Source organism: Plecotus auritus (assembly GCF_963455305.1).
Source record: "Plecotus auritus genome assembly, chromosome: 12".
NCBI classification, from domain to species: Eukaryota; Metazoa; Chordata; class Mammalia; order Chiroptera; family Vespertilionidae; genus Plecotus; species Plecotus auritus.
In genome coordinates, this window is record NC_137778.1 from 18,176,602 (window position 1) to 18,298,497 (window position 121,896).

Below are 121,896 nucleotides of genomic sequence, written 5' to 3' on the forward strand. Positions count from 1 at the left end.
GCAGACAAGTAATCGTTTTATTACTGTGCGATTAGCGCTATAAGAAGGGGAGATGTGCCAAGGTGCAATGTGAGTTCATAGGTGGGACAGCCTATCCAGTCTTGGCTGGTCAGGGAAGGCTGCCTGGAGGAAGTGAGCTCTACACTGAGGTCTGGAGAATGAGTAGAAATTAAGCAAGTGAAGGGTGCTTCAGCCAGTGCTCAGAGCATGTCCAAAGAGCATCATGTACTAGAGAAGGGGGAGGTTCAGGGAGGCTGAGGAGGAACATGAGGGATGAGATTGCCAGGGCCAGACCTTACATCATAGCACAGACACACAGGAAAGAACCTTGGAAACCCACTGCAATTCAGTTAATAGTCTTCTCTTAAATTTCCAGGAAATGCAAAGGGAAAAAACAAGATTCATTTTGTTATGGCAAAAACCAATTTATGTAAAAATCTGGGAAACAGCTATATAATGACACTTTTCCACTTTTTTAAAAAAAAAAAGGATTTATTTTATTATGGCAAAAAAGACTTTTATGGAAAAATCTGAGAAACAGCTGACAAATTGACATTTTCCCACTTGGAAGAAACACACAGGAAGCAGTCTACATTCTAAAAACTTTTCAATTCATTACAAGTGCCCTAATCCCTCAGGAACCTGGGTTTCGTTCTTTTTTTAAAATATATTTTTATTGATTTCAGAGAGAGGAATGGAAAGGGAGAGAGAAAGAGATAGAAAATCAATGATGAGAGAGAATTATAGATCGGCTGCCTCCTGCACACCCACACTGGGGATCAAGCCTGCAACCCCAGGCATGTGCCCTGACTGGGAATCAGACCGTGACTTCCTGGTTCATGGGTCAACATTCAACTATTGCGCCACACCTGCCGGGCTGGGTTTCATTCTTTACACCACTTCAAATATAACACATTAAAAAAATGACCGTGGTTCTGTGGCATCTTTGAGGATTTTTAAAATCCATATTTAACTTCCTTCTCTGATGCAGACCCTGAAAAAGTCAGGCTAGTTACAAGGCATGTCTAAATTAATGTCTCTTCAGGTGAGAGCTCATCACATTTCCTAAATTTAATAAGATCAATAAGAATTGGTGCAACATGAAGAGCTTACCCAGAAATTTCTATATTCTGGTCGATTAATGAAACTAATTTCTCAGTAGGCAATCTGGTACCGTTAAAAAATGCATGTAACTGAAGGATTTTTCTCTTTCATGTATATTTAACTTGCAAACTGGATATCCACAAATTTGTTCCAGAGAGAGTAAAACAATAAAAGTTTTATGATTCGGGAGACCTTAAATCATTTAAGACACTATAATAAGTTTTGAAGAAAGAGGTTTAGAAATTGACAACACCTCCTTAACAGCAAAGAAAATGTGAGTACTTTGCAGAGAGAAGAAAACTCTTCCCTAATTTCCCTATTTAACTAACATAAAGGAAATCCCTCCCTAAAATGCAATCATTCTATTTTTCATAAGACAAAAGTCATACACAGAAACGCCAGTCTCGATGCCATGGTTGGACTCACAATGAACCATGGTCTTTATCCACATAGAACTAAGCACAAAGCAAAATAGGTTAACCTCTCCCTCTCTGTAACACTGTAGTTTTTCAATCTCCCATCATTAATGGAACAGAATATTCCTTGGGTCTGAACCACCAGGAACCTAAGTGAAGGGCGGGTAGAGCTGAGAATTCTACACCCGCTTCAACATATTTGAGACCTCTTTGAGAAAGAAAGGAAATCAGCGAGGAGATCCGATGTCTCTGTTCTAAGTCGTCTGAGGTACCACCTCCTTTCTTATTGTCCTAGTTCTCTATCACCCCAGCTTCCACCACCACTTTTTACTGCTATTTGGAAACATCAGTTTGGCAGAAAGAGCCATGAGAGGCACATGTGATTTTGACATTCATTCATCCAACACTTGTCGATGTCTGAGGGCAGGAACAACCCATTTAAGAGCCTGGGTTGCTACTGTGTACACAGATTCAAATCACTCATCTCTTAAGTCTGCAAGTATAAAAGTACCCTGTGGTGGGCGAAGTGACAAATGAGTGTTAGGAGGATGTGCCAGGGTTCAGGGTGATGGGAGAGAAGTTATCTATAATGGAGCAGTTGGGAGAGGCCTTGAAATAAATAAATATTTACTCATCACCCACCATGTGCCATGTATATAAATTCTGTGAGGCGGGTATTACTGGTCCCATTTTAAAGATTAGAAAACAGATTCACCAAAAAGACAAGAGGTCTTCCTTAGGTGGTTAAGCAACCCAAGCCAAGATTTGGACCTAGGCCCTCAAGTCTAGCACTCCTTCCATTACTCTAGTCCACTTCCTGGTAGTGGGAAGGTGATGACTTTCTCTTGGGGGGTAGGTAGGAGGATATTGAGAAGAGAGAAGCATTGAGGAGGGAGAAGGGTGTCTCAGGCCTTTTTCACCGTAAGGATTTGGTAGAATACACAGTTTTTCTTTCACATTTTTCTCTCTAGTAAGACATTAGAGATGATTGGGAAGGAAAACATTTCACTTGGCAATTCTGTTCTTGAGGGCACCAATTTTGGAGAAGTGTGGCTGAGGGGGCTTACTCTCAGGGGTAGGAACCTTTAGATAACAACTTTACGACTGTGTCTTCAGTTCTTGGGAAGTCCAGTTCACTAGAACCTTGTAAAATTTCATCACTTTCTCATTGTACTTCACTCCAGTCTCCTTCAGGCAGTAGGAAACATTATAGAAGAAGGGGGAAGTGATGTTACAACCCCACTGCTCTGTTCGTTCTGTTTGTTTTTTCTTTGAAGTAGTCTCTGGGCATCACAGGTTAAGTGAGGCATCAAGTTCTCAATCTGCTATGCATTGCAATACCTAACAATTTCCAATGACCACTGGCTGGCTAGCCCATGGAATTATATTGTGTAACTTTCATCCATCAGATATCAAGTTTTGGCCCTGCCAGTGTGGCTCAGTGGTTGAGTGTCGACCCATGCAGCAAGAGGTTGCTGGTTCTATTCCTGCTCAGTGCATGGGGACCATGCAGGAGGTAGCCAATCCATTTCTCTCTCTCTCTCCTTTCCTCTCTCTCTAAAAATCAATAGAAACTTTAAAAAACACGCACACAGATATCAAGTTTTGGATGTGTATATAAGAAAAGATCTCTTTCTGGAATGAAATGTAGACACTGTGCCACATGTTACGCACTTTTGTTTATATATTTGCTTTTAATGTTCGCACTAAAAACTCAGCTTACTCTGAAGTCTGCTTATGCTATGCCTTGCTATTCTTACAATCAAGTTGATTTTTTAAATGTTGTTTTTGGATGAAGGCTTTTGGAAAACTTAGGTTGCTCATTGGAATTCAAGAGCTGACTATACAGTTGATGGCCACATAGTCCAAAGAAGTAGCAAATCTGAAGGTCATATAATGTCACAGGAAGAATGTTTGAATAACATGAGAAGTTCTCATTCCTAAGAAATTGCTGAAAGAGAAAGAAACTACGAGGGGATTTTGGTTGTTACAAGAGGACGCTAAAGTTGTTCTCAAAATTTTTAGCTGTTGACTTTAGAAAACGAGCAAAAGGTCATTAGTAAAACAGCTTGGCTAATGTAATAGCCAGTAAGGATAATGCAGGATAAAAAAAGAATTCTGATTTTATAATCTCTGGATTAAAAAAAAAAGTAATATCTGAACAGTTTGCCTGTTCTGATGCAAAGTCTGTATTGAAGTCTTACCAGAAAAATGGAAGATTCTCTCTGAAAGGAAAACAATTTTTTAGAGGCATCAAGTTCTCAATCCGTTATGCACTGCAATACCTAACAATTTCCAATGACCCATTTTCATGGACGTTTTAAGATTTTCCCCTGGGTTCTTATGCCTTTTATGACACTACCATTTTCTTGTTTCTGCTCTTAAGACTACACTAATGTAACCTAAAAATATTTCCAAACGCCAAAAGAAAGGAGGAGAAAAAAATTGAGAGAATAGCAGCAGTGACTGCAAGGTATGAGAGCAATAGATGAAATAGACAAGTCAGTCACTCAGAAAATAAGAACTAGTGGATTGGAGGAGGCAAAGCATTGCTTTACAAAGTCATAGAATGGCTAGTTTTCAATAGACAAATGGCATCCAGAAAATGTAGACAGTTTATAAAAAATAATGTAATGTGGCATCAAAGTTTTAAAATGTAAATAAGCTACCAATTTAATACTAACGTTAGAGTAAGACTTGAAAATTGTGTGAATGGCTAAGCAGCAATATTTAACTAGATTAACTTACCATAATTAGGATGGCAAATAAATAAGAGAGGTGACTAATATCTGGAATGAAATGGAGCATGTTGCTATGCCTGGAAAAGTCTCTTGTATCTGTAGTGGTTTTCAAACTTATTTTATGCTTTAAAATTAAAAACAATTTTCAATCACAGTTGACATTCAATATTATATCAGTTTCAGGTGTACAGCATAGTTGTTATGACATGTATAGAAATTACAAACTGATCCCTCCAGTAAGTCTAGTACCCACCTGACACCATATATAGTTATTACAATAGTACTGACTACATTCCTTATGCTGTACTTTACATCCCTATGACTATTTTGTAACTACCAATGTGCATTTATTAATCCTTTCACCTTTTTCACCCAGCCCTCCAACACCCCCACATCTGGCAACTATCAGTCTTTTATCTGTACCTGAGTCTGTCTCTATTTTGATTGTTCTTATTTGTGTGTGTGTGTGTGTGTGTGTGTGTGTGTGTTTTCAGATTTCACATGTAAATGAAATCACGTGGTATTTTTCTTTCTCTGTCTGACTTATTTCACTTAGCATAATGCCCTCTAGCTTATTAAGATTTCATTTCTTATGCCCAAGTAATATTATATATACCACATCTTTATTATCCAATCAACTATTAGACACTTAGTTTGCTTCCATATCTTGGCTATTGTATATGAAATGTCCTTCTTTGTTTCTTGTCATAGCCTTTGTTTTAAAGTCTATTTTGTCTGATATAAGTATTGTTACCCCAGCTTTTCATTTCCATTTGCATGAAATACCTTTTTCTACCCCTTTACTTTCTTTTTTAAAGTTTCATTATTATTTTATTGTTGAAAGTATTAAAGATGTCCTCTTCTTTTCCCCCACTGACTTCCTCCACCCCCTCCCCCTGAGGCCTTCATCACACTATTGTCTGTGTCCCTGGGTTATGCATATATGCATATAAGCTCTTTGGTTAATCTCTTCCCATCCCACCCCCTCCACCTACTGGCCTTCTTTCTGAGATTCATCGGTCTGTTCCATGCTTCTATGTCCCCGGTCCTTTTTTTTTTTTTTTTAATCAGTTTATTTTGTTTATTAGATTTCACATATGAGTGAGATCATATGATACTTGTCTTTTTTTGACTGGCTTATTTTGCTTTGCTTAATACTCTCCGGGTCCCTCCATGCTATTTTAAAGGGTAAGAGAGCCTTCTTTTTTATAGCTGTATAATATTCCATTGTGTAAATGTACCACAGCTTTTTTATCCACTCATCTACTGATGGGCACTTGGGCTGTTTCCAAATCTTAGCTATTGTAAGTTGTGCTGCTACGAACATTGGGGTGCATATATTCTTTCTGATTGGTGTTTCGGGATTCTTAGGATTATATTCCTAGAAGCAGGATCATAGGGTCAAATGCAGTTCCATTTTTAATTTTTTGAGGAAACTACATACTGCTTTCCTTACTGGCTGCACCATCTGCATTCCTACCAGCAACACACTAGGGTTCCCTTTTCTCCACATCCTCGCCAGTTTTTGTGGTTTGTTGATTTTTTTGATGGTAGCCATTCTGACAGGTGTGAGGTGATACCTCATTGTCGTTTTAATTTGCATCTCTCTGATGATTAGTGACTTGGAGCATTTTTTTCATATGCCTCTTGGCCATCTGTATGTCCTCTTTGGAGTAGTGTCTATTTAGGCCCCTTCCCTGCTTTTTAATTGGATTGCTTGTCTTACTTTTGTTAAGTTGTATGAGTTCTTTATATATTTTGGAAATTAACCCCTTACCAGATGTATCATTGGAAAATATGTTCCCCCATACAGTGGACTCCCTTTTCATTTTGTTGATACTTTTTTTTTTAAATATATATATATTTTTATTGATTTCAGAGAAGGAGAGAGATAGAAACATCAATGATGAGAAAGAACCATTGATCGGCTGCCTCCTGCATGCCCCCTACTGGGGATTGAGCCCACAACCCAGGCATATGCCCTTGATTGGAATTGAACCCGGGACCCTTTAATCTGCTGGCCAACGCTCTATCCACTGAGCCAAACCAGCTAGGGCCATTGATACTTTCAATGAGTGTCTTTCCATGTGAGTGTCTTATAGGTAGCATGTGTGAGTTTTGTTTTCTTCTCTATTCAACCACCCAACATGCTTTGATTGGAACATTTAATCCATTTATATTTACAGTGATCCCTGATATATGTGTAGTTATTGCCATTTTATTATTCATATTTTTCTTTTCTTTTTTTCTTGTTCTTCAAGAAGTCCCTTCAACATTTGGTGGTGATAAACTAATTTAGCATTTTCTTGTTTGGGAATGTAGTACTTTTCAAACTTTAGTGTGGGTACAAGATGTTGGGATGTGCCCAGCCAGTCTGGCTAAGTGGCTGAGTCAACCTATGAACCAGGAGGTCAGGGCACATGAATCCCTGTCATGGCACATGCCCAGGTTTTGGGCTTGATCCCCACTGTGGGGCGTGCAGGAGGCAGCCGATCAATGACTCTCTCTCATCATTGATGTTTCTCTCTCTCTCTCTCTCCCTTTCCCTTCTTCTCTAAAATGAATTTAAAAAAATTTTTTTAAAGAAGTTGGGATGCTTGGCAAAATGTAGATTTAGGGTTTGTCAATCTTGACATTATTGCCACTTTACCTGGGAACATTTTTTGTTGGGCAGACTGCCGTGTGCATTGTAGGATGTTTAGCAGCATTACACATCTACTAGATACCAGTACCACCTTTGCCCCCAAGATTGTGAAATGTCCCCAAGGGGCAAAAAGCAACCTCCTCCCCCCACACCCCACTTTGAAAACCGCTTGTCTTAGGATGAAGCCTAGAGACCTTCATTTCTAAAAAGAACATCTCTATGATTTTGACAAATGTCGTCAGTGGGTCAATCTTGAGAAACACTGAACTAAAGTTTTATGAGTTGAATTATGTCCCCTCTAAAATTCATATTAAGGTCTAACCCCCTACCCCCAAATATCTCCAAATGTGACCTTATTTGGAAATAGAGTTATTATAAATTTACAAGATGAGGCCATACTGGGTTAGAATATGATTGGTGTCCTTATAAAAAGGGAAAGCTTGGACAAAGGCACACAGGGCAAATGCCATGCAAAGTTTGGAGCTGTGCTGCCATAAGCCAAGGAACTATCAGAAGCCCGGAGAAAGGCCTGGAACAGAACCTTCCCTAGCACCGACCGAGAGAGCATAGCCTGGCATACACCTTGACCTCGTACTTCTAGCCTCCAGGACTGTGATACAATACATTTCTGTTGTTTAAACCAGTCAGTCTGTGGTACTTTGTTACAACAGCCCTAGCAAATTAATACATGAAGGATAAAATACAGGTCAGAGTTTAGAACTGGGCAACATTGGAAGCAGGATCAGAGAGGAAAATGGAAAGACTGCAAATTGGCACCAATTCCTTATTTATCTTTCTTAGTGCCTGACACAAAACAGTGGATCGTTTTTATTTTTATTAAGCACTCTCTAAATATATGCTGTCTAAATTAAATATGAAGAGCAAAATCTCATAACTTGTTACTTTATAAGGTTGAAATTACCTACCATGTTCCATTTTCAAGTTTTCATCTGGATTACATAGTAACTGGTTTAACTCTGGAGTTGCCTGGAAGACAAATGGAATGTATAAATTATGCCATTATTCATAGAGAATGTAGTATGTGACATTCCATGAAAGGCAAAGATGCACTGACTGATCACACTGTGGCTTTAAGGGAAGTGTTGGCTGTGTCAGGTCACAAAAGGCACTATTTAGAGTACAGCAAGTGGGACCATGTGTCCAGCAGGCCACACAGTCATGTGCTTACCCCAAGCAGCCAATTCATACTCTCTCACGGGAAGTATGAAGCCCATGACACTAGAAGGACGTAAAAGTACTCTAGCAGTTTCATTTGCAATAAAAGTGAATATTGCTGTCGGTTATTAAAAAGCAAGAGCCCAGTGGCAAATATCAGTCTTTTTCTCCTTAAGAAAGAAGAATCATTCCAATAGATATCTTAGTTCCTGTTTCCTCCCACAATTGCACTGGGGGGGAGGGGAAAGGGGGCGGAAGAAAAGGAAACAAGTCTTGCCTGGAGATTTCAGAATAAAACATTGTAAAAAGGTTCTGTTGCAGATGAAGGGCTGCAACACTTGTTTTTCCTGCTTCTATGAGCATAAACTAAATAGTTTATATATATATATTTTATAATTTCTTTATTGATTAAGGTATTACATATGTGTCCTTATTCCCCCATTACCCCCCACCTCCCATTCATGCCCCCACCCCCCTGTGGTCTGTGTCCATTGATTAGGCTTACATGCATGCATATAAGTCCTTTGGTTGATCTCTCCCCCTTACCCCCACTGTCCCCTACCTTCCCTGATGTTTGACGTTCTGATTGATGTTTCTCTGTCTCTGGATTTTTGTTCATCAGTTTATGTTGTTCATTATATTCCACAAATGAGTGAGATCATGTGATATTTATCTTTCTCTGCTTGGCTTATTTCACTTAGCATAATGCTCTCCAACTAAATAGTTTATATTAAAGAATGGTAGGAAGCATTGACAAAGAGCTCCTAGAACTGTCTACAAATTCAGCTGAGTGATCAAATACAAACGAGGGTAGGCTTAGGTCCCTTGAATGCCCTTGGGAAACAGGGATAAGCTAACAGCACGTTAACCTGGAAGCCTGTGCCAAACCCTAAACAAGTTCACCGCACCAAGTCCCCTCGCCTTCCTGGGAAGCCCTCCAGCCCTTCGGAGGCACAGAAAGTTGCTCTGAGGGCCCTGTATACATCCCGCCCCCGCCCCTGCACAGGCTCGCCTCCTGGGGCAAGGCGGTGGGCTGGATAATTAAGTTTGGCATCCGGTCTAAAAGGCCCCAGAAGATTAGGATAGGGACTACCCATTCTCAAGACTATTTTCTAGCTCCAAAAGCGGGCACGACCAGCAAAGAATTGATTCAGTGCCTTGGAGAGGAGAGCTGTGCTCAGACAAAACACTAATCAGGCCGGGGGCTTAGGGTGGGGACGAGAAGTAGAAGTAAACAGGTTATTATAGTAACACTAACATATTTATGGTGCCTTTTCGGGCCTTTCCAATAGTTCTAAGTTACTGAATCTTCGCACCCCTTCCCTCAACGTGCCTCTTTCTCCTCACCATCGCCATGCCTCCTCGCGGCACACCACTACCCTCCAACAAAGGGAAGGGCCGAAGGCGACTACACCCGGACGCTAAGGCGCAGGGCGACCAGCTCTGGTCAAGGGCAGTTGCCTGGATGTACCTGGACATCTAATCTCCCCCCTCTATCTCTCTGGCGACTGCGCTCCTGGTGGGAACAGAACAGGTGAAGGAGGCTGGAGGGAACCAGTTCTGGGGCAGTCCTAAAGGGCGAATGAGGGTGAGGGTGCGGGGCGAGGGAAGGAGGGACCAGGGCGCAGTAAGCGAACGGAGGCGCGCCCAGAGCAAGGTCTCTCTCACAGGGATCACCTTGCGCTGACCTACTTGAGCGGCGCTGGAAAGAACCAGAGAACGCGAGCGAGAGGAAGGGCGAGGTGGGCGGGGCCGCGAGCGGCATCTCTCTGGTGCTCGCCTGTGATTCGCGGACAGATTCGAGCCCGAGCGTCCGCGAAGCGTGGGCGGCGGCGGCGCACGTGGTGACGTGCGAGGGGGGTGAGGCGCGCGCGAGCGGCGGCGGCGGCGGCAGTGTCTCCGGGACGCGCGTGGAGGTCGGTCTCTCGGAACTGCTGGGCGCAGTTTCTCCGCCTGCTGCTTCCGCGCGGCCGTGCCTGCCAGCGAGCGAGTCCCCGCGAGCCCTCGGCGGCGCTCCCCTCTCCCGGCAACCCCCGTGGGCCGACCGCTTCCCCCCTCCGCGGCCTCGAGGCGCTTTCCGTTGGGCCTGTACCCGCCCGCTTCCAGCTGCTCCCCGTCGAAGCTCCAGAGATGAGTTTTTCCATCTCTTCAGAGATGAACCAGGTAGAAAGCACTGTTCCCGCCCACGGCGGAGGAGGGAGAGGGCGCGGCCGGCATCGGAGCTGGGGGATGGCTCGGGCGGCCGCGGAGAGGATGGGAGGCGCGGAGCGGTGTCCCGATACCATGGGTGGGGGAGGAACCCCCAGCCGCCGCCGCCCTCTGAGGACGAGAGGCTGGCGCCGCGCGGCCCCACGCTCCGGGCGCTGCCGTGGTTGCTGGGTGGCGTTGGCGGCCGCGGGCGGGTACCCGCAGCCTCGGAGAGCGCTGGATCAGGGGGAGCTGGGCGGGAGGGACTTGGGGGCCTGGGTCCAGGCGCCACGGGGCAGGGATGACCTGCCTTCCGGAGGGAGGACGCGGGAATCTCCGTTCCCGCTGTCAGAACCGATGCCTGGTGTGTGGGTCAGTCCGGGTCTGGACTCTCCAACAAGAGATGTCCCAGGACCCGGCGCGTGTGGGCGGGGAGTCGAGCCCGGCCCGCATCGCTGCCCCGGGGCTAGAGTGAGGTGGCATCGCGTCCCCGATCGCCGTGGGCCGCGGGGTCCTTTGTTTCCGCTCCACGTTGCCCGCTTTTCTTGCCAAGCGCGGGGAGAGGGGGGCGGGAAGAGGGAGGGAGCGGCTATCCTGACGTGTTGGCGCTGAATGACTGCGGGGCCGGCCAATCCCGGGCGGGGGTGTGCAGCGCCAGGCGCCTTGCCTCCCCGCCTGCGGATGGGCGCCCGCCCCGCGGCGCGCGGATCGAGGCCTGGGGCTGCAGGGCTAGCCAGTCACTGGGGCGCTCGCCACTTTCTCCCTCCCCCCCCCCCCCCCCCCCCCCGCCCCAAGGAATCGGTGGAGAGGGTTGCTCTTTTTCCAGCCTTGTACACATCTTGTCTTTGCTTATAAGCGCTCAGGAAGGTTATCCGGCAGTATCGGATTGAGAGATGAACGTAGGGAAACTTGAACCACAAATACTTTAGAAATAGATTTACTTTTCTCCAGTACGTCGTACACAGATCTTTGTGGGAAGACAGCTGACATTTGAAAACGATAGCAAGTAGAAATCAGATGCCTAAAGGGCGCAGTTTTGCTTCCTGAAGCCTGGTGGTGATGGGGGACTAGGACACCCTGGCCTCAAGCTGTTCTTTGAGGACTTGTGTGTGGTGGATCGTCCGCCTAGTAGTAAAGATCAACTCTGGAAGCCTGGTACGACTCGAAACAGTTGAACATGTACAGCATGGACCAGACGGTATTTTCTTTTAATAATTGTAGCTCTGGCGGTTGGTTAAAGGATAACAGAATACTAATGCAGTTCCTAGGCATCGTCCTGCTGAAATTTCTGGCTTAAAGATGCCAAGGAGCAGTTAGTTGTATTTGTACACCTGGAGATGAGGCAAACACTGACTATTTAGAATGCGATTGGGAAGAGTATCATTTATTGTCCCCTAGCAGGGTGCTTATCAAATGTCTATAACTTGGTAGCTGGAGTTTTGTAAAACGGACTAGTGCCACTGACCAAAAAGAGACCCAGAATGGGTTTCCTTTGTATTTTCCTAATGGAGTACATCTCTGGTTAATAGATATCAATTTCTTAGTTTATCATACTATTTTTCCTACCCCCCCCCCCAAGCCAAAACATTCCAGGTTTTATTTAGCTTTAAATTGGTGGGGTTTTGGCCACTTAATTTGGGGTGGGATTTTGCATTCCTTGCTTGAAAGATATTTCAAGTGGCAATTGAATGTGGTTTTGCAAGTAAGTGTTTTTTAATGAAAAAGTTTTCTTGTTAAGGAAATGTCTTAAATCTTTGTCACTAACATCAAGTACCACTAAAAATAATTTCATTGACTTTTCAACAGTATGGCTGTATAGTCAAATCTGAAGGAATTCTTTTTTATTTAATATATTTTATTGATTTTTTTTTTTAACAGAGGAAGGGAGAGGGATAGAGAGTTAGAAACATCGATAAATGAGAAACATTGATCAGCAGCCTCCTGCACACCCCTGAACCAAACCCGGGACCCTTCAGTCCACAGGCTGACGCTCTATCCACTGAGCCAAACCAGTTAGGGCCTGAAGGAATTCTTAAAAGTTGGGGGTCCTCCGACCTTTTTGTGCTAGAGTATAAATGGAGGAATTATGAATAAGGGAGTGATTTCTGGGTATTTGTTGTTGTTGTTGTTAGAACCACAGAAAATACATGCTTAGTCTCACTTATTAATTTCAGTTACCACCTTGTAAACGATTTCTGAACCTATACCTGTATCAGTATTCTCACACTTGTGGTATCAACCCTAATGCTCAGCAGGTACCTCAGCATTATAATGTCCCAAAGCAAATTCCTCTCCTCCTCCTTTCCTCACTTTCAGCATGCAGCAAACTAAAATGAATGTTAAACCTTTTGGAATTCTAATTTGGATATTGATTTCGATAATGATGCCACATATCCACGCTAAAATATCCTTACTGCCTTAGGATAGCATGGGTATATATCTATACTTCATTTTCCTGCAGACTGTCCACACATTTCTGCTAGTGTCCTATGCTTAACTTGCTAAAATCCTCTTATGGCCTCCAGCATTATTTAAACCTAGCATTCATTTCTCGCATTTCTTCTCCTGCGAACTGCAACCTATTGAACAGAAATAGCTACAGTTTCTGGAATGTGTGTGCTGTCATACATTTTTCCTTTTTTTGTTTGTTTGAGCTGTCTTCTCTGATTGGTTTATCTGTCTGGTTGGTCTGCATAGTGTTCAAGGCTGAGGAATAGAGTTAACTTTATTGTGTCATGAGCACCCCATTCCAGATTGTGCCTGCCATATGCTTGGTGCCATGAATGTTTGTGGGATGAAAGAAATACAGAACAATAAGGTTAAAAATATGGAGCCAAGTGGGTCTGTCTGGTGACTTTTGATATGGATGTATGGTGATAGTTCCATAGATAACACTGGGAATCTATAACTTCGGGCTTTAAAAAGATTCATTCATTGGTTTTTTATATTATTATAAAGTTCTTTAAAAATGGAGTTGGTTCCTATTCTATGTGAGTTGACTGCCCTCAGAGGATTGCCTTGAAGCTTAAATGTTTGTGATTTGCTTTAGTTTTAAGGACGCTTTGAAAGTTTGATAAGGTTTTATCTTGCTCTTCTTACTGAAGGCCTGAGAAAAATGGAGGCAGGAGGAGAGGGGGAGGCAATATTGTGCCTACCTTTTTTAAACTCTTTGATAAGACCTGTTGAATTGTATTTCAGTTAAGCTAATCTTTTTGGGGGGCTGTGGTAACATGTGAATTTCTGGATGTTACTTAAAGAAGTTTAATTACTCATTTATGAGTCTTCTCCCTTTTCTTGAACTGGCCATATTAAGGAACTGAAGTATATTTACCAGAATATACTGTATTTGACCCCGGTTTTTAATTTTAAAAGTGGATTAGTCAAATGTATATTTTAAATATATGTCAGACAAAAGTCAAACTTTTATACTTTACAGAAACTCTGGGATGGTGGGACTTTTGGTTTGGCTTTTCAAAGGAAAAAAGTTCTCCCTACTTTTTTATGCCACTGATTTTTGAGCTTGAGTCTCATAGAGCAAAATTCATAGTTTAGAACTCTCAATTTGCTCAGTCTTTAGTGAAAGTGAATGTGAATTTTGAAAGACATGCTTTGCTATTAACCCCTTAACTTGAGGGTGGGTGAGAGTAGGGACATATATGAGGACAGCAGTTGAATCAAGTAAGTTGGCTACATTAACTTAAATGTTAAGTGGACTTGGACTAGCTTTTAAAATCAAGTAAGGCTGTACTTACGAGTAGACATTAAAGTGATGAGGTTCATATTAAGACCTTGATGTACTAGAAAATCAAGTACTAAATGTAGTGGGACTCACTTTATTGCAAAACTAATAATACTGTACAAATTTATATTCCAAGAGTTGCTCCAAAAATTCTCTAATGTGTTCTCCCAAAAGGACTGAAGTGATTTTAATCATCTGATTTTGTTTTTAAAAATAAATTTAAAGTAGAACTTCCAATTTATTAAATATAAGTAGGTGCCATTTTATTCTTAAAGACTAGTTTACAAATAGTGAATAAAATTTGTCAAAGTTTAAAATATTTATAAACCTCTGTATATAATGTTTTTGGTTTTTCAATGGGCACATTTTAATCATATCAACAGAATTTGCATGGCAGTTCCCCTTCCACCCTTGTTTTAAGAACAGCTTATGAAATTGAAGTAAGGAGTTACCAACTATGTGTGTAGATTGGCTCCTATTTACAAAAATTTTCTTAATTTGAGCTGCCTTGGCAAAAAATGTTGGACAGTGTAAGAAATAGTGTGTTTTCTATATGTATAGAGAATTGTGTATCACTTGGAAAACATTTATTTTATTAGACCTGGTTTCTTAAGAAAAGCTGAACTAACTAATCTAGATGAAAGTGTAGAGCAGAGGAAATCAATATTACACAACAGCCCTAACTGAGTCAGAAGAATACTCAGGTTTCTGTGAAATAAGACCTAAGTTACACAGTTAGGTCATGTGGGATCTCACTCTCTCTCAGATCATATATGTGTTGAATGTAACACAAAAGGTTTGTTGAATTAGAACTGGACCAGACTTTAGTGATTATTTACCTTAACATAATTGCTAGATTTAGAATTGTAGGTTTGATTAATGTATAAGGAAAGTTTGGGTAATCTTAAGATGTCTTGTTTAAAAAATTATCCACATCTTTCAAGTAATTTCTTAGTTCTGGTTTTCCGAATTAGTAGTGTAATAGCAGTTCAAGTGAATCTTTATATTTCAGTTTCTAGTTAAGTTGTTTTGGTAGAGGCTCTGCCTTCAAGGAACCTTGAATCAAGAAAGATAAGCAGGCATACAGAAACACAACCCAGAACAGGCCAGCTGGAAGATGAAAATACTTTTTAGAGAGGGTTCAGTATGTGGAGAAACTACTTCTTACCTGGGGGGGATTTGAAGGGGCTCTCTGGAACTAAAATTTCATCTGGCAGAGGTTGGATTAAGGGTATTCCAAGAAGGTACAGAGGCTAGAAAGTACAGAGCACACTTGGGGGAACAGTATATCTGGTTTGACTGTAACATTGTGTACATATCTGGGAATGATGCCCAAGTTGCTTGCTGGCTGGTGAAAACAGAAAGATCACTTGTTTCTATGTTAAAAGGTTGTGTTTTTTTTTTAAATTAACCAGAGTAGTTGCTGATTAAATGAAAAATGTTTGTAAATAGTCCCATTAAGTTAGTTATTTTCTCTCTGTGCCATTTATGTCCAAATCTCTTCAAGATCACAACTTACTTTGTGTGATGTAATCTACCTAGAACAATGACATTCTGAATATCTAAAATTTTTCATTGTTGCAGATTATGACGCATGATTATCACAGAAGAAATTCATGTCTATAGCTTTTAAGGACTTGATTACATCATTTCCAAGCCTGATAGTTTTGGAATCACCATTAGAGCTTAAGACACCTCTGCCTTCACTTCAACCACCTATCTTCATACCTCAACGAAGTGCTGAGTTTTAACACTCCTTTGTCCTTGAATTATTTAAGACATCCCAGAAATACATTTCTTACCAGTATAGTAGGTAAGTGAATATTCATGCCCAATGCAGCATTAAGACACCTTGTTTTTCTGAACACTGTACCAAGTATACTAAAAGCCTTCCATAAGTTTTATAAGGTGAAGCCAGTAATTGCTTGTAGTAAAAACACATTTTCCTATTTTTTCTTTCTATTTTGAATTTGAATAAGTTGCTTCAAACTCAATCTCCTATTTCTGCGTTTTTAAAAAATTGATTTTTAGAGAGAGGGAGAGAAACATGGATGTAAGAGTGAAACATCGAGCAGCTGCCTCTTGCAGGCCCCCTACCAGGGTTTGAGCCTACAACCTGGGCATGTACCCTGACTGGAATACAACTGAGCCAGGGCCTATTACTGCTTTTTAATGATACATCTTGTATAGTCCATTAGTCAGTTCACAAGAAAAGGTGAAGTGGAAACTTTAAAAGAACAGAAGTTTCTATCATGTATTCCTGTAAGTGATTTAGGATATATGAAACCTGCATAAAGAACTGAATTTAAATTCATCTAAATATCAGTTTTTCTCATTTGTGGGTAAAGGAATGACAGCAGTTGAAAACCTACACATGAGGACCAACTTACAGCTATCCAAGCTTTTAGTTTGCTTGTGGAATGGGTTTGGATAGGGCTGGGTTTACATTTCTTTTCCTTTACAATGACTGTGTTAATAGACATGGAAATGGCCAAAATTGCTGAGATACCCAGTACTGTATGAATCCTTAAAAAGATGACCGAAGCGTAGTAGTACAAAGACCTGGACATACAGTGCCAGTGTTTTTTCAGTAATGCTTTTGTATGATAAAATTTTTGTTGTTGATAGGATGGAATTTGAAAATAAAGATAACTGTATTACTTTTTTTAAAAAAATATATTTTATTGATATTTCACAGAGAGGAAGGGAGAGGGATAGAGAGTTAGAAACATCGATGAGAGAGAAACATCGATCAGCTGCCTCCTGCACACCTCCCACTGAGGATGTGCCCGCAATCAAGGTACATGCCCTTGACCGGAATCGAACCCGGGACCTTTCAGTCCGCAGGCCGACGCTCTATCCACTGAGCCAAACCGGTTTCGGCAAGATAACTGTATTACTTTTTAAAATATAAAAATCACCGTTCACAAGTAAAATAACCATTTCTTTTTTTTCCCTTCAGCCAAATTTATAAGAAAAAATGATTCCCAACGGATATTTAATGTTTGAAGATGAAAATTTCATTGAGTCTTCTGTTGCCAAATTAAATGCCCTGAGGAAAAGTGGCCAGTTCTGTGATGTTCGACTTCAGGTAGTTAAAACTTAATTGGAAACTTACAGAATTGGTCTTCATTACTAAAAGCCGTAAGATCTTGGATTTACTTATTTTCTCATTCATAGGAGGCATTTAATGAAATAACTTTTAAAAAGAATGATTAGAAAGACATAGTCGACAAAGTTTCTGATTTTAATTCCTCATAATTTCAGGTCTGCGGCCATGAGATGTTAGCACACAGAGCGGTCCTGGCTTGCTGCAGTCCCTATTTATTTGAAATTTTCAATAGTGACAGTGATCCTCATAGAGTTTCTCATGTTAAGTTCGATGATCTCAATCCAGAAGCTGTTGAAGTCTTGTTGAATTATGCCTACACTGCACAGTAAGTTTTTTTAAGTCATTCACATAATCAGGAATGTCATCAGGAAAATTCATGTTTCTCTAGATCAGGGGGTGGGGAACGTCCGGCCTGCAGGCTGCATAAGGCCCACAAAATCATTTGGTCTGGCCCTGCCAACGCAATAGAGGTGAGTTAATTAAAAGTTTGACCAAATATAGCAGGCTAATTTTTAAGTTGATAATTTTGTATGGCCCACATGTGATGTCATAAATATCCAAATGGCCCTTGGCAGAAAAAAGGTTCCCTACCCCTGCTCTAGGTTTAAATTCATCTGTTTTAAGGCCTTGGTATGTGAAATGATAAAGACCTTTTTTTTTTTTTTTTTTTTTTTAATAGGTTGAAAGCTGATAAGGAATTAGTAAAAGATGTTTATTCTGCAGCCAAAAAGCTGAAGATGGACCGAGTAAAGCAGGTAGAGTACCACAAGTAATCCACAAAAGCTACTGTTGTCAGGGAGTCTTATTATTAGAATCCATATCTTGTTATTTGTTAGCCTCAAGAACTTTGAGAGTCTCTTTTTTTCGCTACAGAACTGAATATGCTATTTTAACTGCAGGTGTAATAATGTAGCAAGGTCATACTGCCTCTCGGATAATATGGGCTAAAATCTTGTTTTTCCAACAGTCTTCTCTGGCAGGGTATCTGTTAGTCTCTGATAGCATGAATTAAAATATTGTTTTTTTCAAATTATTCACATAACCTTAATTCTTTGCTCATTTGTTTTTAAAAAAAATATTGGCATTACGTTCTAACCAGTGGAGCTACTCAGTTGGAGCAATTCTTTGATCTTTTACTCTTCTTGGTTTTTTAAAAGTATTACTTCTAGTATTGAACACCATTGAGAAGTGCTTAATAATTCATATAAGGAAAAGCATTTAATCCTCTACGGTGGGGGTCAGTAAACTGCAACCCTCCCAACAGCTGCCTGTTTTTATCAAGTTTTATTTGGAACATAGCTTTCATTTTCATATGATGTATGGCCACTTTCCACCTATAGTGACAGTTGAGTAGAAGTAACAGAGGCAGTAGGCCCACAACCCTAAAATACCTATCAGACCCTGGCCCCTCCTCTATAGCACTTCTCTGCTTAAGAATCCTTCCCTGGCTTATAGCACATATCCCTCAGTTACCACTAGGTTTTCCCTAAGTAGCTGTTTTTCCAAAAGTATTCCCTAATTATCTTTTGCTCCAGTCAAACTAAATTGCAACATCTACCCTACTTGCTATTTGCATTCTACACCATCATCTATCCTGAAGAGCCGAATTCAGATATTGCATTCATGAAGCCTTATCTCATTATTCTAGTTGAAAATTGTACTTGTCTTAACATTTCATATGCATTATCATAGCATTTCAGTTTAGTGCTGTTTTTCTTACCTAGTTTACACATTTGTATGGCATTCTTTGCTGTTCATTAACTTGTTCTATTATGGCAGTGATTTTTTATTTTCTTTATATCTTTACATAATGCTTATTCATTGAGTATGAAATGCCTGTTAAATAAAATGTACGTAAATACTAGCACTGCTATCTGTTTTCCAAGGTTTGTGGTGATTACTTACTGTCTAGAATGGATGTTACCAGCTGCATCTCCTACCGGAACTTTGCAAGTTGTATGGGAGACTCCCGTTTGTTGAATAAGGTTGATGCTTATATTCAAGAGCATTTGTTACAAATTTCTGAAGAGGAAGAGTTTCTTAAACTTCCACGGCTAAAGGTAAGGAGTAAAACCTACAAAGAGATATATACTACTTAGCTATCTTTGTCTATGTTTCAAGAAAGTGAGTGTAGGTTATGAAAAAGACAGTACATTGAAATGATAGTTATTTTTCCCAGTGTAATGATTTTCTGCCAATCAGTTTGTTTTACTTTCTTTGTTTTCTTGACTACTTAATTCTAATTCACAAGTTAGAGTAAACGCATGGAATGCAGTGGGGCATCTTTATTGACAGCTTTATTATGAAATTGAGAATTGAGCTGAAAATTGGAGGGTGAACACTGATCCATGTGTTACTGTTGTGTGTTTTTTCCAAATCCAGTTGGAGGTAATGCTTGAAGATAATGTTTGCTTGCCCAGCAATGGCAAATTGTATACAAAGGTAATCAACTGGGTGCAGCGTAGCATCTGGGAGAATGGAGACAGTCTGGAAGAGCTGATGGAAGAGGTTAGTTTTAAAGTAAATGGGATTCAACAATTCTTAAAAATTATTTTGCTATAACATGAAGGATTCCCTTTCACTTTTATTTTATAACCATGACCCTAAAGAATTTAAATTTTGCTATAGGTACCCCTAAGCTGAGAAACAGGGGGGGTGTCCAGGTGAGCTGAATGAACTGTTCAGTTTGGTCTTCTGCTTTTCTTTTTTTTTTTTTTTTAAATTTCTTTGCTTATTATGTGTTATTAACTTTCTTTAAAGTAGCATGTAATTTGCTTTAGAAATGGGAGGTGGTACACTGAAATTTTCTGTAGATTCTTAATTTTTCTTCACAGGTTTTTGCTTTAAAATTGACAAGTAGGTAAAAGCTTCTAATGGTTGTTCCTCCCCGTTGATTTATCTCCCCATAGGTTTATTAACAAAACTAGGATACCCAAGACTGAAGAAACAAGAAGAAACCTCAAGTGTATTGACACGTAAAGAAGCAGCAGTCCTGCCCCAGTTCTCCTAAGAAAAATCCGCTGTGGGCAGAGAACGATGATGATTTAATGGTGTTTACTCCTTTACAGGATTCTTATCTTTAAAGCTTTGTGTTTTTCAATGGTGTTGTTCATACATAGTCACTCAACTTTGGCGTTTAAAAACCACGCAAGAAAAAAAATTAATGGAAAAATAGTGGGAATTAAAATAGGCAGATGGAACAGTGGAGTGACTTTGAGTTTATCCCTCCACTTAAGTCTTTCAGGTTCACTAATGGCTTACCAAATCTGTTAGACCTTTAAAAATACTGTTATCATTACATTCTGAAAAGGCTAACAGGCAATCTTTAAGTTAATGGTTTTCCACTGGAAAGTCAGATGCAGTCGCCATGTATTTGCATCTGTTAAAGGAAAGTACTCTACAGCTTGTTTGAATTTTTGAATTTGTTTTTCTTGACATTGCCTACAGGACAGAAATATGTTTATGCAAATTAGACCACTTATCCTCAGAGGTGTAAACCATATTCAGTATTTTATTGTAAATATGTACACTCTTTAAGACCGTATATATTGTACTAGTGCTTTTTTTCTTAATGCTATATAATAGAAGCTATGAAAAAAAAAATGAAGATTTCTTTCATGCCAATCAAGCTAAGGACTCTTCAGCCAGGATTAGAAGATTCTGTATTTTTTTTTATTTTTAAAATTTTTACAACCATGACATGTATTTTCTTTGCTTCGGGATCCTGCCAGAGTAAGATGTCAAGAAGCTCAAGAAGAACACTGGAGGTTACCTTGAGGCGGTTGTGTGATCTGCGGACTAGAGGTGTAGCCATGGAGACAGTAGCCACATGGGTGTTCTGTTGCTGTTTTGCAGGTTCAAACCTTGTACTACTCAGCTGATCACAAGCTGCTTGATGGGAACCTACTAGATGGACAGGCTGAGGTGTTTGGCAGTGATGATGACCACATTCAGTTTGTGCAGGTACACATTGCACATCTGAGGTAACCTCAGGTTGAAATTTGATTAGAGCATTTTATAGTATACTGAAATTTTCCTTTAATAAAGGAAAGTGGAAGAATTCATTGGTATGACTGGATAGAAACATTTTTGGGAGAAAACAAGCAAACCTTCGAGTTACTACCATTTTTACCACATAAAAAAAGAATTCAATTAACAAATTGGGAAACCCCATTTAGAATTTTTCTCAATAGCATTTAAAAATAGAAAAATTGCAAATAAGATGAAGCAATGTAGAAGTTATTTGGTTAGAAAAATAGTTGTTTGCAACAGGAATGACTATTAAGTAGACCCAATTTTTAAAAAAAATCTCAGATGTAAACTTTTTTAGTTTATGGACAAGTAACAGAGAAACTTGCACAAATCCCAAGTGTCACATAGTAATGAACTCACAAGTTTAAATACTGCTCGGGTCAAGAAGAGAAGATTTCTAGTGCTCTGGGAGTCTTCCTCTTGTCCCTTCTGGATCACTACTCTACACTACCCCCAAAGGAAACCACTCTCCTAACTTCTGAAACAACAGGCTGGTTGGCCTGTGTTTGATGTTTACATACCTATACTATGTATTCCTCTTTTGGCCTTCAGCTCAACATTGTATTTATGAGGGATAAAACACAAAGTAGGCAGAGTTGACCCAGTTTAAGGGGTCTTCTCCTTTAACGATTAGAAGACAAATGATAGATCCAGGTATAACCTGTATGGTGGTGATGTCAGGTGTTCTGTGTTAATAATGGCTGAATATCTTTATTTTCACAATAAGTTTTTGGGTGTGAAGTTAACATTTTCCAAAAGTACTCTTTGAATAAACAAAGGTTGAATGCCTGTGTGGCAGGCCCTGTGTTAGATATGGGGACATAAAAATGTGTAAGAGATGGTTTCTACATGTAGGACCTTATAGGAGTAGGTAAAATAATACAGACGTGTAAGACTTACCTACTTTAAAGTATAAAGGCAGGGCTTAGTGGAGTCAAGAGGAGAGAAACTGGGGAAATTTCACAAAAGAGGCAGCATTGGAGCAGTCAGGATTAAAAGAGTTTGCATAGCAGATAGAAGTGTGTCAGATAGCAAAGAGTATCCAAGGATGATACACTTGGAATTGCGGGTCACAAGACTGGAGATGTAGGTAAATGTCACCTGTATGGGGCTTATATTTTATCCTACAAGTAGTGGGGAACTTTCAGAGAATTTTAGACAAGGAAGTAACATGATATGAACAGATGTATTTCACAACAGTAGAGGGGTGGGTTAAATTATGGTATTTCTATAGACCAAAGATCTGTGTATTAATGTTTTTAGACAAATGTTTAACTATCAGGTGGTAGCCTGTAGATTGTGGGATTCCAGCTGATTTGTGTTTTTTTGTGACTTTACAAAATGATTGCATTAAACCTTTATTTTTATAACCAGGTACAGAAGGTAGATTAGAGCTCATGAGACCAATTTGTATAGGCACAAAGGAAAAAGGATGGACTCTAGACATTTATGGTTAGAAAGGTTGAGACTGTAGTTCTTAATGATTGTTCAGATTAGGAAAATTAAGAAAATTTGAGAGTGAGCGGGATTCTGACATGACTCTTTAGGAGGTAGTGCCGTGAATTGAGATCATGAAGGGACACACTAGGCTTCAGGAATAGGAACAGAAGTTGAGTAGCAGCCATTAGGAAGGTAGCACAATCAGAATCACATAGTGTGGTAAAGGCTGGTTAACCCAGGAGGAGGAATTTTGAAGGAGGACCAAAGTGTCTGCTGTGGAAGTCATGAAAGAGAAGGTCAGGAGTACCTCTCCTACATAGTTTTAGGAAACTACTTACTAGTAACCTTGAGTGGATATAATTTCCAGAGTATTAAAGTTAAGAAACCCTTAGCTTGAGAGGCTGAAAAGGAAGCAATTCCCAGAGGCCACCTCTTGGGCAGACAGAGGCAAAGAAAGCATGGGCCAGTGAGTGGGCTGGGTGGTAAAAGTAGATGCGGGAAAGTCTGAGATAGGAGGAATTATGTTTGGAAATGTTCCAGAAGGAACATAAAGGTGTTAACCAGCATTTCTGTATAAGGCATGTTGGTTCTAGAACACCAGCCGTCTTCATTGTTACTGTGCTTTCTCTCACATTGGTTTTCTCTCCATACATTACCTCCATACATTAGAACAGTTTTCTCACTGTGATAAAAGCTCTTAATGTGAGCAAGGTCAATTTGTGATACTTTGGATCCCTTCTTCCAAGGTTGGGTGGGGTTTTATGTGCCTTGTAATTCTAGTAGCAGAGGGCAGTTTGTCATAGCAGAAAGAGTGGCTTTATACTTAGAATTCCTAATCTTTATTTTAGTTGTTATTGCCTTAGGCCAGTGGTCGGCAAACTCATTAGTCAACAGAGCCAAATATCAACAGTACAATGATTGAAATTTCTTTTGAGAGCCAAAAACCGACTTCTGCGCATGGGCCATGAAGTTTCAATTGCACTGTACGTGCGCGCCCACACGTGGTATTTTGTGGAAGAGCCACACTCAAGGGGCCACCTCAAGAGCTGCATGTGGCTCACGAGCCGCAGTTTGCCGACCACTGCCTTAGGCAATGATCTTTTCTTTAAATTTCAGTATTTTTATCTATAAAATGGGTAGGTAGTATTGCCCTCACTGGATTAAAAGCGATGATGTGAAAAAGTGCCTAATAATACCTAGGTATATAATAATTGTCTATATGGAATTTAATAACCATTTACATGGTACATTTTCTACCCTTTCTCAAAATAGTCTACATATGCTGTAACCACACTTGCTGTAGGGCACAGACCAAACTTCAATAGTTTTTTCACAGTTTTAAGTAGCTCCACAATCTTTTTCTATTGTTACATGGCTTTTTGCTTCCACTAGAAATAGCAATTTCCATTAAAAATTTTACGTGTCATGAGACTCTGACCCTGGGAACCAAAATAAGTGGATAGGCAGACTTGGCCAGGCACTGAAGGTATAGGTGGTACCTGTTCACTTGGCAGCTCCTCTCAGGGTAGTTAGTGTTGACTCTTCCAAGTCTCTATGATCATGTCGTTTGAAGTGTCATAGGCTAAAGCAGTGGTCGGCAAACTCAATCAACAGAGCGGCAAACCATGGCTTGTGAGCCGCAGTATGCCGACCACTGGGCTAAAGTAACTGGAAGAAAATCATCAAAGGGAACTCACACATGAGAACACAGTGTAATTCTCTTACTATCATTTGAAAATTTGCAACTTTTCCCATTTCTCCCTCCTTTAGTGTTCCTTGGTATTCTACTTTAGTGAATGGTTGGCTCTTTCAGTATTGTTTCATTTCTGATTACTATTTTTTATGTTTTGATGTAGTCTTATTTGTCTGGAAAACGCTCTATAATACCTATAAGGTAGTCCTAAAGAAATATACTATTAGGTGTTTCTTGTATTTACCACTTCTTTTCCTGTAAAATACTTTCAGGGAGACTGGATGGATATTATTTATGTCTGCTCACTTTTGCTGGCATTGTGTGAACATACCAGTACATATGATTTATTTAGGTGTGACAGTTTCATGAAGACAGTGGGTTAATGTATTCTCAGTTAATTCATGCCATTTTAAATTTATAACTTCTTCTGTACTTAAGAATAAAGAGTATGTGAGTTTATTTGGGTTATGGGGTGGAGGACTTCCTTTTTTTCCCTCCGTTAAGGAATTGATACTTGACCCACAATATATTTCTTAATTGTTTGAATTTAGCTTTTCCTAACAAGGCAATCTGTGAAGTGTAGTTGTTATTAAGTGATGGAAACATGCCTGTAATTTGTGCCAGTTGGAAATGTTGGTCTGTGTTAAATTTAGGCATGCTATATCTGTCATGCATAGGTGAAGGATCCTAAGTGTTTTTTCAGTGTTGTGAAATAGCTCAGCAACACCAGGTACACCAGGTATAGTCTTTGGCTAGGTTTCTGTAGCTGCCTTTTGATTTTGCAGAAAAAGCCACCACGTGAGAATGGCCATAAGCCGATAAGTAGCAGTTCCACTGGATGTCTCCCTTCTCCAAATGCCCCGGTACAAAGCCCTAAGCACGAGTGGAAAATCATTGCTTCAGAAAAGACTTCAAGTAAGTGCATTATACTTACTATAGTGTCTAAAATGTAGTTATTATTAAGGAGTGGAACCATTTTTTTAGTACTTTCAAATTGAGGAAAAAACTCAGAAGCAACTAAGTTTGGAATACAATAGCAGCTTGTTCCTGTCTGGAATCTGGAGTCTGATTCAGGATTGCATAGTAGCCAAATCCTATATAATTAAAGGGTAATACGCAAATTGGCCTTAACAGCGGAACGACCGGTCACTATGATGCGCACTGACCACCAGGGGGGCAGATGCTCAACGTAGGAGCTGCCCCCTGGTGGTCAGTGTGCTTCCACAGAGGAAGTGCCGCTCAGCTAGAAGCCAGCTCATGGCTGGCCAGTGTAGCGGAGGTGGCAGGAACCTCTCCCGCCTCCACAGTAGTGCTAAGAATATCTGATTATTGGAGATTGGGCCTAAGCCAGCAGGTGGACATCCCCCGAGGGCTCCCGGGCTGCCAGAGGGATGTCTGACTGCCAGCTTAGGCCCGATTCCCCAGGGAGCAGGCCTAAGCCGTCAATCGGACACCCCCGAAGGGTCCCAGACTGCGAGAGGGCGCAGGCTGGGCTGAGGGACTCCCCTGGCTGCACAAATTTTCATGCACCGGGCCTCTAGTGTAATAATAATTGCATCTTAAACATTTAATTCTTGTGCTTTAACAGATAACACTTACTTGTGCCTGGCTATGCTGGATGGTGTATTCTGTGTCATTTTCCTTCACGGGCGAAACAGCCCACAGAGCTCACCAACAAGTACTCCAAAACTAACTAAAAGTTTAAGCTTTGAGATGCAGCCTGATGAGCTGATAGAAAAGCCCATGTCGCCTATGCATTATGCACGGTCTGGCCTGGGGACGGCGGAGATGAACGGCAAACTCATAGCTGCAGGTAAGAGCAAGGAGGGTGATTTCTTATCGGGAACCTCCAACCAGCCAAACCTCCAGTGGGGGTTTTACACCTTGTGACATGGAAATTTTGGAAGAGGGTTTAATACGCCTTCTTCCTTGGCACTCCACTTTACCACACTGTAAGACAACAGAGAAATAATACTGTTGTAATGTCTAACCTTTGACATAGTAGTCTGTGTCTGATTCTTAAAAAACACTATAAAGTGGGTAAATTGTTCTCTCCTAACTTTCAGAGCAACACCAAGCCATTTAGTCATAATGATACTGTTGTTATTTATAAGCCCTTAAATAAGAAACATGAACTACTGGGGCCTTATAAGTTTGTGGATAAAAATTATTTTTCTCACTGTGCAAATTACTTTTAAGCCATTCTGGACCAGAAACCCTCATCTGGTTTAATACTGTAAATGTAAATCTTTATGGTTCTTTTACCAGGGGGCTATAACAGAGAGGAATGTCTTCGAACAGTTGAATGCTACGATCCACATACAGATCACTGGTCCTTCCTTGCTCCCATGAGAACACCAAGAGCCCGATTTCAAATGGCTGTACTGATGGTCAGTGCATTATGTTTCAGGGAGAAGCAATCCATATTTGGCTTTTTCTCATAACTTGAGAATGGCAGAAATGCTAATCTCTCTCTTTTGGTTTAGGGCCAGCTCTATGTGGTTGGTGGATCAAATGGCCACTCAGATGACCTGAGTTGTGGAGAGATGTATGATCCAAACATAGATGACTGGATTCCTGTTCCAGAATTGAGAACTAACCGCTGTAATGCAGGTAATAACACTTTTCTACTAAGATAGTCAGTGTTTAAATGTGACAATTTATCAATGTGTAACCTTATTTTATACTCACATAGGAGTGTGTGCTCTGAATGGGAAATTATACATCCTTGGTGGCTCTGATCCATATGGTCAGAAAGGACTGAAAAATTGTGAAGTTTTTGATCCTGTAACAAAATCATGGACAAGCTGTGCTCCTCTAAACATTCGTAAGTTCACTTTTCCCCCTTAAAGTTTTTTTTTTTTTTTTTCCTAAAAAGACCTCTGAATCAATAGTAGGTGTAGTACACACTTAAAGAGTTTTGGGAGATAGAATAATAATTTTGGTTTGACTTGATTTTATAGGTAGACACCAGTCTGCAGTCTGTGAGCTTGGTGGTTATTTGTACATAATTGGAGGTGCAGAGTCTTGGAATTGCCTGAGCACCGTAGAACGTTACAATCCTGAAAATAACACCTGGACTTTAATTGCACCCATGAATGTGGCTCGGCGAGGAGCTGGGGTAGCTGTTCTGGATGGTGAGTGTTAGGGTTTGGAGAGGTGAGGAATAGGTAACAGCAAAAGTCTGTTTTAAAATTCTAAGAGAATGTCAGTGATAACCATATGCTTGTATAATTAAGAATTCAGAAGCTGCCATCTTTCTGATGCAGTGGGGATTGGTGATTTCTTTTTTAGAAATGCCTTTATCAGAAACTCAGTACTTAATGTAAATACATAATGTAAATATATCAATTCATTAATCTTTTGATAAGTTCACTGAGTTAAGTTGTAAGTCATTTTCTTTCATAAACCATACTCAAAATGCATCATTTTGGAGTTAAGAGTTTACTTCAGAGCAAGAATTTTAAAGTATTTGATTTGCAAATCATCTAGATCTAGTTATTTTTCTAATTGTCTACTTGATAACTAATTGGAAGTAAAACTTCTAGACTATTTTTAAGACGTCTTTCCAAAGCATTAAACTTTAAGTTTTTATACAAACACAGCTTTCTTTTCACATGCAGTATATTCACATACAATTATTATAATGAATTTTACGTTGTTTTTGGAACAAAAGCCAGAATATTAATAAGCTTGTGCCTCAGCTGGTGAAAAGTATGGTCTGTAGCCTCTAGCTTACTATGAGTCTTCTCAATTATTTTACAAGTACAGCAAGCCCTCCAATATTGTTTCTTTAAAACATGGATGAGATGCCATAGGAACTCAACTCTTGTTTATAGTCTATGGCAGGGGTGGGCAAACTTTTTGACTCGAGGGCCACAATGGGTTCTTAAACTGGACCGGAGGGCCGGAACAAAAGCATGGATGGAGTGTTTGTGTGAACTAATATAAATTCAAAGTAAAGGAGCGGAGGGGAGAGCAAGAGAACCGGATAGAACAGCCGGATCCGGCCCGCGGGCCGTAGTTTGCCCATGGCTGGTCTATGGTAAAATTAGTTTTGTTAAATGTCTTTCACTTAAAGTCCTAAAACCTATTGACAACATTAAGTGAGGACTTAATTGTATATGGGTGCAGGTAGGAATGATCAATTTGAAAATCCGTAATTAAAAATTTTTTAAGTAACAATTTAATGCTAACATTTTGTTTGAAAATGTTAACTCTCTGCATGTATATTTGAAAAGTCATAAGTCATAACTCTCAACTGTGTTTCCAAGAAGACATTTCTTTACCAAAATCATTTTATATAATCGGAAAGGGTTCAGTTTTCTGAAATCTGCTTTTCAAATTTTAGTTGTTACACACTAGACCAGTGGTTGGCAAACCGCGGCTCGCAAGCCACATGCATCTCGTGAGCCGTGGTTTGCTGCTCTGTTGACTTTAGTCTAGTTTGCCGACCATGGCACTAGACTAAAACAAAAGTTCCAGTGCACAGAACTATTCTGGTTTGCCACGTACTAGCTGTGTCTTTTGGCAAGTTGTCCAACTTCTTTGTGCCTTGTTTCATCTGTGAAATGGCAATAATAGCAACTACCACATAGAATCGTTGTGAGAATGGCACTTTAGTTAGATGTTGCCCTCCCCTTAAATTGCCTAAGTTCCATGTGCAGGTGTTTTTTATTGATTTTATTCTATTTATATCCCCCACCTCTAGAGAGTGCTTCTCACCCTAGTGCAGTGGTTGGCAAACTCATTAGTCAACAGAGCCAAATATCAACAGTACAACGATTGAAATTTCTTTTGAGAGCCAAATTTTTTAAACTTAAACTTCTAACTCCACTTCTTCAAAATAGACTCGCCCAGGCCGTGGTATTTTGTGGAAGAGGCACACTCAAGGGGCCAAAGAGCCGCATGTGGCTCGCGAGCCACAGTTTGATGACCACTGCCCTAGTGGGTATCCTATATAATAAAAGCCTAATATGCTAAGTGTCTGGTTGTCCATTCAGCCAAACAAAGCATAATATGCTAATGATGTGCTAAGGCTGCTCAACCACTCGCTATGATCACCAGGGGGCAGACTCTCCTACCGGTGGGTTAGCTTGCTGCTGGGGTCCAGCCGATGCAAGATGGGCCAGACATGCCCTTGAGCCCTTCTGCGATCCCTCCCCAGCTGGCCAACCTCCTGTGTCCCTCCTCGCCCTGATCATGCACCAGTGGGGTCCCTCAGCCTGGCTTGCGCCCTCATGCAATCCAGGACCCCTCAGGGGATGTTGGAGAGCCGGTTTCGGCCCGATCCCACAGGCCAGGCTAAGGGACCCCATGGGTGCACGAATTCATGCACCGGGCTTCTAGTTTAATAAATATTTCTGACAGAATGAAGAGGCATTTCTAAAAACACTGATTTTAGCAGATTTTAGGGTTCTCTCTTTATCTAGACTTATTTATCTCATTTCTCTTTTAGGAAAACTATTTGTAGGTGGCGGCTTTGATGGTTCTCACGCCATCAGCTGTGTGGAGATGTATGATCCAACTAGAAATGAATGGAAGATGATCGGAAACATGACTTCAGCAAGGAGCAATGCTGGGATTGCAGCTGTAGGGAACACCATTTATGCAGTGGGAGGATTTGATGGCAATGAGTTTCTGAATACCGTGGAAGTCTATAACCTTGAGTCAAATGAGTGGAGCCCCTATACAAAGATTTTTCAGTTTTAACAAATTTAAGATTCTTTCAAACTAACAGGCTTAGTGATGTAATTGTGTTTAGTAGAGGTACATTTGTGAATAAGGAGGGTGGGTGGGTCTAGAGGTTGTTAACAGCAACACAAAGCTTTTGCATATTGCATATTATTAAACATGCTGTACATACTTTTTGTGTTATTGGGAAAGGAATGCAAAGTTGAAGATCTGTTTTGTGTATTTTTAGGACTACTTTGGTTATTTTACTTTTTGGAAGTTGTTACTGTAAAAAATAAACCAAGAATTGATTGGGCACATCATTTGAAGAAGTCCCCTCTCCTCCACATTTGTTTTGCCAATTTGCACATTAAATGACTTTCCTTAAATGTGTATTAGGGCAAGAGGGGGTAGGGTATTAAGATCTAGGCATTTGGGTTTTTTAAGGGCCCTTTTTCAATAACTGGAACCCTCTATAACAAAAGATACTTATTTAACTAGATGGCAATTCATTTTTTTTTATTAAAAGAAAGCTGACATGCCTACCAAGATTAATCTTGTGTGATTGCCTTATATGACTTTTTATATCCTCAGCAAAGTGTTTTACCTGTTGAAGTAGAATGTGGCACAAATTACTGAAGCAGAGGGAGGTGTTTGTTTTACAAACCAGAATGCAAAGTTCAAAGCTTTTGCCTCAGCCACAATAATTTCTTTGAGAATGAAGTACCAATGTTTATTTGAATGGAGCTGCTGAACAGTAACATAGCTGTAATTTTTATTTGAAACACTGATTTTAAATAATTACTTTTTGAGGGTATTTCATATAGCAAGCCACTTAATATATAACAGTAAAGAACAGTGATGTATTTTATCTTATAAGTAATCCCTGTTTTTATCATTAACTAAATAATCCCAAATGGCAGCCCTTGATTTGTGAAAACAATTAATTTAAATTGTATTGCATTTATGAATGCAGCACTTATTAGAACTATGTTTTTGTTCAGTTTTTCTATTCATATGGATAAATATTGGTTGGGTGACTTGGTATCTAGTATGTAATGCTATACATGTAACTTACGGTGCCAAAATTAGCACATCCAATTGCCTGCTGCTGATACAAACACATTAAAAGTACTTTGCAGGACATCTTTGCACCATGGGATTAATATCCAAATGTTGTTTGAGTACTCATTCATTACTGAAAGTCCTGGGGAACCTTCTTTTTTCCAATAGCAATGAAAGTATTTGGAAAAAAATATTCACCTGTCATCTTACATCTGAAATAAGGATTGATGTAAGGTTTTAAGGTTTCTTCTCTCAGAGAAACCAAACACTACATTAAGCTAGTGTTTTCTAAACCAAAAGGGGCACACAGGAATCTAATGAGCCAGCTGGGACAAGATGACTATCCAGTGGTAGCTATTCTGGGTTAGGAAGAAAATGAGGTATTTTCTGCACATTTCACTGGCACTTTGACACTTTCCCTGTATCATCCATCACACAGAAACCATCAGGAAAGGAAGTCAGTTCATTTCACCTGGTGGCTAGTTCCTGACTATTGTTGGTTGTTCTGAACTAAAATTAGGTTGGCAAATTTGAGCCTAATATGATAACTCCTTTTTTTAATGACTGTGTATGTTCTATTTAACACAGGAAAATTAAGCAGCAAAATCCTTGAAATTCTCAGTTCCTAAGTAACACTTAAATGCAAATAATATGTGAGACTACTTTGGGTCAAAGTTTTCCTCTATTTCCATTGATGCCAAATAGGTATTCTGGTGGCTAAAATATATTTTTTTAAGTATGTTTTGAATATAAGAAGCTTCCAATTCATTTTTTTAAAAGTATGGGTTTTTGTGTGATTTAGAAATAATATTGATAACCACGTTGCAGTTCATTGTCATAATGCATAAAATATTCTAGGTCCCTAAAACAGTAGCAAAACTATAAATTACCTGTTTGAATTAACAAAACAGTTGGTTATACCTTGTATACCTCAGGCATGATTTTTTTGGTATGACTTTTGAAGAGTTTTGATTTTTGGCTTGTATGCCATAAAAGCTTTACCATTACTCAACATGTTTTAGAATTTCTTACATAATCATTTTTGAGGAGAAGTCCCTGGGTTTGGGAACATGATATAGTGCTAGAATCCTTGCTTAATACCTATAATCTCTCTGGGCCTCAGAATTCTTAAAGTTGAAGTACGCAAAAGAGGAAGTACAATTTAGGATATTTTTGCAACTCCAGAGTTACCTTTAGAAAACTATGAGTCACAGCCCAGCCAGGGTGGCTCAGTGGTTGAGCGTTGACCTATGAACCAGGAGGTCACAGTTCGATTCCTGGTCAGGGCACATGCCCAGGTTGCAGGCTCGGTCCCCAGTAAGGGGCGTGCTGGGGGCAGCCGATCATTGATTCTCTCTCATCATTGATGTTTCTCTCTCCCTCTCTGAAATCAATAAAAATATATTTTAAAAAAAGAAACGTATGAGTCACAGAAAACTATAGTGTCAGGCATTTATTTGTCAGTCACAGAAAACTATAGTGTCAGGCATTTATCCTTACTGTTCCAGAAAAGGATTTGAAGAGTCTTTTTACTGAGACATAAGATACAAGGTAAATTAACTGGGTGTAAAAGAGAACAAAAAGCAAGGAAACACCAACATATGAATCTTAAATAATAAGGCCAAGCCACAAATTTGGTCCCATAAACAGGAGACTTGTTAAATAAATCATGAGAAAGGATATCCTTCCATTTGCTACAACATGGATGGACCTTGAGCACATTATGTTAAGCAAGACAGGTCAGAGAAAGACAAACGTTGTATGATAGCACTTACATGTGGAATCTAAAAAAGTTTAACTTGTAGAAACCAGTAAAATGGTGATTAACAGGAGGTTGCGGAGGAGTGGAGTAAGAGTGATGTTATGTTTGAGCATACAAATTTGGCAACAAGAAGTTAAATAAGCCATAAAGATCTAATGTACAGTATAACAAATATAGATAATATAAATTATGCAATGTGATAAATATAACTACACAGCAATCATTACAATATATAAATATCAACATAATACTGTACCTTAAACTTACACATTTACATATCAAATTTACTCTGAAAATCAAAGAACGTTAAGTAGGTTAAAAAAATGTGAAGCACCAATATCCTTCATAATAAATCCTTTCTGAAGACTCTTAAAGTGATACATTGATCAACAAGCAGAGTTTATAGAGAGGGATATACGCATGCATGTCACAGATTCTTGAACTTAATAGCACATGGCCAACAAAACATTTAAACTTCACTATTAGTAGCTTAATCACTTATTGGAGGTTAAGAATGAGAAGCAAAAGCTCAATTATCAAACTGGGTATGTACAAGGTTGGTATCTTGTGATAACAGGAGAATCTAAAAAGGACATACATTTGAACAGGTGGCTAAGGGAGTGATAAAATTTTAGCCTTTTGAAGAAAACAACACAGGATACCAAACTTGAATGAAAATGAAACTTGTGAAATATCCAGCAATTTAAGAATGGGGTTGCTATATTAATTAGAAGGCATCTATCAAAGGCTACTTGCAAGTCATGAAAAGATCCATCTTCTTCTACATTAAGCTAGTGTTTTCTAAACCAAAAGTGGTATCAAGTCTTGAAAGGCACAGGCTTGAAAAAAACAAAACAAACCTGATAAAGGATTTGAATCCAGAACTCTCAAAACAATTTTTAAATGGGCAAAAGATTTGAGTTGACACTTCAAAGAAGATAAATGGGTTCCAATAAGAACATGAAATTATGCTTACTATTATAAATCATTAGGAAAATATAAAAAGCAAAATGTCACATTAAAACTGAATAATACCAAATTCTGGTTAGGATGCAGAGTAACTGGAACTCGTATTATTGGACAAATCAGAAAATGTAAGGTCACTTTGGAAAACAGTTTGGCTGTTTCTTAGAGAAATACCCTATGACAGTAATCCCATTCCTAGGTATTTATCCAAGTGCAAGGAAACCATGTTCACACAGAAACCTGTGTGAATATAGCAGCTTGATTCACAACTGCCAACTAAAACTGAAATATTCTTCCAACTAAGTGAATGAATTCCATTCATACAATAGGATACTACTCGGAAATAAAAAGAATTGAAGTACTAATAACACATGGATGGATTGCAGAAGGATGCTAAATGAAAAGGCAGCCTCAAACAGGTCTATATAGCATTCTGGAAAAGTCTAGTGCAAAGTGGTGCCAGGAACTTTGATAGAATAATCCTCATGGATGCTTCTCATGAAGTTATCCCCAGCTCCTCACTACAGCATAGCCAAGGGCATAAAGCAGGCAGCCCTTACCCTGGTGTGACTTTCCCCATCAGTCCACTTTGGTTCATGGCATGCATATGATGGCTTCTGCTCAAAATATAGTAGCCATACAAATTAAAGAATAGAGATTTTAAAACCTGAAGTTGCTCTTCTAAAGATCTGATAATTCAAAAGCAACCAAGTAAGTTGCTTTGTTAAAAATAAAGAGAAAAAGAGAAAAAAAGAAGAAAAAAAGGTTTTTCAAAGAAAAAAAAATAAAGATCTGATAATTCTTCATCAAAATAAATGTCTGAAAGCAACCTTGAAGATTCAATGCAATCTTTATCAAAATACGAATGGCATTCTCAGAACTAAAATAATTCTAAAATGGCTATAGAATCACAAAAGACCTGAAATAGCCAAAACAATTTTTTTTAACTATATATTTTTATTGAGGAAGCGGGAGAGAGAGTGAGATGGGAGCATCAATCGGGGCTGACTTGCACGACCCCCACTGGGGATGAGCCCACAACCCAGGCCTGTGTCCTGACCTGGAATTGAACTGTGACCTGGTTCATAGGTCGATGCTCAATAACTAAGCAACACTGGCTGGGCAACCAAAACAACGTTAAACAAGAACAAAGTTGGAGGTACCACAATCCCTGATTTCAGACCATAAAATTATTTTCGTTGCTGCTTTATAACTGTAATTTTGCTACTGTTACGAATTGTAATGTAAATATCTGTGTTTTCCGATGGTCTTAGGCTCTACAGCAGGGGTTCTCAACCTGTGGGTCGCGAAGAAAATAATTTTATGGTTGGGGGTCATCACAACATGAGGAACTGTATTAAAGGGTCGCGGCATCAGAAAGGTTGAGAACCACTGGACTACAACAAAACCACAGTAATCAAAACAGCATGGTACTGGGACAAAAAGACACTTAGATCAGTGGAGCAGAACAGCCCAGAAATAAACTTGCTTATATGGTCAATTAATCTATGACAAAGGAGGTAAGAATATACAATGAAGAAACAACAGCCTCTTCAAAAAGTGCTGGGAAAACTGGACAGATAGATGCAAAAGAAAAAAAGGAACTGGACCATTTTTTTACACCATATACAAAAACTAAAACTGTATTAAAGACTCAAAGTAAGACCTGAGTCCATTAAGCTCCTAGAAGCTAACACAGGTAGTAAACTGACATCAGCCTCTCTAATTTCTTTATGTATATGTTCCTCAAGCAAGGGAAACAAAAGCAAAAATAAACAAATGGAATATTACTCAGAAATAAAAAAGAATGAAATCTTGTCATTTGCAACAACATGGATGGACCTAGAGGATATTATGCCAAGTAAAATAAGTCAGAGAAAGAAAATACTGTAAGGTTTCACTTGTATATATGGAATCTAAAAAACAACAACAACAACTAATGAACAAACCAAACAAAAACAGACTCATAGAAATAGATCCCACTGATGGTTGCCAGCGGGGAGAAAAATGGGGAATGACTCACAAGGTGAAGGGGAATAGTCAATAATACTGTGATAAGAGTGCACAGTGACAGACAATTACTAGACTTAGTGTAATAAAATTAAAAATTAGAAAAGAAGGCAACAAGAACAAGGGAGAGAGAGGGGGAAAAACCTGACATTGCAAAGAAACAAAGACTAAAAAAGTTTAAAAGAATGTTTCTAAAAATAAAAAGACAAAAAAAAAAAAAAAACCCAAAACCTAACATTAGAAGAAAACACCTTCTCAAATCAATAAAATTTAACGTTGAACTAATTAATGCACAAAGTAAAAGACAAGACTAAGATAAAATGCACATAAATAAGAGTGAAATAGAAAGTAGCAGTTAATAGGAGTGAAAAGAAATGCTTAACATATAATGGGGGAATAAGGACACATATGTAATACCTTAATCAATAAAGAAATTAAAAAATAAATAAATAAAAGGATGGAAAGAGAGGGAACAAAGATGAGCTGAAACCCAAGAGTAATAACCAAAAGCAGCTGACGGATTAGGACCTGGAAAAAATTCATTTGGTCCACAGGAAGGGATGTTTTGGCTCCTGGGGAAGAAAAAGAAAGGGGACAGCAGAGGGTTTCTTCCCCCTGGTGCAAAGCGGACAGCACTGTGAGCCCCAGTACTTTGGGTGCAAACAAAGCTCAGTGGGTCCTGCACAGACTACTAGTGAGCATCCTAAGTAGGTTCTCTTTATAATCACACCTTACACACATTCAGAAATACAATTTGGAAGTAAAATGAAAATTATTAGTGAAAATAATTTATTACTTTTAAAAATAAGCATTTATAATAGAATACCAAATTAGATTTCATCTAATGCACTAACAAAAGCATAATATACTCCAAAAAAAACACAAGGACTTCCAACGTGCAGTATAAGTAAATAAGTCAATTAAACATTTGGTACTGCCACCTAATCCCATTAATTCATACTGCTTCACATGTAAGGGGAAACTGCATTGGGGTCTCCCTGCTCCTCACTCGAAATGCACCGGAAAGTGACAAGCTTAGGGCAGAAGAAAGGCTGCTATTGCAAGTTGGAGCAGAAGTGACGATTCTATTTTCAGTATCTTGGGGAAGTGAAAGGGATGTGCATTACATTCACCAGGTCTACATGGAAGACGCTAATCATAAAACAGTCCAGGGTTAAGATTTCATTTGTGGAGTATGGTGAGCATGGTCATGTCCTAATTCTTTCTTGGAGTTTGGAAGTGTCCCTGATCATGTAACCATATATTCAGGGTTGAGGGAGACGCTAATGCTGTGCCTTTCTCAGGGGCCACAATGGCTCCTGCCCTTAGGTGACTAAAAAAGCAGCTCTCCTTTCCTTAAACATTCTGGCTCAGTATCAGGAGTGGAGGTAGAAAGTATTGTCAACGTCAGAAGAGTTGAGTTCACAGTTTATCCCACAACGGATGCATTAGGCTTTTTAGAGAACCTCAATGAGACTGTCAGTAATAAGCAATCACCTTTTTATACAAATGAGATTTCTTACAAGTCTCTGGAGTTTGGCCGAAAAGGTTGAAAGCTACTCTGTTGTTCTTGAGGACAAATGCAATCCTTTCGAGTTACCAGATTAGGTCCTATCATTGAGCATGTCTTCACTCCACCCCCTGTTCTTGGCCTCCATATATACAGATGCATTGCACTGCTGCATGGCATACTCCATCTCAACCAGCTGGCGGCATCCGATAGTTAACTTTTCCCTGGGGAATAAAGAAATGTTAAATCACTGCACGAGAGCTGGTCAGGTAAATGAAAAAACTTCATACAACAGGATAACACTGAGATTTGAAATACATTATTTGATATTTGAGAGAAAAAAATACTGAGAGTTACAGTTTCTTTGCACAGACAAAACATGGGAGGATAAGCACTTAGTAGAATAGTTCTCAATCAACATGAAGATCTTGATCCCGGAATTCTGGGAATTGGCAGACCTGCTATCAACAAGCGAAGTTGGATGCTTAAAAAAAGTCCTTTGTATGGTTTCTGAAGGACCTCTCCCAGAGGTTGGGCCGATGTTAATATGTTCTAATCTGAGTGGTAAGCAAGGCTGGGGGGTGGGGAGGTAGCGCACATATCTTTGTGTGGTTCAGTTTGAGAGTTAAAGACAGGTAGACTACAAGATTCTTGAGAATGCTCCTCCTGCTAGGAACAGACACTAGAGAAGGGACAGGACGCTGACAGGGCTTCCACTCTTAAAATTGCTGAAATAAGTTATCTAGCAGTTAAATGAATATTTATTATTCGACACTGGAGGTGGAAGCAGAGTAATGCCTAGTATACGCCATGCCTACAGACAATTGACCCAAGATGAAGCCTACTTGGACTCTCAAGTGCCTGGAGTCCAGATCCCATTGAAACCTATTTAAATCTAGAGATTGCCTACATAAGTTCACAAAGAATACACACCATCTAGTACAGCATCTGACACATTAGGTGTTCAAGAAAAGGCAGTTACTTTTATTGCGTAAATGACAATTACTACTTCCTTGGTACTAAGATTAATCTCAGCAATCTCCACAGTGTTGCCAAAGATCACTAGCTCCCTCTACTTAGGAATACACTTAAGCAAAGAAGCACAGATTTGTACACTAAAAACTACAAAATATTGCCAAAGGAAATTAAAGACCTAAATTAGTGGCATCCCATGTTTCTACATTGGAAAACTTAATACAATGATAATACTCCCCAAACAATCTACACACTTAACACAATCCCTATCAAAATTCCAACCATCATTTTTGCAGGAATGGGAAAGCTGATCCTATGATTCACATAGAATTTAAAGGACCCCAAATAGCCAAATTTTGAAAAAGAAAAATGTTAGAGGACTCACACTTTCCAATTTTGAAAAGTTGACCCAAAGCAACTTCAATCAAAACAGTGTGGTACTGGCATAAAGACAGACATATAGACCAATGGAACTGAATTGGAAGTCAAGAAGTTAACCCTGATATACATGGTCAATTGATTTTCAACAAGGGTGCCAAGGCCATTCAATGTGAAAAGAATAGTTTCTTCAACAAACAGTGCTAGGACAACTTGATATCCACATGTCAAAGGAATGAAGTTGGACCTGTACCTTATACAAAAATTAATTCAAAATGGATTAATGGCCTGTTAAAGCTAAAACTATAAAATTCTTAGAAAAATATTTGGGGTAAATATTCATAACCTTAGCCTTGGCAATGAATTCTTAGATATGACACCAAAAACCAAAGCAACAAAAGAAAAAATACACAAATTGGATGTTATCAAAATTAAAGCTTTTTCAACTGTAATTGAAAAATTTTAAAAAAATTAAGTAAAAAGTAAAAATGCAAGAATTTATATGAACTGCCCAGCAAAAATTGTTTTGTCCCTTTGCGACAGTATAAACAGTTCACATTTTAAGGCAAAAATGCAAATAATCCAGGAGCACTTTTGATAAACTCAATTCTGATGAGGTGACTGCAATTTTTTTCCCCTTCTACCACCTGGTGCTCTGCCCTGAGCACCTGTTCGGGTTGACATTTACACAACTTTGCATGGTTTAGTTCAAAGATTCTTGTTTTCTTTTATGTCTTTGATATTGTCTGATTTCTTATCTGGCAATGTTATTTTGGGGTAAAGTATAACATAAAATATGATTAAACAGAAATCTCTCAAAAAAATAAAAACTTGCAAATGAATATATCTCATAAGGGTCTAATATCCAGAACATATATGTCACGCTGCCAGGTGCCAAGGTGGTTGACAGTCAACAAGCCAAACCGAAAGTAACAATCAGGACTTGATTCATTTACTGCGACTGCAAGGGGCCAAATGAAAGGTGTCAGCTCCCTAATGCTCCATTTTCCCCACAGAATGACGCCAGGTAAGGGTCTGACAATATGCAGTGCAGAGAGGGTGCAGTATCTCACTATTGAGGAGCCCCTAACTAAAGTCCTGCCTCCTCATTGACGCAAATGGCTAAGGGTGTCTTAGTCCTTTCAGCCTGTCATAACAAAATAACGTAGACTGGGTGGGCACTAAACCACAAATTTATTTCTCACAGTTGCAGAGGCTGAAATGTCCAAGATCAAGGTGCCAGCATAGCTACATTCTGCTGAGAGCCCTCTTTTATAAGAGCATTATTCCCACTTATGAGGGCTCCACCGTCATGACCTAATCATCTCCCAAAGAGCCCACCTTGTATGATCATCATCTTGGGCAATAGGATTTTAACATATAAATTTTGGGGGGTACATAAATATTCAGAGCACAGCAAAGGAGAAGAGCTAGGAGCAGAAAAGCATTGTGTGGAGAAAAATACTATGGCCAAGGTCTCTAAAAAGAGGTCTCAGCAGAGATGCCTCAGCCAAAGCCCCCCAAAGGAGGCCTCCAAATGAAGTTGCCAGGACTTGGAATGCAAGTAGGCATGTGAGCATGCCCAGGGGTAGGAGGCCTGAGCATTGCCTGCAGTCCTCTCGAGAAGGCTGCAGTTCATTGGCTGTGTACGGAATCTGGTATGGAGAAGGCAGCTTTCCCCAATGGAGCCCGCCAGATAAAAGCCACATAACTGTCAATGGTCCGGTCTAAAAGATCACACCTAAGATTCTGGCCTGGAGCCAGATTCCTCATAAGGAATTCTTACAACTCAACAACAGAAAGAAAAACAACTCAATTAACAATGGGCAAAGGGCTTGAATAGATATTTCCCCAAAGACAAACAAATGGCCAACAAGCTTATAAAAAGATGTTCAACATCATTAGTTCACAATGAGATAAAGCTCCAAATTCTTTAGAATAGCTATAATAAAAAAAAATGGAAAATAAATGTTGATGAGGATGCTGAGAAATTAGAACCCTTGTATACTGCTGGTGGGAAGGTAAAATAGTGCAGCTGCTTTGAAAACAGGAAGTTCCTCAAAAGTTAAACACAAAATTACCATCTGACCTAGGACTTCTACTCATAGGTATACAACCTCCTCAAATTATAAAGAACTGAAAGAATTCAAAGGCAACACTATTCACACTAGCTCCAAACTGGAAACAACCCAAATGTCCAACAACAGATGAATGGATAAACAAAATGTGGTATATACATACAATGGAATATTATTCAGCCTTTAAAAGGAATGAAGTGCTGATATACACTGAGTGGCCAGATTATTATGATCTCTGAATGCATAATAATCTGGCCACTCAGTGTATATCCTATATAATAAAAGGCTAATATGCAAACTGTCCCCTTGACCAGGAGTTCGACTAGCAGGCAGGCCAGCCAACCACCCATGTCCCCTCCCCCTAGCCAGACCCCACCCATGCACGAATTCATGCACCGGGCCTCGAACATATATATGTATATATATATCCTATCTAATAAAAGAGTAATATGCAAATTAACCATCGCTCTGCTACACCCACAAGCCACGCCCACCAGCCAATCAGGAGAGAATATGCAAATAAACCCAACCAAGATGGCCTACGGCCACAGAGAGCAGGAGGGAGGCTTGGGTTTCCCCGGCAATGGAGGAAGCCAAGCTTTCCACACACCCTTGCCAGCCTAGGCCTCCACTCAAGGCTACAAAGTTTCAATTATAGAAGATACATAAATCCCAACAGAAATGGCTGCCACCACAAAGCAAGCAGAAGGCTTGGCTCCACTCCAGGCTACAAAGTTTCAATTGTAGAAGATAAATAAATCCCAGATACCAGGGCCTCTGCTTGGGTCACCAGGGGGCGTGGCCAGCCTGCAAACCACCACAAGCCCCTCGCCCAGGCTGCCCCATGCCCCAAGGGAACCCCCACCCGATCTAGGACACCCTTCAGGGCAAACCAGCCGGCCCCTTCCTGTGCACTAAGTCTCTATCCTATCTAATAAAAGAGTAATATGCAGATTGACCATCACTCCAACACACAAGATGGCTGCCCCCATGTGGTCAAAGATCCTGTCCCCATGTGGACACAAGATGGCCACCACAAGATGGCCAGCAAGGGAGGGCAGTCGGGAGGGACCAGGCCTACAAGGGAGGACAGTTGGGGGCAATCAAGCCTGCAGGGGAGGGCAGTTAGGGGTGACCAAGCCTGCAGGGGAGGGCAGTTAGGGGTGACCAAGCCTGCAGGGGAGGGCAGTTAGGGGAAAACAGGCTGGCAGGGGATCAGTTAGGCATCAATCAGGCTGGCAGGGGAGTGGTTAGGGGGTGATCAGGCTGGCAGGCAGAAGCGGTTAGGGGCAATCAGGAAGGCAGGCAAGGTGAGCAGTTGGGAGCCAGCAGTCCTGGATTGTGAGAGGGATGTCCGACTGCCCGTTTAGGCCCTATCCCACCGGGATCGGGCTAAAACGGGCAGTCAGACATCCCTCCAGGGGTCCCAGATTGGAGAGGATGCAGGCTGGGCTGAGGGACCCCCCCCAGCCCGTGCATGAATTTCGTGCACCGGGCCTCTAGCGTGTGTGTGTGATACACACACACACACACACACACACACACACACACACACACACTGCGTAGTCAGATTATTATGTGTTCAGAGATCATAATAATCTGGCCACTCAGTGTATGCTACAATGAGATGCATCTTGGAAATACCATGCTAAGTGAACAAAACCAGACACAAAGGGTCATATGTTGTATGATTCAACTTACAAGAAACACCAGAATGAATAAATCCATAGAGAAAGAAAGCAGCTTAGTGGTTGCCAGGGTTTGGGGCCAGGAGGGGAGAACAGAGAATGACTACTTAATGGATATGGAATGTCCTACTGGGTTGATGGAAATGTCTTGGAACTAGACAGAGGTGACAGCTGCACAACTGAATGAATGCTCTCAATGACAATGAATTATACACTTTAAAGTGGTTGTTAATTTTGTTACCTGAATATTACCTCAATTAAAAAAAGAAAAAAGTATATACTTTTGTATTATCTTCTTTTACAAATAATATAGTCAAATGTACTACAAAGTATTATTGCATCTATAGATACAAATATAATGTAATCCTTTTCTAATTAAGACAGAAACATCAGCCCTAACCGGTTTGGCTCAGTGGATAGAGCGTTGGCCTGCGGACTCAAGGGTCCCAGGTTTGATTCCGGTCAAGGGCATGTACCTTGGTTGCGGGCACATCCCCTCACCGGTGTGGGGTGTGCAGGAGGCAGCTGATTGATGTTTCTCTCTCATCGATGTTTCTAACTCTCCCTCCCTCTCCCTTCCTCTCTGTAAAAAATCAATAAAATATATTTAAAAAAAATTAAAATGACAGAAACATCAAAGGTCTAAATTTGAATTCTAGATTATTTTTTTCTAAGGCTTTTTCTGTCTGAGGCTTCCTGGACAGACCAGGTCATTAATTTAACACAGGGGTTCTCAAACTTGACCATGCCCTGGATGGACTGTCACACAGATGGCTGAGCTCCACCCCTAGAGTTTCTGATCCAAGAGGTCTGGGATGGAGCCTCAGAGTTGGCATTTCTTGCAAGTTCCAAGGAGATGCCGACACTCAGGTCCTGGACCCACAGTTAAGACAACCACAGTTTGAATGTAAGCTTGAAGTCACTACCAGGGACCTGGTTCCTGGAGTAGGAAAGCAATCATTCCTGAAAGCACTTGACAGCAAAAGAAAGCTTCTGATATACAAGCCATCTTAGGCAGTAAATTGTTTGGACATGCCAGGTGTTTTATGAGGCTAATGTCACAAACTAGCTTGCATTTTATCTAGAAAAAAAAAATGACCTTAGGAACTTGTCTCACAAACATGCCAGGACAGTCTGTCAAGAACTTACAGGGCCAACAAAGTGACTGAAACCTGCTCCTAACTTATTTCTCATACATATAAGACACTACACAAGACATATACTTGGTAACCTGTTTTATAATCTCATTAATTTACCATCCTGGATTTTCTTTAGATAGATAGATTTCAGAGAGAACAGGAGAGGGAGAGATAGAAACATCAATGATGAGAGAGAATCACTGATCAGCTGCCTCCTGCACACCTCCTACTGGGGATTGAGTCCGCAATCTGGGCATGTGTCCTGACCAGGAATCGAACCGTGATCTCTTGGTTCATAGGTCAATAATCAACCACTGAGCCACATCAGCCAGGCCATCCTGGATTTTCTGAGCAAACTCCTCATATGCTCAGGGTAAAAAGCGCACAGACATATTACTGGCAAGAGCAAAAGCTACATCAAAGAGTCTACAGAAGACAGAAACTACAGAAGACAGAAAAGTTAACTGGTTTATAGACAGTGAACACGGAGGTTTTCCAGTGCCATGGAATTCAACTTTGGATCAAAGCTACTGTCAATCTGAAACCTCAATTCCTTGTTTATCAGAACCTAAAAAAAGTTTTATCTTCTTCAGCTACTTAATTACATCCCTATTGCAATAAATATGATGTTGGGCATGTCAACAGTCTCCTTCCTCACAACTAACACTTTATATTAAAAAGCGAAGAACAGGAAATTCAGAGATTTTAAATAATTGCTCTTCTTAATATTCTCAAAGGTGGCCAGCTATATATGCAAGCTAAATCACTCATCTATTTTCATCTCTGAGCCACAGGAAAACTTTGCCACCGACTATCTATTCATTTGGCCCCATGTCTAATATGAACCACTGTCTCTTTTGGCAGCTTATTTGAAAACTGAGCTGTGGACTATCCCAGAGGCTAATATGGGAGACAGATAGTGCAAATAATTTCAAAACAACAGCAGAGTGATAAATCTAAAGGCTATATCTTTCAATGCATTCAAGATATTAGGTATATTTGATTTCAAAATCATCTTTTTGGGTATAAGAGGGAGCTTATTAATATCATAGTTCAAATCCTTGGTACTATAAGTGGAAAGAAAACAAATTAGAACTTTGAACATTCAATTTTGATCCCTGTACCCTCCCTACCTCCTCCCACCCCCTCCAAAAAACCTCCCAACTATTCCAACAGTACGGGAAAGTTAAACTAATTTTAGAGATCTGATGGAACCATTCTGCAAGGGACTCTGCCCTCTAAGTTACCTACAGTGGGGTTTCTACACCTTCAAAAATATGGCTAAGGTTCATAGACGTTATATTCTAACACAAATCTCATGTATACATTTAAATGTAAATTGGCTGTAAAGATCTATAAATAACATAGTCTGAAGATTACAGTAAAAAAAACCACCCAATCTCTCCCCCAGTTACAACATCATGCATGCCCACTGCCTTCAGATTTTCTTGGAAAACTTATTTGAATCTAATGAGTGAACGTTCATAGCTGTGCTGCTTAATGACATTTGTCCTCGCATCTTGACCATCAAATTTATCAATTAAAAGTTTTTAACAGAAGCACCTTGATAGTTAACTTAGTCCCTGAGCCTGCACATAAAATTTTGTAACCACATCTGCACATTATAAGTAGCAAATAAACAATGATTTAGTGTTGCAGTGGCATATTACATAGCAATGAAAATAAAAAATGCAGTCAGTTCAGCTCCAACACTTGTTCCAAATGCACATATTTGTTCCAACACCACTTATATAGTAAAAAGCAATTTGAACACATACTAGTAATTGTTCTATGCACAATTTCAGTAGTGAGAGATGCTAGATGAACAGAGAAAACTGCACCCAGCTGACCCAAGCAGCTTAGGAACAGACAAAACACACTCATGCACACACCTCAAACATGTACAGCTACTTCAGCTTCCTGTGTGTTAAGGGCTACATCCATTCACACTTAGTGCTGTGACTTTACGTCCAATTCTTCCCCAGCACATCACACTAACCGATGAACTGCAGTCTTCCAAAAACCACTTCTATAAGCAATTTGAGCTCTTTTACAAGGTAAAGTGTTAAATCTACTATAGCATTTATATATTTCCTAACCACTAACAAGCGTAAATCTGGGATACCATTTTGATTTTTCAATGTGTCCTTACGTCTTTGAGAGATGTGCTCCAGCCCCATTTTTTCTTATGCACCCCAAGGTTTTTAATGCATGATTTTGCATAGAGCATGGGTGATATTAGGAACGCACCTGTCATGTTGTAATAGAACTAACTGTGCTCCATGCCTCAACATGGTGAATCTCAATGTTGACTTACAAAGAATAAGGGTGACAGTGAAAGATTTAGGTTAAATGTGTTTTTGCTCCTCCGGATTTGTTTGTCTGGGCCCAGGGATGGAGAGATTCAAACATATACCCTGTGTATACAAGAATCAGATTTATACTAGTCCTTTCTTGTTACATATGAATGCTAGAAACCAAGTTATTTGTTTAAAGAATATATAGTGTGTGATACTGCTAATTTAATCCCTTTTTTAAAAAACTAGGAACACTTAAAATTTTTTAAAATAGGTTTTTATTGATTTCAGAGAGGAAGAGAGAGGGAGAGCGAGAGAAACATCAATGATGAAAGAATCACTAATTGGCTGCCTCCTGCATGCCCCACACTGCAACCCTGCAGTGCCCTGACAGGAATCGAACCATGACCTCCTGGTTCATAGGTCGACGCTCAACCACTAAGCAACACTGGCCAGGCCCCACATTTTTAATGTAAAAACATAAAGATAAGGTTGGGAATTATAAACACAAAATCACTAAGGAGAGGATGGAAGGGAGGATACAAATAGGACTGGGCAAAGGTCTATTTTGTCAACCGAGTATTCTTTATACCTGTTGTTCTTCAAAACATGGTCTGGGGAATGCCAGCCTCTTTCATAGGGTCTGAGATGTCAAAGAGGCCAAAGCTATTTCCTCACAAGACTGAGACATGATTTGCCTTTTGCAATCTCACTCTTGCAAGAGTACACAGTCGTTTCCCAGTGACACATGATGTGATTATAGAAACAGAATAAATGCAACAGCTATGAGAACCCAGCTTTCTTCTATTAAACCAGACATTCAGAGATTTTCAAAAATGTACAATGCCTTTCTCGTCAGTAACATTTTTGGTTTGGGAAAAATTCTTCTCATAATTCTATGTTACTGATCTTAACATGTAATTCATTAACTACTGTTATTTTTAAATAAATATTTTAAATTTATCAATTCTAATTTCTAATACAGTAAATACAGATAAATATGACCCACATAAACAAAAGCTCTTTAATAACTTATTTTTTATTTATTGATTTTACAGAGGGGGGGTGGAAGGAATAGAAGGATGGGGCTTGAGAGAGGGAGGTAGGAAGGAGAGGAGGAGGGAGAGGAAAGGGATAAGGAGACAGAGAGAGACAAATAGACATCAATTTGTTGTTCCACCTATTTATGAATTCACTGGTTGATTCTTGTATGTACCCTGACCTGGGATCAAGCCCACAACCTTGTGCACATTGGGACAACACTCTAACCACATGAGCTACCCAGCCAGGACTTCAATAACTTTAAAATATAAAGGAGTCTTGAGGCCAAAAGTTTGAGAATTATTTTAAATCTTATACCTGCTAAACGCCCCCCCCACACACACACAGACATACACACAGAGCCTTTTTGTATGTATGAAATATTTTTATACTAATAAAGGTAAAAAATCATAGTGTAGTGAACCATAAAAAAGCAAACAAAAAAAACTCTTCATCACTGGTATATCTATGTATAGATATGACTTACCGATACTCAGTATGTGAAACACAATCATAAAGTTCCTGGGCAGTAAATTTGACACTTTTATTTACCTGAAAAGAACCAAGATATAGTTATTTAAAAATGCATATTAAATCAAACAAATAGTAACAACACAGAGTGGCCCATATTCTGAGAAAGCAGAACGTCAAGTTTCTAGTTCTTGCATAAGAAGGACAGAACACTAAGAATCAGAAGTTTAGTGACCATAATGCTAACACTGAACTATGTGTAAAAATATTAGTCCTACCGTTTCAACCTAATCAGTTCATAGGACTGGTAGTGAGATGGCCCTGGGTTTAGTAAAAAAATCTCAACAAACAATTACTTTGTAGATCAAATGGAAAAAAAAATGTACTCCATGAAACCAATTCATGCTTCAGTTAGCCTGACCTGTTAAAATACTTCTTATTTTCAGTATTTATTTTCTAGGAAAAGTAAGTATCTTATAAAAAAAATAAAATTTAAAATACTAAAAACTTAAAGGGCTGAGTGGATTTGTGGTAGACTATATAAGCAGAAACAGCCACATCTTGTTTATATCCTGAACATTAGAAATAATTCAAGCTGAGAGAAAAAGTCAAGTATTCAACTCTAACAACATTTGAATACTATGCTGACCCTTTCAAAAGTTATTACTAAATAACCTTCACTTTCATTTAAATACAAAGGTTATAAACTATGTGGAAACATCTATCTGTTTAGGAAAAAGTGTGATTTACAGATATTTTCTAAAGAAATGCATTTTTCAGACTATGGAGGTCTAAATAGGTAAACTGATGTGTTTAACTTCATAACTATGTATTATAATCCAGACATAATATACAATACTAAAAGTCCTTTATCATACACAAGCTAGTGGTGGCACTTGTAGTACACACAGAAGCAATTCTGTATTTCTTGAGGTTTCGCTACTGATTTAGATTATATTTTACTTATGTGTAGGGAAGAATCTAGAAATTTGTAGGGGAAAACTCCCTTTACCAGATAACTCAACAAATAGCACAGTACCTAAATTTTAAGAACTTCTGAATTAGTGAAAGGGAAACTAAATGAGACTACCTCCTATTCAATTTATTTATATTAGCTGGTATGCATCCATTAACACTACTTTAAAGACTCATATATCATGAGAATCTTCTATAGAATTAAGGGTATTGCTTATTTGCAAAAGTTCCATGAGCTTCCTCAGTATTTTCATAAAAAATTCACCATATTTGTGTAGAAAATGTTTCATTCACTGAAAGTTAAAAATACACAGTTTTTAAATATAACATTTTAAATGTATACAATCCTAAAATTTTGCTTAAAATTTGTTATTTAATTATATAATATTTAATATATTTATAATGAATGTATTAAATTGGTATATAATTTATCATAATTAACTTCTTAGGTACTTTACAATTTTTAAAAATATCTTCTAAAAATGTCTTAAAATATGTACTTAAACTACTAACCAGTCCAATTCCACCTTCTTTACATGTTCTTCTCTAGTCGTAGGGCCTTCACTATTTTCACTATTACCTCAACATACCAGAACCTTGGTGTCTGATCAGAGAATGAAGGGAATCACCTACTTTCTACCAATTATTGAGAAAAATCAGCTAAGATTTTTGAACCTTGTATAATATGAATAAAAAATAGGTCCTTAAGCCTTTAGTGTATTTTTAGAAAAATGAGTATCTATTCTAGATGATGCTTTAGTTTTAAAAGTGATCATCCACAGACATTTGGACACTTCCCAGAATACAGCTAGGGTACAAGGGTTCCAGGTCATAGGTGACTTACAAAAAGAGACAGTTAATTTACTACTAAAAGGAAAACTGAAATACAAATTCATCACCTATATCACAGATTCTAGCCTGAAATATCTTGTTTCATCATATTCATTAATTTGATTCAAGATATTTTTAATCATTCACATTGGGACATTTTAAATTACACTGTTAAATACCATTGTTATGCTCAAGTATACAATTTTAATTTCCAGGGAACAAATAGTTCAAAGATGCCTTTGTCAGTAAACCTTATAAGAATTATGAAATATTGTGGATTGTGGAATTGGTGTTATTAAATTCTTGTACTATTTACAATGAATGCCAAATATTGACATGGCTATATTATTAATGCTTAAAAACTCAAGAACAAAGGGCAAAGATTAAGTATCAAAGCCAAACATCTTAAAACTTTAGATGGTGCTATCACTGTTTATGAAACAAATGTTTCCAATGCAGTAATTGATATAGGAAAGGAAGTTCTGCTAAGAGAAATTATTTTAAAAATCTGGAAATCACTTCCACATATTCTTATAACTAATGTTAGGTATTTTCTCCCAATACTTCAGTAACAGGAAGCACTAAAAAAACCTATGTCCCACATTTTTCCAGGATGTGATTTTAAAATTATCATATTATTTCCACAAATATACTTTTATAGTTAGAATTAATGACTCAATTTGAAATTTAGAAAATATCATGAAATAATGATATGAATCATGTCAAATGAAGAAATCATCCTAATCACATAGTATGGTTATGCAGTATTAGGCTGATTGTTTAAAAAGCACACATAAATGCTGTAAAACCAAACACTTACTCAGTGGTACTGTTTGGAGCACTTTACATAGGTATATTAAGTTATTTAGTCTTAAAAAATATTATAATTTACATACTGATGTTATTCCCATTTTACAGATGAAGAAACTGAGACAAAGAGAATCAAATAATTCTTCAAAGAGCATTCAGGTAATAGATGGCAGAACCAACATTGTACACTTAGTCACTAGGTTCTTCAAGTCAGATAATTCATACAAATGGCTAAATAAAGAGCTACTTGGGAATAAAAGTGAAGAAATCGATTTAAAGAAGTTTGACTCCATAAACAAATGTGAGACCTGAATATATGTCATATTCCTACAAGTCGCACATTTTAAAAATTAAAGACACATGCACTTGGAAAGCAAGCATATATGGAACATGTGCAAAGAGTGTTAGGCTAACAGAAACTGAAGATCAACAGTATTCTACCCCTGGACCAGCAAGGATGAGTGACAGGGCTGGCTGGCCCACATCGGCCCGGGACTGGGCTAGACGGCCCCGATTGGCCCTGAGAGCCGGCCAGGCCAAGGGACCCCACCTGTGCATGAATTTGTGCACTGGGCCTCTAATATTATTATAGGGTTCTACTGTATGTTTTTATTTAGAGAATAAAAAAACAAACCATGTCACTGGAAACCTTCTGTGGCACTCAACAATTTAAAGTAAATATCAATTATTTTAAATACCATTACGTTTTAGAACTCTACCATGTTAATTTATATTAAAATTCATTTATGGTGGAAATGTGATAAACATTTTAAAGTATTGTTCATACCTCATGTTTGATTAGGAAGTTATAGAGGGTCTCAATATCTTGATAATTACTGTTGGGAGCCAAAATCCTGAAAAATAAAATATAATAAAAACAGGAAGGGGAATGAATGGTTAAAGAAAAATACAATACCTGAACTTTTCCTCAAAATATATCCATACTATAAGGGATAACTTGTTGTATAGTAATCTTTTAGAATGTTTACAACCTATTCTAGTTTTTATCAGTTACAAATTATAAAACTATGAGTTTAATTCAACAGAGGATTAAAATATTTTTGCTTATTTATATTGGTATTTGTATCATCAATTAATCAATAACCAGAAGTATTCTGTGAAATAACAGTTCACACAATACAGATTTCTCAAAAGGTATATAGAAATGTGAAGTGCGTTTGTACTCCCTATCATTTAAAGCTGCAGATAAAGCTTAAAGATTTCCCAGAGAAATGTTCTACCTATCCAACAGACAACTAATTAAACTGTCAGACACATATACTAATAAAATATTTTGTGTTTTTATTTTTATTAATCCTCACCTGAGAATATTTTTCTCTAGATTTTTAAAGAGAGTGGAAGGGAGGAGGAGAAACATCGATGTTTGAGAAAGACACATTGATTGGTTGCCACCTGCAAGCACCCCGACTGCTCTTGACCAGAAACGAACCCTGGACCCTTCAGTCCATGGGCCGACACTCCATCCACTGAGCCAAACTGGCTAGGGCAGATTTTGTGACTAAATTCAAATAAAACTGTCTGAACTATCAGCCTAGCATTATATGAAAAAGCATTAGTAATCAGACCATTGCTAACACTGATTCATAAAAATAACAAAAATATAAATATATAAATAACATAAAAACACAAAATAAATGGAAACAAGGAAAAAGTTAAAATAAAGTAGAATAACTTATTTCTCCTTCTAGCAATAAAGTATTAATTCTCATTTTCTTATACTAAGTATTTTTTAATTTTTAATATGAATTTTTCTTAAAAAGAAAAAAAGGAAAGCAGTCCTTTCATTATGGTGTAGTGGTTAGTAGCATGCCTGCCTGGGTCTGTTGAGCTGTGTGAACTTGGGCAAGTTCTATGTGAGTTATTTTTCTTATCTGTTAAAAGATATGGTAATAGTCCATATTTCATAGGGTTATTGTGAGAATTAAATGACTATAGGGAAAGCCTTTATAACAGTGTCTGGTATTCAGCAAACACTATATATCAATTATAACAGTAATAACAACTATTATCATCATCTAATAGTTTCAAGCTACAGAGTAAGTGCATAAAGATCTAACTAAAGAGAAATCAAGCCACCTCAACTAATTCTTAAATTCTGAGTGCCTTAATTACAACATCTCTTTGAGATCTGGCTCTCAGCATACGTGGTCAGTTTGGCTTAAATAAACTCATATAAAAAGTAAAAAAGAAAAAATATTGTCTCTAGGTCCTTTTACCCTTGCCAATGCTTGATATTGTCAGAGTTATTGTTGATATCGTTGGAGTTAACTGACCTAATAACCTTATTATATCTTTAATCTACTTGGCCTTTTTTAGACTGTGGAAGAGCTTTCATAAATTTTTCAGGACACAGTTGAGTTTTTAAAGGGGCTATACTCCCTTGGATGAGACATATACAGAATATCTTTAAGAATATACAAAAATCTAAATAAGAATACCATTTCATAGAAAACCTTTTTCTCTCAACAAGTAATTTTAAAATACAAATACTCTCGTAAGTGGAAAAAAAAAAAAAAAGACAGAGGATAATTATAACACATTGGGAGGGTCCATAAATAATTTGCTTTTAAAAAATGAAAACAAAGTTAGTTAGATAAGTTAAACCAATCTTTTAGAAAGATAGAAATAGTGTGTTTTAACCCTGTAACTTAGTGTAAACAAACTATCAGCAAATTAGATAATTTACACTTAGTCATTTTTGTAGCTTTGGAAATATCTAAAAACAGGGTAAGAAAATGAGATGAAACGAGATGTTTTATTAGAAGTCTTATAAATTCCAAGCTAATAAGCACAATAGAAAGTACTAGTGAATAAAATAAACATTTTTCTGTCCTGAAATGCTTTACAAAAAACTGGTTTTGGGAAAATCAGTTATTTATCTATCACAACGAGTCATATTCAAAGTAAGAAATAAAAGAATTACATCATCCTAGTTTTCCAAATAGCAAATAATTCTAGAAATTTTAAGCTCCCAATCTGGCTTTGTATTCTAAACAGTTTAACTGAGGTACAGCTTACAAACCATAAAATTCACTGATTTTAATACATTTACCGAACTGTACAGCAATCACCACAATCCAATTTTAGAACATTTCCTTCACCCACAAAAGGTCCCTCTTGCCCATCTGCAGTCATTCTTTTTTCTCACCTTCAATCCTAGCTCCAGGCAACCACTAATCTATTTTCTGTCTCTCCAGAGTTGCATTTTTGGACTATACTGTTTTCTTAGTCTATAAGATCTTTCCTCTCACCATCACAAAAGCATCATTGTGATAATAGCATACAGAGTCTAGCAGATGAGGCAAACTCTAGTGGATAAGGGCTGACCCTCACAATGTATGTGGTAAGTGAAAAAGCTAGATGCACACTAAAAATGCCCAGATAAGAACAAGACCCTCTTTATTCTCTCATTCAACCAATATTTGAGGCCTACTATGAGTCAAGAACTATTCCAGGCCCTTGGAAACAACAGTGAACAAAAAAACAAAGACTCAGAGTAGACCAAAGCATCATAGTTCTAAAAAGCCCAGGAAAGAAAAAATCCTGACCCAGCACAGGAAGATAATGAAGGAAGAATATTGCATTCTTCTCTATTTGAGTCTTTTCTTCCCACTTTTTAATTGCTACTTTTAACAAACTAGTTTACAAGTTATTTCTGTGATGAAATACCAGAATTTGAAGTTTGTAAGAAAGATGTTATTTTCTCCAAATGTAAACACTTGATTACTTGATAAAACAGCACAGAATTATATTCTAATGAAGAAAGGTTTATTAGTATGTCAACATCATTCATATATATATATATATATATATATATATATATATATATATATTACTGTTACAATCAAAATAAATCAATACATATTATTTCTTAGAAATAAAATATGCACTATAGCATTGACTACAAAACTTGTTATCTTCAAAGAATGTTTTGAGGTAAACTGGGCCACAAACAGACTAGACAACCTTCATTAAAATACACTCAATTTAGGGCTGAACTTCAACTTCATTATGTTTTATGAACGCTGAGTTTGGGAGAATGGAATTTGGCCTGGTATTTAAAAAAGTTGCCAACTTTTACTAACTAGAAGTACAGCTTATTGGAAATACATAGAAAATAAAATGGAGAGAAATGGTTTATGGACTTTTATGCCTTAGTAATTCCCCACACAAAATTCTTGAGAGGTCAGCCTTTCTCATTGTTTTTTTTTCTTATACCAGTATGAAGACAAAAGACTCTTTGAATGAAAGTCCTAAAATTACCCTTTGATGGCAATTTTGAAAAAGAATAACAAAATGAAAGAATTAGCCCTTAGAGGAAATAAAATACTTTTCAGTAAATGGCTATTTTTTGTTTATAAATATATCTACATTTGTCCTTTCAAGAAAAATTCATAACAATATGTATCAAATGCATACTATTTTTCAAATGTATATTATTCTAAGAGCTACAGAATATAAAAGAAAATTAAAGGACACGGTTGCCTATCTTCAAGTTGTTTATTATCGTTGAAATTTCACTTTAGAATTTTGAAATCAGAATTGGGGAATAGGTATCTGAAGTAGGATTTAATCTGAAGCTCACAGACCACTTACAAACCAAGTCTGATCTGAATGTACTTTGGTTTCTTTTGTAACAGCATCAACAATAACACATAATGTCTTATTGAACACTTACTCAAAGTCTGACACTCCTTTTAACACCCTGAATTAGTTATGTGACTTTGATCAAGTTACCTACTTTTCTGCACCTCAGCTTCTCACCAGTGAAATGAGGAGAAATCTAGCTTTATGTCATGTAAAAAAATAATGACCTGTAAAGTTGAAGATAAAGGGAAAAAATAACAAAAAAGGACACAAAAAAGCTCATCTATCAGTATTAACATATTACAAAATAATCTTGGAGGCAAAAAGTACTATTAGCAGTAAAGAGAACCAATTCACCAGGAAGATATACCATAACCTCAAAATATATAAAGCAGATGTTGACTGCACTACAAAGAAATTGCAAAGCTCACAAATACAACTGGAAATATTAGCATCAATCACAGAACTGGTCAGACAGACAAAAATCAGCAAGAATTTGATCTAATGGACACAGAGAACCCTGTGCCTTAAAAAAATAGAGGAAGAAAACAGAAAGGAATCAGGTGATACCAGTTGAAATAATGAGTTTCGTTTAAGCAGAGTATGAGCTGAAAATTCACAACTGAACCAAGAAGAGAGGTAAGATTGAAAGTACAGTAATATTCATAAAGAGATTGGAGTAGATGAGATCACAAATGGAGAGCATACAGGGTTGTGGTGGTGATGGAATACATCTAGGGATAAGCCTAGAAAACTTGTTGCCAAAGCATTAAGTATACCAAAAGTTCTTGAAGTAACAATTACATTTCTTTTAGGTTAGAACTTTAAGTACTATTCAATATTTACCTTCAACAGGTATAACAGGAAAACATGGTTGTAAGGTAAAGATAATAATAGCATTACTGTAGAACTTTTTGTTGAGTCCTCAGAAAGATCTAAGAAGGTGCCTTGGAGAATTTTTCAGAAACACCAAAGGCCCTTTAAGGGGCTTAAGAGCCTGCCTCACAAATCTCTCCATTAAACAAGACTTCCAAAAATGTTAAGGGTATTGCCCATACCAGTTGCACAGGGAACCCAAGGCAGAGAAGGGTTTATTTCAAAGAAAGTTGTGGTTGTGATTTTTGTCTAATGGAGTGAATCCCAATAAGATTGATACAAGAGAGTTTTTTCATGGAATGTTCTGGTAAAAGTACCACCACTTGAACTAAACAGGATAGAGATAATATGAAATGGAAAGAGGTCTTTGGACTCTTCCTACCTTTCACGGGAAAGGACAGGCTGAGAATGTTCCTTCGCTGCAGTTTGCTTTTTTACGGTAAAAGTCAAGGCCAAAATTAAGAACCCAGCGAGCGGCCAAGAGCAGCTGTAAATGATTCCCAGGCAGCAGGACTGAGCCCTAATCAAGGAAGTGGCAACATGTGCCTGACTGGATTTCAGATTTACTTGAGATCCCCTGTGCCTCTTATTTTCCCCCTTTTTAATGTGAAGGTGCACAGTAGTTATCTTACGTCTGTCTTGATATTGTGTGTTGGGAGTTGGGCAGGGGACTAATTTGTGTCTAGTTCACGGCAGTTAAGATAGAGAGCAATGGTACTCAAGGAGCTGTACCTACAGGAGCCATGCCTAAGGACCCTCTGGCTCAACCATACCCAGCCCAGATTTAAGTGATGAGGTCCTAGACTTTAAGCTAATGTCACAATGGGATAAGACTGGAGTCTTGAGAAGAGGGTATGAGTATATTTTGCTAGTAGAAGGGGTGTAAATTGCCTTGGTCAGAGAGCAGACTATGTTAGATTGTATTTTCCAAGATGGCTACACAAGATCTCTCATCTTGCATGTTTTTCTTACAATGTAACATGGACATTCCTCCTTCTGTCCACAGTAGATTGTATGTTCCCTCTCCCTGACTTTACTTAGTCATGTATTCATTAGCTTTTAAAAATAGATATAGTCCTAGCCGATTTGGCTGAGTGGATAGAGCATCGACTTGCAGACTGAAGGGTCCCAGATTGGCATGCTGACCTAAAAGTTCCAGGTTCGATTCCGGTCAAGGGCACATGCCCAGGTTGTGGCTCAATCCCCAGTAGGAGGCATGCAGGAGGCAGCCAATCAATGATTCTCTCTCATCATTGATGTTTATATCTCTCCCTTTCCCTTCCTCTCTGAAATCAATAAAATATATAAAATAAAAATAAAAAAGAATTACTGCTATAGAAAATTCTTTAAAAAATTTTATAGAGCCCTAACCGGTTTGGCTCAGTGGATAGAGCATCGGCCTGTGGACTGAAGGGTCCCAGGTTCGATTCTGGTCAAGGTCATGTACCTTGGTTGCAGGCACATCTCTATCCTTCTCCCTTCCTCTCTGTAAAAAATCAATAAAATATATTGTAAAGAAGTTTATAGAGAGAGACAGGGAGAGGGAAAGATAAAAACATCGATGAGAGAAAAATATCGATAGGCTGCCTCCTGCACACCCCCTACTGGGAATCGAGCCTACAAACTTCGCATGTGCCCTGACCAGGTATCGAACCAGTGACTTCTTGTGTACATGGGATGATGCTCAACCAACTGAGCCACACCAGCCGGGCTTCATTAGGTTTTTAGTGAAGGTTCTTTCTATCAAGTCCTACTATAGCTTAGAGAGAATGTTTTCCATATGTCAGCATGTAGAAGGAAGACAGGTCAGTACCTCTGTTGGTGATAAACAGTTATGATAGTGGCAGCATGAACCAGTCACCCAGAGCCCAGGTAAGACATAGACCTGAGGAAGTGTAGAAATCTGTAAGGAATACTGGTAGGTGTATAAACAATGGTCCCTTTCCAAATAGGTCATTCTGTCACAGAAATATCTGTTGAAGAATTGACAATTAAATTTCTAAACATGAAATTCTATTTAAAATCACTTTCAATAAAAAGTTGAAAATGTATGGGTATGAAAAATATGTTGGCCCAGGTTATAATAAGTTATACCTCTGCAACTTCTCTGAAAATTTACACATTTAGGGAAAAAAGTTAATTCCTAATTAATGGTACTGAAAATAAGCTGAATTTTCTTTGTTTTGAGGACAGATGGTTCCTTGTACTAATTAGGCCCTGAGCTTAACTATATAAAGGAAGAATAGTTATTACAGCTTAATTTCATGGAACACACTGAAAGATGCCTCTAATTCTACACACAAAGTATTTTACAGGATCACATCCACTTCTCTTAATTGTTTACAACTATTTCCAAGCAATCTGGAGAAACTGTTGACTTTTAAAAATAATTATAGTAATCATGAATTGTGCTCTATAGTATAGAGCAGCGGTCACCAACCGGTGGTCTGTGGACCACTGGTGATCCGTGAGGTCCGAAAGGTTGGTGACCGCTGGTATAGAGGACACCAAGACACAGAAAGTTTCAAAATGCATTGAAAACCCTCTTCTTTTTGCTCCTCCAGTCCTTCCAACAGCACTGAAATGAAGTATGTAAAGTGTAGCCCTAGGTTTGGCTCAGTGGATAGACGCAGGCGTCCTCAAACTACGGCCCGAGGGCCACATGCGGCCCGCCGAGGACATTTATCCGGCCTGCCGGGTGCCGCTGCCTGTCCTGCTTAGCAGCCGACTCGTCCCGGGTCCACAGTGCACATAGGAATTTGTTCATAGTTTGTTTTTTTTTAATTATAGTCCGGCCCTCCAACGGTCTGAGGGACAGTGAACTGGCCCCCAGTTTAAAAAGTTTGAGGATCCCTGGTAGAGCATTGGCCAGCAGATTGAAGAGTCCTGGGTTCGATTCTAGCCAAGGGCACATGCCCGGGTTGCAGGCTCAACCCCAGTAGAGGGCATACAGGAGGCAGCCCATCAATAATTCTCTCTCATTATTTTTTTTAAAAATATATTTTATTGATTTTTTACAGAGAGGAAGGGAGAGGGATAGAGAATTAGAAACATCAATGAGAGAGAAACATCGACCAGCTGCCTCCTGCACACCTCCTACTGGGGATATGCCTGCAACCAAGGTACATGCCCTTGACTGGAATCGAACCTGGGACCTCTCAGTCCGCAGGCCGACGCTCCATCCACTGAGCCAAACCAGTCAGGGCTCTCTCTCATTATTGATGTTTCTATCTCTCTCCCTCTCCCATCCTCTCTGAAATCAATAAATAAATATATATTTTTTAAAAGTATGTAAAGTGTATATTAAATTTTATAAATACCTAGAGTGGTTTCTTAGATCTACATATTCTAACAGAGAAACACCAATATACAGCATGATCTGGGACAGACAGCACTGTTCTGAGTTGGACTTAATCTTTTATATTATTGAAAAACAATCTTGAGGATACTGATTGCATCACTTCTCACTAGGAGCAGATGACTGGCCTGCCACGGTGTTAAAAGTACTTTAGAGGCACAAATAGATAAGAATAATCCTAAAGTCTAGGATATATTCTATACCCTTTGTACAACTACTCTGTAGGATGGAATTAGAACTGATCATCTGGCTTTATCCAACATATTTACTACATACTTACTGTTTCAGTTAAATTATTATAATAGCCCTTCTTTAGCACCTTTAATTGATTTTCCCCCAGTTTCATTTATTTTACTGATGCTTTACCCCACTGATTTACTCAGTCATTTATCCCATCTGCTTCACTAAAAATGTGTTTGCTGGTTTTAGCATTTCTTAAAATAAGACTTAATAGCAGGGAATTTACAGTATTAAGTTAGTAAAATATTCTCTCCAATGCAAACATCACATTCTCTGAAGCAGCTAAATCATCAGTGAATCTAAAAAGCTGCTGTGATTATAGGATTCCTTTTCCCAGAAATCATGTATGGTTATATCAGTATATGTTTTGTTCCATGTTAAGATTGGGTAAGAAAATTCATTTTTTAGAGGCTTAATAAGCAAGATATGTAAATGACACACTAAAAGGAGCAAACTTCTTATTAATAGTGCCCTCTACTGGTAGTTCAAGAGGTTCTGATATACTTACTCTAGGACAGTGGTCAGCAAACTGCGGCTCGCGAGCCGCAGTTTGCTGCTCTGTTGACTAATGAGTTGGCCGACCACTGCTCTAGAAGACTGGATTTGTTTCTTTAAGTGTGGTCCCCCACCACCTGCACAACAAATTCCCTGGAAAGCTTGTTAAGAATACAACTTCCCTCTTTTACAAAATGTCTACAGATATTGTGATTTCCATAATTCTGGGGTTATATCTATAACTCTGCACTTTTAACAAGTTCCCTGGCTCCACATGAGAATCACCTGGGGAGTTTGTAAAAATGCTTATCCTCAGGTCTCATTGTAGAACTAGGGTCAATACTCTTTCCATGTAGACAGAAGTGTTCTTAGGTCAGTCTCCAGCCATGGGCAAACTACGGCCCGCAGGCTAGATCCGGCTGTTCTATCCGGTTCTCTTGCTCTCCCCTCCGCTCCTTTACTTTGAATGTATATTAGTTCACACAAACACTCCATCCATGCTTTTGTTCCGGCCCTCCGGTCCAGTTTAAGAACCCATTGTGGCCCTCGAGTCAAAAAGTTTGCCCACCCCTGGACTCATTCTGTTCTTTCGTAAACTTATGCCTAGATCCACTGGATACTCATAACTGCAAACCTACTTTCTCCCTCCCTATATAGATAATATATTAGTTTATAAAACTTGCTGGAAGACTCTCAGCAACTCTGAAAAAGCTGATATGCCTAGAAGAAAGAGAAAAGTAATAAATAAATAAAATAAATAAAACTTTAAAATTAATTCATATTTACCTCTGAATTCCTTCAAGAATATTCTTCACAGCTGCCATTAACTTTTGAAGATATATAAATGCTTCTTCAAATGATGGTATTTTTGAGGAAGTCAGAGCTGAATTTGGGCCCAATCTTTGAAACACATCTGTGCTGAAATAGAGAAAAAGAAAAGATACTCATATGTACACCTGCATATTTACAGGAATCCAAGTATTTCCATTTCTAATGCATAAAATATTTATAACTGATCTTTCATAATGCTGATCTATTTAAATCCTTTTCTTTTAAGAGTTTTATAATTCTAGTTCTTACATTTACGTCATCTAGCCATTTTGAGTTAATTTCTTTATGTAGTATAAGATCAATGTCCAACTTCATTCTTTCGCATGTAGCTATTGAGTTGTCCAGCACTACTGCTAAAGATATCATTATTTTCCTATTGAATGGCTTTGGCATCTTGATTGAAATCAATCGACCATAGATGTATGCATTTATTTCTGTACTTTCAAGTCTATTCCAGTAACTTACGTGTATTTATGCCAGTAGCACACTGTTTTGAATACTGTAGTTTTGTAGTAAGTTTTGAAATCAGGATGTATGAGTCTCTAACTTTCTTGTTAAAACTTCCATTCCATGAACATTGGATTTTTCCATTTACACAGATCTTCTTTAATTTCTTTCAAAAAATGTTTTGTAGTTTTCAGTGTAAAAATTTTGCACATTAAGTATTTTATTCTTGATGATAATGTAAGTAGAATAGTTTCTTTGTTTCCTTTTTGGATTGTTTATTGCTAGTGTATAGAAATACAACTGGTTTTGTGTATTTATTACTTTAAAAATAAAAACCATAAACTTATTTTATTTAGAACACATATCTTTTAAAAATTTTTATACATTTAAAGCCTAGACATCATATAAAATATGAAAAATTGAGTGAAAGGAAGGAAATATGTAGTACCCATAGTCCACCAACTAGAGATAAGTATTATTAATATCCATGAGGTATTAATCACTAATAGTACCTAATACTTACCCAAATTCCTCATAAACAGAAAAGACGCAAAAACCTGAGCTGGTGTGCAATAAGTGCATAACTGATTACTGAATCACGAAAGCACAGGGCAAGGAGATGGCAGTTACCATGTGTGTAGGTGCTCTAGTTGTTTCGGAAGAGTGACTGTGCATGGGGTCTACTAGAACTTCAAATGAGCATCTCTAGATGAAAGGGTCAAGCATAAATATGCTGAGAAATTCTACAGTGACTCAGGTACACAATCAGGCATGAGAATCACTGAAGTAGACTCTAATAACTTGACACTGATAAAGCAAGATAAGCTCTTTTCACTTATATTATCCAGAAATTACCCAGAACTCTTGAGGTAATTCTGATGTACACCCCTATTTAAGCATCACTGTTTTTAAGGTATCAATTTGACAAAAGACCCTCAATAAGGTAATCTAGTTAATTAAACTCACAATTCAGACTCTGTTTAATGAATAACGGTAATGATGGCAAACCCTAAAATTCAAAACTTCTTAGAAACTTAGTACCTGTTCTCATATATTGTAATCCAAACACTCTCTAAGATAGACCAGATTTCTTGATGCTTGTTGGGTAGGGGAAGACGAGCGCCTGAGAAAATGGTGATTTCTTGGTTGTCAGACTTCATCGGAGAAGTATCTTCTTGCTTTTTACCCGCTGTATTTTCTGAAGGATTTTGATTACGTTTTGCCTTGACCTGGAGAAATAAGTATTACATAACATGCAGCTAGTCCTTCATTAGTGAGAGAAAAAGAAGGCCAATTGTGCTTCCAAATGTTCTAGCTTTCTGGCAGGTGCTGACTATTCTCTGTCTTTTGATTCTATACAGAATAATCCCAGAAAAGTATCAGAACAAAAAAAAAATTCCCTTTTTCATTTATATCAAACAGTATTTCCAATCTATTTATTATAGTGACCTTAGCTAACATGCTAGTATTAATTTCATACTGTTTGAACTCTTCTGCACATATGATATTGAAATAGAAAAAGGACACCTAGGATACAATGATAAATTGGTATATGTAAGCCTCCAAGCTCCTAATAATCCATTAAGAAGAATGAGATTCAGAGGGCTGTAAAAAAAAATCAGGATAGAATATAAGCCTTATCCTATGGGCAATGGTGAACCACTGAAGGCTTCTCAAGAAATGATATATTCAGAACAGCACTCTAAGACAAACTGGAACAGAAGAAAGTGGAGGCAAGAAACTGATTAGGCCCTGGCCAGTGTGGCTAGTTGGTTGGGCATCATCTGGAGCACCAAGAGGTTGCTGGTTCAATTGCAGGTCAGGGCCTGGGTTGTGGGCTTAATGCCCCATTGATGGTGTACAAGAGACAGCCTATTGATGTTATGCTCTCACATCGATGTTTCTTTCTTCCTTCCTCTCTCTCTAAAAAGCAAGAAGGTATTCTTTAAAAAAGAAAGAAAGCAAGAAACTAGTTAGAAGGCTACTGAAATAATCCCGGAAAGGAATGCTGAGAACTTGAACTAGATAGGGAAATGCAGTAGAATAAGAAGGAAAAAAGAGTATACAAGAAATATTTTTTAAAACTTGCCCAAGACTAGATTCAAGAATCCTAAGATTTTTTTTTTAACCTAGATGCCCAGAATAATAATGGTACAAAGAAGAGAAATTTAGGATGTCTATCTAGAAATATGTTTTAAATAGTTTGAACCTCCTTGAGCACAAGTCAGTATTTTTAAATACTCAGTGTGAAACATATAATGGGCATACCATCTCTCTATATAAAAGGCTAATATGCTAAGTGTCCAACCATCCAACTGGTCACTATGATGCGCACTGACCACCAGAGGGCAGATGCTCAATGCAGGAATGGAGGGAGCCCAATTCCTTGCCGGGCCGCACAATTCCACCTTCGGCTGTGGGTTATGTTGTTGCTGGGGCACTGTCGGTCCTGAATCTGGTTTACTGCACACTTGCGTTTGCATTCCACACCCTGTATGATGGCAACTTTGCAGAATGCCTTCTTGCACTCTAGGACCCCTCGGGGGAATGTCAGAGAGCCAGTTTCGGCCCGATCCCCGCAGGCCAGGCAGAGGGACCCCACCTGCCAGAGGGACCCTGCTTGCCGGGGAGGGACTGCAGGAGGTTGGTTCCAGGGTGTGTCTGGCCCATCTCGCCCAGTCCTGCCCCGCTGGCCACCTTCTAATTAATTTCCTTTCAATGTGCATGAATCCGTGCACCGGGTCGCTAGTTATCTGATAAATGACAATAAATTTTAACATCACATTTTCATCTCTACATTTCCATTGATGAAAGGACCTTGACTTGATATTCATTATTATTTTTATCTCAAGTCAAAAAATGCAAAGCCCATGGGTATCTTGAACTTTCCATGTTGTTCACTATATTTGTTTCACTTGAAGATGTGATTCAGGGCTCAGTTCTGTGATGAGAAAGAATAACATATATTTCCCTACACAATTCAAGTACAATACTCAAGCTGCAACCCACTAACTTTCCAGATCTACTCTTTCCTATTGTTAATTTTAAAAGCCATAAACAAAGGCAACTACCAATGTTTTGGTTATCTTAAACCAAAAGATCATTTCGCTCCTTAAGTCAATTCTTTCTTCCAGAATTATCACATATTTCCTATTAGTTCATTTAAAAGATGCTCTTGTTGGCCTGAGGACTGAAGGGTCCCAGGTTCAATTCTGGTCAAGGGCACATGCCTGGGTTGCAGGCTTGATCCCAGCAACCGATCAATGATTCTCTCTCACCACTGATGTTTCTATCTCTCTCCTTCTCCCTTCCTCTCTGAAATCAATAAAAATATATTTTAAAAGATGCTTCTTTTACTCCATGAGATACACTCTTAAGCAAGTTAGTTCTTCCCTCACCAACTATGACTATGTTTAATATCATCTAATCCTTTCTTTACTTCATAGTTACTGGGACCTATGTGACTGTGAAAAATCACTGAGAAAACTTTGGCCAATTCAATAATTCAAGAGAAAAAAGAGAATCAATAATTTTAGCTAGTAATTGTGGTTCTGAGTTCTTTGAGATACTTCTGGAATATGAAACTCCCAGAATTTTCTAGATTTAAAATTAGAATACTGTAGAAATAGATTATTACCAAGGACAAAACTTACATAGTCAATTTAAAAAGGGTAAAACACACCAGGGCTAGGGTGACAGCATAAGAATAATGTGAAAATACTTGTTAGAAATTTGGTAGGTCAATGGGTGAAATCTGAACAAGATCTACAGGTTAGATAATTATATTACTTCAATATTAATTTCCTGATTAATTATACTAGTTACATAAGGTATGCTTATTCTTTAGGATATATATATATATATATGTATGTATATATACATATACAGTATCCTATCTAATAAAAGAGTAATATGCAAATTAACCATCACCCTGCTACACCCACAAGCCATGCCCACAGCCAATCAGGAGCGAGTATGCAAATTAACCCCAACCAAGATGGCTGCGGCCACAGAGAGAGCAGGAGGGAGGCTTGGGTTTCCCTAGCGATGGAGGAGGCCAAGCTTTTCACACACCCTGGCCGGCTCAGTCCTCCGCTTAAGGCTACAAAATTTCAATTATAGAAGATAAATAAAGCCCAACAAAAATGGCTGCCACCACGGAGGGAGCAGAAGGCTTGGCTCTGCTCCAGGCTACAAAGTTTCAATTGTATAAGATAAATAAATCCCAGATACCAGGGCCTCCACTTGGGTCATCAGGGGGCATGGCCGGCCTGCAAACCACCACAGGCCCCTCGCCCATGCCGCCCCAAGGGAACCCCCACCCTGATCCGGGACACCCTTCAGAGCAAACCAGCTGGCCCCTACCCATGCACCAGGCCTCTATCCTATCTAATAAAAGAGTAATATGCAGATTGACCATCACTCCAACACACAAGATGGCTGCCCCCATGTGGTCAAAGATCCTGCCCCCTTGTGGACACAAGATGGCCACCACAAGTTGGCCAGCAGGAAAGGGTAGTTGGGAGGAACCAGGCCTGCAAGGGAGGGCCGTTGGGGGCGATCAAGCATGCAGGGGAGGGCAGTTAGGAGTGACCAGGCCGGCAGAGGAGGGAAGTTGGGGGCAAACAGGCTTGCAGGGGAGCAGTTAGACATCAATCAGGCTGGCAGGGTAGTGGTTAGGGGATGATCAGGCTGGCAGGCAGAAGCGGTTAGGGGCAATCAGGAAGGCAGGCAGGCGAGCAGTTGGGACCCAGCAGTCCTAGATTGTGAGAGGGATCCCAGATTGAAGAGGGTGCAGGCTGGGCTGAGGGACAACCCCTGCCCCCCGTGCACGAATTTCATGCACCGAGCCTCTAGTATGTGTATGTGTGTGTGTGTGTGTGTGTGTGTGTGTGTGTGTGTGTGTGTGTGTGTGTATATATGTATGTATGTATTTAGGAGTAAAGGGGATTCATATCTTCAATGTACTTTCAAAGAGTTCAGAAAAAAAATGTGAAAGATAAGGTAGGTAAGAACACAGGGAAAACAGTAAAGCAAATGTGATAAAATGTTAGCATTGAGGAATCTGGGTAAAGGGAGTTCTATGTACTACTCTTGCAATTTTTTTGTGTAAATTTGAAATTATTTCAGAATAAAAAGTAAAACAAGAACAACATTTTTGAACACCATTCCCAGAAATTTGATTCAGTAAGGTTTGAGAGAGGCTTGGCACCTGCATATTTAAAAAAAAAAAAATCTGAAGTATTTTGATGCACGTTGTGGTCCATTGGTCTACAGCACTGGGAAATGAGTATTCAAACAACAGTGCATAGCTTTCTTCTATCCATTAAATAAAATAATTAAAATCCCAACAACTGCTGTGATACTACTTCCATAAAACAATGTGTTTTATAACTTGTAATAAGAACTGCTTACTCAACATTCAACTCACTTATTATTTTACTTAATGCCTTCAGTAGGTTAGAATAAGTGAAAATTAAAATAGCCTTTATCTACTGTTGTCTGCTAAATACATTTAAATGTATGTGATTAGCTACTCTAAACGGCATTCCAAAGGCGTCTTACCTCTGTAAATGTTTGGAGAAGTTTGTTTACTTGAGCAAAGGCCTGTGGAAGAACACCATCATAATTTGACCTTGTACTGAAAGCATGTAATAGGCTTTGAGAATCCTGGAGTAGGAATTTCACTGTTGTAAAATCTACTGCACTGTTAGCTGGGAAAAGAAAATTAAGAAGAAAAAAACATGTAAGAATGACTATACAACTCAAAAAATGTTTTTGGAAAACCAACCTAATATTAATTATGAGATTTAAGAAGAGTACACATTTACATCTACAAGTCACTCCTAATTTATCTCTCTGGTGTAAAAAGCAGCAATTAAACAGACTTAGTGACAAAGTTCTTGGAGGTGATTCTGCTATTCTGTATTTAGATTCTAGGAGTTCCTGCAACATGGTCAATTCAAAGTCATACTATTCAGAAAAGAGAGCTAATCATCAAACAAATAAGTTAAACTACAGATTTTTCAAAACTGAGATTGTTTCACATACAAATTACTATGGAGGCATCAGAAGAGTCACACTTTGGTAGCAAGCACATAAGTTATATGTGGTACCTCTCATAATCAACTCAGTTATTATATATAATGATTTACCTTCAAATTCCATTACATGAAATGTAATACTAGCTTTATTGAAAATAACCTGCTTTCTCTCTGTGTATGACATTTAGCAAAAAATAAATAATTTGGGTAACAGTAAGCTTGGGGCAAGAGAAGCTAGCAGATTTTTTCCCCTTGTAAATTAGCGAAGTGAGTTCATCTACTAGTACAAGTAATTTAAAGATATAACTTTCTCTCAAGGAACTAAAATTACATTAAAATCTCAAACCAATTAGGAGAGATGGTGACAATAATTTCAAAGATTTAAAAAGTTATGAATGAGATTAAGTAACTTTCTAATGTAACCAAAACTCAAAATAGAATTTTTCCATTAAGATAAAATGCTACTAACGATTTTTTCTTTTTTAAATTTTTTTCTTTTCAAATTCTTTTTTTAAAATTCTTTATTGTTCAAAGTATTACATGTCTCCTTTTTACCCCATTGATCTCTCCCCGACTGTTCCCACCCCCCATACCAACAATTTTCAAAGGCATTCAAAATAACCATTCTACAATGTGTTTTATTTAATGTCCAATTTCAGCGACTGTTATATTCAGAAACACCAGCACTGGCACTATGAGTTAAAAAAATAAAGAATTCCCCTGTATCATTTATACATCAAGTGTTTGCTCATGAAATACTGAAAGGTCAAATGAAAATTAAAGATAAATTTTAATAATTACAGAATATTCAGAAATTCTAATCTAATGTGATGGTAACAGCCAAGCTTCTAGCTTTCCTTTTACCAAACAAGCAAATAGTATATTCCTTACAAAACACTTTCAATTATTTTTAAAGTCAATGACTAGTTTAAATTCCTGTGGGAAAAGAGAGATGGGAGAAATGCTACACACAGGACAGAATGGATATTCCATGAACCTAGGAAACTCCTGAGGAGGAGAAACTGGGCACAACTTTTTCTAAGGGTGCTTCTCCACTCTTGTCAATGTTCATTGGGGCTTATATCCTTGAATTAATCACTTTATTTCTGTCTTAAAAAATTCTTTACGAGGATTATGAGCGAAAGAGAAATAATAGTGACAAAGTCAGTACCTACAAACAACATAAAAATTTATGTGATTGAAATAGTTTAATGCTTATATAAGAACAATAATTATTTAAGGCAATGTTAATATGGATAATAAGTCAGAAAAAGCTACTAGTCATTTTCCACACAATTTTCTATGAATTGATCTAAGGATTCCTGTTTGGTATACTGAAGTTAAACATATATATATATATATATATATATATATATATATATATATATATATATTCAATAGTGAGGATACTATTAAAGATAGTAAACAAAAGTTGCTATTCTCTTATTCAAAATTATCTTAGAGCAGAAGGCACTTTTACCATTCTATTTAATATTCTTCACAAGTCAGTAAACATTAGGCATCAGATTCTTCTAGACCAAAGATCAATAAATAATGCACTTAAGGATTCTAAAAACGATGTTTTAGCAAAACAAACAGCGTCTCTTCACTTCTTTCCCTATTGCCAATGAGAGCTGCTGCCTACTACCTCTAAGCTGCGTGCAAGAGCAAAACACTACCCACCCCTGGAAAAAACAGACAAATGGAAGCTAGTAACTTAATACCCCATTTCTGAAACTACTAGTAAATCTTGTTCAAGATCACATATAGTTTATGGACTTTCTCTTCTGATAGAACCAACTAAATTATGCCACTAGTAAAAGATATGAAAAAACATCTTTATATATCTTGTAAAACTGCTTTGAAGTCATGTCCAGCATATTGTGCCATGTCTCTTATATAATAACTAGAGGCCCGGTGCATGAAATTCGTGCGCGGAGTGAGGAGTGGGTCCCTTCAGCCCGGCCTGCACCCTCTCCTATCTGAGACCACTCGGGGGATGTCTGACTGCCGGTTTAGGCCAGATCCTGCAGGCCTAAACTGGCAGTCAGACATCTCACAATCTGGGACTGCTGGCTCCTAACTGCTTGCCTGCCTGCCTGATGACCCCCTAATCTCCCCCTGCTGGCCCGATTGACACCTAACTGCTCCCCTGCTGGCCCGATCACCCCCAACTGCCCTCCCCTGCTGGCCTGATCGCCCCCAACTGCCCTCCCCTGCTGGCCTGATTGCCCCCAACTGCCCTCCCCTGCCGGCCCGATAGCCCCCAACTGCCCTTTCCTGCCTGCCCAATTGCCCACAACTGCCCTCCCCTGCCAGCCTGATAGCACACAACTGCCCTCCCCTGCCGGCTCAATTGCCCCCAACTGCCCTCCCCTGCTGGCCTGGTTGCACCCAACTGCCATCCCCTGCAGGCCTGGTCATCACCAACTGCCCTCCCCTGCAGGCCTGGTCGCCCCCAACTGCCCTCCCCTGCCGGCCTGGTTGCTCCCAACTGCCCTCCCCTGCTGGCCTGGTCGCCCCCAACTGCCCCCAACTCCACCAGCCTGTTCACCCCCACTCAACTACCCTCCCCTGCCGGCCCATCTTGTGATGATGTGAGGGCATTGTGAGAGGGTGCGAGGACCACCTAGGCTTTTATTAGTATAGATACCCCTAATAAATAACTTTTAGAGTTAAACACAATGCCTGAAAAGTGTCTTTCTTTAAAAATGGTAACTGTGAAAAATAAGTATTCATGCAAAATCTACCTTGTATAAAGTCATAAGGAGCTGACTAGGCACTTTAAATCCCCTGGGTTTTTTACTTTGCTTTTTAAAGGTACAGCATGAAAAATCTAGCTGTTTGACTTTGGACAAATCATTTACCCTCTTGGGGCTAGTTTCCTTGACTACAAAACATGGGCTTTAATAACATTAGATCAGTGCTTTTCACATCTTTTTCTTCTTATCAGAGAAACATTATTTTCATATCCTACATGGCATCTCCATATATAAACAGATAAAAGAAAGCTGCTTCGCTAAGGCTGGGGTTGAAAGCCAAAGGCCCACCACTTGCCATGCTCCCATCAACCTCTCCACCTTTGATTGGGAAAGCAATTTGTGGCGGCTCCATGCATCCAGCTGCCACAAATTCCCTTTAGATATGAGAAGTATAAGCAATTAAGAATTGACAAAATTTTTATTAATTTATCTTCACATTCCATAGACTATATCTGCTAGTCTCTCTTTAACACTGCTGAAAACAAAATAAAAGATTCATACCTTTACAGAGACTGTCATATAAGCTCTCAATGGTTAAAAGCAAGTTATTTTCCATAATTAATCCAAATACAGCCAACCAATGTTTTCTAAAGCATTGTATTAAATGCATTAGAGTCCACGGTGGTTTCAAGTACAGCATCTAAAAAGTATTTAGAAAAAAATCAGCATATACTGATTTATTTATTATTCCTATTTATTTTAAAAAGTACAGTTTACCCTTGAACAACACAGGTTAGAACTGTTCAGGTCCAGTTATATGCACAGTTGTTTTTTTTTCAATAAATACATACAGTACTGTAAATGTATTTTCTCTTCTTCATGATTTTCTTAATATTTTTTCTTCAATTTACTTTATTGCAAGAATACAGTATATAATACATGTAACATACAAATTACATGTTAGTTAACTGTTTATGTTCTCAGTAAGGCTTCTGGTCAACCGTAGGCTATTAGTAGTTACGTTTTTAGGGAGTCAAAAGTTACATGTGGATTTCAACTGTATGAGTGGTCATCACCCCAAAACCCCAAGTTGTTCAAGGGTCAACTGTACCTATTCAGGAATACCAATATGTATTTCTGAGAAAAATATAATTAGTTGAATTCCTTTTAAATTAAAAGATGTGCTATTCAAAGCCAAGCATAATCTTAAAATGATTCCATTATAAATTCCTTTGTAAAACTGATATCAGTATTAATCCTTATAATTTCAGAAACTACATGTGCAAAAAGAAAACATAGTTCTAATGAGAAGCATAATTTTAATTAGCAAAGATAAACAATCTACTTTTTAACATGGTCATTTCTGAGGAATTCAATCTAATTAGTTTCATATAATTGGTGAAAAAAATCATTATAGAAAAAAGTTGTCAATTATAACTGACACCTGCTATACTCTGACAAAGATGTTTATAAAGAAGATTGATCATTTAGTACTACAAAATGTCAGCATGTCCTTCATATAAAATTACTGTCTTAGATTCTATTATGAAATATGCACTTTAAGTAAATTGTTCTAGAATGTAATCATTCTTCCTAACTTTTATAATATAATCAAGAGCAAATACATTATAAGCAAACATTAGTATCTCACTAAATATCTGGAATAGACACAATCTACAATTGATGGGGACTAATGTTTCTCCTAGCTATAAATGTGAATAGCAAACAAGCATTAAACTAAAAAAGTCACCGTTGCCAAATGTGGTGTTTTACTGATTGGAGAAAAGATGTAAATCTAAAGACAATTCAAATTATCTTGCTAATATGATCAAATTTATACTGATTCTCATATTTATGTGAAATAAGCCAAAATATACCTTTCTTTTTCTGAATACATCTTACTTAGGGGAATTCCCTATACAAGACATTTTGACTCAAACTAATATGAGAGAAGTTTTCTGAATACAACTGAAGCTGCATGGGGGCACAGTGTCTGACACAGTAGATGCACAATAAATATTTGTTCACTAAAAAAAATGACTAATAAAATATACTAATAGTCCTAATCTTTTGGAAATGTCTATCATTTAATTTTCAAAATGTTATTTCAAGAAAAAATATAATGTGATATAGATTATTACTATAAAGCTTACCAAGAACTATTTCTTAAAATAAAGTAACCAATCTTTAGCAATAAAAAAGAACTTTTCAACTTATAGAGTTGAAATAATCACCTCCATCCAGAGGTTTCCAAAAGCAATTTTCATTTCTGTTTCTAATATTGAAGATAAGGCTGTTCCAAGAGATTTTTCAAGATCAGATACTATGCCTTCAAGTAGAATGAGCAGTCCAGAATTTGCAGATTCTTCCTCATTAGTCTTTCCCAAAGGTGTTTGCTCTTTAAAACAATTATAAGCTTTTTTTAGGACACGAACAGTAAATATTTTACATATGTAATTAGTATTTGGCCATAAATAATAAGCATCTTATGTATATAATTAGTATTTTAATTACCTATAAAACAAACTAATAGTTTTTTTAAAAAATATATTTTTATTGATTTCAGAGAGGAAGGGAGAGATAGAAACATCAATGATGAGCCCTAGCCGATTTGGCTCAGTGGATAGAATGTTGGCCTGCGGACCAAAGGGTCCTGCATTTGATTCCAGTCAAGGGCACGTACTTCAGTTGCAAGCTCCTTCCAGCCCAGGCCCTGGTCGGGGCTCATGCAGGAGGCAACCAATCAATGTGTTTCTCTCACATTGATATTTCTCTCTGTATTTCTCTCTCTCTAAAATTCAATGGAAAAATATCCTCAGGTGAGAATTTTAAAAAAAGGAACATCAATGATGAGAGAGAATCATTGATCTGCCGCCTCCTGCATGCCCTCTACTGGGGATTGAGCCTGTAACCGGGGCATGACAGGACACTAACCATGACCTCCTGGTTCATAGGTTGACGCTCAACCACTGGGCTAAAAGGGTTGGCGCCAGTACTTTATTTTAAAACTAGAGGCCCAAAGCATGAAGATTCGTGCAAGAATGAGCCTTCCTTCCCCTGGTTGCCAGCACTGCCTTCGCTCCAGCCAGAGCTACCTTTCCCCTCCAGCCCGGAGTTGCCTTTCCACCTTCCCAAGCTGCCCAGAGGCCCGGAGCGGCTGGGGTGGTGCAGAACGCCTGCATCATTGCCATGGCAATGACACAAGCGTCCCACCCGCCCCCGGCCACTCGGCACCTGTGTATGCAAATTAACCTTCCATCTTTGTTGGGTTAATTTGCATACTCACTCCTGATTGGCTGGTGGGCACCACAAAGGTACGGTCAATTTACAACTTACTCTTTTATTAGTGTAGTTGTTTTAGATGCAACATAAACCGTATCATATTAGCAAATGCTTTATTTTTTCGACAAAAGGCAACTAAATAGTGTCACTGAAATAAAAATTTAAGAAATGTGTGTGGCCAGGGCCAATGTGGCTCAGTTGTTTGGAGCATCATCCATACACCACGGGTGGGAACCTTTCTTCTACCAAGGGCCATTTGGATATTTATAACATCACTCATGGGCCATATAAAATTATCAACTTAAAAATTAGCCTGCTGTATTTGGTCAAACATTTAATTAACTCACCCCTAATGCCTTGGCAAGGCCAGACCAAATGATTTGGGGGGCCTTATATGGCTCACAGGCCAGGCATTCCCCACCCCTGCCATACACCAAAAGGTCATGGGTTTGATTCCCAGTTGGGGCACATACCTAAGTTTTGGGTTTGATCCCTGGCCCCAGTTGGGGTGCATTTGGAAGGCAATTGGTCAATGTTTCACTCTCTCTCTCTCTCTCCCTCCCTCTCTTCCCCTCTCTCTAAAAATCAATAAAAATGTCCTCAAGTGAGAATTAAACGAAAGAAATATGTGTGATATTTTTAACTACAATTTTTATTTTATTATTTTCAAAAAGAAAAATCATGAGAATGCTTTGATTCTGTGTACAGTAGAAAATTAAGAAGTACGAATCAAAATATGTTTTCTTTCAAAAAGTAGTATATCCTTCCTTTGAAGCTCACATCAATAAACGGTTTTGAAAGGACCAAAATCTCTGATTTAACTACCTTTATGCCCAACCCTTTTAAAATGAGTTTTTTATTTTAATTTATATCATTTCATTGATACCTGAGAACAACTACAATTTCTTTATGGTAAAATTCAAAATATTAACTGGCTTATCTCTACAAACACAAACTAAGGATTTAAAATAATAGTTATATAATGGGCAAAATAAAAGCATGGTACCCGCCAAAAACTATAAACTAAAATGTCCTATTATCCTTTCTAAAAGGCATTTTGAATATTATGACTAAAGAAATTCAAATATCACATTCTATTATAAAACAGATTGTTCTGGGGAAAAAAGATTATTCTGGTCAGGGGGAAAAAAAGCCTTTAGCTTTCTTAACTATTAATTTAAAAAGAACTAGTACTAGAGCCAAGTTTTTCTATTATTGAGTTTTTACAGTATTAATAAAAGGTTATGAATATGAAGCTAATTTTAAAAAGGAACTAAAGCCCAGCTAGTTGAGTATCAATCTATGAACCAGGAGGTCAAGGTTCGATTCCCAGTCAGGCCACATGCCTGGGTTGCTGGCTCGATCCCCAGTATGGGGCGTGCAGGAGGCAGCTGATCAATGATTCTCTCTCATCATTGATGTTTCTATCTCTCCCTCTCCCTTCCTCTCTGAAATCAATAAAAATATATTTAAAAAAATAAATAAGTAAAATAAAAAACCTAAATATTTCTACTTCAAATGAATATGTCCCAAAGCCACTATTAATTTAAAAAGTATACTCTGGCCGAGACCGGTTTGGCTCAGTGGATAGAGCGTCAGCCTTCGGACTGGGGGGTCCCAGGTTCGATTCCGGTCAAGGGCATGTACCTGGGTTGCGGGCACATCCCCAGTAGGGGGTGTGCAGGAGGCAGCTGATCGATGTTTCTAGCTCTCTGTCCCTCTCCCTTCCTCTCTGTAAAATATCAATAAAATACATTTTAAAAAAAAAAAAAAAAAAAAAAAAGTATACTCTGCAAGGTACAAAATAGTATGCACAAATTAATTATAAATATGTAAACCTGTGTGAGTGAACAATAAACATTCAAGTTAATTTGTAAAAGTATATGTAGAAGGCAATACTGTTAAGTTTTCTTTTGAATTACCATTGTAATTTTCACCCATTTCTACCATCTATGTGAGCAAATATCCCAATGTTATTTTAAATGTACAAGATAAAAATGTTCTACATAATTACAACTGTTATTAATAATCTTAGTATATAAAATAAGATACATTTCTAGTTATTCATAGTAGTATTACCTGCTTTCAATTGTTGCTTAGATACACAAGGCTGATGACATATAACTGTGTTCAGAGACAAATTTAAGAACTCTGCACTCAATTCTTCTTTACTGAGTGACTTCACACCACTTATTAGGCCTTTGTTTCTTAAATTCCTATCATCCCTATGGTTGGTTAAAGAGAAAAAAATATTTTATTTTTTATTTTTTTATAAGATAAATCACATGGCAACTCAAAATACATAGGATCTAATCAGAGATTTGTAATTCTCAGCATATATATTAATCTGACCAATTTTTTTAAATAGGGAAAATAAATGAATTAACACACAATAGAATCATATCATATTAGCTTTAGAGAATAATAATTATTACATATTGAGTACTCAAATTTAGCTAATCTAAATTCAAAATGATTAGCATATTAATAATTCTATTTCAGCCTTCAACAAACTCTATGAAATGTGGTAGATTAAAAAAAAACACACAATTTAAAACCTAGAGATAGAAATCTGTGATGTTTCCTTTAACACCGAAAAGAATAACTACCTTTAAAGAGAGCTAAAATAATAATTGACCAAGCCCCATTACAAGAAAAATCTTAGCGCCACCATTCATTTCCATAATTACTCCATTTCACAGAGAATTTAGGCATGATCATGAAACTGTAAATACTCTGTTTTACAGTGATTAGAATTCAGACTAAAACGGGAAATTAAAACTGTTCTTCTCAGTTCTTTCAGAGCCTTTTTGCTCTCTTTTGTTTTTGAATTTTTATAAAACTTTATTTGAGCTAAACAGAAGATATGCCTGGAAGCAAGATCTCAACAGACTGAGATAAATGCTTCCCAGAGCCTTTTCTCATACATGATGAATGCAATCTTAGTTAGCATTATGGTAGTTTCACCTCAGAGCTAAGTTATGAAAACACTAGTTCTAGTTGAGAATGGAGGAAAGCAAGAAGGAGGAAGGGAGAAGGGGAAAAAAACCTCTGAGATCATACTGTATAGTAGGCACTAAGTCCTTAATCCTATCTAATAAAAGAGTAATATGCAAATTGACCCTACTTCTGCTATACCCACAAGCCACGCCCACCAGCCAATCAGGTATGAGTATGCAAATTAACCCAACCAAGATGGCTGCAGCCACGGAGAGAGCAGGAGGCTTGGGTTTCCCCGGCAATGGAGGAAGCCAAGCTTCCTGCACACCCTGGCGGGCCCAGGCCTCCACTCAAGGCTACAAAGTTTCAATTATAGAAGATAAATAAATCCCAACAAAAATGGCAGCAGCCATGGAGCTGGAGAGAGCAGGAGGCTTGAGTAGCCCCCAGCGATGGAGGAAGCCAAGTTTCCGCAGCCCTGGCCTGACTTGGCCTCCGCTTAAGGCTACAAAATTTCAATTATAGAAGATAAATAAATCCCAGATACCAGGGCCTCCACTTGGGTTGCCAGGGGCCGTGGCCAGCCTGCAAACCACCACAGGCCCCTCGCCCAGACTGCCCCACACCCCAAGGGAACCCCCACCCTGATCCAGGACACCCTTCAGGGCAAACCAGCTGGCCCCCCTCCTGTGCACCAGGCCTCTATCCTATCTAATCCTATCTGATAAAAGAATATGCAAATTGACTATCACTCCAACACACAAGATGGCTGCCCCCATGTGGACACAAGATGGCCGCCACAAGATGGCCAGCAGGGGAGGGCAGTTGGGAGGGACTAAGTCTGCAAGGGAGGGCAGTTGGGGGTGATCAGGCCAGCAGGGGAGGGCAGTTGGGAGGGAACAGGCCTGCAAGGGAGGGCAGTTGGGGGCAATCAAGCCTGCAGGGGAGGGCAGTTAGGGGTGACCAGGCTGGCAGAGGAGGGAAGTTGGGGGCGACCGGGCCTGCAGGGAAGGGCAGTTGTGGGGGACCCAGGCCTGCAGGGAAGGGCAGTTGTGGGGGACCCAAGCCTGCAGGGGAGAGCAGTTGGGGGGACCAGGCCTGCAGGGGAAGGCAGTTAGGGGTGACCAGGCCTGCAGGGGAGGGCAGTTAGGGGAAAACAGGCTGGCAGGGGAGCAGTTAGGCATCAATCAGGCTGGCAGAGGAGTGGTTAGGGGGTGATCAGGCTGGCAGGCAGAAGCGGTTAGGGGCAATCAGGAAGGCAGGCAGGCGAGCAGTTGGGAGCCAGCAGTCCTGGATTGTGAGAGGGATGTCTGACTGTCCGTTTAGGCCCGATCCCGGATCAGGCCTAAACGGGCAGTCGGACATCCCTCGAGGGGTCCCAGATTGGAGAGGGTGCAGGCTGGACTAAGGGACACCCCCCTCCCCCGTGCACAAATTTTGTGCACCGGGCCTCTAGAATATAATATGTGACTAAATACAATAACCTCATGAGGCAGGTATTCTTCTTCTCCCTCTATTTTACACAGAGGAAACTAAGTTAAGCCACCTTCCAAAGTCACAAAGATGGCAAGTGGTAGATCCAGGACTCCAATCCAGGCACCAAAGACACAACTACAACACAAACGACCCCTTTCTCATGTATCAATTAATTAACCTTCTTGCCACATAACTAAAAAATGTCAGATTCTTATTTCTAAACTATTTCATTGGGATAATAAACTGGTATTTCCCTGCTTTTCAAAACTTTTCTGAATATTATATATAAATTAAATTGAAATGAGACTTCATTTACTTGAGATTTAAGTGTTTCTTTCATAGCAAAAATGTGAGATAGTACAGCATGGTGAATGTAGTTAATAATACTGTATTGCATATTCAAAAACTGCTAAGAGAACAGATCTTAAAAGTCCTCATCACAAGAAAAATATTTTTTATAACTATGTATGGTGATGGATGTGTTAATGACTTAATTTGGTGATCATTTAATAATATAAAAAATATCAAATCATTGTTGTACACCTGAAACTAATATGCTATGTGTCAATTATACCTCAATAAGAAAAAAAAAAAGAAAAAGAGGGAATCTTGGTCCCCAACATATGTCATCAGTTTGGCTCAAAGAACCTTATAAAATTCAAAAAAAGAACATGAAATATAATTGAATATGCTTACTGGCAGACTTATAAAGTATACATTTTTTAATCCTTGGTATGATAGATTCAGTATGATTTTTAAAAATTCTTTGGTATAATCTGCTACTTTTTTAAACATATTTTTATTGATTTCAAAGAGGAAGGGAGAGAGAGAGAGATAGAAACATCAATGATGAGAGAGAACCACTGATTGGCTACCTCCTGCAAGTCCCACACTGGGGATCGAGCCCATAACCTGGGCATGTGCCCTTGACTGGAATCAAACCTAGGACCTTTCAGTCCACAGGCCAACACTCTATCCACTGAGCCAGACCGGCTAGGGCCAATTTTTGCTACTTTAAAAAAAAAAAGAATAAAATGACCATGAAACTTACGTGCACAGAATAACAAGAGAACTAGGAAATAATTCCTGGTATTGAAGACAGCATTTTAATACTCGATCATCATTGTTCTCATCACTGAATCCATCTGCAAATTTAGTAAAAACAATTATCATTCAGCACACTAGAAATCTGGGTACTGTATGTTTAATCTGAGCTGTACTTATATACCAAAAACATCTAAAACAAAAAAATTTTTGTAAATAAAAGGAAGATATAACATAGCAAAACAATACCTTAAGAATTTTGGATCTAGAACTCAGGTAGCATATAGTTGTGAGTTTGAAAAATTTTTTAATTTTCTACTAAAATTGAATAGGATATACCTATTATTAAACTCCAAAAAATATGATCAGGGTTAGAAACCAAAAGCTAAGAATTCTAGTCTCAATTCAGACAATTAGAGATTATTAGTAAATTATGATTATATCATGCTTAAAATGATATCAACTTAAAAGAGATCTGTAAAGATTATGAGCAGCTATTCTACCAGCAACAGAACCACTTTCATGGGCCTGCTTTTCCTTATTCTATAACGCAATAACATTTAGAGACGTACAGGAGAAGGCAGAGAACAAATGTTTATCAGAGGATGACAGGGTGTCCTCTGGCATCTTCCAGCTTTAAAGCAGGTGGTAAAAGCTTGGTTTTTGTGAAAGTATTGGAATGTGCAGAAATAGAACCAAAAACAGTGCTTCTCCTAGGTCCTTAGCCTACCTGCCTCAGAACTCCCAGGGTGCTTGACAATAATACAGATAGTAGGACCATACTCTCAGACCCACTTCTGGATAATAATTTTTGGAGCCTGGACCCAAAGACTGATTAAGCACTTGGTAAGTCCCTTACACACTAAAATTCAAAACATACTAGCCAATGAACAATGTTACCAGGTTATGTTTTGTTTCCCTCAAACTTTACCATATGATACTTAGTCCTCTGAACATTCAAATGAGAAAACTCATTCATTTCTGCAATAAATACTTATACAGGACTGAATTTGTGCCAGGTCACTGTGCTAAGTAACTGGATATGCAAAGACAAACTCTTTAGGAGCTCATAATCTCATCGTGAAGTCTAGACATAACTCAGCTGATCTCAGAACATGAGCCTGAAGGAGATTTAATTCAATTCTTTAATCAGACAACCAGTGAGGCAGACAGACATATATTACAGCAGCCAATTTTCCTTCTTTTAGCTCAGAGTGAAAATACCACAATAATGCAAAGTAGGCAGCTCGAAATCATTAGATAAGTTTAAGTCACTGAATCCAACAGACAAAAGAAGGTTTAAAAGTTATAATGTACTGCTCTAAAGGTATCAAAGTTCAAGAATATCTGTTCTACCACTTTTTCTAGGATACATGGGGCTGGAAAACACACCTAAAACCACAAGAATATTCATGAAATATTTATTCAATGCGTTTTAATTTTATGTCATTAACATTTTTCAAAATATAGTATTCTTTCATATAGTATAGCATTAAATGTAACTTCAATTGTTAGACAGGTTGTTTCAAATTTTTTGCTGTATAAATGACGCTGTGATGAACATTTTAATATAAATCACTGTGAGCATCTCTGATTATTTCTTTAGGATATATTTCTAGGAAGAGAATTATATTTTTAGGCTTCTTGATATACACTGATAAATGCTCTCCTGAAAAGTTACTAATTCATAATTCCCAAAGCACTAAACCAATGTAAGTGCTAGTAGCAGGTGTTGGGGGAAAGTAACTTTCTAAATTTAGAAGCAATAAAAAGAAATTTTTTTTTTTTTTTTAAATGTATTTTATTGATATTTTACAGAGAGGAAGGGAGAGGGATAGAGAGTTAGAAACATCGATGAGAGAGAAACATCGATCAGCTGCCTCCTGCACACCCCCCACTGGAGATGTGCCCGCAACCAAGGTACATGCCCCTGACCGGAATCGAACCCGGGACCCTTCAGTCCGCAGGCCGACGCTCTATCCACTGAGCCAAACCGGTTTTGGCATAAAAAGAAATTTTTAAAAAAGTTCAAGAAATTAACAACATTCAAAATGACCAACAGACAGGAAGATATATGCAATGAACAAAGGGCTGACTAATTGTATTTCTTCCTTTTTTGAATTACCTAATACTAATCTTCATTCACTTGGGGAAAGGCATGTTTAGTTTTTCTAATCAATCTGTATAAGCTTTTCATATAACGAGGATACAAGAATTATCACTACTTGAGGCCATAAACCATTAAGTACTTTATATATTATCTGACATAGACAATTACACAAATAATCTATTATTATAACTACAACCTTATAACTAAAAGCAACTTAACAAAACTAAGGTCAAATAAGATTCAAATATTAAAGTGAAACATGGAGTTCAAGGAAGACACCCAGAAACTGAAACGACACAGAAGTTTAAGACAGCTACTTATGATTTATCCTCCTTAACCATCAAAAAGCACGGGCTGAAGAGGTAAAAGCTTTAAAAAAGCACATGAAAATGGAAAAGTCAAAAGAAACATAATAAGCATCTAAAAATACTAAGAGTGGCCAAAATATCTATTCTCAAATGAACTCTTCTAAACTAATTATCAAAGCTAATCTATGGAAGAAATTTCTATCTAGAACAAGTGCTTAATCTCTGTCTCATTTCCTCATCAGTAAAATGGGGCCAATATGACTATCTTCCACAGTACTATAAGGTATGAATGAGATATTAGGTGTAAAACTTTTGGAAAAGGGTCTGGAAGATAATGGACATAATTATCTATATTATTATATAATCAAATATCATTTGTAACAACAAACTAAAAAAAAAGATTGAGTAAGCAAAATTCCTATCTCTTATTAAGGACCGGGACTTTACTGAAATGATGGATTACATAAAGGGTTAATTTTGTTAATTGTGTGGTTGTTTAAAAAAGAATCTTACCTGATAGCAACACATACCTAAGTATTTATGGGTAAAAATAATATGATATGATATTTGGGATTAACCTCAAACTATTACAGAAGTTCCAGGAATTAAGGGAGAAGAGAAAAAGTGAGAGATTCTAAACAAAAATGACAAATGCTGATAATTAATGAAAACGAGTGATAAGTACAAAGGGATTCATTATATTATCTTCTCTATTTCTGCATTTGAAATTTTGCATAATAAAAGGAAGAAAAAGACCATCTAAGGTGTTTAATTTAGTGTATTCAAACATTTTAATATTTTTTAACTCTATTAAGTGATACTTATTTGAGATTTTCCTTTGAAAGCTCTTAAACAAATTACATGAAGTTCCTATTTAAAGTACATAAGTATTGTAGTTGGAATATACTAATAAATATTTATAAATGAAATGAACAAATGAATGATGGAGGCCCTTTTTCTTCAAAGATGTAAGACTAAAACAGCTGTGCCAAAAGCCCTCTCAGTATTAATACCATAATTATATTCCTATTAGAATGAATTCTTTCATATCTTGTGGTAAATATGGGTATGGTAGACAATATAAATCGATGATATTTCTAACAATGTAAATCTTAATATATAAATAATTCTGAATTGGGAAGAAACAAATTTTTAAAAAATTAAATAAATCTTCTAAAAGGATGTATAAACTCTGCAGAGGCAACAGTGTTCTTTATACACACATTCCCCTCCCCCCACCAAAAAAAGTTCTATAAAACATAAATGCTCTAAGGCTAGAGTAATTTAAAAATGAATTAAACTGATATGAAAATAAATCAACTATAGACCTTTATTATAAAGACGCCTTCCTATTACGGATTCTGACAAACTAGAGGAAGACAATGCCTGCCTCTATACCGTACTAACTGCATGTAATGATAGATTAGCAACTTAGATCACTTATAGGTCTCATCACTTTATAATGGTATTGTTCTTATTATATTTTTGTATTTTTTAATTTTAAATTTTATTTTTTTAATGGATTTGAGAGAGAAACATCAATTTTTGTTGTCCCACTTATTTATGCTATGCATTCATTGGCTGATTATTGTATGTGCCCTGACCGGGGATCAAACCCGCAATCATGGCATTATGGGGACGACACTCTAATCAACTGAGTTACTTGGCCAAGGCAATAATAGTATTTTAAAAAAAGAATCCAAAGTAGTATATTATATACAACTATGCACACAGAACCATACGTCACTATCTGTGAAATATAGACATAACCTAAGGTCTCGGAGAGCATAAAATTAAAAATCAAAGACCCCCAAACCAAGCCTAATAGAATACCTCAATCCATCACTATGTCCTGCCATTTTACATGGCAATGGTTATAAATTTTTTGTAAGTTTTGCAGCATTTCCCTCCAGTAATAAATCAGTCCCAACAAATCTTAATCAGGAAGACACGAGAGAACAATACCTACAAAGTTTTTGAGATGCAAGTTGTATTGATTGACCCCATAGTTTTCTATCTTGACTTTTGAGACTGTCATTGATGAAACGAACCGCAGGTATAGCTTTGTGCTGGGCATATTTCAGTAGTTTTCCTGCCTTCATACGATCTAGCTCTTGTACAACTACCCAGGGAATTATTAACACAAGCCTGTCAAAGCCTAAAAAAATAAAGAAGATGTCTTAGAAGTCAAGAAATATTTAGTTACTAAATCACACATATATAAAAAATGGAAATAAAAAACAGATGTATCAAAAGAATGTTACAAAAATAAATACTATTGAAGATTAAAAAAGAGTCCATTTAGATAGCTAGGTTAACCTTAGAAGGACCTCTTTTTTTTTTTTTTTTTTAACTTAAGCTGATTATGCTTAATATATGCTTAATAGTATATCCAAAAGGAAATGTGCTGGGGGAAGGAGAAATACCCATATTACTGTTAACATAAAATTCAACTCAAATAAAGTCAGAATCAGTAAATATGTTTCATAAATACCTGGGATTTCTGTTGTCTTCAAAATTCTAACAAATTTGAGATGATTCATCAGAATATTTGTATCAATAACAATTAGAAGATGTTTGTCTAAAGCAGTATTTGCTAGAGAAAAAGAGCCAAATAAAAATTTCATGACACTTAAAATAAACTTCTTTAAAAACTAAAATTTTTATATCATAGAACTTTGATAGCATTAAGAGAACAAAGTTCTTCAGACAACAAAAACAAAAATGTATTTATTCTAATTCTTAAGAGAAGGAACAGTAATAATTAATAATCTACCAGAATATTATGAATTGCTTATGGATAAATTTATAGGGCCATTGTGAGAGAATCAGGTTAATATACACGAAAACAATAAATTGAAAAATTCAATGTGAATATGATATAGCATTACTATTTTTACATACAATTCAAAATAGCATACTAATAGATTTTGGATAATATCTATCATTATCTTTTCCCACTAGTAAGAATGATCAAAACTTTACTATATAAATAAGAAATCCAGGCATATAATAACTTCAAACAATTTGCATTATTTCTGATCAGTGCTTTTACCTAGTTGTTAAAAGTTATGATTAATAGCAGAAATTAAAAATAACTTGACTCTGATTACTGCCCCTTGGCAAAAAGAGAAACAGAAAATATATCTGCCTAATAATGTGAGAGATATAAAAACAAATGATGATAAGACAAATATTAGACCTATTCCTATAGCTAAAAGAAATACACCGTTCTTTATAATTTCAAATGAGCACATTTTAACATTTTTCATCCAAATATTATCAAAATTGAATGTTGGCATATTCATTCTTAAGAAAGCACAGGAGATTATAAATATTGTCATCATAGGGATATCAGATATACCAGCAGAGGAATGCACATCATCTTCTACCAAGTCAATCTCCATGCTCGATAACTCTCCAGGAGGAGGGACCACAGGCAAATCCACAGTTTTCCCCACACGTGCAGCATGAAGCTCTTCTACTATCTGCATCTAAATTGTAAAAGACGCGCAGTAAAATATTTTCAATTATTTACTCTGCATATTAATTAGAAAGCAATGAATTCTTAATTTACTTAAAATGAGATGGTTTATGGGAAGAAAATCATTGACAAAAATATGGATGTAGCATGGTAAAAGAATACAGACTTGTGAACATATACAGGGTTTTTAAAAAGCTCTTCTCTTAATATTGCTGTAACCTTAAGCAAGCAAAGTAACCACCTTGGGTCTTTGTTCATCTACAAAATAGGAATGTTAAATATCTATTTCCTTTTAGTATTTTTGTGAGGATTAAATAAAATGCTACAAAGTTCCTATCACAGAGCCTAGTACATAGTAGACCCTCACATTAAGTTATTCTCATCCCCATTCTTACCATAAAGTATTTTAGGAGACAAATGTATTTATATCTAGATGATGAGTGCTCTGCTTGAGATTTCTAAGAAAAACTAAAATCTAAATATAGCTTTAGAGCAAAGGGGAAAATCAAGGGTTACTTGCCCATAAGACAGAAAAATACAACTGACTGTCATAAATAAAAACCCGTCACAATCAATATGGGTTTTAAAGTCTTCTTAAAAATAGGAAAATACATTGTTCTATAAATCTAATTTTAATTCAGGACTAGGAAACACAAAATCTGCAATAATTCTATGACGTTCAATCAGGAGATTCTAGCTGGGAAAATGATGCAGCAGGTAAAAAATAAATATGTCTGCACTCTTGCTTTCACTGAATAACATTTTCATCTTATTGTAGATTTTTAAAAAATGGTAAAAAAAAATGTTAGTATCAAACTACATTCTGGCAAGTCCAGGCATAAAGCATGCAAAAGCCTGATATAATTAAATCAAAATTTATGTAACTTGTGGGCAATGGGCTCTATGCTCTTTATTCAAAACAGATTCAATGATTAGAAACAAAAGCAAAAAGGTGATTAAGTAAATGTAAACACTTTTTCAAAAAGTTTTTCATGACTTCACAAGAACTTACATATTGATTCAGGACCAATATCCGTGTTATTTTCATATTACCATATATACTTCATATAAAGTCATTATTTTTATTAAAATAGAAACTGACTTAATTTCATTAAAAACATTAGAAGTAAATAAGTATATTATTAACCTCTTGATCTGTATCTGGAATACTTTCATATGACACTGAAGAACATTGTGCTTCAAAACTCTGAAATGAAAAGTAATTTTATTAGTTTAGAATGAAGAATATACCTATAGTGGGATTGTCTAACCTTGGCACCATTGACATTGGGGTCAGGTAACCATGATGAATTTCTACCTCACAGATTGTAAGTACTAAGTTTATAAAAGTAGTATATAAACCATAGTTTCTAGAACATTAATTTGTAAAGCTGGAGATAGGGTGCAATCTGAGAAAGGTCTGTATCAAAGGACTATAAAATCTAGGCAACAAATTAAGTATTCTCTTAGGAAAGCATACCAGGATTACTACTTCCAGAAAATACAATTATTTCCTTGTAAAGTACAATCATTATTTTAGGAAAATAATTATCTATTGAAAAATTTGTGAGGAAAACAAAACAACTAACATAATACTAAGATGATTCTCTACTGTCAACCACATGCTGAAGACAATATTTTCAAGATAAGAACTATGTTTACTTGCTGCTCCTATGTCTAAATGACTTTAAGTCAGATAAAGCTGCAATCAATGAACAGTTTATAAAGAGCTTTAATTCCAATAACTGGGAAGTAATCATGCAAAAATGTCTCCTCTACAACTTAATATTTATCTTCCTGGGTGTTCTTTAGTACCTGGGTTTCAAGAAGAGCATAAGAGACTGCCACAATGATTTTGTTTTTTCTTAATCCTCACCAGAGGATATGTTATTTTATTGAGTTTAGAGAGAGAGGAAGGGGGATATATATAGAGAGAAAGAGAAACATCGATTGGTTGCCTCCCGAATGCACCCAACTAGGGATCAAACCCAAACCTTGGTATTTGCTGACTGGGAATCAAACCCGCAACCTTTTGGTGTACAGTACGACACTCCAACTAACTGAGCCACTCGGCCAGGGCCATAGTGCTTTTATTTATTTATTTATTTTTTTATTGATTTCCAAGAGGAAGGGAGATAGAAACATCAATGATGAGAGAGAATCATTGATTGGCTGCCTCCTGCACGCCAGTTACTGGGGGGATCGAGCCCGCAACCCGGGCATGTGCCCTTAGCCAGAATCGAACCTGGGATCCTTTGGTCTGCAGGCCAATGCTCTATCCATTGAGCCAAACTGGATAGGCTGGATAGGGCAATAGTGCTTTTTTTTAAAGGACTATCTGTAATTGTGTATTTCTACATTTTTACGCATTCCCTTCTATTATGGATCCTTGATATTTGCCAGGCTATCTTCCTAAAGACGTTGGAATTAAAGGGGTCAAATACAGGAACCAGCACATATCTTCCTGACTAAATTTGAACCAGTCCTCTATGATCATTATTAGTAATGGGAACAATATTGCTCTTTGCTAAAACCTACATTCTCTATTTTGTACTACCTTACCTGGGTCTGGTGTTCACTAGAACTTGAATCATTACTTTCTTGATGCTCAAGATGATGTTTTCCTTTCCACCCACAAACAGTCTGCTTACAAGTGAAATCTGAAAACAAATGTTTACTTGTTTGCTTCATCAAATTTAATGAAGCCTGCAAGTTTTCCAGGCACCCTTTTTTCTTCTGCTTAGTCGTTGACTTGCTGGACTCTAAAAGGAAAATGTTTTCTTCTACAGGCTTCTGGTGGGTATCCTGGGATTTTACTGGGATTTTGAAACTGACCTTCCTTCTTCTAGATTCATGGGGTTCCTTAAATATCTTGCTGGAATTATAATCCTGAGAAAATTGGATTCTCTTGCACTTTTCCAAAACACATTTTTCAGAACTGTCTCTGTATTTATTGTGCCTTTCCTTCTTGAGATCTTTCATCTTCTGCCTGTGAGCAAGTACATGAGGCCGTAGTTTTTCATTTGCCTGGCCTTCAGCTTTAGGTTTCACATCTTTGGCAATTTTAGGAATGCTAAGGTTTTTCACTCCATGGTCAAGGTTACTCCTAACATTTGTCAATTTAATATCTTTAAAATCTACACATTTACTTATATCTTTTTTCGTTCCATTTGAAGGACTTTGTGAAATAATTTGATTATCATTTGAATATGATGCTTCTTGAAGTTTAACTGGTTCTTGGGATGACGAGTTGATTTTTGGTCTCTTTCTTAGAGTGTCAGTGTCTACATTCAGTCTGTAAAGTAGCACAGAAACCTAGATTACATTACAATTGTACACGATTATAATAATTTGAACTGTATCATTTTAGTTAGGAAATAACAGAACTAGCCTGACACATACTTCATAAAAAGTAGAAATGACTACATTAGGAATGAAATGAAAAGGATCACTCAACAACTGGTGTTGGAATAATTGGCTTGCTATTTGGAAAACAACACAAGAAATTTAAAGCTTTATAAAATACCCCGAGAACATAAATTCCAAATAGATTAAACATTTAAGTCCAAAATAATTATTATCATAATTGCTATGCTTCATATCAAACCCTTAAAAACCACAGGGGAAAAAATTTATCTAATTTCTTTTTTTTAATCTGATTTTTTAGTAGAGAACTTCCTAAATTTAAAAGCCCTAGGGGAAAAATCACAAGGGAAAATAATAAATGTAAATGACTATTTACTTTCACATTTTAGCATATTAAAAATTAATAAACAAAACTTAAAGAACTGGAAAATGGCATTTGATATAATATATATACATGTGTATCTATATATGTATATCTTTATGTACATATGTGGATATACATATATATGTGTGTATATATATATATGTGTGTGTGTGTGTGTATATATATGGCAGCTTATTAGCCTTAGAAGATAAAAAGCTCATCAAAAAGTACTAAGACTCTAGAATAGCCCATAAACAAAACAAAACAAGAATGAAAGAGAAAAAGGGAAAGGCTAATAATGATTTGGGAAAATAAATCTGACTTCCCAGCAATCACAGACATGCTAATTAGAACATACCATTTTCTTTTATCAAATTAGCAAAGATTTTAAAATAACATTACATATTAGCAAGGAGTTGAAAAATGGATCCTCTCTCATTTGTTGCTGGTGGAAATGCAAAATGATTACAGTTCCAAAAAGGAATTTGAAAATATAAAGATTCTAAAAATGTTCATATTCTTTGATTTCTCAGTAATTTCCATTTTAGAAATTATCATGGTGAAAAAAGTAATAAACTAAAAAAAGAGATTCAATTCAGGATTATTTATAATAACAAAGCATTAAGTACAAGATAAATGTTAACATTTTGGAAATCACTAAGAAACATGTCAGTCTATCAAATATGCGGGCTTAGAAATGCAGAAATATTTTTAAGTAGGCATTCAACTTGACTTAAGCAAAAGGTAACTAGTGAAAAATCAAGCAGTGTTTTATTTTTTAAAATTCATTTAAATATTTTTTATTTGTCAAGCAGTGTTTTAGAACTCAAAATAAAAATTTTAAAATAAGATGCTAGTACAAACGGCATTAAAAATTGAGAAAGTGATAGTCAATATAACATAAAATTTGTGACAAAATATATTCCAACAGATAATATAGAAGCAAGGTATCACAAAAAATAGAAGGAAATGATTTTTAAAAAACTGAAGAAGAGTGAGAGGCAAATTAGATTTTTTAATTTTTGTTTTTTGCTTTTTTTGTTAACTGAGTTTATCTGGGGAGCAGAAGTTTTCTTTATATATTTAACAGCATTTTAATTGTTTTCCCAAAACTGCTTATCTTCTCAGAAACTTTGACCTTATAAACTTTTATCAAGCATTATACATTTTATATTTATCTACCCAAATTAGAGTTGAGAAAGAAATTCCTTCACCACAAAAATTCTCTGAAATTTTTATCCAAAGAACACAGAAATCAATGAAGAATAATCTCTATTATACCTACCATTATTCCCCAAGTTCTCTAGATGCAGGCACATCCTGTTTCACTAACATGGTTTTAGAGCCATATCAATTCAATATGCTACGTATTCTCTTCAAGATTAATATCTATATTAATAATAGAGGAATATGCAAATTGTCCGGGACGCTGTCACAGTAATAACCGAACAGCAGGATGCGTAGAGCGACCAGGTCGGCAGGGGGGTTAGTGATGACCAAATGACTGAACAGCAGGCTGCGTGGGGCGACCAGGTCGACAGGGGGGTTAGTGAGGGATGACCAAACAACTGAACAGCAGGCTGCGTGGGACGACCAGGCCGGCAGGGGGGTTAGTGAGTGATGACCAAATGACTGAAGAGCAGGCTGCATGGGATGACCAGGCTGGCAGGGGGGTTAGTGAGGGATGACCAAATAACTGAACAGCAGGCTGTGTGGGGTGACCAGGCAGGGGGGGGCAGTTGGGGGCAACCAGGTCAGCAGGGGGGGGGCAGTTGGGGGCAATCAGGCTGGCAGGGGCAGTTAGGGGCGATCAGGCTGGCAGGCAGGTGAGCAATTAGGAGCCAGCGGTTCCAGATTGTGAGAGGGATGTCCCAGATTGAAGAGGGTGCAGGTTGGGCTTAAGGGACCCCTCCACCCCCGTGCACAAATTTTGTGCACCAGGACTCTAGTATAAAGATAATTATCCAGCCCTAGCTGGTTTGGCTCAGTGGATAGAGCATCAGCCTGTAGAATGAAAGGTCCCGGGTTTGATTCTGGTCAAGGGCACATGCCTGGGTTGTGGGCTTAATTCCCAGTGGGGGGCGTGCGGGATCTCTCTCATCATTGATGTTTCTCTCTCTCCCCCTCTCCCTTCCTCTCTGAAATCAATAAAAATATTAAAAAAAAGATAATTATCCAAATTTTATTAGCCTCCTAACTTCTATTACTCTATAATAATGAAGTTATGTATCTTTTAAAGGTATGAAAAAATCAAATTACTTGAGATAAAAATCTACATTCTATTTGAAAGTGTCTTTTATATAATGTAGAATTCTGATAAATTTTTTATTTCACTCCACTTTTCCTTGAACTTATATTAACAAAATTCAAAAATTATTATCTGTGATGTAGCTAGAAATATTTGCATTCAAAACAGTACTAATCAAATAAGTAAAGGATTTTGTAAGTCTAAATATTTAGTCTCACAATTCTAAACCAAAAGAGTAAAAAAGGGGGAATTTACCTTTTCAGTTCATGTCTTCTTTTTACATTACAGTTCACAACGTCTATACCATCTGATTTCTGGAGGGAAAAAAGTCTATCATTAACGAAAAGTCTATCATTAACTGTAGTGCAGTGGCACTACAGTTACAGGGAAAAGAGACTGGAAGACAATTTTTTTCCCATAACTCTGTGGTAGTAAATAGGTTGACACAATAGTTTAATTAATCCTTCCAATAAACTTGTGAGATGGACATCATTATCATCCCCCATTTTACAGATAAAGTAGGCAAGGCTCAAACAGCAAATTATCTTCTGCAATGTCACAGGGCAGGGCAGCAGCAGAGCCATGAGTTGAAACCAGATCAGTCTACTCTCTATTCTGCCACCCTGTCTATGTACTTGGATGAAACAGTGCTTGACACAAGAAAAATAAGAGAGAAATAGGATATAGTCCCTTTCCGGAAGAGCTTATATAGTAAAACAATAAGAGAAGTAGAAGAGATGTACAAATAGCCAAATGTAAGGATACAAGTAAGCATCAAAGCAGAAAAGGAGACAATAAGTTGTATTTAAAATATCAACCACCAAAAGTTAGAACATACCTGGAACAAAAGTGGACAAAATAGCCCTAGCCGGCTTGGCTCAGTGGATAGAGCATCAGCCTGTGGACTGAAGGGTCCCAGGTTTGATTCCGGCTAAGGGCACATGCCTGGGTTGTGGGCTTCATCCCCAGTAGGGGGCATTCAGGAGGCAGCCGATTAATGATGCTCTCTCATCATTGATATTTCTATCTCTCTCCTTCTCCCTTCCTCTCTGAAATCAATAAAGAAATATATTTTTTTTAAAAGTGGACAAAATATATGCTAAAGATTGAATATAGATTAAATAAAGATTAATGAGCAAAAGAAAAAGGCATTCTTGGCTAGGAGTGCTAGGCATTCTAAAAAGCTAAAGACGATTAGACAAATTCAGTAGAGACAAAATAAACCAGCCTAGCTAGAAGAAGTTTTGAGGACGAAGAAAAAAGAAAACTGAAGAGTTAGGGTGTGACCAAATTTAAGAGCGTCCTGAATGACAAACTAAAAAGTGAGTGGAAGTTTTTAACACAGACAAAATATGATGAAATCAGTGTTTTAAGAAGGTTAATATAGTAACAGTAAGTTGAAATAGCAGTTTCATTATATGAAAACAAACATTTCTTAAAAACACAATTTTGCATTCATGGAACTTTCACTACTTTTTCGTATTACCCACAACTCTGTTGCTATCTTGACATAAACCTAACTTCAACTTGAATGAAGTAAGTACTTCACCAACCACCAATGCACCAGTTTCATATGTTTAGTCTGCTATCACTACTTCCAATTATTTGTGTGAGGATGGAAAGAACTTTGAACTTGGCTTTGTTGCTGGGCACAGCAGTTCCTTGAATAACATTGTTTCCTTCATTTTGTTATAACATTGATGAGATGCTGTAGGAACCTATCAATTAGCCTACAGTAAAACTGATTTCATTATAAATTGTTACACTGAAAGTCATAGAACCTACCAACAACATTGAGAACTTACTGTACAATTTTATGTCCTTAGACAAGTCATTTAACCTTCTGGATCTCAACTTCTGAATCTGAAAATGCAAACACTGTATCTGCCTTGGCTACTTCCAAAGGAAATTGTAAAGACAAATACAACCATAAATGGGAAAAGATTTTTAAAATGTCTAAATTTATATCCATGTAGTTTAATCCCAAATGATAGGTTCTATCAGCACAAAGAAATAAGGAACTTGATAAATGCTTTTTGGTGAATAGAAGGAAGAAAAAAAATCAACCTGGTTTTCTTTCCATTGGCTATCAAAAAGTAAGTATAATACATAGAAAAAAAAAAACTAATGAAAAAGTAGGGGCAACTTTACATTATAAGCCTTCTAAGTGTACATTCAAACTTTAATATAAATAATTTTCCGAGTTATTTATAGTATCTAAACACTCACCAGTTTTCTCTTCTCTGATGAAATGGATCTTACAGAGCAAGATGAGCTAGTAGAACTTGTTGAGGTTTTTTTATCTTTCTTATCCTAAGAATGGCATTTGGAAAAAAAGAAAGAAAAGCACAAAATAAAGCACATTATTTCATCACTATTATAAATCAACATTCTTTCTACATTAATAATAAATTTCAGAGGAGAACAATGTTCAAAGGCACACAAACAGTTAAGAGGAAGGGTAACCCAACTAGAAGGGAGACTCAACTCGAGCTAGGTGCTTGCTCCAAAACCAGAGATGAGGTAGGATACAAGTGTTACAGCAGAAGGCCATCTGACAGGTCAGGTAAGGGCACTGGGAGGTGTGGCGGCCATGGTGGAACTCAGTCTTCTATAAATCAAACCCATATATCCAGTTCTTTTTCACAGGGTACTGATTCAACAGATCCAAGACAAATATATTTTGAGTACCTACCATGTGCCAAAGACGTTCTAGAGACAGTGGGGACAGAGTAATGAAAAACTATAAAAGTTCCTGCCCTCCTGGAGGTTAAAATCTAGAGAAGGAGTTTACAAATAAATACTATATTCAGTGTGTCACACTATGCTATGGGGGGGAGTGGGGGAAGCAGAGAAAAGAACTGGGAAATATTGGGGGGTGGGGGATGAGGCAGCCACAATTTTAAAGAGTAAAGACCTAGAAGAGATGGAACAAACCATGTGAATATGTAGGGTAAGTGTTTTCCGTTCAAAGGGAATAAATAGCAGCAAGGGCAAAGCCCCTGAGGCAGGAATGCTGGCTTGCTGGAACATAGCAAGGAAGCCATGGGGTGGGGAAAGCAAAGGGTTTGGAATGAGATGGCACCAGTAGGTCACATTGTTGGCCCAGCAAGGGCTTTAGTTTTCACTCTGGATGAAGTGGAAAACCACTAGAAATTATGACGGGGTCTCTCTTTTCCGTGTCCAGCACGGAAAGAGAGATGATCCGGTTCTTCGAGTAGAGGGGCTGGGGATTGAGGAAATATCAAAGAAAGAGACAAGACACAAAATGGAAGGGAAAAGCTGGGAACCGGGTGGACTGCTGCCCCCTTCTGCTGGAGAGACAGTGACAGTGACCCAGAGCCAATCCAGCGAGTTTATTTTATATCCCAAATACCAGGAAGTTTCACCAAAAGGTCAAGACAAAAGGAGATTATTTGCATTCTTGAGAGGCCCTGAGCATTCCTGGTGCTAGGCTGGATTTAGATATCAAAACCACTTCCCCCCACCACGGGCTGAAATGAAGGTCAAGCTGACAACACCCTTGCCCTTTTGCAAGGCGTGTTCCCAGGGCGTGGCTTTGCCTGCTGCCTTGGGTTCAGCTGACAATAATTAAATAATGCCCATGTGCCTTCCCAAGCGCTATCCGCAAGAAAGTACTGAGTAAAGGGGTGATATGATCTGACTTACATTTTAACAGGATAACTCTGGCTGATGTGTTGAGAACACAAGGAAGCAAAGGTGGAAGCAAGGAGATCAATTTAGAAATTATTGGCCCTGGCCAGGGTTTTGAAGTGGTTGAAGTGTCTCACAGCACTGAAGGGTCTCGGGTTTGATTCCCGGTCAAGGGCACATACCTGGGCTGTAGGTTCAATCCCCAGCCCTCTTTCTCTTCCCTCCCTCCCTCCCTTCCACTCTCTTTAAAAATTAATGGGAAAAAATACCCTCAATGCTGAGTAAATGCAGAAGAAAGATGTGGGAAAAGGTCTAATGGAGGGTTATTTCCATAAAAAGGAGAATTCTGAGGACGTTCAGAATTGAAGTCAAGAATGCCAAGGCAAATTACTTACCACTCTAAGTTTCAGTTTCTTACCTCTCTATGTAACTAGGACAATAGTAGTACCTATCTGATGGAGTTGTAAAGAATAAATAAAATAACAAAAGTAGAGAGTGGGAAAAGCAAATGACTTCTGGGCCAGAAGGGCAGAACAATAGAGTTACATATGTCATTTGAAAACAGAGGAGTATGTTTTACATTACACAAAAATAAACTGTTAAAAAGGGTGTCTTTGGGTTAGTAAATAAAAGAATTCTTACTTCATCAAAGTTGGGTGATGAGGTGGTATCTTTTCTCTGAGACGTCTCTCTTTTTTCACAAGATTCTTTGGACATTTTGAAAACCTAAAATAAACATTAAAAACACATTATATGTATTTTAACACCACCACAAAAAAATACATTAGAAATTATTCTTCTTTCAGTTATTTAAAGACTGGAGTTTTAAAAAATGATTTCCATTTGCTAACCATTCCTAAGATGATAGGATTCTCTCATTGTTCCATTACAAGGATTCTCCCTCATAATGATCTATCCTCTCCTTCAACTTCATCTATCTCACTTTAGGAATGTCTCTCCAAACTATGCCCTTAGCCCTGACTTCTCTCTTGAGCATCTGATCATCATTTTAAACTGCCTGCAGGACTACTGCATTTTGTCCCACCTACACCTCAAAACCATAGTCATAAGTCTTCATTTTCCTGACACACTCTCAACTGTCACTCACTGAGTGAGATTTCGGGCAAATCACACACATTTTTTGAGTCCCAGTTTCATTATATGTAAAACAGAGATAACCTATCCCAGAGGGTTTTGAGGGACTTTAAAGAAACAATGGATATTAAAATGCCTTGCACAAGGCAGAGAATAGGAGGACCTAAATAAATACTAGCTTACATGGTTGTCTTCCTACTAGACCCGGAGCTCCCCTGAAGAGTATGCAGTATCAAAAACATAGGAGGTGCTGATAAATGCTTGCTGAGAGGATACGTGATTGTTTTCTTCCTTAGAATATTTACTCTAATTCTGAGCCACTATCAACTCTTGCCCATTTCAGGCTCTGTCAACTTCCCTTACCAGTCCCACCTTTCTAGCCCTTCTCCAAATCAAGTCAATACTGTTAGTTTCTGAACCTCTGTCCCACCCCCCAAAAAAGCATTAAGACAAATATAGTCATTCCTTGTGGTCATAAACAATCTCTGTCAAGTTATAGTATACTGAAAGCATCCTGTGCTGGAACATAGAGGCCCCAAACTGGGAACATCACCAGGACTGTTGGGACAGGAAAATATAAAAGGGGATCTAGGAGCAAAGCCCAAAGGAGCGTTTATTGCTGGTAGTAACACATATTAAGACTACGGACGTAAAGGCTATAAATCAAGCAACTGCAATTATTTCTGGTCAGTCATGATCACAGTAAGTGAAAGAATCATCAATTATAAAATCAAACTTTTAGAATACTTTGATGAATATGAAGAGAAAAGCCTGGTTGGTGTAGCTCAGTGGTTGAGCATCAACCTATGAATCAGGAGGTTACAGTTTGATTCCTGATCAGGGCACCTGCCCAATAGGGTTCGATCCCCAATAGGAGTCAGCTGATCCATGATTCTCTCATCATTGATGTATCTATCTCTCCCTCTCCCTTCCTCTCTGAAAGCAATAGAAATATATTTTAAAAAATAATGCTAAAATTTAAACCTCTTATCCTCAAGACAAATTGAAAAAAACACTGCAGATAGTGGACTACTGAAGGTAAAACACCTGTATGTTCACCATGACAAGTGCTTTATACTTATACTAGAGGCCCGGTGCATGAAATTCATGCATGGGTAGGGTCCCTAGGCCTGGTCAGCGAAAAGGGCTGATGGGGGCCTTCAGGCTGCCAGCTGGGGTCTTCCTTCATTTCGCGCTACCCCCCGGTGGTCAGCGCACATCGTAGCTAGTGATTGAACTCCCGGTCTCCTGGTCGAACTTCCGAAGTGACACTTTGCATATTACTTTTATATATATGGATAAAATGTGAAATTCATATTGATTTTGTAAAAATCGAAATATAAACTAAATGGCCCTGACCTGTTTGGCGTGTTGGCCTGCGGACTGAAGGGTCCCAGGTTTGATTCTGGTCAAGGGCATATATGCCTTGGTTGCGGGCACATCCCCAGTAGGAGGTGTGCAGGAGGCAGCTGATCGATGTTTCTCTCCCATCGAAGTTTCTAACTCTCTATCTCTATCCCTTCCTCTCTGTAAAAAATCAATAAAATATATTAAAAAATATATATATATATATATGTATGTGTATATATATATATATATATATATATATAAACTAAATGAGAGAAGACCTCCAGTGCTGGTCAGCCTCCAGAATGGTCCCCTCTTACATAATAAATAGGGCTGATCTGTGTTTCCAGTAAGATATTGCTAAATGGCAGTATGTGGCTAGGTCATCTAAGATATTGCGGCTTCTGCCTTTCTCTGTCCTGAACTCTAGAATGTCTCTGTCATTCTAAAGAAAGCCAGCCACCAGGTCATGAGGACATTCAAGTAGTCCATGGAGATGCCCACCTCTTCCCAAAAAACCACCAAGTGCCAGGAATGTGAGCGAGCCACCTTGGAAGCTGATCCTGAAGCCCTAATCAAGCCTTTACATGGCAACATCCTTGCCAGGTATCTTCATATCCTCATGAGAAACCCCGGAGCTAGACACCCAAAAAGCCATTTGTGAATTCCTGACCTACTGAAACCGTGTTGTAAAAAAATGTTTATTTTACGCCACTAAACGTTGGAATAATTTAGGCAGCAATAGATTAATAATACACTCACTTAATATAATTCTTCAAACTCGGAAGATTCCTTTTTAGGATGTCTCAAGATCAGTAACCGTGCTTACAAATTCTTTTTTTTTTTTTGTATGCATATAAGCATAACGAATGGACACAGACACTAGGGGGGGTGGGGGCATGTGCTGGGGGTTGGGGGTGACCCGGGAGAGGTCAATGGGTGAAAAAGGAGACATATGTAATACTTTAAACAATAAAGAATTAAAGGAAAAAAAATTCTTACGAAAACTCCCATAGAATGTACACGCTAAAATCTAACCCTTGTCATCTTTTGTTTTCCAGCTGGTATGAAATGATTAGATGGACGTACCGAATCAAGCTTTCAACGAACCATCAATCCAGTCTTTCAATGATTCTTGGAAAACGGACAAATACAGTGAGCCACAACTCATTTCTGTAAGTTTGAATGTGTCATTTTCCCGTTTGTAATTGTCTTGCACCTGAGACTAAAAGCAGCTTCCCTCTCCTGTCGCCTGTAACGTTCGAACCCATCCCGGGACAGAACGGCCGGAAAACTTGTTTTTCCCCTGCCCGCCCCGCGGGCTTCAGGGAGCGCGGCTTGGACTCCGGCAGGCCCGGAGTGAAAGGAAGGGAAGTACTCGGGGGGGCTGGGGACTCCCTGGAATATGCTTTAGGGAATCTGAATGGCGTCAATCAAGTGCCCGAAGCTCAACACACTCAGAGTTCTGGTTGTTAAAAGCCTGGATACTAGCGTGGGGCGGGGTGGGGGGGGGGGGGGGGAGGAGGTGTTTGAGCCCAGTCACCGGACGCTTACAACCACGGCGCAGCGCTGAAGAAACTGGGAATACACAGATTACAGCAAAAGTAACAACCAAAGAAGGGTGATCGGGTCACGGTGTGGGTGAGGGTGCGAAATGCGGAGCGGACACCAACTTTCATCAGCCGGGCTGACAGGCGAACTCGTCGGCAGCTCGTAAACCACGGGGACTAGAATCTACGCGGAGCGAAGGGCAGCCCCAGAGGCAGGGCCGGGCCAGAACCACACCTTTCACGGAGCTTGCTGGACCCCGGATCCGCCCACATATCGCCCGCCCCATTTTACATTCAGAGTAGCCCCCTGAATCCCCAGGCCGGCCGGCTGCCGCCAAGGTCCCGCAGGAACCAGAGGAGCCTGCCCGGCAGAACGTCAACGAATCCCCCAGCTCCCCTCCTTACCAGCGCCGGCGGCGGTGGCGACTCCAGAGGCCCGGCCAAGGGAAAGAGACCCCCGAACCCGAGGCCCGCCGGGAAATGTAGTTCTGCACTCGGCTCCAGATTACCACTCGGAGCATTCACTCTCCCGTACGACTTGGAACTCCGCCTCCGCCCCCCGTCGGGGCGGTGCACGCTGGTTATGGTAGTCTTGGCTCGGTCGGGTGGTTGACGGCTGGAACGGGTACTCACAGTGGAAACAGAACTCTCTTACCTCATTGGTCGCCGTCCCCAGTTCGCTTCTGCGCAGTGAGTGGTGGCGTCGCAACGCCTCGGGGGAAAGGGAAGCGGATAGAACCGTGAATCGCTGCCTCTGGCTTGTAATTCTTTTGCTGACAGGCATTGGCCACTGGTTCTTCCTCTTTTGTCTATTGCACGCATCCCGCCCTCCCCACTAGCTTTCCCACTCCTCGGATCCAGCCCTCTGGGCGTTCAAGCCAGTTTTCTGACCCCGCCGTGAGCTCACTCCGGGTCCCCCGCGCGGGTCTGGCACGGAGGCGGTAACTATGGAGAATATGGCGGAGGAGGAGGAGGTGGCTTCGGCCCAGGTCCCGACCTCGGCTCCGGACTCGGCTCGGGTCCCAGCTCCGGCCCCGGACTCGGCTCCGACTCCGGCCTCGACTCCAGCCCCAGCCCCTGCCCTGGCTCCGGCCCCGGCCCTGTCCCCGTCCCCAGCCTCTGCCCCTGACGAGGCTGAAAGCAGTAAGTGCAGGAGGCCCAGGTCTTTCTGCTGCAGAAGCGAGACAGTGCGTCTTGCTGGGGAGGCCCTTCTTCACTGGGATGGCTTTCCTGGGAAAGGAGGGTTTAGGGGGATGGGGAAGTAGGAGGGACCCGCGCTGCGCGGCAAACGGGCACAGAATGGAGAAGGCATGTCCACCAAGCTCGAGGACATTGCGATGAAGGTTATGTGGGGGCCAGGGGTGCTGCAAAATGAGTTTGAGGGCTTCGTTAAAGGGGGTCTTTTTCTGGTACAAAAATAGGAAGTTACACCTAATCTGGTAGTTTCTCTGAGCTTCCGTCACGGGATCCTTTAAAATGTGACATAGTAACCGAGGCAACCCGTGTTTACTGTAGCACATCCTAGCTGCCAAGATTTAGAAACCATCGCTCTCCACTAGGTTTTATGTCTGGACATACACAGAAAGGATGAGTTTTTCTCATTTCATTTTCTACCGCAGTTTGCTTCCAAAAAGAATTTGAGGATGACGAGTGGTTGAATAGTCTACTAAATTATAGATGTCTTCCCTCAGACATAAGTACCAATGGAATTTTGTATTTCATTACATCACAAGTCAACTGTTGAAAATTGTAGCCCATATTATTGTTTGCGCTTCTGAATGTGCTTGCATGTTTTCTAAGTGGTGATTTATTGGACCATAGAGGACAAAGGTAGGCCCTCCTCATCATAAGGTCAGAGCTAGGTAGATGCAAAATAAGGCCAGTTGTACGATGGTAGAGGGTTGAGGGTAGAGGGGGTTCACTGAGTAGTCTCCCTCATCAGGTGTGGGTTAGCAGCTTTAGGGAATGCATGCTTTCTCTAACTCCACCTCATCAAGAATATGTTAAGCACTTTGGGCAGATTTATTCATGTGTTTTAAAATTTACAAGTATGCAGTTCGAAGAATGCAATGTTTGAGAAACCTGAAAATGCATTGCTGGGACACATGTAACAACTGAGAAATTTGAAATGCATTAGAAATATATATTAATCATATTTTAAAAATTATCTCTAGATGGTCTTTAGTCCTTAGACGTCAGTCTTAAGGAGTCAAGATGAAAATGGCATATCTGAAATAGAACTGAAAATTGAGGAAACAGTAACAGAAGTTGTAAACAAACCTCCTCGCATCTGATTTAATAAGACGTTTATCTCTTGACTTCTGGATTATTAGTGTTTGAGTAGATTTAAGCACAGATTGCCTGATATCTACTGTCTTGAACCAGAAAGTGACTTCAGAGATGTACACAGGCATATCACGAATCTTTATTTAGACAGGTCTTTGGGAGTTTTCTTCAGTAGTGGACCACAGGATTTTCCATTCTCTCTTCTAACTTACCAGGCCCCTTCCTTTTATTTTGTACTATTTAGTAGTTAGGATGATTTTAAAAAGCACATCTTTATATAGATACTGATATCTGTATATCTTATATACAGACCTTTGAACCATGGAAGCCAAAAGCCTTTATGATTACAAATTTTTCTCATTTAAAAATAAGGTAAAAAATTTGTATTTTAATAAATTTAAGAAGGAATGGCTGATAGTACTGTATTAAATTCCAAAATTATAGACTCGGTGCTACTGCATCCAAAAAGACTAATGATTTTTAAAAGTTATTTAACAAACTTCAGTGCCTGCTGTGTGCAAGTTACTGCACTAGGCACTTAGCCATTACAAAGATGAATAAGACCTAGCCCCTGCCTTCTTACTGCTTATTGTTGGGGGAAGACAGACAAGGCCACGAATTACACAAAGGGGTAAACAAAGGCACTGGGAGTGAAGCTCAGAAAGGAATTAGACAGGATAATAGCAGTGTCAAGAATAAAATTTAAAAGGCTGACTTCTAAATTATATAACCTAATTATATAATGAATATTAGCCTATGGCTTATCCCATCATCTCCTGTTTCATTGAGGATCTTCCCCTAAAAGTTATCACCTCCTAGTCTTGTATATTCAGGCCCCCACTTTGTAAACATTCTCTTTCAGAATTTAGAAGTATGTAATTTGAAGGATGTGTAATATTTGAAAAACCTGAAAGTGTGTTTCTGGGACTGGGTTTTGACTTTTTTCTTCTCTTTTTCAAATTTTTTTCCTTAGGCTTTCTTCCTCATGTTCATAGTTTCACCTAACATATGAATTTATTATTTAATCCATTCAGAATCCCTCCTGAACTCCAAAAACTAAACTGCCTACTGGACTTTACTACATGAATACCAGTAGTATATCAAACACACTATGTCAAGAACTAAATTCCCTTTTTTACTTTCCTCTTTTTTTCTGCCAAAAGCATTTTCTTCTTCCTTTATTGGTTAATGGTACCATTATTCTCAACCAGGTAAACTTGAAATCTTAGAATCATTGTTGAATTTACTCTTCAGTCTTACTTTACACCCACATCCCAAGTTCGTTGCTGCTTTTTTTTTTTTTTTACCTTCTCTTCTCCTGTACCTATCTCTCACCTCAATTATTGATCCTTGGTACTGTAGTCAGAGATACCCTCCTGAAACACAGTCAAATCATATCATTCACTTTCTCAAAAACCTGCAAAGACAACATTGCCTAAAGAAAAAAGGTCAAACTAACTTGCATAGAATTTATGCCTTTTATGATCTGTGCTACATTTAGGCTGCATATTTTTCTACCAACTCCATCTAGCCAGGTGTGGGATAGAAGTGGCTATATTTTTTATTCCACATTCCTTTGTTCATGAGATTACTTAAGTTTATAAGGCCAGCCATCAAATCTGACTGAATTCTATTCATATCTTAATGCCACTTCTTCAGTAAAGACATTCTCAGAGGCTCTTGTTGGAATTAAGTGCCCCTTCCTCAGTATGTCCACATTATATTTACCCCAGGTATTTATTTCATTCTCCCTTGTGTTATAGTTAGTAGTTAATCTCTTCTACCTGATTGAAAGTTCTTTGAAGATAGGAAACATGGCTTATGTTTCTTCAGTGTTTTGTATAGAATAGAAACATTTTTTAAGAATTATATTGAATAATTAAGTAAATTTTAAAGCTGTCAGGTTGCATAAATGTAGTTTTATCCCCTGACTGCATTCTGAGGCACACTTGTCATTTTGTAAACTGAGTTCCAGCAGTATTCCCCATCTAGGTATTAGGGCGTTATGCTACAGAGAATGAAACTATCAAACTCTAGGTGAAGTAATTAATAAAAATGGAACTGGAATATAGATTGTTAAAGGGTAATTTTCTAATTTTTAAATTTTCTTTCAGAGAGACACATCTCAATTCAGAGGCAGCTTGCTGATCTAGAGAAGTTAGCTTTTGTAACTGAAGGGGATTTTGACTCGGCTAGTTCATTGAACTCAGATCATCTTGATGCAGGTATTTCCATGTTTGTTTGTGTGTGTATGTTTTCTTAATTTCTAATGATTTGTTATCTTTCAAGGCATGAAAAATTTGCTAGAAATAGACTTGTATATTCTGTTGAACTAGAGCAGTAGTAAATATTTTTATGCAGGAAACAGTCATCTCTATGCAAAGGTTCTGTGGGATCAAGTTACTTCACAACTCGGGGAAATTACAGTCTCATACTATAAAATAAAAGCATAGTATGCAAATTGTCCCCTGGACCAGGAGCTCCTCCGGGAGTTCGACCAGGAGGCGGGGCCAGCCGGGGGAAGGGAGGGAGTACCCGGCCAGTAGCCAGCAGCCAGCAGCCGCTAGGGACCCTGTCAGTTCACGAAGGTGTGTGTATTCTATGTGTATTTCTATTGCATTTGGCTATGAGTAACAAAAAAAACATTGCCTTAAAAAAAAAAAAAACATTGCCTTAAAAAATATGGAGCCTTATATTCTCTCATGTAAAATAAGTACCAAGATAAGCAATCTAGGGCTGGTACAAGAGTTCCATGACACTGTCAATGCCTTAAGCTCCTCTCTTTCTGATTTGCCATGCTTAGTGCTTGGATTCCATCCTTAAGATCACCGCATGGTTTTTTGAAGTAGGCCCAGTGTTAAAAAAATAAACTGTATCTATACTTGCAATGTGCTAAATGTGAAAGGTATTTGTTGGATTAAATTTTATTAAGTGGGTTATTGATTGTTTCTGTATATTTTTATTGCTTTAAATCTGAATTTAAGGTTTTAATTCTTTGGTATACTATCAATGTTTTTATTTGAGATACATTTCTAATTAAATAAGACTTTTATTTTGATGATACAAAATCTTTTCAAGGACATACTAATAAAGAAGGAAGACCTCACAAAATCAATAGTAGGATACAGTGTTTCTAATCATGGCCTCCAGTTTCAGAATACCAATCATATTAAACTCCTCCTACTACTTTGAGTTTCTTCTTCCATTTTTCTAACTCCACATGTTAACTGTTTTTGTTGCTGCCAGAGTACAAGAATGCCACAGCAGCTACTTACTCTCTCTGCCCAGCTCCTGCCCCTCTGGGAGTGTGACAACCGCTGCCTTTTCCCCTGTCCAAAGTACAGAGTGACTCCGCCAGGCATTTTGGCTGGAAGGACACAGAGATTATCATTCTTCATCCTTTTTGTTCTCAATGGCAGTAAGGATAGCAGCTAGCCACAGAGAGGGGAGTTTTAGGGTAAAAATCACTGACCCTGTGCTAAAACAATTTTTGTTAACTACCCGCTGAAACAGGGGTGATGTCTTACTGAAATTAAGAAAACATTATGTAAGAAGTGGGGTGGGGCTGGGGTCCTCCGTTACTTTTTTTGTAACTGAATTGAAGCATTAATTGGTAGTATATTCTGTGCCTTATTGGTTCTTTTTTCTTTATCAGGAAATAAACAGGCTTGTCCATTATGTCCTAAGGAAAAATTTAGAGCTTGTAATAGCCATAAGCTTCGTCGGCACCTTCAAAATTTACATTGGAAAGTGTCAGTTGAATTTGAAGGTTAGTATTTTTGTGCTTACTAAAAAGTGATATAAATGAAATTCAAGATTTGATACCAGTTTTGAAATTTTATAGTGAACTTAAGTATTTTAAGTTTAAAAATTTGAGGGATTCAAACCCTTCTTTTACTGTGTTTATTAATAAAAGACCATGTTGCTTTCTAGGCAATAGCGATATATAACACAAGTAATTTTGTTTGGCAAACATTTATTAAGCATCTGTTCTGTACTATGTACCCTGCTTGGCCCTGGGGGTCCACATTTTGGACAGTCATAAATGAAGAGTCTGTGTAGCGCAAATTAGCATAAGGCAGAGAAGATGAAGCCTAAAAAAAAGTCAAGTGGCAGAGAATAGATGATAAGATTGAGTTCTAAGGAAGCTAAGTGGCTAATCCAAGATAACAGACATAGTCTTGGCCGAACCAGAATTCACACTTGGATCTCCCATATTTGTTTTTATACTATACCGTATGTAACAAGTAAACTAAGGCCATCTCATTTAAGTAAATTAATTAATGATATTACAAATACAAAAATAATCTATTATTTTTATAAAATTTGCCAATAATTTTGTGAAAATTGAATATTTAATGAACAGTGATATGACAACCATCCATTCTTTATTCTAGGTTACAGAATGTGCATCTGCCACTTACCTTGTCGACCAGTCAAACCAAATATTATTGGAGAACAGGTAATCATATGTTAGATTTATTTTTAAATTTAGCCCTCTTTAAAGAAAATGCAATTTTTGCTTGCTTTAAAACTAAAATGTTCATATTCAGCAATGAGGTTTACTTTAAGATTTTGTATCTGAGTGTTTTCAGATCATCTTATTGGGAAATATATGAAATGCATGAAAAAAAGGGTTGCTGTATTGAAATTTTTATAGTTTTAATTTCAATCAGATGTATTGCTGTCTTGTGTTCAAAAGGAAAATTATTTACTAATTTTAGAATGAAGAATTAAATAGAAAGTAATTTTTTTTCTTTTAAAATAAATCTTGATTATAGAATAAGAGCCTTCAATTTCTGTGATTTAATAAATGCATTGATTCATTCTCACCATCCTTCCTATGCGCTTCCATTAATCTGCCAAAGGACAGAATAAGAAACTTTCTGAAATCCTTGATAACTTTTTTAAAAAGTACATATGTTCATTTTTAGAATAGATTTGACCTTTGGGGAATAAAAATTATAAAGTATTTTTGGTGATACTATCCTGAATACATATTAGCTTATTATTAATTTTTCTTTTGGATCACTAAAAAGAATAAAGTGCTGGGGAAAAAATAATATTTTATGTTGTTATTTTTTGGTGTGTGTTTTTTTTAATCCTTATTGTTGAAAATATTTTAAAAATATCATTTCTTAAGCAGTAGTCAGGACAGTACTTGTCCATGAACCTTATCCAGGATATTTTGAATATGATAATCACAGTACCATAGGAATCTTTTGCAATGTTCTTGAATATTCTCGACTTGCTATATGATCCCAAGTAAATAGGAGGTAGACACAGCAAAAGTAGGAGCGCCATTGGAGTAGTCTTTTGGTCCTCAGCTATGTGAGAAATTGTAAAGTGAGAATTTTTTACTTGGAAAAATAGACTTCTCATTAATTTTCAGAAATCTTGAAAGCTGGTTACTAAGTGTAGTCATCATTAAACATTAAATTAGCCCTAGGCAGTGTGGCTCAGTGGATAGAGTGTCGGCCTGCGGGCTGAAGGGTCCAGTGTTCGATTCCGGTCAAGGGCAGGATCCCCAGTAGAGGACGTGCAGGAGACAGCTGATTAATGATTCTCTCTCATCATTGATTCTCTCTCTCACCCTCTCTCTTCCTCTCTGAAGTCAATAAAAACATATTAAAATAATTAAATTATATAAACTTAAAAGTGAATAAATTATATTAAAAACAAAGGTAATGAATACTCAAAGCTCACTACTTCCTAATTATTTTACTGCATTTTTCTATTATCTATGCTCTTACAGTTATTAATATCTGCATGGTAGCAATGCTGTCTTTTCCCAAATACATGTTCTGTGATGTCACATTGGTAACTTGAAATTTGTCACAATTGTAGCTTGAAATTAAGAGTATATTTTCTTGATATTATAGAGTATTTATACTACAGAAAGCTGCAAACTCTACAAAACAGAACTTTATTTTCCTGGTGAGACAGTTAAACATCTACCAGCACACTGCTGCTAATATTATACTATTTGTAAGTGCTGCTTATAGAAAAGAGGATACAGTTATTTGTTGATTAGAATGAATGGGAAAATCTTAGAAATTAAAGTTGAAGCCTAATGTAAAATAAAATTAAAAAGTATATGTCACATGGCAAAATTAATACTATCTTCTATACCATTAAACCCAAGACACATATGTAAATTTACAACTTTGAATAAATTTCTATTTTGTTGTCTTAGTAACTTATTTATGTATTAAATTAAATACTCTATTTGATAGATATCCAGTAAAATGGGCGCCCATTATCATTGTATCATTTGTTCAGCAACAATCACCAGAAGGACTGATATGCTAGGACATGTTAGGCGCCATGTGAATAAAGGAGAGACTAAATCCAGGTATATTGCTGGTAAGTTGAGCAATCTTATTAACATGTTAGTAAGTAAATCCTTAAACAATGGTCCAATTATTCTTTTTAGACATCGATAAAATAATGATAGTGACTTAACTAAATCACTGAGCTGACTACTACTCCCTTACTTCAGATTTCCTTTTTCTGTGAGACTCCCAACAATGTTTTTCTGTCCTCATTTAACAGATATATTTAATAAGTGGGTAGAAAAAGCAACCGATGCTCAAGTAAATATAAGTATCTTAATGAAAGATTATAGGACTGTATTACTAATGATGGCTCCTGCACCAGTAATTGTGTTATACTTACCAAAACGCCCTAGGAAAAGTATGTAAAATGACATAAAAACCACTTATTATCCTGAGTGGTATCAGGTTATTAGTAATTACTGAGGCAGCCCTTCTCAAGAATTAAGCCCTCATTGTCCTAAGGCATCCACTGTATGTAATGAAGTAATTTCTATACATCTAGAATGGTATTATGTACCTTTCTTTTAAGAATTGAAAAAAGTTATTAACATCATTTTCCATAGAGCTTAATTTTCTCCCAGACTCTGGTTTGAGAAAGGCTGACCTTGTGAGGTACGTGATGCCACTGTGGTGGGCAGAGAAGGATATATAACGCGATGCTAGGAAAGGTTGCTGTTATTTAGCATTGTAGAAAGAGAAGTATGGTTGCTATTTAGTTAACATTATGATTGTAATATAATCAAGAAATCCAAATATAGTCTGTTATTTTACCCTACACATACTATACTAGAGGCCTAGTGCACGAATTTGTGCATGGGTGGGGTCCCTCAGCCTGGCCAGCGATTGGGCTGATCAGGGCCGTCTCGTGGAAGGTTGGCCTGCCAGGGGAGGGACCATGGGAGGTTGGCTGTGGGAGCGCACTGACCACCAGGGGGCAGCTCCTGCGTTGAGTGCCCCCTGGTGGTCAGTGCGCGTCATAGCTACCGGCCAGTCATCCGGTCATAACGGTTGCTTAGGCTTTTATATATATAGATGTGTCTCATTTCTTAAATATGTAAAACGTATACTCAAATACATCAGCATTTCATTTGGTTTTATAGCTAAATTATTCAAATATATAGCAAATGTAGAATTTTTTCCTTTATTTTATATCTGTTTTAATGTAATTTGTGATTTAAATCATAATTACGAGAAAGTATTCTGAAATCTAGCATGTTCAGGAAATACAATGAATCTTTCTCACGCTGGCTAATGAAATGTAATCATACAAAGATACCACTTTTCTAACAATTATCCCACAGTAACATCTTTAGCAGCCAACCCATATAAATGTAATATAGTATTTGATGAGGAATAAAGGTATTTTAGGATTCAGTGCTATCTTAGGTTGATTGTTCTTTCTTTTGCTTTTTTGTTTGTTTTTAGGTTGATTGCTCTTAACTAGGTATCATTATTGATGGACTAGGCAGTTATGATTTTGAGTTGATGAATTTTAATTCAGTAAATACTACTCTTTTCCAGAGACAGTGCTGAATAGATCAGTTTTTAACACAACTAATTACATTAACACATTATTATAAAGGAAAGTTATTTTTTAAGCTTATATTGTTTTAGATAGTTAATATTATTTTGTATTTAACTAGAAATCTTTTTTCATCTTAGCTTCTGCTGCTAAACCACCTACTGAAATTTTGAAAGAGGTAGACACAGATGTACAAGTTTGTCCTAACTACTCTATACCTCAGAAAACAGATTCCTATTTTAATCCCAAAATGAAACTAAATCGGTAAGCTAAATTGAGAAAAGGGTTATGGGCTGTTTCAAATCATTACAAATATACCCTCTCTTTATCTTTATGTTCCAATGCAGCGATTTTCATCTAGTATGCCGCAAGAGGCACACTGATGTGCCACAAGAATTTTTAAAACATGCAGTACCTGTTTAGTCAGGGGCACTGACCTCTTTTCCCTTAGATTGTCAAATTAAAAAATGACAACAGCCTGCACAATAATAGCCATCCAGTGTGAATGAATCAAAATGACACTTATTGTCCGATCAGCAAAAAATATTTTTGGTTGCCACAGAATTTTAATAAATAATTTATGTGTGCCATGAGATGAAAATCGCTGGCCTAATGTGTTGAAATTTAGGTACAGAATGAAAATTATCTATCTTAGCATTTTCTCAGAATGATTATTTTCTCTCTCTCTTTTTTTTTTTTGCCAGACCAGTTTCTTTCTCAGAGAGTAAAGTAGACCTAACTTTATATAATTAATGAACAATGCTTTTGTGGGCAAATTTTGTTTATAAAACTTCTATTTATAAAATTTGCTTATAAAATCATTTTTTCATAGTGAATGTTAATAGAACCCAGTTGATTCATAGTTTAATTTCACAAACTTCTAGTTCTCATACTATTAAGTAGGGAATATGTTATTAGGCCTTTTTTTTTTTTTTTTTTTCAAATAGGATTGCCACTACCATTATTAAATAAAGTAAAAGCTATAGTGGTGAAGCCATGGTGAGTAAAGTCATTTCAGACTATTATGCTTTCTTCTAGGCAGCTAACATTCTGTACTTTGGCTGCTCTGGCTGAGGAGCGAAAACCTTTGGAATGTCTAGATGCCTTTGGAGCCACTGGTAAATAATGAAGCTGTTTTGGAATCCAGCTTAATTAGCTTTGTACAGTATCTTTTCTTAGAAAATGTATGTGGATATCATAGAATATTTTGATATAAAAAATTGAAGATCCAAACCGCCCTAGCTGGTTTGGCTCAGTGGATAGAGTGTCGGCTTGTGGACCAAAGGGTCCCAGGTTCGATTCCGGGTGATGGCATGTATCTCGGTTTGATTACAGGCTCCACCTCGGCCTGAGCCCTGGTCAGGGCACATGCAGGAGGCAGCCAATTGATGTGTTTCTGTCACATCGATATTTCTGTCTTTCCCTCTCTCTTCCACTCTCTTTAAAATTCAATGGAAAAATATCCTCGGGTAAGGATTAAAAAATGATGATAATAAAATAAAAAATAAAAAATAATTGAAGATCCAAGGTATAATTTTTATTGTGGAAAAATTTCTAATATATAAAAAAGTGGAGGATATAATAAATGAATCCCTTTGTATCCATCACTTCACAAATTATCAACTCACGCTCAGTCTTGTAACTATCCCATGCACTTATCTCAGACCTCATGTCCCCATCCTCCATCCCATTTTGAAACAAATCATAAATGTCTCATTTCATCTGTACATTGTTAGGTCTCTAAAAGATAAAGACTTCTAAAAATTACAGCCATACCATTATCACACCTTAAAAAAAAAAGAATAATTATTTAATTAAATGTTTAGATATGCCCAACTATCTTTTTTTTTTTTATCAAATCAGAATCCAGACAAAGACTTTCAGTTGTTTAATATGTCTCCTAAATGTCTTAATTATACCTATCGTGTATGTGTCTGAGATAATTACTTGAGTGGCAATCCTTGTCTTGTTCCTGATCTTAGGGGAAAAACTTTCAACTTTTCACCATTAAGTATGATGTTAACTGTGGGCTTATCATATAGTAGAGGCCCAGTGCGTGAAATTCGTGCACGGGGAGGTGTGTCCCTCAGCCCAGCCTGCACCCTCTCCAATCTGGGACCCCTTGAGTGATGTCCGACTGCCCGTTTAGGCCCGATCCTACCGGGCCTGCTGGCTCCCAACTGCTCGCCTGCCTGCCTTCCTGATTGCCCCTAACCGCTTCTGCCTGCCAGCCTGATCACCCCCTATCCACTCCCCTGCCAGCCTGATTGATGCCTAACTGCTCCCCTGCCAGCCTGTTTTCCCCTAACTGCCCTCCCCTGCAGGCCTGGTCACCCCTAACTGCCCTCCCCTGCAGGCCTGGTCCCCTCCAACTGCTCTCCCTGCAGACCTGGGTCCCCCCAACTGCCCTTCCCTTCAGGCCCGGTCGCCCCTAACTATCCTCCCCTGCAGGCTTGATTGCCCCCAACTGCCCTCCTTGCAGGCCTGGTCCCCCCCAACTGCCCTACCCTGCTGTCCTGATCGCCCACAACTGCCCTCCCTTGCAGACCTGGTCCCTCCCAACTGCCCTCCCCTGCTGGCCATCTTGTGGCGGCCATCTTGTGTGTTGGAGTGACGGTCAATTTGCATGTTCCTCTTTTATTAGATAGGATAGGATGGCCTTTGAGGTATATTCCCTCTATCCTTGCTTTATTGAGAATTTTATCATAAATCAATGTTGAATTTTATCAAATGCCTTTTCTGCATCTATTAAGATACTCATGATTTTTACCCTTCATTTGTTAATGCGTATCACATTGCCTGATTTTTGGATGTTGAATCAGCCTTGCATCACTGGAATAAATCCCACTTGATCATGGTGTTTGACCCTTTGAATGTATTGTTGAATTTAGTTGGCTAATATTTTGTTAAGAATTTTTGCATCTATGTTCATCAGGAATATTGGCCTGTAATTTTCTTTTCTTGTGGCGTACTGTACCTGATTTTGGTATGGGGGTATTGCTGGCCTCATAAAGTAATTATTGGTAGGCATTGCTTATTGCCATTTTGTTGTTTTCCAGTTATTTTTTATAGTTCCTCTTTGTTCCTTTCATCATCTCTTGTTCTCTTCCTCTGTGGTTTGATGACTTTGTTTAGTGACATGTTTATATTCCTCTTTCTTTATCTTTTGTGTATTTACTGTAACTTTTTGCTTTGTGGTTACCATGAAGCTTTATCTGTAACAACCTATTTTAAGTTGATAACAACTTAAATTTGATCCCATTATAAAATGCAACATTATTACTGTCCCCCAATCTACTTTTTGTTTTTGATGTCACATTTTACATTTTCATCATATATATCCCTTAACTCATTATTATAATCATAGTTATTTTTACTACTTTTGTGTCTTAACCTTCATACAAGCTTTATAATGTTTCCTTTACTATATAATTACTTTTCCAGTGAGATTTAATCTTTCATGTGTGTTCTTATTACTAATTAGATATTTTATTTGAACTGGGATCATAGAAAAGTTTTGTAAGAAATACTAATGAAAATCTGTAAGACTTTTTTTGTTTGATAACTGTTCTTCAGAGGCTTTGTAGTGAGAAAGTAGAAAAAGAATTACTTATGAAAATACTAAGATTTTGAAACAACTTAAAGAATTATATTCTGTATTATTGTTATACTACTTTTATTTTTTAATTGTTACAATTTAAAAACATATTTTCTTTCCCATTTCTCCTAAGGGATAATGGGATTACAATGGGCAAAACATCTTGGAAATGCAGTCAAGGTTACGATTAATGACTTGAATGAAAACTCTGTGACCTTGATTCAGGAAAACTGCCATTTAAACAAATTGAAAGTGGTGGTGGACAGTAAGGAAAAGGAAGAGGGTGATGATATTCTTGAAGAAGGAGAGGAAAAGCTTGGTAATATTAAGGTGACCAAAATGGATGCCAATGTACTGATGCATTTGAGATCTTTTGATTTCATGTAAGTGAAAAAAATTTGCTGTGTCACTTTCTAAACTGGTCTGGAATTTCTTTTTGGGGGGGTGTAAAAATTAAGACAGTTTGTTGTTGCTTTTTATTTATTTCAGTTAATACTGTTTTGTTTTTAGCATTGGCCTAAGGAATGCAATAAGAACATTTTCCAGCACTTGAAATAAAATGCCTGGGCATGACAATTTTCCTTTAATCCTGATTTATTTTTATTTACCTAGCATAGCATATGGTCAGCTTTATTACTTTTAAAACAGAATTATGTATTTAAAATAGATTTGTAAAGTACTTTTGAACACATGGGATTTTATTGTTAGAAATAATGACAATCATATAATTTTTTGTTACCAATGATTTTAAATATGTCTATATTCTTTCTCATTTTAGACACCTAGACCCTTTTGGAACATCCGTGAACTATCTAGATTCTGCATTCAGAAATATAAGAAACCTTGGCATAGTATCAGTGACGTCTACAGATATCAGCTCTTTATATGCCAAGGCACAACACGTTGCCCGGCGACACTACGGCTGTAACATTGTCCGAACTGAATATTACAAGGAACTAGCAGCCAGAATTGTTGTAGCGGCAGTGGCAAGGTACCGAATTGCCAACAGTGTAACACCTAATGTTTGGGCATATGTTAAAAACCAATTCAAGAAGTGCTTCTCTCATTTTTTAAAATATGCACAAAATGCAAAGTCTGTATTTCATATCTATAATCTTCCTTTGTTTTGTGATCTTATGTTGTATCTTTTAAAATTTGATTTGAAAGCTTGTGTTTAAAATAGTCAGTTTACTCTCCAATTAAAAGTATTATGAAAATAACGTAGTAAGAAAGATAAAAATGAAAGTTAATTTTAAGTCAGTTATTTCAACAATGTAGGGTAGATGAGAGGATAGCATAATGAAAAGGAAAGGCAAAGATTGTTTTTAGATTTAGAAATACTCATTGTTTTATGTTCATCTAATCTTTATTTAAACAAATAGTTTGCAAAATGATGGCTTATAACCTGGTTGTGCAGAATGATCTTGCCTACAAAAAAAGCTCTCTTTCTCATCTAGATTTCTAAACATTTGAAGAAAGGAATATTTTTTTTGAGCACCTCTTTTGTTCAGAATCTTATGCTATATAAATGGACATTGCAAGTATAGATAATAGATAATCAGCTAGCTCAATTACTGGCCTCAAAACTACTTTCACAGCATTTAGATTGAAATTCTACCTCAGCATAAATAGATTATTAGACTTCATAGATGTTAAGGGTTATTCCTAATTAATTGAAAACTCTGATGTTCAGTTTATACATGCCCATGACCTACTTAAAAATGTTTATAACACTAACAAATTCAAATTAATATATATGAGCCAAGTTTAGTGTGTAACTGCAGAGAGAAAAGTAAGTACATAAATGGCGCATCAAGTAGAATTTAATCCAGAAGTGTGTAAAATTAATAGTAGCAAGGACTCTGCCTATTCACTTTTCCCTGAATATTTAGCAGCTGGCTTACTACCGCTGGCTTACTACCCTGCATATAGTTAGTATTCAGTAAACATTGTTTGGAAAAAGCTTTTATAGGAAAAATAAGTAAAAAGGCAGAAAAGTGGTGGTGATGACAACAAAGAAAGTGACATTGAAAACCAGAGCCTATAGTCCTATTGAGAGGCTGTCCTAAAGGAAAATGTCTAGTTACTGAAGACTCTGGCAAGCATCCTTTATTTCCTGTGTTTCATTTTGTATAAGAGTTACAGCAATTATCTTTTAAAAGTATGCTGCTAAGAATTGAATTTTCCTTATTTTCCCTTCACCTACCCGTAGTTTACTGTCCAGGTTAGTATTGCAAATATAATGTCAAAGAAAAATGATAAGCACCCAAAATAACTTAATTTTTTTTTCCCAGAGCTGCAGCTCGATGTAACAAAGGCATAGAAGTACTGTTTGCAGTGGCTCTGGAACATTTTGTCTTGGTCGTTGTGAGAGTTTTGAGGGGGCCTACTTCTGCAGATGAAACAGCCAAGAAGATACAGTATCTGATACATTGTCAGTGGTGTGAAGAGAGAATTTTTCAGAAGGATGGTAATATGGTAGAAGGTAATTCAAGTCTCTTTTGACTGTATACTGTATCTAATTTATTTTTTTAATCTTTATTGTTGAAAGTATTACCTATTTTCCCCTAATTGACACAATAAATTGTGTTTATGTATAAGCCTCCAATAAATAAGCCTTTATCACATCCCTAATTATACATATTGTCCTTTGATTTTTAAAGATGACAGTGCTAACTTTATTTCCTATCCTGGATTTCCTTTCATCAACAGAAAAGACATTTGTGTGAGTTTATTTATTGGTTCTATACGATTTACACTCTCTAGCTCTGCCCTCCTCCATTGAAACATCTAGAAATAACTTAGTTTCCACTGTCACTAATTTTAGGAACATAAGTTAGGATTACCTCTCTGTTTCTGGCTGAATATAAAAGCCATCAGTTATAAAATCCATTCAATAAACATTTATTGAGACTCTACTATATGCCAGGCCTGGGAACTAAGGAAAATAATTTGGCTTTTGCCCTCATAAAGGTGTTTCTATTTTTGCTTTTCCAGGATATAGAAACAGTTGCCCTAGGAAAAAGTGACAGAGCCTTTAAGTAAATCTAAAATAAGATCTCACACCGTGTATTATGCCATTTAATTGCACTGAATAACATTGATATCAGATAGCGAGAAGCTAAAGACCTATGTCCCTACCACCATAGCCTTGGGTTCTGGATATCTCGAAGACTGATTGATCAGATCCAGCCATTCCAAGGAAGTGCATGATCCATCTAGGAACAGCCTGTGTGAAATTTGTTGCAGAGAGTCTGATTTAAAATGACTATTCTGGACCTTAAGTGAACTGAAAAAGTTCATGCTAGAATATTGCCCCATCTTGGAAACTACCTCCCCAATTTCCTTGTGATTTTATCGGGCCTCATTGCTCTTTAAATTGAATTAGATTCTTCTAGCCTACATTTTGGGGCTGATTATGAATCAGGTCTAGGGAACAGGGTAATTCTTTTCTTCCCAATTGCAGAAGAGTTCATATGAGAAATGTCTTTATTTTGATGGGATGGCAGTTATATGGATATATATATTTGTCAAAGTTCATTAACCTCTCCATGTAAAATGTACACATTTTTTTAAAAATATATTTTATTGATATTTTACAGAGAGGAAGGGAGAGGGATAGAGAGCTAGAAACATCGATGAGAGAGAAACATCGATCAGCTGCCTCCTGCACACCTCCCACTGGGGATGTGCCCGCAACCAAGGTACATGCCCTTGACCGGAATCGAACCCGGGACCCTTCAGTCCGCAGGCCAACGCTCTATCCACTGAGCCAAACCGGTTTCGGCTAAAATGTACACATTTTATTGCATGTATATTTTACCCCAATCAGTTGATTTTAAAATACAGATACCTTGTGGACTTTATAAGACCTTCTCCTACTTAATTTCATGTACTAACTAAAAGGTCTCTAATCTGTTTGACATGGATTTCTATAATCTGTTTTAAGCTTTAATCCTCTGAGCTATATAATTGAGATTTTATCAAAATACTTAGCACAATATCTGGCACATAGAAGATTCTCAATATATAGTAGCTGCAGATTATTATAACAATTACTACTATGTATCTATTATTTCTGCTTTGATTTTTTTTTAATCTTTTCACAGAAAACCCGTATAGACAGCTGCCCTGTAACTGTCATGGAAGCATGCCTGGAAAAACAGCAATAGAACTTGGACCTCTATGGTATGTGTGCCGAAGCATAATAATATATTCAGAATTGATTTATATATTGATTTTGTTTGCTGACTTTTGATGATGTGAGGTAAAACACAAGCAAATTTTGATTGAATTTTTTAAAGTCTAGGCAAATAATTATGACTTCTCTCCCTATGAACCTGAGGTGTTTTCTGTTTTCAGATTTTTTCTATAACATTATGCCCCCAAGTTAGTGACAGTGCTAAGAGGCAGTGGAATTAAAGAGAAGCCTGGCTGTTCTGCAAACTATAATTCATTTCTGAATAGTAAGAATTAGGCTTTTTTATTTTTATTTGATAATTATAGAACTCTAAGGTGTGGTTATAAAGTGATCACAATAACTTTTTATAGAAGAGTCAACTAATATAAAAAGTCTTTGAGGAATTAATTTTAAGAAGGGCATATGCAAATAAATGCCTTTTGTTTTAGTTGTTTAGATGGGACACAATTGCAAATTTTTAATGTATGTGTGCTTTTGTACACAGAAATTCCTAACAACATTGTGACAAGAATCATTGCAGATATCTACCTCATTAATTTACAAGGTCAAGGTTTAGCCACCTACTAAAACTTAAAAATTAACGCAAATGGTAAATATGTTTGTGCTGATGCCCATTTTTAAATCTTTTTTTTTCATGTCTAGTTAACTTTTTTGTTATTTTTTACTTTTTTTAATTTATTGGAGTGACATTGGTTAATAAATTATATAGGTTTCAGGTGTACAATTCTATAAAACATCATCTGTATGTTATATTGTGTGTTCACCACTCCATCTTTAGCCTGTGTTAATACCCTTAGATTAAGAATGATCTAGTTAGTCTTACCTTCTGGTACTCTCTTACCTATGTCATCTGCTACATGTTGATCCTACTCACTGACCTCAGAACTGGGGAAATGAATTAACAGGCTGCTGGATCCAGAAGGAAGATCTAACCCAAGTCCTTCATTTTACAGATGAGAAAATTAGGACAAAGTGCTTTAAGTGCTGGCTAAAACTGACCTCCAAAATTTGGCAGCTCAGGCAGGGCAAGAACTTGGGTTGTCTCACCCCAGGACTGAGTTCCCATGCCTTTATGATTTCCTCACTCAAAGCCATCATCCTATCTTTACTCTCATCCAGAATCTCTTCCTCTTTCCCCACTTCTTTGAAGTCTCTCTTTAAATGCTTCAACCCAATTACTTCTAAATTTCCTTTTAGTAAACCTTACATTGATTGCTCATTTGACACTTAAAATCATGTATTCGCTAACCCTGGTAATAATAGCTACCATTCATTAAGGATATACTTTGTTCTAGAGATTTTATGAATGCCATCTCATTTAATTCCATAAACACATGGAATATTTACTGTTACAGGAATATGCATTGTTAAAACTTCTGCATTATATTACGCCCCTGTCTAGATTTATAGGCTTAACGTTGCATTTTATACTTTGGTGTATATTCCACACCTATATGTAACACAGGGGTATACACATTATGAGGGTTATTTAACTAGGAATGAAATTTCCTTGACTAACACTAGTTTGGAGAACTAACATGATAAAAAGGAATGAAGAAATAGAAAATAAACAATTTTAAGTTAAATCAATTTTTTTTAAATTTCAGTATTTAATCAATCATATAACTAATTATATATCTTATTTAAGACAACATTTCTCTCAAACCCAATTCTCTATATTTTCTTGGGATTTTTTGTTTTTTTAGGTCAAGCTCCCTCTTCAATACTGGATTTCTCAAAAGAATGCTATTTGAATCTCTTCACCATGGTTTAGATGACATTCAGCCCCTAATAAAGACATTAATCTTTGAGTCAGAGTGTACTCCTCAAAGTCAGTTTTCAGGTCATTCACCTTCAAATCTCACCAAGCAAGGTAACCAATTTAACACTAGTTTACTAGCTTACAAATTACCAAAATACTCTTTTTAAACTTTGATGTTATAATCAAAAGTAGTATAAGTGCTTTTAAATCCCCTCTAATGAGTCTGATCATAATGGCTTAATTTTTATTTTTAATTGCATAATTTTCTTCAGGTTTATATTCAGGACCTGAAATAATGATTTTATTAAGATAAAAGTATGTATTTTTAAAATTTTAGTACATTAAAGTACTGTCTATTGTGATTTTATTACACTTATCAGCTTTTTAAAAAGAAAAACCTTAATTCTAAGAGTGGTGTAGCCATTGAGACACAGAAACTAAGATATACACTTATCACTCAGTAAAACTACGTTTTTTTTTTTCTATTTTCTCTTTAGTATAAATAGGCTTTTGTCGTTTTTATCTGGCCATTGACTTGAGGGTGGGCCTTTTAGACATCCTAGCATTTCTCATAAGTCATTAAAAGCAGCATTTGTTGTAGAGGATTAAAAATGTAATTCTTGCCCTGTTTTGCCATAGAATCTATATATTCAGAAAAGCAGCGTGGATATAATTTAGTAATAAGCTTTTATTTAAACTTTGAATTGTTACTTGCTAACATCCTGTAAAATATTTTGTGATTCCCATTTGTTTTTATTTTAGAAGAATGTGGTATATCTATTAAAACTACAGATGATACCACAACAGATAATTACATTGCACAAGGTATGTATGTATATATGTGTATGAATATGTACATATGTATGTATCAGTGCAAAAAGACAGACAGCAAAAGAGTAGGAAGAGATTTCTTTGGTAGTCTATTTCACAGTGCATTTTTTTTATTATACCGACAACCTAATTACAGTAAAACGTGTTTATCTGACATTTACACAGTTCAAAATTTCTGTGAACATGTACTGCGTTCATAGTTCTAATATATAGTGCATCCCTTTGAAAGAACTGTATTATCTTGAAAGAACCATGTGAACCAAAAGATCAAATTGTTTGTTGATTAAATTTTATTATTTTTAAACTTCATCACCATATGATGCATAACAATTCCATTGATTAACCAGAAGATCTATTCTCTAGCCATAAGAATTTATTGTATGGCCTTTCTTATAATTTGGGATGTATTAATACTTAATTTCTCTTTCGGAGGTAAGAAAAAGGCAGTATGGTATACAGGAATGAGCATTAGCTTTAAGAGCATCATTCTGCTTCTTTGTGTTGTTTGTTGTATAACCTTGGGCAGGTTATTCATTGAAGACCTATTTATCAAATATTGGCATTCGGTAGAGAGTACAAGTATAAAAATGGTAGGGCATTATCCCCAGGATAATATAATATACGCTGGGGGGAAAAGATTTACACACAGAAAAGACCTACACACATGAAACAAAGAACTTAATCAAACTCTGAGTAGTATTGATAGTAGTGAAGTCTGTGAGGTGATTGGCCCAGAATTCAAATAGCTTTCTTCAGGAGATGAAAATAGAATTGAGGCTTGAAATTCAAGAAGGTAGAAAGTAAGTTCTGACTCAGCAAATAGTTAAATATTAAAATTATATCAGTTAAGGATAGTGGAAATGAAAATATCTTATTCTTGCAATGAGTTCTCTCAAGAATTAAGACTGGATAGGTTGAAATGGTGTGTGTCAGAGGATTTAAACTTGAGAAAACATAGTTATAAAAGTATTTGGTTTGTAATTTTTAAGAGAATGCTAACTTTGTGTGTATTTGTGTGTTTCAGGAAAAAGAAAATGTACTGAAACAATCACAAATTTAGCCAAGAAACAAAAGACTGATGCCAGTACTGAACATCCTCCCTTTTATTACAACATCCACAGACACAGCATTAAAGGAATGAATATGCCAAAGTAAGATAGCCAGTCAATAGCAACGTGTATATTTTATAATTTAATGACACCGTGGTTTAAATAAAATTATAACCTCTTTTTCCTTTTCTTGCTGCAGATTAAAGAAGTTTCTGTGCTATCTTTCTCAAGCAGGCTTCAGAGTGAGCCGAACTCATTTTGACCCAATGGGTGTTCGTACAGATGCACCTCTGATGCAGTTTAAATCTATCCTTTTAAAGTACAGCACCCCCACCTACACTGGAGGACAGTCAGAGGGCCATGTCCAGTCTACATCAGAAGACACAGTAGCTGACAGGGTTGAAATGTCAGTGAATGACAAAGCAGAAGCAAGCAGTTGCAGAAGATGGTAAAAGTAGAGAAGTATGTATTCCCATACATCTGTATAGCTTGTCTGCCTAATACTTCTCCATACCAACTGTAGTTCTTTTTTTATTCTTTCAATTCAGTGGTGTAAAAATAAAAAAGTGTTTTCATTTTAAAAAGTAGCAGTTTCTAACTTAACTGGTTTGGGAGTTAGGCTTTCCAAGTTTTTCTTAAAGAAAACTTAAAATTGTAATGAAAACATTTCATATGAAGACAAGTTTATGACTGAGATCACCTACTATTTAAATAACTCAGAAAATTCTCACATGCAAAGTGCTGGAATTTTATGTGTGTCACGTAAGTCACATCTCTGCATAAGTTGATGCAGAATAGAATAGGAAGACGAGTGTCCTTTCAGGTCATTAATATATTTCACAATTATGAAGTTAAAATACATTCCTGATTTTAAGAAATCACACCTCTCCCACACTAATCTTTTTAGTTTTTGAGAAATTAAATACTTGTCTGAGATAGAAATCCATTTTTTTCTAAGTTTAAGGTCTAGATGACTACACTTGAGTAATAGTTTGTCAAAATAGAGACGACTGTTCCCATTGTAATAATCGTTCATAAGCACTGAAATTCTCAAGAAGAGATTTTGTTATAAACAAATTGGGTGATCTCAAGTGCCTCAGTTAATGCATGTACAGTATTCATTCGCTTGGTTGTGCTACCTCAGATGTAAAACTTACGAAGTTATAACATGAGACTGTTTTGTTTTGGGGGTGGATTTTTTGTTGTTTGAATTTGTGGGTTTTGTTTGGTTGGTTGTGTGTTTTTTGGTGTGTATATTCTCATTTTTTGTATAAAGTAGACCAGGCTAACATAATTAAGAAAATTAGTTGAAACAAAAATCTTTTTTCCGTTAATATTGTTCTTACTTCATTTGAATATGAGTTTCAATGAAAGGATTTAGTATAAAGTTTGGATTTTTGTCTCAAGGATCTAATCCATATTTACCCTGAAGTATTTGTTGAAGTAACGTTTTATAAGCATGAAGCTTGGGGGATGAAAGGGGAGAAATAACTGAAGGTTTTTCATACACTGCAAAAGAAAAAAGCACTCCAGTGACATACACAAAAATCCAGGGAAATCTTTGTGTTATTACAGCATAGTCCTCGAGGATTTTTCCCCCTTCAATTAATGGAATCATACATTTCGGTAAAATAAAGGAATATGTGAAGTGCATTTGTTTCTATTATGACCATAATAAAACTATAATTCTTGCCAATTACAATTAAACTCACAAATGAGCACAAAAAAAATTGGTATTACTTTTTTGTTGGTAAAGATAAAAATTACTAAAAATAAAAATTACTATAAATCCAAAGGCAAATCAGTACTTGGACCATCTGATTTAGTGTATGTTGTTGAATATCAGTTTCAAATTTTGCTAAATGCTTAGCGTAACATTTTGATGAATAACGAAGTTGAATTTTACACCAGGAGCCTAATTTGATGTAAAATATGCCAATAACTTATTTAAAATGTTTATATTAACTTCGCTACTTGGTAGGAAGTAGTTTGGAACTACATCAACCTAAAGAGGAAAGCCTTTTAAATTCCATCTAATTCTACATTAGCACCTTGTTTGCATAACAATAATTTGGAACATAAAGTCAGCTGTATCACTCCTTTAAAATTTGGTAAACACAAGAAACTAGTTCTTACAGTGTGTTGGCTCTGCTAATTGCTTATGGTAATACTCTAACCATAGGTTCAGGAAATGGGAGAAGCAATGTGAAGGGTTTGGGTGCCACTGTGGTGGATTTTGGTTAAAACTTCATTAATCACCGGAGAATAGTTTGCAGAAATGAGACTAAGACCAGGTGTTCAGTAATTTCTAAGTTTAGGGATTTCTTTCCTTGGTGCAAAAATAACTGCTCTGGTAAATGGCCACAGACTTTGGAGAAGGCTAAGAATATACATAATACAAACTTATGGCAGGGTCCTTTCTCAATGGGCTCTGGAAATGTGAATTAAATCAGGCCTGGGAAATGGATAAGGGATCTTAACTTCTAT

At 37.6% G+C, this 121,896-nt stretch overlaps 3 protein-coding genes across 9 annotated transcripts; 2 read left to right on the forward strand and 1 right to left on the reverse strand.

Annotated features, from left to right (window-relative positions):
• Positions 1-9,829: 9,829 nt before the first annotated feature.
• On the forward strand, positions 9,830-30,506 carry IVNS1ABP (influenza virus NS1A binding protein). 5 transcript variants are annotated; one of them, XM_080649085.1, is made up of 15 exons: positions 9,830-10,244; positions 15,592-15,820; positions 16,970-17,098; positions 17,275-17,444; positions 17,799-17,874; positions 19,006-19,179; positions 19,502-19,627; positions 20,975-21,082; positions 25,070-25,199; positions 25,873-26,097; positions 26,553-26,674; positions 26,771-26,897; positions 26,980-27,111; positions 27,248-27,421; positions 29,743-30,506. In XM_080649085.1, exons 3-15 carry the CDS (start codon positions 16,988-16,990, stop codon positions 29,994-29,996), a joined length of 1,929 nt encoding a protein of 642 aa, XP_080505211.1. In that variant the 5' UTR covers positions 9,830-10,244; positions 15,592-15,820; positions 16,970-16,987; the 3' UTR covers positions 29,997-30,506. The 5 variants fall into 5 exon arrangements, with proteins under 5 accessions (XP_080505211.1, XP_080505215.1, XP_080505213.1 ...); XM_080649087.1 differs by having other exon boundaries at positions 9,913-9,997; XM_080649086.1 differs by lacking the exon at positions 9,830-10,244 and adding an exon at positions 10,960-11,466.
• A 6,037-nt stretch (positions 30,507-36,543) lies between these two features.
• Positions 36,544-98,541, reverse strand: SWT1 (SWT1 RNA endoribonuclease homolog). 2 transcript variants are annotated; one of them, XM_080649081.1, is made up of 19 exons: positions 98,228-98,541; positions 94,473-94,556; positions 92,406-92,489; positions 90,432-90,490; positions 86,761-87,493; positions 85,346-85,405; positions 84,079-84,208; positions 83,209-83,310; positions 82,684-82,872; positions 78,304-78,397; positions 74,916-75,061; positions 71,789-71,952; positions 70,116-70,254; positions 66,374-66,522; positions 61,850-62,037; positions 60,317-60,448; positions 50,741-50,807; positions 47,354-47,418; positions 36,544-37,494 (listed from the first exon to the last, which is right to left on the reverse strand). In XM_080649081.1, exons 2-19 carry the CDS (start codon positions 94,545-94,547, stop codon positions 37,365-37,367), a joined length of 2,706 nt encoding a protein of 901 aa, XP_080505207.1. In that variant the 5' UTR covers positions 94,548-94,556; positions 98,228-98,541; the 3' UTR covers positions 36,544-37,364. The 2 variants fall into 2 exon arrangements, with proteins under 2 accessions (XP_080505207.1, XP_080505208.1); XM_080649082.1 differs by lacking the exon at positions 36,544-37,494 and adding an exon at positions 46,845-46,913.
• On the forward strand, positions 98,510-121,207 carry TRMT1L (tRNA methyltransferase 1L). 2 transcript variants are annotated; one of them, XM_080649083.1, is made up of 15 exons: positions 98,522-98,965; positions 102,223-102,333; positions 103,764-103,877; positions 104,506-104,570; positions 106,345-106,474; positions 108,109-108,232; positions 109,007-109,086; positions 111,700-111,949; positions 112,345-112,557; positions 113,861-114,051; positions 115,676-115,754; positions 117,474-117,640; positions 118,292-118,354; positions 119,385-119,511; positions 119,609-121,207. In XM_080649083.1, the coding sequence occupies exons 1-15, from the start codon at positions 98,770-98,772 to the stop codon at positions 119,859-119,861; spliced, it is 2,163 nt and encodes a 720-aa protein (XP_080505209.1). In that variant the 5' UTR covers positions 98,522-98,769; the 3' UTR covers positions 119,862-121,207. The 2 variants fall into 2 exon arrangements, with proteins under 2 accessions (XP_080505210.1, XP_080505209.1); XM_080649084.1 differs by lacking the exon at positions 118,292-118,354 and having other exon boundaries at positions 98,510-98,965; positions 119,609-121,195.
• The last annotated feature ends 689 nt before the right edge of the window (positions 121,208-121,896 follow it).

What these genes read in the sequence shown, in the direction of transcription:
- IVNS1ABP (XM_080649085.1), top strand. Translation starts at nt 16,988, where the DNA reads ATGATTCCCAACGGATATTTAATGTTTGAAGATGAAAATTTCATTGAG. An exon ending in AGATGGACCGAGTAAAGCAG is followed by an intron (nt 17,875 to 19,005) that starts GTAGAGTACCAC and finishes CTGTTTTCCAAG; the next exon opens with GTTTGTGGTGATTACTTACT. An exon ending in TGGGGTAGCTGTTCTGGATG is followed by an intron (nt 27,422 to 29,742) that starts GTGAGTGTTAGG and finishes TTTCTCTTTTAG; the next exon opens with GAAAACTATTTGTAGGTGGC.
- SWT1 (XM_080649081.1), bottom strand. Translation starts at nt 94,547, where the DNA reads ATGTCCAAAGAATCTTGTGAAAAAAGAGAGACGTCTCAGAGAAAAGAT. An exon ending in ACTTGCATCTCAAAAACTTT is followed by an intron (nt 78,398 to 82,683) that starts GTAGGTATTGTT and finishes CTAAATTTGCAG; the next exon opens with ATGGATTCAGTGATGAGAAC. An exon ending in TCTCTTGTTATTCTGTGCAC is followed by an intron (nt 75,062 to 78,303) that starts GTAAGTTTCATG and finishes AACCAACCATAG; the next exon opens with GGATGATAGGAATTTAAGAA.
- TRMT1L (XM_080649083.1), top strand. Translation starts at nt 98,770, where the DNA reads ATGGAGAATATGGCGGAGGAGGAGGAGGTGGCTTCGGCCCAGGTCCCG. An exon ending in CAAATATTATTGGAGAACAG is followed by an intron (nt 104,571 to 106,344) that starts GTAATCATATGT and finishes TCTATTTGATAG; the next exon opens with ATATCCAGTAAAATGGGCGC. An exon ending in TTGAGATCTTTTGATTTCAT is followed by an intron (nt 111,950 to 112,344) that starts GTAAGTGAAAAA and finishes TTCTCATTTTAG; the next exon opens with ACACCTAGACCCTTTTGGAA.